This window comes from Pteronotus mesoamericanus, unplaced genomic scaffold (assembly GCF_021234165.1).
Source record: "Pteronotus mesoamericanus isolate MK-2021 breed Mesoamerican mustached bat unplaced genomic scaffold, CSHL_Meso_final scaffold_118, whole genome shotgun sequence".
NCBI lineage: Eukaryota > Metazoa > Chordata > Mammalia > Chiroptera > Mormoopidae > Pteronotus > Pteronotus mesoamericanus.
Window position 1 is genome coordinate 11,033,922 of NW_026555301.1, and position 121,896 is coordinate 11,155,817.

Consider the following 121,896-nt stretch of genomic DNA (forward strand, 5'->3'; position numbering starts at 1 on the left):
AAAATCCTAAACAAAATACTAGCAAATTGTATACAATACATTAAAAAGACAATACATACTCATCGAGTAGAGGTCATTTCAGGGTCACAAGGATGGTTCAACATATACAAATCAATCAATGTGATACACCACATTAACAAAATAAAGGATAAAAGTAAAATAATCATATCAATAGATGAATAAAAGCATTTCACATGCTACAAATCCATTTGTGATTAAAACACTCAATAGAATGGGTATAGAAGTACCTCAACATAATAAAGTCCATATACAGCAAATTCTCAGCTCATATACCTCTGTCAATGGTGAAAACTGAAAGTTTTTCCTCTAAGATCAGGAACAATACAAGGATGCCGACCCTTACCACTATTATTCAAGATAGTACTGGAAGTCATTTTTTGCAAAAGACACTATTCCTTATATAGAAAACCCTAAAACCAATAACTATTAGAAACAATGAACAAACACAGTGAAGTTGCAGAATACAAAATCAATGTACAAAAATCCATTGTGTTCCTATATAGTAACAATGACATTTCAGGAAAAAGAAATGAAAGAAACAGTTCCTTTTGTGACTGCAACAAAAAGAATACCTAGGAAACAAAGGAGGTGAAAGGCCTTTACACTGAAAACTGCAAGGCATTATAGAAAACATGGAAGAAGATACAAAGAAATGGAGAGATATTCCATTGTCATGGACCGGAAGAGTTAAAAGTGTTCAAATGGTCATATTACCCAAAGCAAAATACAGATTTAATGCAATCCCCATCAAAATCCTAAAGGCACTTTTTTTAAGAAATAGAACCAAAAAAATTTTCAGATGTTTATGGAATCACAAAAGACCTCCAATAGCCAAAACAATCCGGAGAAAAAAGAATAAAGCTGGGGGTATCACACTCCCTAATATCAAATTATACTACAGAGTAACAATAATCAAAACAGCATGGTATTGGCAGAAAAACAGACACACAGAATAATGAAACAGAAATAAGAACCCAGAAGTAAACCCACATGCATATGGGCAAATAATTTTCAATGACCAAAAACATACAATGGATTTTTTTTAAGCCTCTTCAATAAATGGTTCTGGGAAAATTAGAAAGCCACATGCAAAAGAATGACACTAGGCGGCTACTTGTCACCATACATAAAAAAAAACCTCAAAATGTATCAAAGACCTAAATATAATACCTAAAACAACAAATTACATAGGTACTAAACTTAGAGACCTTGGTCTTAGAGAGAATTTTATGAATTTGACCTCAAAGACAAGAGAAATAAAGCCAAAATAAATAAATGGGACAATATCAAACTAGAAAGCTTCTGCACAGCAAAAGAAACGATCAGCAAAACAAAAAGGCAACCAACCTAATGGGAGAAAAATGCCTCTGATAAGGAGTTCATATTCAAAATATATGAAGAGCTCATACAACTCCACAACTACAACAACAAAATAAGCTCATACAACCCCAGAACAAAAAGCAAGCAATCCAATTAAAAAAAAATAGGCAGAGGACCTGAACAGACACTTCTCCCAAGAAGACATGCATAATGGCCATCAGATATATGAAAAGGTATTAAACTTCACTAGCTATTAGGGAAATGCAAATCAAAACTACAATGAGATACCACCTCACATCTGTTGGAATGGCTCTTATCAACAAGACAAGTCATAAAAAATATTAGAAAGTTTGTGGAGTAAAAGGAACCCTCATTCACTACTGGCTGGACTATAAACTGATACAGCCACTATTAAAAACAGTATGGGTGTTCTTCAAAAAATTAAGAATATAGCTACCATATGACCCAGCAATCCCTCTTCTGGCATCTATCCCTCAAAATTTGAAAACATTTATTCATAAAGATATATGCACCCTTATGTTCATTGAAACATTATTCATGGTGGTCAAGACATGGAAACAACTTATGTGTCCTTCAATAGATGGTTAAATAAAAAGATATGGAACATACATACCATGAAATTACTACTCAGCCATAAAAAAGATGAAATACTGCCATTTGCCATATCATGCATGAATCTTGAGAATATCACACTAAGCAAAATAAGTCAGATGGAAAAAGTCAAGAACTATATAATATCACTAATATGTGGGATATAAAACTGAAAACAACAAATGAACAAACTAGACAAACAAGAACTCATATACAGGGTAGTAAGATGGTTACCAGAAGGATAGGGGGATGAGGGGGAGGGAGAGGGAGAAAAGGGTAAAGGGGATCAAATAGATGGTCTTTCCGGAAAAAGTCCAGCCATTGTTAATATAAGAATAGTTTGCACCACGAAGAGGACTGGAGAGTGGACTGGAATGCACATACGTGAACAATAACCACTTCACTGTACTAGTTAGTGGGAGTGATAGGTGCCAATGAATGAGTATGTGCACTGTGTGGCCATTGCATTCAAAATAACTGAGTGAGTAGAGCAATGAATCTGCATCAAACTTTGTGTTAAGCTTCACCATTCTTCTCCAGAAACTATTTGGATGATTCAGAAGGTTGCAGCCATGGGCAACTGGTGATTGGCAGCTTCATCACGATAATGCACCCACTCATGCATCACATCTCTTGCAGTGTTTTTTGGTGAAACATAAAACCACCCAGCTAATTCAGCCCCTCTACAGCCCGGATTTGGCGCCCTGTTACTTCTGGCTTTTCCCAAAGCTAAAATCACCTTTGAAAGGGAAGAGATTTCAGACCATCAGTGAAATTCAGGAAAATACAATGGGACAGCTGATGGCGATTGGGAGACCTGTGTGAGTTCCCAAGGTGCCTACTTAGAAGGGGATTGAGATGTCATTGTCCTACGTACAATTTTTCTTGTATCTTGTATCTGCTTCAGCAAATGTCTCTATTTTTCACATTACATGGCTGGATACCTTCTGGACAGGTCTCATATATTGTGACAGGGGAGATTTGACTTTGGGTGGTGAACACATAATTCATTATACTGATGCTGCATTATAGAATTGTACACTTTAAACCTATGTAATTTTATTAACCAATGACACCCTAATAAATTAAATTTTTAAAACTGAAACTAAAAGAATAAATTAAAAATAAAATGAGGGTCTATGCTGAAAAAATGACCAATAATAAGGCTCTTCTTTAATCTCTTAATAATACATTTAATATATATGCTCTCTGGGGTAATATAAGAACCTGACTGAACTGAATTCACTCTTGAGAAAGCCACACAGCTATAGAATTAGTGGTCACCCAACACAGTATTCTGCTACCTGCATAAATTCAGTAATATCACCCAGGTATAACTTAGCATTCTTTATTTAGCCTTCTTGTAGGTATATGTAGTAATACATGCTACAAAATATCATTTTATTCAATATATTTAAACATTTTTCTTAACCCTGGAACTACCTCTGGCTTCCAGATTGAACATTAGTCCAATTTAAGCTTTCCAATTTTTTCATCCACACTGAAAAAGTCTTAATGGTATTTATTATTTGCTCATCTTTGGGTCTTTGCCCATCAAGAAGTCCAAAATACACCATAAGTATTTGATATCTTAAATATGTTGTCATCTTTAATATTTTTAAGATGAATCAGCCTTTTGATTTTTTTTTCATTTCAGGGATTGTTTCACCATTAACCGTATCCTTTCTCCAAGTTAATGTAGCAAATATTTAACTGTAGTGCATTTGCATAATATGGGAAAAGATTATAAGAAACAGAAATACTTAATCATTCATAGAAAGTCCTCAGTTTTTTCTTTACATACCTATCTATTGATGCTTAACTTAATTAAGCCCTAGTGCTTCCAGACTTAAGGAGATCTTGCTTTGAGTAATCTCCCCAAACACAAAAGTTTCAAAAGCTTCTTAAATGCTTCTGAGGTGAGGACAGCCGTGCATTACATCAGCTGCTGGAGAACTCTTTATCATAGTCCAGGCAAATGATTTTGGCTGCTCAGTTTTAGCTCTTCCCTGAGATTAGAAACCAAAAAAAGCAGCATGCTTTGCCTTTTATTACTGTCACATTTGTAAGAGTTCCTTGTTTCTTTCTTCTGTGGACATTCCTGTCCCAACAAAGTGAGAAATCATACTACTACTTCCCTAGGCTGAGCACGTGCATCTTCCCACTTTAATAACAGTGACTGTTTCCTGCCAATCAAGAAAGTGTTTTCCAATTAAAAAAATACATAAAAGTAAACATGGGCACTAAACCTATGAACCTTTGTCTCAGAGGGTTTTTTGTTTTTGGGAACTTAACCACGAAGGAAAGGGACATAAAAGAAAAATTAAATGAATGGGACTACATCAAACTAAAAAGCTTCTTCACAGCAAAAGAAACCATCAACAAAACAAAAAAAGCAACCAACCAAATGGATATTAGGTGCTAATATCCAAAAGATATCAAGAACCTATGCAATTCAACAACAAAATAAACAATCCAATAAAAATGGGCAAAGGACTTAAATAGACACATTGCCAACAAGTACAAGAAAAGATGCTCAATATCACCAGTTATAAGGGAAATGCAAAAACCACAATGAGATACCACCTCACACCTGTTAGATTGGCTATTATCAATAAGACAAGAAGTAATATGTGTTGGAGAAGATGTGGAGAGAAGTGAACCCTTACACGGTGCTGGTGGGAATGTGAATTGGTGCAGCCAATATAGGAAACAGTATGGAGGTTCCTCAAAGAAATTAAGAATAGAGTTACAATATAACCCAGGCACCTCTTTCTATCAAAAAAATCTGAAAACACTTATTCATAAGATATACATAGCCCTATGTTCATTGATACATTATTGACAATATACAAGATATGGAAACAACTTAAGTGTCATTCGACAATGGTTGGGTAAAGATGTGGTACATAAATATAACAGGATACCACTGAGCCACAACAAGATGAAATACCGTATCAGACAGGTACTAGACTAATTGAGGTGATTACTTTGTAAGTTATATAACTATCTAATCACTGTGTTGTACACCTGAAACTAATATATGTCAACTATAATTGAAAAATAATTTTTTTAATGAAATAATGTCATTTGCAACAACATGGATAGATAATGAGAGCATCATGCTAAGTGGGATAAGTCAGGTGGAAAAGGACAAGAACCGAGTTCGATCATATGTGGGATATAAAACAAAAAGCAAGAAATAAACAAATAAGCAAACTCATAGATACAACAGAATGTTGATTGCCATATATTTGACCCCCTATACCCTCTTTGCCCTCTCCTTACCTCCCTTCCCCTCTGGTAACAACCATTGTGGGAGTGAACACACAATAAAGTATACAGATGTTGTATTATAATGTTTTATACCTGAAATTTACATAATGTTGTTAACCAAAGCTATCCCAATAAATTAAATTTTTTTAAAAAAAGAAACCATACAGTACATATCATTTTTTTTAAAAGGAAAAAGGAAGGGAAGAGGATGTGGGGGAGGGCAAAATGGGTACAGTATATCAATTATATAGTGATGGATGGAAACGAGATGTTTGGTGGTGAGCATCTGTATAATGCATACAGATATTGAATTATAATTTTTATACACCTGAGACACATAATGTAGGTAACCAATGTTACTGAGAAGGAAGGAAGGAAGGAAGGAAGGAAGGAAGGAAGGAAGGAAGGAAGGAAGGAAGGAAGGAAGGAAGGAAGGAAGGAAGGGAGGGAGGGAGGGAGGGAGGGAGGGAGGGAGGGAGGGAGGGAAACAGAATTTCTCTTAACTACCTTGGCATTCAACAACATATATGTAGTACTTTCCATATGTTAAAAACTGTGCCAAATCCTGGTATAGGAAGTCTGTCTAGAAGGTATCCAGCCATGTCATGTGAAAAATAGAGACATTTGCTGAAGAAGATACAATACACGAGAAACATTGTACATAGGACAATGACGCCTCAGTCCCCTTCAAAGTAGGCACCTTGGGAACTCACACAGTTCTCCCAATCGCCATCAGCTGTCCCATTGTATTTTCCTGAATCTCACTGATGGTCTGAAATCCCTTCCCTTTCAAAGGTGATTTTAGCTTTGGGAAAAGCCAGAAGTAACAGGGCGCCAAATCCGGGCTGTAGAGGGGCTGAGTTAGCTGGGTGGTTTTATGTTTCACCAAAAAACACTGCAAGAGATGTGATGCATGAGTGGGTGCATTGTCATGATGAAGCTGCCAATCACCAGTTGCCCATGGCTACGACCTTCTGAATCATCCAAATAGTTTCTGGAGAAGAATGGTGAAGCTTAACACAAAGTTTGATGCAGATTCATTGCTCTACTCACTCAGTTATTTTGAATGCAATGGCCACACAGTGCACATACTCATTCATTGGCACCTATCACTCCCACTAACTAGTACAGTGAAGTGGTTATTGTTCACGTATGTGCATTCCAGTCCACTCTCCTTGGCTGCCAGGCTACATCAATGTGGCACAAACCATTTTCGTTATATTAACAATGGCTGGATTTTTCCAGGCAGACCTTGTATGTGTTTAGTCAAAGCAAGTGCTAGAATAAGACACACAAACAAATGATTACAGTAGTACATGGGTGCAATAACCAAAGAAGGGGCCAAGTGCCACACAGCAGGGGCACAAAACAGACAACCACTACTCTGCTGTGACAACTTGGTGAGGACTGCAGAGAGATGGTGACCTCTGAGAAGGACTTCAAAGACCAATAGTAACTCCCCAGACAGAAAAGAAAAGGCATGGGGCATCCCTGACCAAAAAAAATGTCATTCACCAATTTAGGCAGGTAATTACTAGCAAGTGCTCTGTATTTGAATATCACCCAACACTCTCTGCACAGCCCCACAGAAAATAGAGAAAAAGAAAGAAAGAAAAATTTTAGCAGTCCTTGCAAAAAGCTGTGTTCCAGCAGAAATATCTGTACAAATTCTCTGCAGGGTTACGAAATACAGATGTAGACACACAAGTCAGATTCATTTTGGACATGTTAGCTATGAAATGTCTTCAGGGCCTGAATGTGGAAACATCTAGCAAGAAGTTTAGAGCTTGGGAAAAATGACAAAACAAGCATTAAGAGTCCATGACTGAAGCCACAGTTTGGTCTTCACCTGGGAGTATTTGTGATAGAAGAAAAGGCCAAGGACAGAGGAGAAGACAGGAGAAATGAAGACAATTCAAGGCAGTAATTATAGAAGTGGGAGTATTGCTCTTTCTGAAGAAACTCTATAGGTAAAAGTAGAAAGATATTAAATAAGTCTCATCAACAGAGCCAACATCAAAACCTCCTTCTACCCCATGCCACCGCGGGCCTGCCGCTTCACTGCTTTTCCATTTGGAAAGAGAAGTGACCCTTTCCTGCTTTCCGTATCCTGAATTTTATCTTTCATTTTACCTTCACTCTAACTCCCTCAACTGCCTTTTCTTTTACCTTGTAAGATCTTTATAAATGAACTCAAAATAACTTGTAGAATGAGACAGTTTATAAATAAAAATAAAAATCCAAAATATTACATGATGGAGTGTCTAAGTTCTTTTACTTACTAAAGAAAAACCATCTATTTCTAAATGAGTAAGTTTTTTAATGTTTTTGGAACTCAGGCATTTATTTCCAACATAACAGCATCTTCTCCAACATAAGTTGGATCCCAGGTCACCTGAAAACATAGCAGCCAATCCCAAGGAACACAACTCTTCTCTGTGGAGTTATTATCTTCTTCATCCAAGCTTATGAAATGCTGTTGATGAAGATTGTCCAGGAGGTGGGCTACATAAGTTGGAATTTTAACCAGAGCAACAAGAGGGGAGTGGTCACATTTCCCTCCACACACACCTCTTGTGTTTGTTGTAACCTGTCATTATAGATAAGAAGCGAGGCCAGGGACACAAGCAAGGTGGATTAAGAAACTGTGCCAGGATCCAGGCATGAGGCAGAGCAATGAGACTGGCACAAGGCATAGAGGTCTTGAGAATTAAGCTTGTCTGAGCTACCCACACATCCCTTAATGCCCAAACAATAGACCAGCCACCATTGCACCCAACTGCAGGAAATGCCATCTTTCACCAAGTTGGCTCCCAAAGGGCTTTGGGAGATCCCAGGGAAGGTTTACACAGTCCACCAACCCCAGCTTCTGTCGTGGGCCAGCTGTCTTGTTTCTAGCAGGATTTATGGGCCAACTCCTGACATATCACAGAACACTTCCAGCTATACCACACTTCCTGGACCCCTCCCCTCAGCACAGATGCAAGCTCCTCTTTCAGTTTCCCCAACTCTAAGAACAGGCTGTAACTTCTACAAAAATGTATTGAAGACTTGGGGATAACAGAGGAGAATTACAGACCATAAGAGAAAAGTCCTAAAAGTAGAGGCCACATACAACTACATACAGAGTCCATGGACCCAGGCCTTCCAGACATGTCAGCTTACCAGGGATGGTCTGTCTAGTTATCACTGGGTGTGTCCTGGACTGATCATTACGAGCTTGTCCTTTTCTTTCTTTGAGTGTTCCAAAGACAGAGATGAACTACATGGTTTATCCAACCACCACCTTGTTTGGAAGTGCTTTTATCATGGCGACTCTCCCTAGGGCACCAGGCCTCTGCTTCCCCAAAGATCAGCAAGAGGGGAAATATATACCTTCTTCTGAATCAGCTTTATAGTCAGTGTAATAACATGCAGAAGGCAATTCTGTCAGTCTATGCTATCAGACCGGTAAGTTCAAAAGGTTTTTCTGGAGAACTGGGTCATAAATGCACATTTTTCTTCCATTAATAAGGCTCTACTAATATTTGATTATTGACAAATCAGAAAAACCCTCACCACCTACTGGGAAAAATCCAAATTGTTTCCCTGAAGTCCCAAACCAAGAGCCAAGAAACCTACTCTAATCAAATCTGCCCCCTCCCACACACACATTGGGCAAGAAAGAAAGAAAGAAAGGGGCCAGCCAGGACTTCCCTCAGGGCCCAGACCACTGAGATGCCAGCTGGCATAGAGGACCACACAACTCTATGAGCCCTGTCACCACATTTAACATGAGGGCAGGGACCCTTAACTATGGTGTGTGGGAGACAAAGTTGTCTGGGTGTAGGGCAGTAATGCTCCTGCTTCTGGCCCAGATCTGACATGGCTTAGTTTGGTCACAGACAAGAGCTGGATAGAACACCAGGAAAGGGTTCTTTGCCTCCATATGGCTGCAGGGTACTTATTGATGAACCCTAGGACAGAACTAAGAGGACTTTTCAAGTCTTTTCAAACAAAGATACAATTCTGTCGGTCTATGCTATCAGACTGGTAAGTTCAAAAGGTTTTTCTGAAGAACTGGGTCATAAATGCACATTTTTCTTCCCTTACAAACCAATATTCCCTTCCCTGTATCAAACAAAGATACAATTGCAAAGACTAATTCAGTCTTCCATCTGGAAAAAGAAAAGCTACTGGAAGTTTAATCATAGCAGTCCCTTTTCCCCCAGATTCTAGCCATCAAGCCTTCCATACCCCCACACACTCCACAGCTCCTCACAGCTCCGTCTGGTGGCTGTGGGTCACTGCTGCTCTCTTGTCCACCAGGCAGGACAAGGATGAGCCCATTGAGGGGCCCACACCGACTAAACTCATGTGGGACACAGCACCTGCAATGAAATGGAACTGATCTAACCCAGTGCCTTTCGAATCAGGAAAGAGTGGATTTGGTTCTCTGGGCTCTTGACTGATTTCTTACATGATTTCACTATATCCACCTGTTCCTTCTCCTCTGAAACCTTAAAATTAAAGGGAGGCCTGAAAGGCACTCAGTTTTGAGTTGTGTTGTTTTCACATCTGTTACTCCATCAAAGAAGAGCCTGTTAACAGAGAGGGTACCCTAATGCCTCCACTGCACAGTAACCCATCCATGCACCTCAGCAAAAGCCTGGCGTTGACTTCAAGTCATAGTTTCAGAAGTTAGGTGCTTGTCTCATTGGTTTCTGTTGTGCAGCATCAAAAGGAGTTTTCCATCTTGAGCAAAAGGCTGCCTTTGTTCTTGTAAATTTCCATTGTTATAACTTACAAGGGACCCACTGACCCCAAACAAAACTGCCATATCCTGTCAGCGGTTTGCCTTCTGCACCACGAAAACCAAAGTCAGCAGAATTCACCAGCCGAAGGAGCCTCACAGATGATGGAGCAGGAAGGGTACAGGGACCCTGGGATTGGAGCCGTGTGGCAAAGAAAACGCACAAAGGACAAATTCAAGAGGAAACGAAAAACAGTTTTCCTGATGGAATGAGAGGTGATTATTCTCAAAGTGGCCTTCACTGTTCTCATATCATTTCCACAATAAAATCAGAAATGGGGTAAGAGAAGCTCATTGCACTTCAGTTGGACAGCTTGAATTATAGTCCTGGCTTCACTTCTGTGGTTTTCAGAATAAATCACTGAACTTCTTGAGGCCAGATTTCCTCATCCTTGTCATAGGGATGGTGGTATACACTATGGTTTTTGACCCGCCAACCTCCATAACTCTTCTCTGGTAAGCGCATCTCAAACCCATTTTGGGGAATAACCTCTCTCCACTCTGGCCCCACTGAGCCTTCTCCAGTGACCATATTGGCAGGACTCTGTTAGGAAACACAGGGTGGGGGCTGATCCAGGTTGGGCCTCTTAGACCCTCTCCCAGTCCCTCAACTCCTAAGCATAAGGGTCCCAAAAATGGACACTATGAGCCCGTCCATCTCAGCCTGGTTCTTTAGCTCTTCCTTCTAATATGTGAAACTTCTTTATCCTCCCCATAAATTTATTTTTTGCTGAAATTAGCCAAAATTGGCTCCTGTTGCTTGCCACCAAAGACTTCTAATTATATTGCATTTAATAATTTCCCTGGAAACTTCATGGATTGTTCTGAGAATCCATGTGGGTGTGAAACATTTTATTGACCATAAAGCTCTGTATTGGATTTTGGCCTTGATACAATATAGAGTCAAACTCTCAGTGTGTGCACACTGGGCAGCACAAGTCCTGGGGTCCGTGGAATTTCCATCATGTTGGTACAGTGGAATCTGGGGTACATTGTGCCAAGGAGCATCCCCCCAGGATGAACACAGTGTGTACCTGGCCAGGGAGGGTCATTGTGTGACCAGTCCACACAGGCATGACTTCGGGCATCAGGAGCTAGATTTATAGCCCAGAGATTAGTTGGGATAAATTCCCCCTGCCCTCAGAGACCAACTATATAAACAAGGGGAAAAAATAATGTCAGCATGAGCTTTACAGCCTAAAGGACCAGACATGGGCAATATGACACTGGAGCTATAATTACTTTCATTGAGATGTTTTTTAAAATGCTCAGCAGTTTTGATGCTGATAATTGAGCCTGCTGCTTTCTTGGTTTTCCTTTGTGGCTCTTTGCAGTCATGATAGATGTGCCCAGAATACCAGATTTGTTCTTTTAAAAGAAAGGGCTGTGGTGAGAGTTTGGGGTGGGCCTAAAGCTGGCTTAACCATCCAAAGGACTTCAAAATATCATTTCAAAAGAAACACGCTTGTCCCAGGGGTTTCTGTTGTGTAACAAAGAATTTTAAATCTTAAGTGAAGGGCTACCTTCAGTGGACAGAAATGATTATATAAAAGCCATCCTTGCTCCCTTAAGTCACTCCTGCATAGGAGAGAATTGCTGGAGAGGCACTGCCCCTTTGGTTTGGTGTCCAGTGTGTGCAGAGTACTGCACATAATGCAAAATTCCTGTCACGGTTCCTGCGGACCAGCAGAACACAGACTGGAGAGAGAGAGGAGCCCTGTGCAAAAACAGCTTTAATCAAAGGTAGAAAAGTGAAAGTGTCATAAGAGAGGCCGAGACACAGTTTTCTGGACATTTCAAAGAAAATGAGGCAAGGGAAAGGACTTAGAGGGGCACTGCTTCTTTAAGCAGAGCCCTGGATGGTAGGACACATTGAGACTGTGGGGTTGGGGGAAGGACTTTCAGCTGAGAGGAAAGTGTGTACAAAGGTATGGCAGCTAAAAATATGAGGCTAAATTTAAGTGGGGTAACTTAGGCAATAATAAGCAATAAAAGCCAAGTTTCAAGCCCACATCTCTGTAGCACTTCCTTAAACTAGAGAGAAATCAACTGGTACTTCATTTTTGAGAGCCTGACATGTATATGCAGCCTTGTGAAGTCTACAAAGGACTGAGGCACCTCAAAGATGGCCTCTGACATCCTGAGCCCCAGATTCTAGCTAGGAAGCAGGACAGACATGGGTGGTGTGTGCGGAAAAAGCTTCCCCAGCCCACTACCTGTCTTCTCTGTACATAGGCTAGGTCTTCAGCAGCACCGTCTCCCAGAATGTTCCTGAGACTGTCATAAGAAAACATCCTGCTCACAAGCCAGACTTTTAGCTGTACCCATTGTTTTCTTCCTCTCCTCTCAGGCCCCTCATGCTAGTGCCCATGACCCTGAAGACAAGGGGAGGGCTCCCCACCTTGGCACTGCTCACTGTGCCCATGAGAGCACATAGATGTCCTTGTCCAAATGTTGTCCACTGATACTCAAAGTCACCAACCCTTAGGGTGCCAGAGGAGTGCAGAGATCAGACAGATATGCGAGAGCCATTGTCACAAGAGCCCTGTGCCTCACATCTCAAAAAACCTTCCCTGAAAGGAGCTTCTCTAGCTTCTAGCCCCAAATCTACCCTTCATAAATAAGCCTTCGCAGCCCAGAGAAGAGATGCAACAGAAATTATGCCCTCCTTTGCTGTCATCTCTTATCCTCACACCTGGCCCCAGCATCAAAACAAAATAAACATCACACCTCCTTTGACCAAACACAAAGGCACCATGCACAGTCTCATAATGATGTGTTCAGAGAGATCACTACATCATTAACCTGCAAATGGTCAAGACTGCAATTCCAAGTCAATCAAGCTATAATACATAGGATAGACAGATGATGATAGATGATAGATAGATAAACAGATATGGTACATAAAAGAATAACTAAATATATAAAGTAGAGTATGACAAATGCCAAAAGATAGATTGGTGGGTAGATGGATGGATGAATGGATGGATGGATGAACAGGTGAATGGATTGATAGATGGATAGATGAAAAGACACGTGCTTGCTTGGGTGGATGCATGAATGTATGGGAGGAGTGAGCATGAGAACTGCATAGGCAAAATACAGTCCTCATATGCATCAAGAAAGCGCTTTGCTCACTTTCCTTGATACTTCTCCTAAAACTGTTTGCCTATTTAACATTCCTTGGAGAGTCAAGTGTAACAAAAAAATAAAATTGTAACCATCAGAAATTGTAATCTCCATGTAAGAGAAGAAAGTAAATGAGGTGTAAGGAACAGACAGCATAAGGAGCAGTCTATATGCAGTGATTACTTGGGCAAGAGAATGATACAATATGCCAAATGAACCATCTTCATTTTGAAAAAAGTTACGGACAGATCCCTTCTAGAATTTCTCAGGCAATAATGTGGCACAGGGAAAAGCCCAGGATGTAAAGTCTAAACATCGGAGTTCAAACCTGCCACTTACTTTCTCTGACATAGTGGGTAACTCACTCAATTTCTCTGGTGCTCTAGTTACTTCACCTGCAAAAAAGACAATAATGACAATATATCTAATCAGTATTCCTGGTGGATTAGAAGATTATAAAAGATCATGAAAGTGAAAGCTCTCTATCAATTGACAGGCACCTTACAAACGTTAATATTCATAGTCAAACTTTCAACCAACCTGCGAACATAGAAATGTCACAAAAAGCATCCTCCTTCCCCATTTCCAGATGAAACCAAGACACAAGGCATCCAGCTGAGTTACTCCATGTGTTAGTGCCAGATAAAGCCATGAAGAGCTGGTCATCTGCTGGCCCCTGACCAGCAGACTCTGCCACGATGCCTGCTGGGGCTCCACATGGCAGGAGGCAGCTAACAGGACCTTTAAAGAACACATGGGAGACGTGTGCACCCTCATGGTGCTGCTTCAGAAAATGGAAATTCCAGATACAAATATCACAGCCTTTCGATGTTTTTGTGGTACCCTTGCCTATCTGGGTAGACTATGGGAGACTGTTACCTACCTCAGTGTGGACACCCTCAGCTTTGGAAAGTGCTCAGTGGATCTCAGGATTCTCTATAATAGTCTAGATTTTGCCCCTAAAGGGACATTGAAGATAACATAGTTCAACTCTGTTATGGAAATGAGAAAACTGGTGCTAAAGAAGTGATATGATTTATTGAATACTCAGAGTCTGTCAGCCCTGGGGATTTCAAAGTAGGCAGTGCATTTGGTAATAAAGGAATAAGAATGTGCATGAAATTCTAATTTATGAATTCTTTTGAGGCCACAGATGGGAAGAAAATGCAAGAGTGCTGTTTATCAAGTGCTGCTGCCCATGGCAACACAATAGTGTCTCTTGACTAATGAGGAATTTGGGGGAAGTTATCCATTTAATCTAACACGCAAGTCATGTCCTGCCTTTAGTCTTCAGGCACAATTCTCTTTTGATTTTGCCAACAAGGCCAGATGGCAGGATGTGACTGGAGAAAGGTTAAAATACAATTTTTACTCAAGGACAAAGAAGTTATGAGCCTCTCAGTCCTTCTCATTAAGGCCTTCTCTCTACTCAACCCCATCCTAAGTTACTACTGATTATTTCAGTATGTTTAATACACACTTCCCAAGTGCCAACAAAACCCTGGGACAACTGTCTCGGGCATAACTTCTGATTTAAGTTAATGAGGTGGAAGGCAAAGTTCACCATAGATTGAAACACAATATTGGTAGATTTACTCCCCCTCAAGATGTCTACAAATTCAGCTCTGCTTGAGGAGGTGGAGGGGACTCTAGGGCACTGCGTGGCCTCTTTGCTAAATGGAATCCATGACCAGCTGAGTGGAGCTGTGCATCGCCAGCCACATATGAAACAATTCTCTCCTGGAGCATTTCAGGAACTAGCAAGGAAATCTAACAGCAAAAGTTTGCATGTGCAGAAGCAAAGGGCTCCAAATGCAACATCTGGAGGCCTGACTCCCCCAGTATTTGCATTTTCCTTTATGTTATGAGCAAATAACACAAAGAAAATGTGTTACCATCCACATTCTTGTAATTAATTATTATTTTCAATATTATTATCAGCATTAGATTTACCTCTGCCCCACAAAAGAATAGAGTGTTTCCTTATGCCCATAAAATAAAGAACTGAAAATTTTGAGAACATAAAGAGAAATAAAATTGAATTAAAATCAATGCACAATGAATGGTTCCCTATTATATGTCATACATTGTGCTAGGTATTGGGTATACAAAGGTGATATAGAAATTAGTGCTTAATCTTCCATAGTTTAAAAGCATAAGAGATGATAAATATAAAGTACTTGGTTCTTAACAACTGGAAGCTGCTAAGGTTCAGTCTTTCCTTTAGAATATCACAAACTAGACCCACTGTTCTCTGGGTCCTTGTGCAGCCTCCTTCCCATGTACACCTTGGGAAAGAGCAGCGCACACAGTGAGTCCCAGGGCAGCAAGGCTATAGAGATCTCCTGAAGGACAGTCAGCATCTGCAGAGCACCCAGAGGGAGGGACTGACCAAGTCAGCTCTGTGTCTGCCATTCCAATGCTGTGTAGAAGGTGAGAATCCCCAAGAGGCACCAGACCATCTGAGCAGTGGAATACCAGGGAGCAGGAAAATTTTACCTGAGCTGAGCTGGTGAGTGGCCACCTGTGAACCACAAACCTGTCATTCTCACTGGGGTTAGTGTGCCATTCTCATGATGTAGCTGAACCTCATTTGAACCTCCCTAGCTTCCAGTTCATTTGTCAGAGGCGATTATAGATGTTAAAACATCGCAGAGGCAAGAGTTTCAAAGCCTCTTCCTGGCTAAAGAAATGTTACTCCCTAACAAACGGTCACTTATGTATAAGCTCAAATACATTTAACATTGACCTGGGCCTAATACGGAAGAGGCACTGGGGTAACTGTTCCACCAGCTGAAGGGTCACAGTTGCTGTGGCTCAAGGAAAGCTACATATAGTGCAAAATAACTACAATACCAGGTAAGTATCAAAAGAAAAAATACAAGAAAAAAGAAAAATACACACACACTGGAAAAGACTTCACACCAGGAGGGGCATTTCATGTTGACTCGGAAGACCAGAGTAATTCCAGTTCTACCAGGATTTGATTTTTCATTTATTAAATCAGCCACAATATCCAAGCACATGGTGTGTTAGAGCAGTGGATATTCTTGCATGTGAGGTCAGAGAGAGAGGACCTGGGCCTGCACTGGTCATGTGGACACCACATTTCTGGAGGAGAGTCACCTGAACCAAGACCTTCTACTGATACTCCACTCCTGGACTCATCCCCAGATCCAAAATTCCCTTTAATTTCCTTTTTAGCCTAGGCTTCAAGGCCATACATTTTTAAAAATTCTGCTTTTAAAAATTCCATTTGGAAGTACTGGGTGTGAGTGCCTGAGCAGTTTCAGCTCCCTGCAGTGCTGGGCCCCAGTCCGAGGAGCCCCTGAGCTGACAAAATCACTAGTTGTGGTTTCAAACCACATTTGTACAACCATCATTTTCCCTTCTCGGGTTTCTAGGTTCTGTTCTCGTACACATGCCAGGTTTATGAAGTTGCGCAAAGCTTAGGAAGTAAATTCCTCTCTAAGAAAGTGATTTATAATGTTGCAGTTGTGGGCCCGCACACTGTCAGAATAAATCTAACTCAATGTTTCTCCAAGTTCGTCATTTATCTCTCCCTTATTCCCTCTTCCTTCCTTGTCCAATCCACGCTAACACACACACGTGCACACAGCACAGAGGCCCATAGCCCCTCTGCTTCTTTCTCATGTCACACGGCTATGGTAGGATCCCCCCGGGGCTGCATGCCCACTTCAGTGGCCCCACTCACTGGCTAGCCAAATGCAGGGCCTGTGACCCAGCTGGAAAGCCAGGCTTGAAATGTCAGCCTTGGAGGGACCTCACGGCAAGAGTCTTCAAATGGGTGTTGTCCATGCATTGACCAGATTGACTGAAGTCAGCAGAGCCTTTCTGGAAGTCCCTGACTACCCGCATGGTATTGTAAATAATCCAAAAGAAAGGTAGGTAATCAGCAAACACTGTGTGTTACTTTGACATGGCAGAAGCAGGACCAGGTATCTTACAGGCATCCCAACAGCCACGGCACTGTACACAGTGAAGCCCATCCTAGGAAGGGTGTCTGTGCCTTTAGCAGGAGAGCAGTGGTGGCTCCGCATGAGGACTGGTTATTTGATTTGATCTGACATTTCTTCCCAGCATACAACACTACCTACTCGTTTTAAACAGGGGAAGAAGTAAACGGTTATTGCCAAGGTAATTTTCGTCCTGTCCCTTCTTTTTCTTGTAGTTCACGATGGCATTTACACTGTCTTCAGAGATGCTCCTAAACAACCAGCACTGAATCTCCGTCTTTCTGCAAGAAGCCAAAGCAGGAGCATTGCCTACAGAGTTGAAGCAGCTTGAGTTCTGGCCCCAGATCAGAACCTTGGAGTGACTGGGTTTTCAATTTTATTGTTTGTTAGGCTTCTTGAAGACTGCTTGGATTTCTCTCCAAGGGGTCAGCCAAAAAGGAAGTGCTGGCATGCTGGTCTCCCGAATCATTTGTCAGTTCAGACGATGATTTGTCAATGCCTGTCTCTGGCTTTAGAGGTTAAAGGGAAAGGAGAGAAATGTATTGAATTCTAGTTACATGTTCCCTACCAATTGTTTGATGTCCAACAAATGTTATGAATAATTAATCATCTGCTGCCAGCAAGTAAATGCTTTTCTGAGAATAAATTGAACATGTTGAAGGAGGCACTAGCAAATGGCAGGTTTCTTGGTGGGCAGGCCTCATGCTCTTCAAAAGATTGCCTGTGCGAATCAAATGCCAAATTAGGGTGAAGTCTCTGAGGAGTAGGGAAGGTTGAGATCTTTTTCTGAGTTTGTCCAAACAACTCTTTCGAAATTACCCAGGAGCATGGTTGCTCCTGACCTACTTATCAAATTTCATTTAACTCATTAAAAATACAGATTTATCCATTTCGGAATCATGAAATGTCATGGTTGGACAAGACTTTAAAGTCACCTATTTCAGTTTTCTGATGCTGATAAATAGGGTGGTTAAGCAGTATTCCCATAATGGGCTCCTCACTGCCGCCCAAAACCCAGCCCCCCGGAAGAGCTCTGTGAAGGTTCACCTACACCAAGCCAGCACCATCAGTGTCTTGGCCCAGCCAGGTGGGAACAGTACCCTATCAGTCCAGTGGCCCTTCTCATATCCAGTAGCCCTTCAATTCTCTTTGCAAAGATATGTGCACCCACATCTTTTACCCATTTTGCATGCAGCATGGTTTGGGGTGCTCATGAGGTGCCCAAAGGCTGTTCTCCTTTCAGAGTGCTCTCATTCAGTTATGCCCCCTTTCAAAAAGAGGTGTCCTTTTGGAACCCACCCATGCTCCACAGGTGGCCCCACAAAGCCAGAACAAGATGATTGCTCCTCTCCCTCTAAATACTGTACTTTTATTAACATGGTGGTGGCTCGTATTCTTGGCAGGCACAACATACCAGTACTAAATATTAACTTTATTCTTAACCAACCTTTAGCCTGTTTTATTCTTGTTTCCCCTAAGTCCCACTGCCCCACCCTGTACTTCTGCAATTTGTTTTCTGGACCCAAAAGCTGAGCCTTTTGTTTGCTGGGTATTTTAATTTAAAAGTAGAGAGCTAAACCACAAATCAAACATAAAGCATGCTCATTTATGTCCTTTTAAAGTTGCTTCAGAACATACCACAAAAAAAAAAAAAAATCCAGCAGAAGAACAAGAACTGTCACGTTGAAATGAAGCCCAGACCACATTTCATTTAGACAATGACTGCCCTATTAATTTTAGTCAATTATTAATTCAAGCCCCTTGGTATCTGAGCAGCCAAAAAAAAAAAAATGAAGCCATCTATCAAAGCAACTGCTTGAATGACAATGACAGTGGGGCCATCCTCTTTCCTTTCTCTGGAAAACAACCAGGGAGGCAGAAAGCAGAGGGGCCAGGCACACACCACTGCCGCCCACAGGCCTCCTGGTCTCAGTGAGCCTGGCAGAGACCCAAGCATGTCAGTGATCTCCCAAACAGACAAGCTCGCCTGCAGGCTCACATGCTGTGAATAGGCTCCAACTGAATTCCACCACCAGAAAACACCAACACTATTGCTGGGTTTCCCACTACAGGTATTAAGATGTGCGAGCTTCCTTCTTTCCTCCTTGATTTTCAGTCTCTAAATTGCAATGATAGAAAGAGAGGAAAAATAGTAAGGGGAAGACAAGGAAAGAAAAGAAGAGGAGGAGGCTAGTCACAAATATAAATCCTGCACTTCTTTTAAAACATGGACAAAACTCTACATGCTCTGACATTTTGTAGGAGGCATAACATCCACTGACCTCCACAGCTCAGGATAGGGAATAAATTCTCCCCTTCCAGCATGCACTGATAGAAGGGGACGCCCCTAGGACATGCAGGCCCCCAGTTGGGGGGTCAGATGGCCTGAACACAGAGGGGCAGGTAGGAGCAGAATCTGAGAACACTCTAATGTGAACCTGAGCTGTAGCCCTTCCTAGAGCAGACATGGTTCTCATTCATGGCCAGGGTGAACCAGAGTTCTTGCTGGCTAACTGGGGCTTATAAATTAATTGATCACCAGAGATTGTTCTTCCTGATGATCCTCCTTTCTCCTCCTTGTTTCATAAATCACTTTTAATTACCAACCCACAAGTCTTCCTTTGAACTCACTTCTTTTACATGGCTTTTGGTTAAAAGGAAAATCAAGCACAGTTAGAAGCACACTTTGGGTTCTTATTCCTGAACCTTCCTATTACTTTGTTGTTGTTGTTACTCTGATGTGGGGTGAGCGTTGGCCAGAGGCACCAACTCCACTTACACACAGCTGGCAAATGAAAACAATATCAGAACATCTCTGTTACACAGCAGGCTTTTATATGGTGATGTTTCATATTTTACTGCAGTTTCTTTTGGAAATGCTTAAAGCAACGACATCTGTTTCCTTTCATTGGGATTTTTATGTTCTTCTAGCCAAAACGGAGAGCATAGAGTTCATTAATTCAGCATAGTAATAATTACAATATCCATATAAATTTTCCTAGGGTTTTTTTTTAATATTGAAGATCCACCACCTTCTTCCCTCCCACTTTCTTAGTTGAGAAGTGAAGGTGATGAGAAAACTGGTTACCCTCAGAGTAAGATTCTAGAGGTCTTGTTGGCTCTAACAAACTTGCCACAGGCTTTCCAAAAGTAAGGTGACATTCCCAGCCTGACACTGTCAAAACCCTTGGGACTACAGCATGAGGTGCAGCTGGAGAATTGCCATAGACAGAGGGAAATTTAGACTGCTCCACATTTTATTTCTTCAAGAAAGTAAAAAACCTGTCATAGATAAGCAAGGGCAGGAGATGGGAGTAGAAGGTGATGGGGCCAAGACATGAAAATCCACGTAAGTTAGGGAGTTTGAACTTCTTCCTGAAAATATAAAATCCACTGAAATTTTAAATGAGCAGAGTGACTGGATCACATATGCATTTTTAAAAGATCGTTCCAGCTGCAGACTGGAAAGTGGATTGAAAAATAGTAGACATGATACAAAGCAATTTAGGCTTGGATGAAAGATGACAAAGGGATTAGCCAAATAACATTTATACATGACCCATGGACAATGGACAAGAATGTGGAAATTGACTGAGACAGGACTGGGTGCAGGTGGGCAAAGGGGGAAAAAGCAAGGACACCTATAATAGCACAAACAGTAAAAAAATAAAAGAAAAAAGAAAAAGGGAACAGAGACAAGTCATCCTTTTTGGGATTCTTGTAAACACAATTTACAATTTATGTCAATAATTAAAAATATAAATATACTTAATGTTATATATAAATAAAATGTTATAAACATAAATTATATTATAAATTATACAATTTATAATACATGTAATATACATATATAATTACAACTTATATAAATTCATATATTACATATAATATATAAATATATTTTATATACTTATAAATATATATTTACATCTTATGTATGAAGTTATATTTTATTATATAATTTACTTTTTTAAGTATGTTATAAATATATATTCAGTACATTTTTTTTAAGATTTTATTTATTTATTTTTAGACAGAAGGGAAGGGAGGGAGAGAAACAACAATGTGTGGTTGCCTCTCACACACCCCCTATTGGGGACCTGGCCCCCAGCCCAGGCATGTGCCCTGACTGGGAATCGAACCAGTGACCCCTTGTTTTACAGGCTGGCACTCAATTCACTGAGCCACACTAGCCAGGGCTATTTTTTTATATATAGTCTGTGTGTAAAACATCCAGCCACTGAATATTAACGAGAACAGTTTGCACCACATTGATGTAACCTGGCAGCCAAGGAGAGTGGACTGGAATGCACAAGTGTGAACAGTACCTTCACTGCACTAGTCAGTGGGGGTGGTAGACATAGTTTCGTGAGCCTGTGTACTGTGTGGCCATTGCATTCAAAATAAGTGAAATAGTAGAGCAATGAATCTGCAGCAAATTTTGTGCTAAGCTTGAACATTCCTCCATGGAAACTATTCAAATGATTCATAAGGCCGCAGCTATAGAAAAATGGTGACTGGCAGCTTCATCATGACAATGCATTGGCTCATGCATCATGTCTTGTGCAGTTTTTGTGGCACAACATTAAATCACCCAGGTGACTCAGCCCCACTACAGCCCAGATGTGGCACCCTGTGACTTCTGGCTTTTCCCAAAACTAAAATTACCTCTGAAAGGGAAGAGATCTCAGACTGTCAATGAGATTCAGGAAAATATGCTGGTGCCACTGATGGTGACTGGGAGAACTGTGTGAGGTCCCAGGGTGCCTACTTTGAAGGGAATTGAGGCATTATTGTCCTATGTACAATGTTTCTTGTGTTTTGTATCTTCTTCAATAAATGTCTCTATTTTTCATGTTACATGGCTGGATACCTTCTGGACAGATCTTACATAATGCACACATACACACATACTACCCAAATACTTGTTAGGCAATATTCTAAGTGCTTACACTCCCAACAACCTGACATTATCCCCATTGTGTAGATGAAGAAACTAAGGCAGGAGGTTCAGGAACTTTCCCTAAACCATCCAGACTCTTTGTCTGAATGCCTTGCAATGAGAACTTGGAGAGAGAGGCCTTGGTGTCAGCTCTTGCTTCTCCCAGATGAGGAGCTGTCCCCAACGACAGGAGGTCTGGGCAGACGCCCCGGACCACAAACTTTTGTTGCATCCAGAGGTCCTGTGGCACTCTACCTTCCCTCCCACAGTGGATGGGGTTGTTGCCCTCTCTGGACTATGCAGACAGGAGTTGGTCTTTCATACTCACCAAAGCATGCTCTCTGATGGATCTGGGATCCTCATTGTCCCCATCTTACACCAAGGTGAATCCCACCTCCTCACCCTTTCCCATCCTGTGCACACACATCCCTGGAATGTTGTCCCCCTTCCTTCAACCTACCCATTTCCTACTGTCTTTTCAGGCCAGCCTCAATCTCACCATTCCCTAAAGCCTTACCATACCACTCCAGCCCACACACCTTGTGAGAACCCCTGCTCTCCTCACTGCATCCCTGCAAGTTTGATTCCTCCCACAAGCACGCCATTGTTCCCAGACAGGCTTTCAGTCCCTTGAACGTAGTGACTGTCACACAGTTTCTATTGCCTCATGCTCTAACCGTGGTATGGAGCACACAAACTTCAACAGGTTCTGGTGAACTGATTGATAGGTTTTAATTAGACAGTAACACTTACCAGAAAAAAATGAGAAACAACTGGTTGAATTTGATAATGACACCAGGAAGACTGGTTGTTTGTTATCAAAAGTTTCATAAAATTTCAGCATAGGCTTCTTTTGTATGGAACAACCTAATTAGGTTTCTCATGAAAGCATCTGGTGTACATTCTTGGCACTGATCAGGGGAGCAGTGACAGACTTAAAAAGAGGTGAGTTCATTTACCATCATTATTAGCCAGTGACAGCGGTGACCTGAGCCCGCCAGGGCAGGAGGCACACACTGCGCCGGTCTCACTGCCCTGCACTCCTTCTGCCATCAGAGTGAAGTTGGAAGAAAGTGCTTTCTTATTTGTGTTCCCATCATTTCTAACGTTTGAGCTCCTCAGTATATGCAACCTGTCATGGCCTAACAAGCCATGCCATAGAGAGTAAATTAAATTCTCAATTTTTTTAGCTCTCAGTTAACTAACTAAAAAGATTTCTTTGTGCTCACTTAAAATATTAGAGCAACAAAAGAAAAAATGAGTGGAACAACATCAAACTATTGTTATAAGTTTCTACACAGTAAAAGAAACCATCAATAACATGAAAAGACAACCTAAAAAATAAGAAATTTTTGCAAATCATATAAATGATAAGGGGTTGATATTCAAAATACCCAAGAACTCATACTACTCCAAGGCAAAATAATAATTATTATTATTATTATTATTATTATTATTATTATTTAAAAATTTAGCTTTGACTGGTATGGCTTAGTTGGTAGACTGTCATCTTACAAAGTGAAGGGGCTCCATTTTGATTCAGGTCTGGGCACATGCTTAGGTTGCAGGCCTGGTCCCTGGTTGGGGCACATGTGAGAGGCAACCCATCTATGTTTCTCTCACAGGTCAATGTTTCTCTCCCTTTGTTTCTCCCTCCCTTTCCCCTCTCTCTAAAAATAAAGAAATAAGATCTTAAATAGCAGTAATAGTATTCCAATTTTAAAATGGGTAGAAAAACAAAATAGCATTTTCTCAAAGAATACACACAAATGGCCAACAGGTACCACAGGTCCTCAAATAATGTAATTTTGTTCAATGTAATTTTATTATAATGTTGATGACAAAAATATCAATTTCTGGTAGGGGCCACTATCTGTGGGGAGTTTGAATGTTCTCCCACGTTTGTAGGGTTTTTCTCAAGGAACTCTGGTTTCCTCCCACACCCAAAGATGTGCATATAGGTGAACTGGCTTGTCTACATTGTCCAGTCTGAGTGAGTGTGGGGGCCTGTGTCTACCCTGCAATGGGAAGGTGTCCTGCTGTGGAACAGCTCCTGTCTTGTGCTCTAGCTACAACAACAGGCTCCAGCCCCCTGTGACCCTGAACTGGAATCAATGGATTAGAAAAGAATTCTCTTATTGTTTTTTTCATCTTTCTAAAATGTGTGCGTGATACACATTTATTTCAATGTTTAATATTAGAAGTGTTTGGAGTCATTATTTAGAATTTCAGTGGTGTTTTGTTACTAGAAAGATGCTGTAGGAACTTAACTCTTGTTTCTATCAGTTAGCCTATGGTGATATTGGTTTTGTTATATGTTGTTTCACTTTAATTCAGTTCCAAGAACCTATCAATGACATTAAGTGAGGACTTATTGTACCTGAAAAGGCACTCAACATCACTAATAATCAGAGAAATCCAAATTAAAACCCCAATAAGATATCACACCTATCTGAATGGTTATCATCAGTAAATCAACAAACAACAAGTGTTGGTGAGCATGTGGAGGAAAGGGAACTCTCATGCACTGTTGGTGGGATTGCAAATTAGTGCAGCCACTATGGAAAACAGTATATAGTTTCTTCAAAAAAAGAACTACCATATGACCCAGCAATTCCACTTCTGGGTGTTTATCCAAAACACTAACTCAAAAAGATATATGTACCCTTATGTTATTGCAACATTATTTACAATAGCCAAGATATAGAAGCAACCTAAGTGTCCTCAGTAGATGGATGGATGAAGAAGTGGTACATATATACAATGGAATATTACTAAGCCAAAAAAAGAATGATATCTTGCCATTTGCCACAAAATGGATGGAACTGGGGGGTATTGTGCTAAGTGAAATATGTCAGACATATAAAGACAAGTACCATATTATTTCACTTGTATATGGACTCTAAAACACAAAATAAATGAACAAACAAAACAAAAAAAATCTCATAGATACAGAGCATGATTTGATGGTTACCAGACCAGAAGGGGATTGGGAGAGGGGAGGAAAAGGCCAAAGTATTAAGCTATACAAATTGCCAGTTATAAAAAGAGTCACAACAGAAGATCGGCAAGATGATAGAGGATTAAATGCAAGTCACACTGACCTCCTTCCAGGACTAATCTGTAATTACAACTAAATTGTGGAGAAATCATCCAGAACAAACAACTGAACAATAGGGAGAGAGAAGCCTTATAACTTTGGACAGACAAATGAAACAGCTTCGGCACAACATTACTGGTAGGGAGTGTGGTGGAGACTCAAGAAGACTGGCTAGGAACACACAAGAGGCAGTGCTGTAGGGATATTTAAGTGGCCAGTTGGATCCCCCTAAGAAGAGCGGGGTCTGAACCATAAGCAGGGATCCCCAGCCTAGAGCACTGGAGCCAAAAAATTACACAGATAACAGCCAGCTAGGAAAAGCAGCAGGGTTGCTCTCTGCCAGAGATGGGTGGCTGGAAACGCATAGTCTTTTAAAGGGCCAATGCATACATTTTCATATGCAGCCACTTACCCTGGACTCCAGCAAAGGTGGGGTTAGAGTGGGCTAGAGATACATGAGGAGACACTCGGGACAGAGGCTTTGGGGAGAAAACAGAGAGTAGCTGGTGGGATGCCGGTACTGAGTCATCCCCCATGCAGCAGCAGCCATCTTGCTCAGGCAGAACAGACTACTCCCCTCCAAGCAGCAGCAGCCTGAGGAGAAACAATAGACCTGACCCCAAGAGGGACTCTGCCCTGCCTTGTGGTGCCTAAGCCTGACTGCTGAGGGAAGAGTGACTAGATTAATAATTATACAAGACAGCCACAGACAGCAGATCCCTGGAAGTCTCACACAGACTGCCTAAGGTCAGACGGGGTCAACATATAACATCACCAGGGGTGGATCCAGAAAGAAAAAACAGTGGTAAATACTAGATGCTACGAAGACAAAATCCACTGTTGTCTTCATGATTTCCGATATTTTCTTTACTACATAGCTCTTTAACATTCATTTCTTTTCCATCACCTTTGTGCATATTAAGTCACTACATTTTATACTATAGTTTATTTCTCTCCTTTATTATAATAGTATTAATCCTTTTACAGCCTTATTAATACTGGCTTATTTTCTGTTGATACTAGGATTGCAGGGGAGAGTTATTTTTGCGGATGTAGATTTGCTTCTCATGATTTCTGATTTTGTTCTGGCACCACCTGCACAAAAACACACAAGATGTGGTGGGCAGAGTGACCTCAGTAAACCAGCTGGAGGGAAGGACCCTCCAAAGAATGATCAAACAACAATTAGAACCCAATTACTTCCAGAGAGCCAACATAAACGGCATAAAAGGCATCCCAAGAGCATCAAGTTCAGTAGATCAAGGAGACTGCACCACTCAATTTCACAGGTCTCCTACCATATAAGTTTATGCCACAAAGTTGGGAAGTCAAAACAGATCAATTTAAGAAGCAGAAGCAAAAAAGAAGAGTTTCACAAGTAATGGGAAGACAAAGAAACACCCCTCAATCAAAAGGAAAGAAAGAATCCTTAGAAAGAATGCTAAATGAAAAAGAGACAAATAAATGATCATATATTGAGTTCAAAACAATGGTTTTAAGGGGGCTCAATGAGCCCAGTGAAAATTTCCAAAAACTACAGGGAAACTATGAGGAACTTACTGCACACTGTATTAGAATGAACAAGGAAATAGAAACTATCAACAAGAGTCGAGGAAATGAAGAATACAATTTCTGAATTGAAGAATATAGTAGAAGGAATCAAAAGCAGGCTACATGAAGCAGAGGACTGAATCACTGACCTGGAGGACGAACCAGAAAAAAACCTCCAAGAAAAGAGCAAGAAAATGAAAAAAAGGCTGAAAAAGAGTGAAGAGGCATTAAGGGAAATGCAGGACAACCTGAAACGTAATAATATCCATATAATAGGATACCAGAAAGAGAAGAAGAGGAGCAAGAGACAGAAAAACTGTTTGAAAAAGTAATGATGGAAAACTCCCTTATTTGAGGAAAGAAAAAATCACACAAGTCCAGGAAACACAGAGGCTCCCATTCAATAGTAATTCAGAGATGCCCCCACCAAGACACATCATAATTAAAATGGCAAATTTCAAAGACAAAGAGAGAATCTTAAAGGCAGCAAGGGAGAACAGGAAGCAATATAAAAGGGAAGGCCAGAAGGGAAAGGCAAGCCAGAAGGCAAAGGCAAGAAATGTTCCAAGTAATGAAAAGCAAAGGCCTGCAACCAAGACTACTCTACACAGCAAGGCTCTCAATTAAAATGGAAGGTGAAATAAAGAGTTTCCCAGACAAAAGAAGGCTAAAAGAATACACCTCCACCGAACCAGCATTGCAAGATAAGCAAAAGAGACTGCAGTAAGAAGATGAAGAAAAAGAGTGAGAAAGAGGAACACAGGTGCAAAGAGAAAAAATGAATAAGTACCTATCAATAATAGCTTTAAGTGTAAGTGGATTAAATGCTCCAATCAAAACACATAGGCTCACTGAATGTATAAGAAAACATGACCCATGCACATGCTGCCTACAACAGACCCACTTCAGAAAAAAAGACCTATACAGACGGAAAGTGAAGAGTTGGGAAAAAATATTCCAAGAAAACGGACAGGAAAAAAAGGTCACGGTAACAATACTTATATCAGACAAAATAGACTTCAAAACAAAGGCCATAAAAAGAGACCCAGAAGGACAATTCATAATACTCAAAGGAAGATTCCATCAAGAAGACATAAACACTGTAAGTCTATATGCACCCAACATAAGAGCACCCAAATATATAAGGGAATCTTCGAGGACTTCAAGAAAGATACAGATAGCAACATGCTGATAGTAAGGGATTTTAACACCCAACTGTCAACAATGGATAGATTTTCCAAACAAAATATCAAGAAGGATATTGTGGAACTGAACGATGCATTAGATCAAATGGACTTAACTCATAGAACCTTTTATCCCAAAGAAGTAAAATACACATCCTTTGAAAATGCACATGGACCATTTTCAAAGATAGACCACATCGTAGGACACAAAACAAAACTCAACAAATTCAAGAGAATGAAATCATAACAAGCATTTTCTCAGACCACAAGGGCTTGAAAAAGAAATGAACCTCAAGGAAATAATTCAAAAACATTCAAACTCATGGAGACTAAATAGCATGCTATTAAACAATGAATGGGTCAATGATGGATCAAAGAAAAAAATCAAAAAGGTTCTGGAAACAAACGAACGAACACGCAACAGTCCAAAACCTATGGGATGCAGCGAAGGCAGTCATGAGAGGGAAGTTCATAGCAATACAGGCCTACCAAAAAAAGACAGAAAAATTCAAATAAACAACCGAACCCTACATCTACAAGAACAGAAGAAACAACAACAAACAAACTCCAGAGAGAGTAGAAGAAAGAAAATAATCAAGATCAGAACAGAACTGAATGACATGGAGACCAAAAGAACAATTCAAAGGATTGATAAATCCAGGATTTGGTTCTTTGAAAAGATAAACAAAATCAACATTTAAGCAGACTCATCAAGAAAAAAAGGGACAGGACCCCAAAAAATAAAATCAGAAATGAAAGAGGAGAAATTACAATTGATACCACAGAAATGCAAAGGACTATAAGAAATTACTATGAAAAATTATATGCCAAGAAATTTGGAAACCTGGATGAAATGAACAAATTCCTAGAAAAATATAACCTTCCAAAACTATTCAGAAAGAAAAGAAAATCTGAACAGACCAATGACAGCTAGTGAAATGGAAGCAATAATCAAAAAACTTCCAGCACAGAAAAGCCCTGGACTGGACAATTCCACAGAAGAATTTTACAAAACATTTAAGGAAGAGCTAACCCCTGTCCTTCTCAGACTATTCCAAAAAATCCAAGAAGAGGGAAGACTCCCAAATCTTTTTATCAGGACAGCATCATCCTAATACTGAAACCAGATAAAGATAAAACAAAGATAGAAAACTACAGGCCAATATTGCTGATGAACGTAGATGCTAAAATCCTTGATAAAATATTGGCAAACTACATCCAGCAATACATTAAAAATATCATCCACCATGATCAAGTGGGATTCATCCCAGGGATGCAAGGATGGTTCAATATTTGCAAATCAAAAAACATAACACATCACATAAACAAAAGGAAACACAAACACCACATGATCATATCAATAGATGTGGAAAAAGCATTTGATAAGGTACTGCATCCATTTATGATAAAAACACTCAGCAAGGTGGGAATAAAGGGGGCATACCTCAACATAATGAAGCCCATATGTAAAAAAACTACAGCCAACATCACATTCAAAGGGCAGAAAGTAAAAGCTTTCCCACTAAGATTGGGAACAAGATAAGGTTGTCTGCTTTCACCACTTCTATTCAGCATAGTGGTGGAAGTCCTAGCCACAGGATCAGACAAGAAAAAGAAATAAAAGGCATCCAAAATGGAAAGGAGGAAGTAAAACTATCATTGTTTGCAGATGGCATGATAGTGTACATAGAAAACCCTATTGATTCCACCGAAAAAGTACTTAACATATGTGAATTTGGCAAAGCAGCGGAATACAAAGTCAATATTCAGAAATCAAAGGCATTTTTGTTCATTGACACTGGAATATCAGAATAAGAAATCTCATTTTCTATAGCAACAAGTAAAATAAAAAACCTAAGAATAAACCTAACCAAGGAGGTAAAAGACCTGTACTCAGAAAACTACACAACACCAAAGAAAAATCAAGGAAGTTACAAATAAATGGAAGCATATACCATATCCATGGATTGGAAGAATTAACATCATCAAAATGTCCGTACTACTCAAAGCAATTTATAGATTCAATGCAAGCCTTATTAAAATACTAATGACATGTTTCACAGATATAGAACAAACATTTCAAAAACTTATATGGAACCATAAATGAGCCCAAATAGCTTCAGCAATTTTGAGAAAGAAGAACAAATTAAAAGGGATCACAATACCTGACATCAAAATATATTACAAGGTCACTATAATCAAAACAGTCTGATACTGCCTTAGGAACATAAATCAATGGAACAGAATAGAGAGCCCAGAAATAAACCCATGTCTCTATGGTGAATTAATATTCAACAAAGGGGGCAGAAGCATAAAATGAAATAAATATAGCCTCTTCAACACCTAGTGTTGGGAGATCTGGACAGCTACATTCAAAAACAAACAACTAGACCACCAACTTACACCATACAAAAAATAAACTCAAGAAGGATAAAAGACATATAAATATAATTCATAGCACCATAAAAGTCATAGAGGAGAACATAGGCAGGAAAATCTCAGATATTTTACAGAGCAATATTTTCACTGATATATCCCCTACAGCAAGGGACATAAAGGAAAGAATAAACAAATGGGACTTCATCAAAATAAGTAGCCTCTGCAAGGCTAAAGGAAACATCAGCAAAATGAAAAGGGAACCAACCATATGGGAAAATATATTTGCAAATAATACCTCGGACAGGGGTTTGATCTCCAAAATATATAAAGAATTCACACGACTCCACTCCAGTAAGACAAACAGTCCAATTAAAAAATGGGTAAAGGACCTGAATAGACATGTCTCCAAGGAGGACATACACAGGGCACAAAGACATATGAAAGGATGCTCAGCGTCACTAGCCATCAGAGAAATGCAAATTAAAACCACAATGAGATAGCACTTCACACCAGTCAGAATGGCCATCATAAACAAATCAACAAATAGCAAGTGCTGGCGTGGTTGTGGAGAAAAGGGAACCCTAGTACCTGTTGGAGGGAATGCGGACTGGTGCAGCCACTGTGGAAAACAGTTTAGAATTTCCTGAAAAGCTAAAAATGAAGCTACCTTTTGACCCAGCCATGGAACTGCTGGCATTATACCCTAAGAATCCCAAAACACCAATTCAAAAGAACCTATGCACCCCAATGTTCATATCAGCACAATTTACAATAGCCAAATGCTGGAAGCATCCTAAGTGCCCATCAATAAATGAGTGGATCAAAAAACTATGATACACTTACACAACAGTTTAAAAAAATAGGCAGAAAAAACAGTTACTGGAATGTAAAGTACAGCATAGTTCTGGAATATAGTCAATAATATTGTAATAGCTGTTTATGGTGTCAGATAGGTACCAGACTTCTCAGGGTGAACACTTTATAAGTTTTATAAATGTCTAATCATGGTGTTGTACACCCAAAACTAATGTAATACTCTATATCAACTATAATTAGTAAAAAACAAAAAACAATTTAAAAGAAACAGATTTTCCTAGGTGAGAGGTCAACAATTTTTCCTCTGAAAGTCTTAACAGGGCTGGGTCTTTACCTGCTCAGTTCTTACAAAGAATTAGTACCTCTGTAGTCCTAGTGAGCTACAGCCCCAGAGTCTCTTGCATTAATTACTTTCCTAGGCATGCCAGACTAGGCCATATTTTTACAGCTGCTTCATGCAATCCCTTACCTTGTTCCACCATTAAAATTACCTAATCTGGAAGGACAGACAGCTCCATTGATTAATGAGTAGTATTCCCTCTATCAGAGCTTTGTGAGAAAATGCAAAGATCACTAGTGATTTATGCCATCAGTATGTAAAGAGAAGTTAAGCCCTACTGCCATACATGTAGCATCTTTATGGCTTCATATCTTCTTCCATTGTTTTCTTGGGGATTTTGTTTGTGATTTTAAAAACTTTGTATTCTGATTAGATGAATTATACATCATCAATACATTAATGACACCTTAAAATACAAGGAAAAATTAAAACTTCAATTGAAAGTCCACTATTCTGAGATAAACACCATAAATAATTTGGCAATCATTCTTTCATACAAACCTTTATGCATGCACATAGGCACATATAATCACACACATAATGTTATCTAATCGAATCATGTCATACATGATGGTATGTGAAGGAAATATTTAAAAATACATCTCGGGGTGCACTGGATCAATGGGTTGGGCATCGTCCCATAGACCAAAATGTTGCCAGTTCAGTTCCTGGTCAGGGCATGTGCCTGGGTTGCAGGCCAGGTTCCTCGTTGGGAGTGTGTGAGAGGCAACTGATTGATATTTCTGTCACACATCAGTATTTCCCTCCTTTCCCCTCTCTCTAAAAATAAATAAATAAAATATATATGGGTCTTATTTGTTTGTTTTGTTTTGTTTGCCCTTTCTCCCTCCTCTTTCCTATGCCAATAACATAATTTTTTATTTTGTTGATTTTATAATGCATTCTAATATTTGGATAGTCAAGTCACATATGCCTCCATTTTATTTTTCAAAAAAATTTTGGCTATTCTCATTTTGTTTCCTAAATGTAATTTTGGAAAAACTGTCATTTTTATGACATTAAGCCTTTCCACCATGGAATGTCTTTCCATCATGGGATATTTTTCCATTTGTTCAGATTCTTCTTTTTCTTCATACAGATACTATGTCTTTCATGTTAAATGTACTCATAATCATTTCATTATGTAATTTTTACTACTACTGTGACTGTTTTCCATTTTATGATCATGCAAGATTTTTCTATTAAGTGTATATACATGTATGTGTGTGTGTTAGAGTGTTCTGTCCAAAAGTTATCCAGCCATATAATATGAAAAATAGAGACATTTATTGAAGAAGATACAAGATACAATAAACATTTTACATAAGACAATGACACCTCAGTCCCCTTCAGTGTAGGCACCTTGGGACCACACACGGTTTTTGCCAGTCGCCATCAGCTGCCCTGTCATATTTTTCTGAATCATCTGAATAGTTTTCTGCAGAGGAATGTTCAAGCTTAACACAAAATTTGACGCAGATTCATTGCTCTACTTGCTCACTCATTTTGAATGCTACAGCCACACAGTACATATGCTCACTCAACAGTGACTATTTCCCCCAATGATTAGTACAGTGAAGTTGTCATTGTTAATGCATGCACATTCCAGTCCACTCTTCTTGGCTGCCAGATTACATTGATGTCATGCAGACAATTCTCGTTGTATTAACAATGATTGGACTTTTCCCAGGCAGACCGCATATATCTGTCTTATTCAGTCATTTTACCAAATTGTCCTATAAATCCCATTTTTACTAGTGTTTCTTGTGTTTTCTGGGTATATGATTATTTTTTCAGCAAAAAAAATTTGTCCAATGTTTATAGCAATTATTTCAATTTTATATCATATTGCATTAACTACACCCTCTAAATTAGTGTCATTGTGGCTATAGTGGGTACAACTCTTCTTGTTTCTGTTTGTAATTGAAATTCTGTTTAGAATTTTATTATTTAGAATTATATTTATAATGAGAAATGAGTAAGCAAAAGTATAAGCCAAGAACACAGGTCAGCAAACCATGCTTTGTGGACTAAATTTGTCACCATTTTTGTAAATAAAGTTTTACTGGAATATATGAATGCTTATTCAGTTATGTATTTTCTATGGTTACTTTTTTGCTACAATGGAAATGTGGAGTAATTGTGACAGAGACATTATGACCTGTATTGTCTTAAATATTTACTATCTGGCCCTTTGCAGTAAAAGTTGTCCAACAAGCTCTGGTCAAGAAAGGTTGTGCATAGTTAACAAACAACTCCAAAATCTCAGTGGCTTAACACATTATTTCTAACTCGCACAAAGCCAGCTGTGGGTCTGGACAACCTCCAGTCATGCTATCCTTCATGAAGTGACACAAAGTAGGCTGTTTCAATCTGTCTCTGCCATCAGAACACAAAGCCTTCTGGATCCCCCTGTTGCAGGAAGAGCACACCATGTTCTCACACCCACTCTCCCATGATGCAGCACAGCCCATTAAAAAACTACTCAAATGACTCCACCAAGTTAGCTGCAAAGGGTCTGGGCAATATAACGATTTGTATGCCAGAAAACAGATATTGGTAAGCATTATTAATATCTACCAAACTTTATTACATTTTAATAATTTCTTTCCATTCCTATTAAAATGTTTTTATCTTGTTAAATTTTCAACATCTAATGATATGTTCCTATGAGTTTTCTCCATAAGAAATGTAATAAATTATACCCATAAACTTTTCCTGAGGAAATCATTCAAGTGTTACTCCAATAAGTCTATTTAGTTAAAGCCTAATTTTTATAACAGTTGAATTATACATATCTGTATTATTTTGCAGCTATATTCATAAGTGAGATTAATTGATTTATTTTCCTTTTTTGTACTGTCTTTATCATATTTTATGTCAGGGCTGGATTCAATCCTGGTACTCATTAGAATCACTGAAGGAGGTTTTGCAAAATACTGATGTCCAGGTCCAACTCCAGACCAACTGAGTCATAACCTTTGAGTATAGAGAGTTCAAGTAGCAGTTCTTTTTAAAACTCTGTAGTGTTTCTAACTGTACAAAATGTACTCAAGTTATATTGATTTATATCTTCTTTGTATTCTAGAGCTTATATTATTTAACTTTTCTCATATACAGTGTCTGGTTTTAAAATTAAAATTAACAAGCATACTAGAAAACAAGAAAACCAACAAAAAGACAATCTCTTTGGAGTCCATAAAATTGAGATATAAAGCATGGCATATAAAATAGCTATTCTTAATATGTCCCAGGAAACAAAAGATAAAATTTTCAATTTTTTCAGAGAATTAGAAACTATTTTGAAAGGAAATTCTAAAACTAAAAAATGCAGCAAAGAACTGTGTATAAAGGTCTAATTACATTTTAGTTGGAGCTGAAGAGAGAAATAATAAAGTACAAGGCAGAAAATATCCAGGAATAAAGCACAGAAAGATAAAAGAAATAAAACAAAAGACATGAGGAGATACATTAAGGATGCAATAAAAAAGTTTAATATACAAATAACTGGAAACTCATTAGGGGAGAAGAAGAATTTGGATAGAAGCTATATTAGAAGAGACTATAAAGGAAAATTTTCCAAAACCGGTGAAAAATAGCAAGTAACAAATTCAAAAAATCTTTTGAAACCCCAAGAGAATAGACAAACAAGCAAACCCACACCTCATTGCATCATTGTAAAACTGCTAAAAACAAAAGAAAATGAAAATGCTTTAAAGAATCCTGAAGAAAATATATAAATCACTTTAAAGGAGCAATAAATAACTAATGGCTGACTTCTTACAAAAAGAGTGGAAGCCAAAGACAATGGAATGATATTATTAAAGGAATGGAAAAAATTATTGCAAACCTAGGATTGTATACCTAGCAAAAAATATCCTTCAAGAATGTAGGTGAAATAATAACATTTTCAGATAAACATTTTAGAAGAAAAGGCTGTACCAAAGGCAGGTTATGCAGCATCAGATTGCTTAGAAACACCTTTCAACAACATCATATGGTGAACAATAGATTCTGACAGTAGGCAATCTAGTTTTCCTTTCTCTCGCTCTGTCTTGTTTTGGAAGCAGATTGGATACTTTTGGTCAATTATGAAACATGAGAAGGGTAACAGGAGAGGAGATCAAATGAGGAAGAGACTAGACTTCCTGCAAATATGGGCACATGGCAGTGGAAGTGTTGCATGTTTGTTTTTTTTTAAGTAGACTTCTTACCCACAACTGGTTTGGGTTTTTTTTTTAGATTTTATTTATTTATTTATTTTTTTTAGAGAGGGGAAGGGAGAAAGAGAGGGAGAGAAATATCAATGTGTGGTTGCATTTCACACGCCCCTTGCTGGGGACCTGGCCTGCAACCCAGGCATGTGCCCTCCACAGGGAATTGAACCAGTGACCCTTTGGTTCACAGGCCAGCACTCAACCCACTGAGCCACACGAGCTGGGCCATAAGTGTTTCTGTAAGAAAATAAAAGAAGCGTAATTATATTTACATTGGAGAAATGTATGTAAATTAGAAATATAAAAAATTTAACCACAATATACTTAAATTAGGGTTGTTATTTTTTTTCATGCCACATGAAATCAAGGAGTAGGTCAATTGGCACTAGTTCAGCAGCTAAACTGTATCAGGACTGAGACTTCTGTGATTCTCTTAGTCTTTACTCCATGGTCTGAAGTTGTCTATTAGAGGTAAAGCCAACCACGCTCAAATTCCAATCTGGAAAAAAAGAAAAAGAAAATAACACAAGGAAAAAGTAGTAGAATGCAAAGTAAGAAAGTATTGAATAAAACATCCCGGAAATTTTCAGCAGTGTTCTACACAGCAAAAAGAGGTCTAAGCTGAAAAAGAAATAAAAAGCATTTATTTGAATACAAAGTTTACAATCATAAACAGATTCAGGTAGTAACCTAAAGTATACTCCAGAAGAACAAAGAAAAGCAGGTCTTATAAAAGCTCAGGTAACATGCACAGTCAATTCTCAATCTGGTCCTTTCAGGTAAATGAAGGATTCTGGATAGGTTAATTGAGATTAGTTAGTTTTAATATGTAAATGAAGGATGCTTGTTGGCAAAATGGATTGGCTCTTTCAGAGTAAGGAATGTAGATGGTCTGGTTGCCATGGTGAGGAAGAGATTAATGTCCAAGCAAAGCTGAGAAGTTCAAAAGGTCATGGAGAAATATGTTTGGTGGAACATGTGTAAGAAAACTTCTTTATGGCTTCCTGGCTCCATTTTAGTTCCCTTGACTTAATGACTCCACCTTAGCAATTTGCATTCTCAGTTCCAGTTACTTCTGATTGCTCAGGACAGTATCACATGACTCTTCACCCAACTACAAAGGAAACAAAGAAATATCATTTTTTTAATGAGGTGTAATACTACCCCAAACAAAAGCAGAGCTCTGTCAGCAAGGAAGAAAGGGAGAATGTATACTGGGTAGGCACGCAGTAATGCTGCCGCTCCAGCCATACCAATTACACATGAAATTAAACATGAAATGAAAACTTTGTAAAAATTCATTGTAATGGCTGCGTGGATTTCCAAAATACCTTTATTTGGAGCAGTAAATGTCTTCTTACGTTTTATTCTCTAAAAGTCTGTATGGTGTTTTTTTTGGTTTGTTTGTTTGCTTTTTACAGATGCTTCCAGGCTGAATTTGTGAAACATGGTTTGGAGACCACAAAGACTTTTTTATTTTTATGATCAATAAAAAATGTTCTCTTAGAAGTCAAAGAACATCATTAGAAATGGTATGTTAAAGAGTAAACATAAAACTATTCCCCAAAAAGCTAAAATCAGATTTTTTAATTGAAAATGTCCTGAGGCTTCATTCCTTTCTACTGAGGTAGGTCAAGGAAATGTATTTATTCATTCTTAGCATAAACTATCTAATGATGCTAACGAACTCCACCTCGCCCCTCTCCCCCCTACCACAGCCTAATGAGAAGCAGACATTCCCAGTGGCACCCCTGCCTTTGCTCTCCCTTCTAAGGCAGACAGCTTTCATCAGAATGAGCCACTTCTGGAGAAGGCTGGTAATTCCCTTCTTTCTGGTAAACCATGCCAGGCAAAGGAGAAAATGCCTCTTTAATTACAAGAAGGAGACACTGTTCCTCCCCTCCCAATGGGGACCATCGAATCAGATTTCCTCGCCCAAAGACTTTCCAGGCTCCGTCCACCTGCCCAGGAACTATAAGGTGTGACGAGCCTGTTCCTTCAGGACAGAGACCAGGTTCCAATCCCTGACAATCAGCTTTTGATTACCAAGACACCCACTGCAAAGACATCCATTGCCTCAAATAAACACACAACTAGATAAAGAGCCAGGTGGCACACCCTTGCCACCTGCATTTCCCTTGCAGAAAGCCCTTGGCTGACCTCAATAACCGACCACCTGGGTGACCCAGCGTTTCCCTTCCCATGTTTTAATTCCCACTCTTGTGTTTTCAATTCATCAATAAAGAGTGAACCCAAGAAACCCTAGGCACCCCACCCTGGACCCCAATAAAAGCAGAACCCTAAGTCTGCATGCCCCCTCTCTCTACCTTCAATCTGGCTGTGTGGCCCCCAGCCTGCCGTGTACCCTCTGAGGGGTGAGTAATAAACTTTGTTTTTCAAAGTTCCCTCCTGGTTGTGGCTGAGGTGCATCTTGCACCAGGTTGGCTCTGGCTTGGGAAAAGTCCGTGGGGCTGCCACAAGTGGGGCAGCCCGGGGGAGTGCCCCGGGCCTTCCCAGCTGCTAGCATTCATGTGGATAGGCTGAGACCCACAGAAAACACTCTGCTAGAGACCTTTATAGCAAATCCTAAAGCATGCATTTAAACCTCCCCTTTTAAAGCACTTTCCCCTGTAGTCTCCAGATTTATTGCCCTTGGGCAAGAGAAGGCAAGTACTTGGCCCTTAAGTGGGATGAGAGGCCTGAAAAACAGGCTTGCCTATTGAGAAATATTATTAGAATTTTCTTTAGTTTATAAAGGACCAAAAACTGGAGAGCTCAAATCAATTCTACTCCCTGCCCTTCATTATGACTAGACCAGGAGGTGGGGTTGGAGGGGAGGATGGAGGGTCAAATTACAGTCAGGAGCAGAGAGGGAGGCTGGGCCATGAGGGAACACGAGGCCAGAGGGCCCTGGGATCCTCTGAAAGGCCACCTGAGAGCACAGGCCAACTTGGGACGACCCAACAATCAGATGGCAGGGCCCTTCCCGATCATGGGTGCTAGGGACCTGGCCGGAGTGGCACCTGTGTAGCGTGAGCTGATCCTCCAAGGGAAGAATCTGCAGAGCTTGGGAGAGGCCAAGAGGGCAGGCTCTCCCTGCAGCACAGACTGAGCCTGGCTGCAGGTAATGGAGGCAGGGCAGAGCAGCTGCCACACCGAGGCCCTGGACCCCCTGTGGGAGCCCCTCACCCCATTGCCACTGAGTCAACACCCACAAACACACACTCCATCAGAGTAGAGCAGGTGACCAAAGATATAAAAAGAGTAAACAGTTATTAAAAACAAAACACAGCATTGCCTGGAGGTATATTTTTCATTATTGGATTAAGAATAAATTGCAAATGGAACAGAACTAAAAGGGAATTTCCCCTCATTTTATGTTTACCAAGTGGAGGATGGTGAGAACTATCACTTTATCCATAACAAGGAAATTATATTTTCTCAGTCCTCAGAGGCATGATACAGCTGGTCTGACCCTACATAGCATTTGTAACCTGTACTATTAAACACCAGGTTATTAGTTTTCTGTGGCTGCCATAACAAGCTGCCACAAATTTAGTAGCTTAAAACAACATGCACTTATTATCGTGTAAGTCTGGAGGTCAGAAGTTCAAATGGATCACACTGGATTAGAGTCAAGGTACCCATGATGGTATCCCTTCTGGAGGATCAAGAGGAGAATCTGCTTCTTTGCCTTTTCCAGATCCTAGATGCTGCCACATTTCTCCACCTTCAAAGTCAGCAGCGTTGGACTATGACTTTCTCATGCTGCTGTCTGTCTAGTCCTCCCTCTTCTAGTTATAAGGACCTTGTGATGACATTGGGTCTACCTGTATAGTCTAGATAATCTCCCTATATTGAAGTCAGCTGGTTAGCAACCTTAATTCCGTCTGCCACCTTAACACCACTTTGCCATGCACCATAACATATTCACAGTTTCCAGGGATTATGTAGTGGACATCTTTGAGGACCAATATTCTGCCCATCCCACCTGATAAATATTTTTCTCCTATGTGGGCTTGTTGGAAGGATTGCATAAGCTAATAATGTAAGTTGACAGTCACAGAGCAGACATTCACTCAGTACTTGGGTGATGCCACCCTTGATCCACCCACATTATGGCTAACCTGTGTACTCACCTGGGCACTCACTCTTTCCTCTACCCCCGTGGCTGTTTCCTAGCCCAGACTGGATGGTGTTTTTATAAGGTGCAATTCAGTCACTCAAGAGTCAGGATTCTCGTCAAAGCTAACCATTGTCTTAGTCCTTGGCTCTTACCTAGGATAGTATGTTAAAGCACAGGTATGGTATATATTAAGTGAGAGTCATACCCAAGTGGTGTGCACAAAACATGATGCATATACAACACCTGCCTGAGAGCAGAGAAATGCCAGAAATAAGTTGAATTTCAAAAGTAATAAAGTTAATGACATTACTCTCACTAGAGTTCAAAAATGAAAACTCAGACAATTATATATTAACATTTTTAATGATAAAAATTTAGGAGTTTCTGCTTTATAAAGTACTGTTATTTTTTAAGCCCTTATTCAAACTTTGCTCTCCTCCCCTTGGCCAGAATTTCCATTGACAACTGATGGGTAGGACAGGCCATTTACATGTTAAAGGGAAGGGAGGATGGAGGGATAGGAACCCAGAATTTAAGCATTTAAATTATTAAATCAAAAAGTTTTTCAACGTTTGAGTGAAGGACCAGATACAAATAAACACATAATACTTTATGCAAATGTAAGGCATTATAAAAAAATTAATGCTTACAACAAAAAAAGTGACATAGGAGAAATAAAATTAAAGGTATCATTCTATCATATCTTTTCATCAGAGATACAAGTATTAACTCACATTATTGCTATAAATACCCTAATTTTATGATGGAAAAACAAATTGTGTATTAACTATCTGGTATTTTCTAAGGGGGAGAGGGGAGTTTTACACATATCTTTAGAACCAAGACACACACTTCCAGCATTTGGTAATTACAGTTTGAATTAAAAAACATGATAGTTTGATTTTGTTTGACATGCAGATTTTTAAAAAGGAATTCACATGTCAGTAAAGCTGGGATAAACCAACTTGGGTTTTCCCTGGTCCAGAAAGCTTCAAGACATAAGACTACATTGCCATCTGGTGGCAGAATCAAATTTTGCAATAATTCACTTAGAGAACTCACCAGCCTTTGATTTATTATTTAAAGAGTAATAAGTGGCCCTGGCTGGTGTGGCTCCATGGATTGAGTGCTGGTCTGTGAACCAAAGGGTTAGGGGTTTGATTCCCTGCCAGGGCATGTGCCTGGGTTGTGGGCCAGTCCCCAGTTGGGGGTACATGGGAGACAACCACACATTAATGTTTCTCTCCCTCTCTCCCTTCTGTCTCTAAAAATATATAAATAAAATCTCTCAGAGAGAGAGGGAGCGAAAAGTTCCCTGGCTGGTGTGGTTCAATGGATTGAGCACCAGCCTGCGAACCAAAAAAAGTGAAAAGTATGTTTTGGTGTGAGAAACAAAAGTGAAAATTTGTTTCGGTATGAGGAACAAGGTGTTGGTGGTGTCCTTTAAGTGCCAAGTCTTTGTAGAAAATAACCCAATTTCTTCCATAGAACAAAGTCTCTCCCCTACTGACAACCTGGAGCTCCACATGAGCTCCCTCCAGGTGCCCCTAAATGCAGGCGACTACCAGTACTTCAAAGAATCCTCCTTTGTTTACCTTAAAATTCAGCAGTGCCATTTAGCCAAAATAAAACCAGTGAGGCTTTGCAGGTTAGGAAACCAAATACAGTTATCTATCTAGTTTTAGAAAGTATAAAAAGTTCCAAAAGTAGGTGTTACTTCAATCCAGTAAATGCTCGTGATTCCTTTTTCAAACATAATGTTAAAATACCAGGGTTGAAATATTAAGGAGAATTTCATAAGATAAACTAGCTTAGCACAAAAGCCAACATTTTATGGACAAAGAGAACAGCACCAAGCTATACCTTCAGTGGGATGGTGGAACAGACTTCCCAAAAGTCTCCTGAAAGATCTACCGTGAGGGGCATTCTTGGGGGTTAGTGGCTGACTTGGCCATTCCTCAGGAGGACAGAAGCTTTATGATCTTGAAAAACTCAATATAATGATTTCTATTTTAAACTAATACAATTTATATCTAAGTATAGTTGTTGTATAAATTTGAACCAATTTTCTAAATTAAGGCCACATATATTCTTCATACTTGGATTACAGAATCAAACGCCAAGCCCCATGGCTTTCCCTGGGGCTCACTCCCTAAATTCTCACAAGAACCACAGCGATGGGATTACCGGTCAGTGCCCAGCTCCCCTTGCCTTCACCTGTTGCCATCTTCTGGAAGAACAAGGTACATATGGAGTCCCTCCAGTTCTTTCCTTAAAAGCCAGTCCCTGCTTGCTGATCTCTGAACCCCAACTCTGTTCCACTGGCCTTTCCAAACAGACACTTGAGATTCACCCAGAGACCCTCAAAGTATAAAGGAAGAAGTGTGAGGGTTTCCCTAGGGAAAACCACTAGCTTTTCATGATCTATTCTTCAAATTTGCATACTGACAGCCATTTCTCCATGAACTGGGCCATGAACTCTGGTGTCTTGAGTTGAGAGGTTCTCACCTGAGTCACACTCTTCAGGCAGGGAAAAGACCCATCTCTCTTCATGTTTCTCTCCCTGCTTCAGAGGGGGGTAGGACCAGAACACAGACATGTCCCCTTAGGCTGGAAGGACCATCTAGAGGTCTGCCACCACCATCTCCCCTTGTGAACTTTCTGCCACCACCAAGTTCCACAAAAGCACAGGCAAATCTCCCACCACCCAAGCTGTCCCTGCCCCGCTCTTCTTGAATCTGGGTCCAGAGAGCAAAGGGAAGTCCCTCCCTCACCAAGGCCCAAGACTTGCCTCATTTCCAAATAACCACTTCCCAGAATGACTAATATTGGGAGCATCAACATCTTTCCAGAAAAGTCTCAATGCAGTCCCCAAAGTCTCAAGAGTTACTAAGAGGCCAGCATTTCCTAAACTTAGGGGTAATATCTGCATACTCAGCTTGAACGCAAAACTAAAATGAAGAGGAATGCCCAAGCACCTAATGGCTTTTCTAGAAACTTCCCTGGGGCTAAAACATTTCTTGTGAACCCAGAGAGGATTGGTATTTGCTAGATAGGGATGGTGAATGGAAGCAATAAAGTTAAAGTTAAAAGCAGGATTATCATCAGGGAGAGTGGAACCAAATCTGAATCATGAGAAAATGGTCAACTTTGTCTGGGGAAAGGTTAGGGTCAAAAATGATGGCAGTTGGGAATATTTCTGCAACTAAGATGAAAGAACAGAAAATCATAATTTCAAAGTGGTAAATCTGCAAGCAAGATATTTCCAAGATACTTCTGTCACGGTGGTGACAGCCTTCAGGAAGAGACTGGGACAGTGGGTGGCAGAGGTGGTGAGGAGGACAAGGCCGCTGGAGAAGGGAAGTGAAGAACCAGAAACCTGCCCACTGAAGTCACAGAGTTATGAGCGCAGAGTGGAGAAAAGGGCTGGGAGCTAGCACCTGCCATGTGACATGAATGGGAAGGAGCAATTTCATGACTAGAGAGCAGCGATATAGCAAGGAGGCAAGTGAACTATGGATGAAGTACGTTAGAAATGAGTAGTGGTTTTTGCAAGAGAAGAGGAAATACTAATTAAGAATAGGCATGAAAATGAGGAAGGAAATCAGCCCCTCCTCCTGGCTCTGCAGTTCCTTCTCTATTTGACATCTAGGCTTCCGTCAGAACATGCTGGCCAAAGGCTATCCCTAGAAGGTGAAGATAGAGGAATTTTGCTCATCACACATTGTGAATTCCAGATCTCTGTGTGAAGATTAGGAGAAGGACAAGGGTGAGGGATAGAATTAAACTGAGGCAGTCAGAGTTTTCTTTTAACTAAAGCCCATAGTAAGAATGCATCTTATATTGTTAGCCCATGTGCATGCATGATTGTGCCCTCTCCCTGCCCCCGCCCCCCGCAAAAGATCTATTGTTCTAGGCAGTTATCAATGCATATAAAATCCTGCTTTCGTGGAATTTTCATTCTGGTGGAGGAGCAGACAATGAACAGAGTATATCACATATTCAGTGGAAGTGAGAGATGTAGGGGGAACAGACACGGAAGGAAGCTAGAGTGTTGGGGGTGGAGCAGTTTTAGTTGGAGGCCCAGGAAGGCCTCCTGGAGAGAGATGAGGAGTGAGCCACGTGAACTCAGAAGGAAGAGTGTTTGTACAGGCAACACCAAGTATAGTCTTCGAGACTAGGATATGCTGAAGTGTTCCACAAATATCACGCAAGAAGCAGGAAATGAGTCTAGTGAGGTCAGTGGGGATGGGAAAGACTGTGGAGCCTTGTAGAACATTGTAATATCTCAACTTTTACTCAGAGTAAAATAGGAAGTCTTGAGGTAGTGTCCAGACTTTTGGCATCTCTGGGTCACACTGGAAGAAGACGACTTGTCTTGAGCCACAAATTAAATATACAAACACTAATGACAACTGATGAGCAAAAAAAAAAAAAAAAGTTTTAAGTTAATTTACAATTTTGTGTTGGGTCACATTCATAGTCACCCTGGGCCCCATATGGCCTGCAGGCCACAGGTTGGACACTCCTGCTAGAGTATCTTTCTTGAGCATAGGAAAAGGATGATCTGACTTAACAGGTGCACCCTGATTTGTGGTCTAAGAACAGGCTGGAGGAGGACAAGGGTGGAGTCAGAGAGATCTTTTAAAGACTATGGAGAACATGAGGGAAATGAAAGGGACTCAGACAAGGGGGGTAGCAATGGAGGTAATGCAAAGTAACTGGATTCTAGGAGTATTTTGAAAGCAGAGCCAAAAGAAGTGTTTAATAAGATTGGCTGTGGCACGTGAAAAAGAAAAGAATCAAGTACAACTCCAAGGTCTGTGGTCTCATCAACCAGAAGGTCAGTGTGGAAGACTTGCATGAAGCAAACATGGGAGTAAGGACATAGCTAGTTTGAGGAGTTGAATGGATGTCTGAGGTGGCTGGGTATACGTCTGGAATTCAGGAGACATCTGAAATGGAGAGGAGGGAGGAGCAGAGATTAAATGTTTCAGCTACATGAAGAGGAAAGCTAAAGTTCTGCTTCCTGTAGAAGAACTGGGAGACCTCTTCACAATGTGCCCCTTCCCAACAGGTGGTAGCCTCTTGGGATGAAAAAAGAAAGAGTGGTATGCCCTTAGGAAGAAAGCAAGCCAGAGAGGGTGAAGCATCTCCCTTTACCAATCTGTGATATGGAAGGATCTACAGATTCCCACTGGGGACTCAGAAAGTAGCCCTGACTTCAGAGCCAGCAGCCTTGCTACCAGGGTGAGGAGATACTGGAGCTGGCACAGGATGCAGAATGTTCCTGAGACTGAAGACCAGCAGCACTGTGAAATCTGAATCTTTGAGATGAGAATAGTGTTGACAATGACTTGAATCTCGAGTTTAATATGAGACTTACCTAACGTGAAATAGACTGATTAAACCAGAAGAAACTGAAATCCACTTAAGGGATACATTTTGTTTCTCTGGCTTTGACTGGTCATATTTCTCTCTGAATCATTGGGGTTTACTAACTGGCTTAGAGGTAGGTCTTCTACTTTCCCCTGTGCTGGAGGTGGAGCCCAACCTGAAGACTGAGGGAGAAAATGATGGTCCCTGTGGTAAGCAGGATAATGACCCCCAAATAGGTACACATCCTAATCCCTGAAACACATAAATATGTTACCTTCCACAAAAGGGACTTTGTAGATGTAATTGAGTGAAGGGTCTTGAGATGACAATTATCCAAGGATTGGATTATCCCTGGATTATCCAAGTGGGCCCAATGTAATCGCAGGGTCACTGGAAGAGGAAAGCAGAAGGCTCGTAGTGAGGGAGGTGTGAAGCCGAAAGCAGAGGGCAGAGAGATGCAACTGCTGACTGGGGCCACCAGTCCAGGAATGCAGGTGGCCTCTAGATGCTGAAAAGGGAAAAAACAATTTCCCCTGAAGCCTCCAGAAGGCAGGCAGTCCTGCTCATAATTTGAGCCTTGTAGTGATTTTGGACTTCTGACCTCCTCCATAACCATAATAAATCTGTGTTGTTTTAGACATTAAATTTGTGGTAATTTGTTATAGCAGCAATAGGAAGCTAATATAGTTCCCTGGAAGGAAATTGGGGTTTAACTACAAAAAAAGAAAGAAGTCTGGTTGCAAAGGCAAATAAATGATCTATATCCATTTTTCCTTGTTCAATTCTTCTGCTTAAGTAGTCCATTGCTCTCCTTTCCCTTCTCTTCACCCTCACTGTCCTAACACTAATGACTAGTGAGGGGAGTCAAGGCAGATGGGAAATGGGTGTTCTTAAAGCCTGGTGAAGAAAATATTCATGAGCAGGCAGCCTTTCCATAATTCCACACATTCCATCCTGAGGACTCCCACCTGTGAGAGGCTTAGTTCTGTTTATATATTGGTATCTACTTCACCTTTTAGAATAGTTTCCAGATGCCTGGCTTTTTCCCTACAAAATCAATGGAATCAAACCCTTTCCCAAAGACTGACATCGCTAGAGAGCTAAATGAGTTTTGAGTGTCTAAGCAAATAAGGGGAGAGGACTAGGTTGCTTTTGACTTGTTTCCCCTACCTGTTCTAATGCATAAAGGAAGCTTAGTCAAAAAAAAAAAAAAAAAAAAGTAGATCCCAAATTATCACAGTTCTATCCAAATATACTTGTAAAGTCACAGAAATTTTTATCACAATGCCTGTAGCCAATTTGGAGATCACCACCGCTTTTAAAAGCTCCAAGTATTTCTCACAAATGTTCAAAGATTTATCCAAATAATGTTTTCTCTGGTGAGAGACACTTGAACAGCTATCACTAGATTGCAAATGAACAAGCTCTGCTCCATTTCTCAAAGGCAAAGCAACAGCCTGTGCTTCTCTGGGCACACTGAAGGTGGGAGTGACTCCAGTCTTCTCCCCTAGATGCTCAACTGCTATGTGACTCAAGAAAATACTCTACTGATGTCTTTCAAATCTATTCTGGAGAAATTCACTGTGCTTGCAAACAGAGCTTGTGAAAACCAAAGAGAGATGTCATGAATAAATGATTCAGTAATTATAATGTAGTTATAATAGTAGTTATAATAAATGATTCATGACTTAGAATTCTACCTGTACAAGCTGAAACAATGCACGTGGCATTTCAGTATTTCTGAGACTATGTTCTTACTAAAACTCTTCAAAATAATGGTAGCAGTTATATCACTGAGAATCAAAATCAATGATGATGGCTAGTACCCAAACGATGTCAATTATGAGCCAGGCAGTTTCCGGGACTCTACGTATATGAACTCATTTACTCAAACAACCTTATGAGGTGGAGAGCAGTGCTTTTTTTTTTTTAAACCCCCTTTTTTGCAGATGACGGAACTAAGACCAGCATTAAAGCTTGTCCAAGGTTACATGGCAAAGTTAACATTCAAACCCATTTATTTGGTTTACAAACACATACATGTTGATTTTGATACTAATATGTACTTATACTAAATATTATATCTATTTGACACTCACCTAAGTATTTAGAAAGCTGTTAATAAGTTGTCTCTCTGGGGAGTGTAATATTGGAATTTTTTTCATTTCCTATTATTTCCAAGCCTCTGTAATCGTTACCTTCATATTCAGAAAATAAAAAACTAAATTTAAAGTATATCACACTTAACATAGGCTGCTCACCTTGAATAGCCTTAAATTTTTAAGTATTTTTACATTTCCTAACTCAAAATCATCCATTACCACTAAGCAGCTATTAAAAATTCACTTGCCACATTTCCAATAGAACAGAGTAAAATTGCAATTTTAGTGTTTATTATGTACCAGAAACTATGTGAGGTTCTTTAAAATAGGTCTTACAGTCTTCACCACCACCTTAAAAGGCTACGAAAGAGGACTGTGAAAACCAGAGCATCACTGATGAGGAAGCTGAACTTTGGAGAGGTTCCATCATTTGTTCAAAGGCACACATCTTGTCAAGTGCAGAGCTGGGATCCGAATCCAAGTCCATCTATCCTCCGAAGCTCACATGGTATATGCACCCTGCTACCTCTCTAGATTTTTTTCCAAATGGTCAGATACTGCCTTCAGCTGCAACCTGTCCGAGTATCTTTTTTTAACCCAAATAACCAGATAACTGCCCCATTTTCCACCCCATTTGTAAATAAATGATAATTACTAACATTTGCTGAACATCTGCTTTGTGCCAAGTTCTGCTCTATGTGCTGAATTCTTCAATCCTCTTCACAACCAGTGAAGTAGGCACAGTTATCCTGTCTTGGAAGAGAAAGCTGGAGCACAGTGAAATAAAATGCCCATGGTCATAACTAATTTAAAGTGACTGAAGCAAAATTACCATCTATAATGGTGTCACTCCAAACCCCAGGTTTGTAAGTACTTGATATGCTTCCTTCCCAAGCTACTCATGCTCAGTATTTGAAACTATAATGTTAAATACCATTTATACAGCTATTAATCTGTTAACTTTCTAAAAGTCCAGCTATAAAGAGCCTGAATTTCAAAATACCTTAAATTCTGGAACCATGTTGCAGCCACATTCCAACTTCTAGCTAGCGTATTGCGCCGTAAGCTTTAAATGTATGTCTTTCTTAATATTTTTAAAATGTTTATAAAGAAAGGGAATCAGAGTGAAACATTGATTGGTTACCTCCCATATGCGCCGACCAGGGACTGAACCAGCAGCCTAAGTATGTGCCCAGACAGGGAATTAAACCCCCACGCTTCTGGCGTATGGGACCATGCTTCAACCAGAGCCACCCAGCTAGGGCTAGGTATGTTCATTCTTGATGCCAAAATTTTGAAAAGCAAAAACAATTTAAAACTCTGTGCTCAAAGCGATTGAGTCCAAAGGGGACTCTCATTGTTAATGAAATCAACAACCCTTAGTCAATTTCGCAGTATCATTCCCCTTTCCCCCTCAAAGGCAGCACAGCGCAGTGCGAAGGACCCAAGCTTGGGAGCAAGACTTGGCTCTACCACAATGAGCCTGGGCAAATTTCTCCCAAGTTCTCCTCCTGTTAAAAAGTTGGAATGGTTGTTCTGAAAAAAAGAAATGTGTGTATATGTAAATATCCTGAAATACAACAGGTACTCTGTAAAAGGAGATACTAGTGCTCCTCAAACTTTATACCTATGTTCCAATTGACCATTTTTGGATGTTCTGGGCTCAGTCATCTGTTGACTAGGTCTAAGTATGCATTAAGTACTTTTTGCCACCCAATAGAATCCCCTTAGATTCCACTGCCCAGAACTAAAATTCCAATCTGGTATAACCTTACCCCGTCTCCATTCACACTAGTGTCTGTACAGGACAAGTACTCAATATTAGTAACATGATGAGTATCTAAACCAGAGTGACAAATTCAGATGAATACGGGGACTATGCAGGTAAGTAAAAAGTCTAAAACAAGAAGCGATGAGAATTGTAGGTAAAACCGAGTAGTTTTTGTTGCCTATAAGAGTGCAAGTCCTGTGTCCCAAATCTTGAATTTTTCAAAAGTAGGAATTCCACTTCTGTGACATTTCTCCATTTTCAAAACATGCAAGAAAAACCACTTTCACACCCACACTCACAGTCCCCAACACATGCACAAGACACCTACAAAGCAAGGATGCACAGTAACATGAAGATCTTAAGTGTACACACACACCTTGGCTCTTCCCTTAGACTTATTTCTAAAAGTATGTGTGCATATGTATATAAACACAAACTGCCACACATAGCAGCTGGCTTTTAGAGCAGTATTTGTCAGACCAATTATCCTTTGGCCAGCAGCCTGCATACCTCAGTCCTAGAACAAACCACCACCAGATACAGCTTCAGCAGCAGTGGCAGGGCCCTTGTAGGTACAGGTGTCATTTCAATTCCAGCATTAGCAGCAACAGAAAACATCACTACAATGGGCCCAAGTTGACAGAGCAGAGAAAATGGTGTATTAGTTCACGACATAAGTATGAAGACACCCCAAGGGATATACCTGAAAGTATGGGAGCGTCCAAATTAGAATTTTAGGTGAGGGTAGACCTACAGAAATAAAATTCTCCGTCAAGAACATTTTAAAACTTGCAAACTTCACTATATACTATTACATACATGTGTAGTAAAATGATGCAGGAATGAGAATGACATGTACAAGTTTCAGGTTAGCAATTCGACAAAGGAAAATGTGACTGGGGAAGGGAATTAAGGCAACTGCAGTTATCATTATCTTTGAAGATTTGTTCCTTAAAAGAAACCAAACTATCCAAAGCAAATACAGAAAAATAAAATTTGTTTGAAAGCTGGAGAAAACCTCATAATGAAATAGAAGAAAATGCCATTTTACAGGCACTACATTCCATCTCACCCCACATAATCAAGGGATTAAAACATTTAAATGTAAAACCTCATTTTCTATCAGGATTTGCAATGCAGTTTCTTGGAGTTAGGAGATTTAAGCATTATTGGGTGGAAAGAATGTGTTTACATACCTAAGTAGCTTAAACACTTTTTTGTTGTTGTTGGGAACACTTATACCATTTACTACCTCAACCACACAGATGTTGCAAGGATTGTTAAATACTCCACAACAGTAGCTGTTCCCCTCATATTGCATGGCGATGCAAACATTTTAAGGATGCACAATTTGTAGCACTTTGTAAAAAGCTTTCAGCACACATCAATATACTTGTCTCCCTGAAATTCTCATTCTACTCACCACATACCTTACAAAGGAACCACTTTATCCAATTAAAAAGAGGCTTATTAAGGCATTTCCTCATCACATAATATAGAATCTTGGTAAGGAACCATGACTTCTTAAAACATATGAGTAAATCCCCCAGTCGTCAAACTCAATGGGGAGAGAGGGGTAGGTCTCAAAGTGCAGGAGAATTTTTCCCTTTAGGAGACGAGAATTCATTTATTTGATAAATTAAACATGATTACTAAACTTTTCAAAGAAAATCTGAATTTTACTTCAATTTCATATAAAACTAGACAGCAAGTACACAAAAGCATCCTAAGGAATACTTTGCAGCAAAACTGTTCTTCGACCCTCAGTGGTTTAGCTGCATTTGTAAGTGACATATTTGCCTAAACTTAATTCAAAGTAAACTTAATTCAAAGTAGCCTAATTCAAACTTAAAGTAGCTTGACACACCCTCACATATTTATCTACATATTACACATTTAAGGATTTACTTTGTATTAAAATAGCACACAAAGAAAAAACAACTTTGCCTTCTAACACTGTTAACTTTTATGTAATTCCTCACAAACCTCTACTTCTTAAAACAAATGTATTACATGAGGAATTCCTATTGCTCAGTAATGTGTAACAGTACTTGCAATTTCAACTCTCCATTTTTTAGAACTTAGGTATAACTTCTAAAAAATTACACCTATTTTTAGGTATAGAACTTAGGTATAATCTAAAAAATTATACCTATTTTTAGGTATAGAAATACCTAAATTCTAAAAAAAGTTTTTCCCAAGGTTCTTGTTATTTGGCATCCTTTGTTCTTTGTAGAATCAACAGTATCAAGAATTTAGACCATGAATTATCAAAATTCTCCAGTCTTTAAGTGTACACAAATCACTTCTGTAAGTTCTATGACCTCCTTCACATTAATTTGCTTACTAATGTCCATGTTGATTTTGTTCAAGTGTTGTAATTACTAATGGGCAGATTATTTCTTTTCACTTCTTTGAGAGATAATGGCGAGGAAGTCTGAAAATTAAAAACCAAAAGTTTTCAAAGAAATATCTTTAAGCACTGTCTTTAAAGTGAACTCAAAAGCCATCACAAAATCACCTACCAGTATTTTTGGAGTCAGTATTTGAGTTGGTACAGGTCATCTCCTTTGCACAGATTACAATGGTTAAGAACACGGGCTCTAGCATCAGACCATCAGGATCCAAATTTACATAATATTCCCACCCTGTTACATAAAGCTGTGTAAATCTGAACGTTTAACCTCTCAAAGGCTGTCTGCCAACCTGCGCCCTATACAATGGAGCTGAAAACAGTACTTACTTCATACAACCTAAAAGATTAACTGAGCTGACATAAGGCTATTACCTAGCACGTAGTAACAAGCATCTTGAAGACCATCCAATACTTTAAGGAATACATAACGGGCAAAATAAAATTCTTAGGTGGGTGAAGATAATCTGGTGTTAGCCGAGTGGCAATTAAAACCGAGCCCTATAAAATCCTCAAATCATTTATTTTCACACAGACAGCTCATCTTTGTTTACAAACTGAAAATCTTGCTGGTGTTCTAACAATCCTAACTTAACAAAAATGCACTTGCATTAAGCAATAACTAAAGGTGACTCTTGCAACTCATTTGTAAAGATTAATATACAAAGAATTCAGAAAACAGAGCTTCCCTATAACTGTAGGACTTGTCTTAAACATATTTTGTATCGGGCTTTGACATTTAAAAGCCCCTAAAGCAGTTGTCTGGCTACAGATTAAAATGGGTGGAGCTTGAAAACAAATGACCATGCTCAGTCTCCATCCCAGGTGAATTAAATCAATCAATACAAGTACTGTTGAAGCATCATTTCAGCTCATGACATGAGTTAACATTAACGTTGTAGTGGAATACCAATAAAAATAAACTTAATAGTTCCCTACACCTTCTTTCAAGATGGGTGTTATATACTGGAACAATTGAAAAAATGTGGGTATGCATAACTAGAAATAGAATTACCTGGCCAATTAAGCTTTACATTGTAAATGTCCATAACTCTATGGTGGAGAAAGTGATCGTAAAAATAAAGCAAAGTATTTGGAGTCACTTATGCTTGGTTTTCAATAAACCAGAGAAATGATTACATGAAAAAAAAAGGATACAAAGTTGTACGCAATTCATGGTTATACTTTAAAAGCATTATAAAGAAATAAATGCCCATAGAAATTGATACTGCTGGATGTCAGGATTTGACATTTCTTTGTAATGTATTTTCAAAATTCTCTAAAATGCAAACATCATTATTTCTACAATCAGAAATGTAGGAAGATTAAAATTTTCTTTCTAAATATGAATGTTCAAACTTCTTTGCACTGATCCCCAAAAGGCTGGGCCTTGACAAGAGGCCACCGTTCCTTCACAGAACTCTCCAGCGGCATGGCTTCTACCAACAGTGTGTGCTCTCAAATGAGGAACTAAAAAACCAGCTGATTCCAATTTCCTACCAGAAAGTATTTAACTGCTAGGTCGTTAAGCAAATGACTTACCTGCCATTAGAACTCAAGTCCCAGTCAACAGACTGGCTATTACTACTTGACAGGACATAAACATATAAACCATCATAATCTGTTGAAAGCATATTACTTTTTCTTTTGGTTTATTTTTTTTGGAAAGGAAAATGACACTTCACCAGATTTTTAATCAGTTTATTTATTCACGCAACAGTTTAATTTCCTTTGAAAGCTAGAAAATAAAGATCATTTACCTCATTTTATTGTTTTTCCATACGGTAAACACTGATCTTTCCCTAACTCTCAGAAAGGTCAATTTTTAAAAATCTATGCACACACCAAATCACTGAATAGGAATGTGCAAAGCTCTAGGAAAATTATTACTTGATTGTTTTTAAGTGGCAAAAGATCACAACTTAGGATTATACTGTACAAGAACTCTTTCTTACCTTATTGATAAAACTTGTTTTTGAAGTGGCACAGTTTGAATGATTACAATCCAAAAGTAATTCCCAAGCAGGTAATACCAATTTTAGCAAAAGTTCTGAGCAAGATACTCGGAGAAGTATTATTTCTTTGACCAGAATTTCTGAATTAGTACATTTTTCCAAGTGTCATTTTTAAAAAGGTAACACATTCAGAGTACAATTCTTAAATTTGTTTCTTGCAAATACAAGAATGGGCAAAGTTAAAGTACATTAACTATAGAAAGAATGAAGGAAAGTAGTGCATTTAACATCACATACGAACTTAAGGCCTTAGTTACTGGATTTTGATATCAGCAACAGTGTATTTCCCTCATGCTTACATACAAAAGTAAGCAGGCAGACAAAATTTTCTAAACATGTAAGGAATGAAGACAATTTAATCTATATGTTATCAGTCAATACAGTTGGACTCTCTTAAAGTAACCATTGGTAATAAAATAATCTGATCATACTTCATACACTTATTAAAAAGAACAGAAATTAAAAGTCCCCTATACAATTAGAGCATCTCCTGACACATAAAACAGTTAAGCCCACACACACTTTTTTGGCAGATGCTACCCAGACTACAATCTATCTAAAATCCAGCCACTGCATATTACATTTTGTAGAATGCCTATCTAAAAATATGCTGTATTTCATAGTGTTTGCTTATTATCAATGTTTGGGGATGGAAGCATTTCTAGCCTAAACACTAAAAGCAAACATATACATGAAACTATTCAAAAGTAGTAGCCTGCAATACAAGCTTATGATAGAAAACCACATACACTTATTAAATGGCATCTTAGGTTCCTTACTTCAGTCATGAGCTGAATTAATACAAATTTCTTTTCCCTACAAAGTGACCAAAGAGACACCAAACTAAAGTCAGGAGAGCAGATTTCTAGGTCCAGGTCTGCCTCACCTACCTATGAGATGCAAGGAAAGTTCTCCTTAACTCTCTTAAAGCCTTAGATTCCTCAACTTTAAACAAAGGGACTGAACAAAAGGAATTCTAAGGAGCACTCCCATAAAACGGGATTTTGCTAAATTTTGGGAACTTCAATTTTTTAAAAAATGACAGCACTGAAATATCAGGCTTGATACTTATCACCAGCAATGTAGATTATACAGAGCTTTAAGCCAAGGAATTACTGATTCTGCATTTATGGGATTAAAAATGCAAGACTCTTTCTACCATGTTTTTCCAGTTATCGGAAATGGAAGGAAATTTTACATGACTGTAAATCATACAACAATGGAAACATTACCTGCAGTAGCATACTAGTAATGGATAGGTGTTACTTGTGTTTGTTTTTAGTAACTTTTACACAAAATCAAGAGGTTTTATAGAAAATAATACAGAGCCAATGACACAATAAATGTGATCAGACAATTCAAAATGAATACTTAAAATGAAAAGGCAAACAAAATACTGGGAGTATTTCACTCATTTATAAAACGTATACACAGACGTGGGCCTAACATACCTCACTGCACCACATCAAGTCCTGAAGTCCAATCTCCCTTTCAGATAGAAGTGTATCTTTTACAAAACCAACACCTACTTTCAGGATAAAAATTCATTTGGATTAGATCGTACTCAGTAAAAAAAAAAACTGAACACATTTTCTATGGTTCCAAAATTTTCTATTTCTAATACAAATGAAATAAATTCAAGCCCTATAAATGTATATTTATACTGAAAATGTGTTTCACATGGTTAACAGAACTGCAAAGAATAGTCATTTTTCGCAAAGATCCCAAGGCTTGCTCAGTGGTAACAAATTTCCATAATGGGAATTTACTTTTGAGTGTCAAACTGGGCAGGAAAAAACATCTACTTTTACCTAACAAAATATTATAAAAGAAATTAATAAGCTCATTTAAAAGCATTTGACTAGAACCACCAAGAAGAATGAATCTTTCTTGGAATGATACTAAAAGGACCTGTTAAGAATGGGGTAAACGCAACACAGCCACAAGGCATACATATAAAATGACAGAAATTACAGCACTTTTATTCTCATGGTATTTGCTTAATTTGTATTATCTTGAAGACAAACTGATTATGATCTTCCAAAATACCAAAAGTAGCACGAAATTTATCAGTTCCTTTCCTTAATAGTATGAAGACTTACTTACAAATACTGTAAATCTGAAAGGGTTTCAATGCAAGATAAAATTATGCATTATAAATTTCAAATTATCATAGAGTGGACTTTCTGGTATCCCCATCTAATGACACGACAGACACAAACAAGCTATTGAGCAAGAATCTGTTAACAGTTTTATTTTTTTTTATGTTAAATACCATGGGACAGAATTGTAAGGATGAAAAACTCAGTCAACAACTGCCTCACAAGGGGTAAGAAAAATTCTGCCATATTAGCAAAGGTAAAGGAGAAAATTTACACTGTAAGAGGCACCAATTCCCCACAGAATACCTCTTGGCATTTCCTGAATGAGTGGGATTAGCAATCTAAATAAATCATTTCAAGAGGTAACAGCAACAGATAAAATTTAAAGGGATTATTAAAATAACATTTACAAGACTCTGAACAATTCTTGAACTCTTATTAAAACAACAAAGAAAGAACAATTCTTTATTTATGAATTTCATAAAGGACTGAATGTGCAACTGACATCTGCTAGTGATGATCTGGTAATATACAATTTGTCCAGTAGCCGAACAGTTTGTTTTTATTGTTTTCTAACCGTAAGAGATCATTAAAGGCAAAGCCTATATGACGCTGTACACACAAAAAAAATGGTCACCGTGGGCCATACTACCAATGAAATGGTAGGTAAACAAATCTTTTTCTGGTCAAGAGAAAATAAAAGAATTAGCACTCTGCATGCTTCACTCTACAAGATGAATTTCCCTAGAAAGAATCCAATGAAAATGGCTGCAATAACAACAAGAAGTGAAGGAAGAGGACTGGTGACATTATCTCTGAAGGATGCAGCTGAGGTTGATCCCGGTTTGTCCGAGTGTGCTACCTTTCTGAGCCTTAAGCCTTCATCCTAGGAAAAAAACATATGCACAAAAAAAAAAAAAAAAAAAAGGTTTTAAAAATAAATATGCATATTAGACTACTGAGCTAAAAATCAATAGACAGAAAGCAGATCAGTATGCATGTGGCTGGGGGTAGGAATAGGGAATTATTGCTAACTGGCATAAGAAAGCTTTTTAGGGTGATACATTCTAAAACTGGATTCTAATGATGGCTGCACAATGCTATAAATTCACTAAAAATCACTGAATTGTATACTTATCAATTAGTGTCTTTATAGAATGTAAATTATACTACAATAATGCTGATTTTAAAAACTGGAGCTAAGAAATATATTCCTAAAAATCTGAAAAATCACATATAACTGTATTTACACTGAAGAAAAACTTCCATTATTAAAATTAATACAATTAAAGAGTTCTGTGCATATACGTATTTCCAAAGTGGCCCATAGCTTTTTTTACACCTACCTTAGCCCAATTAGCCAAAGACTACCAGAAACAAACCTGCAGTCTGACAGGTTCACTAATTCACTGCAACCACGGCACCTGCACAGCAGGGCACAGGTATCTCACCAAAGGTAGGACTGTATAGGATTTGAAAGAAAGGGGAAGAGTTCAGGATGAAATCTAAATAATGTAGTTTTTTGATATGCTCAAAATAAAGCAGGAAGGCTGTGTATAATCAGTACTAGATCTGAACTGTAAACACTGAATTGTGTTTCTTTGGAAAGTACAAATTACAATAGAGGTGAGTGTTGTATCCAGAAGCAGATTCATCTGAGGCTCTGCACCTGGACTGAACAGTGAGGCTGCTTTTCCGTAACCAAGGTGATGCTGATGCTCCTGACCAGAGTGAGTTGCTTCATTCTTACTGATATGATGGTTTCCACACAGCAAAGTTTCTGACAATCTATGATTTTAGGGGACAATATTTCCCAGTAAGAAAGCAGGAGGCTTATAGGAGGTTGTCATGACACTTTATCAGATGCAGTATGACCCTAGGGAAAATACTGATACCTGTATTTGTTACTCAGGCATTTGGCTCTATCTGTCTGTGTCCATCATCTCAAACAGGTGAAATCGCAGGGCACACTTTTTATCTCCTCACTGCAAGCTAATTTTTATATTCTCACACTGACTCTTCTGTGCCAACTGTAAGAATCCACCTGATGTCACACTGTTTTTTTTTTTATTTGCATTACTAGATTTTTCTGAGGGTTTGTGGGTCTTTTTGGTCTTATGTTAATTAGTCCTGTATGGTGAGAGCAATGATTTTGAATCCCAGCAAGAACTTTAAAATATGCTCCTAGTGATTCTGGGCAGGGACTGGCCAGGTGCATTTTTAAACAGCTCTCGGGGAGATTCAGACACAGTCTGGATTAAGAACCACTGGAGCAGAGTAATATAAAAAAAGGTCAGTGATCAGACATGCCTAAGAAAGTTAATATGGCAACAAATTATGATGGGTCTTATGTATAAAATATTAAAGAGACTGAAATTCATTCTGTAAGCCAGTGGTCTTTTATCTTTTAAATAGCAGAATGTTTTTCCAAATAATATCTCATAGAGAACATCAGCCTATAAAGAACTGAGATCAGAAATTAAGTCTCACTCCCCTATCTCCTCATTCACTCTTCCTATTTGCCCTACATGTACCAACCATTCCTCCCATTTTCATTTCTGCCCTCCCTGCCAAGAGATAAACGTTGATTTTTTTGAACAAATATACTGAGTATGCTAAGAAACACATCTTTCACCAAAGAATACAACTTGTGCAAGTCATGGCAGATTAATTAACAAAAATGTGTGAGTATGAAATGGAGATAATTTTTCCACTATTCAGATAGGTGCTGGAGGCAGGTGGTCCCTGAGGGGGTACTAAGGGATATGAAGATAGCCAGAAAAATTATTTCAGCACCGATCAAGTCACAGTATAGTGCCTTTGATGAAGGGTAGTTCTTATGTACACTTGACAGAATAATCAAATGTAGATTAAGTTCCATAACTTAGCTTATTTACTTATATTCATTTTTGCATTATATACCAATACTTAATACAAAAACCTAAAACAAAGACTTAAAAAGAAATGTAAAGATATTCAGATCTTGAAATAAGTATTTGTCAAAGGCTAATTAATAATAACCTCCATACATATTCAAATTAGGCCTCAATTCACCACTCCATATATTTATTCATTCGAATATACTAATGGCTACTATATATATGTCTATGGATGCAAAGATGACTCCACACAGTCCTTGCCCCCAAGGAAAGTGCTAGGAAAGTGCTATCCACTAGAGGCAGAAACACATCCAACAAGAAAGAGGCATGGTGGAAACAAAGGAAATGCATTTCTAAAAAATTTTTCTTTTCTTTTTAGAGTATCGTATAAAAGGTTATACTGAAAAAAATGACAGAAACAAGTATCAAGAGTCAAATGTGCATGTATGTATGTGCTGTGAGGGTAGGGACAAGAATTTAAAGGCATTCTAGTCAGAAGGAAGAAGTTAAGCTAAAGCAAAAGAGGGTTGATAAAAACAGAGAGGCTTCTTCAGGAAAATGGAGCCTAACACTGACCAATACAAACATAATAGGAACTTCACAAATGTGAGCCACGTATGTAATTTTAAATTTTCTAACAGCATATTTAAAAAGTGAAAAAAAACCTGACAAAATTAATTTTAATAATATATTGTAGTCAATCCAATATAACCAAAATATTACTTCAACATGTAACAATACAAAAAAAATACATTTTACCTTTTTTTGGTACTAATTCTAAGAAATGAGTGTGTATTTTACACTCACAGCATATCTCAATTCAAACTACTGTTGTATCTCAGTAATTGTCAGCTTCAGAAAGCGACAAACCCTGCACTCATCGCATTTTGACAAGAAGAAAATGTGTCAGCACTTGGCACTTGGTCACCACTCAGCGCCCCTCTCTCAATGAAACAGAGGTCAACATGTCAGTCTCATGGTAGTAGCTCATGTTGGTTTCAGAACTCATCACAAGTTCCAGAACAAATTAACAACAAGTACTGAGGTACCACTGTAGCCTCCTTTCAAGTGTTCAATAGCCCCACGTGACCAGCAGCTGGCTACTCTTTGAGCAGCACCATTCTAGGCAGTTCATATGGCTACGGCACAGTATGTGAAGGGTACAAATTAAGAATCTTGCAATGCCTTGGAAAAGAACTTGCGGGTGATGAGAAGCCATGGTAAATCTGTTAAAAGAGGCTGGGAGTTGGGAGCAAAGGACAGGACATAATCAAATTGAAGAAAAGGAGAAAGAATTGCCCCAAAACTGATAGATAAAACGGCCTAATAATATTCCTATGTCCTATGCGTTCCTTTAAATCAACATATTTTCAAAATCCAACTTACTTTCAGGTGTCGATTTTCTTCTGATAGCTTCATTATTTCTCCCTGAAGTCTTTTACACTCTTCCATGAGTTTCCTTGTTTCAGTATCATTGAGTGAAACACTATGTGGTTTTGGCATGGGTCCATCCTGTTTAGATGCATTCAGTGGAACGGCTTTGCTAGGTTCCATATCATTCTGTGTTACAAAGACAGTGGGAATTTTTTAACTGACCAAATCTCATAGGTTTTAAACAAGTAAAAATTTAAACTCCACATCCTTCTTTTCAAAATAATTATTTAAAAGCTTTGACAATTTTCAATTTCAGTTAAGATATTTTTTTGATAGCGAATGTTACGGTCACCTGTTAACAATTTCAGGACTAAATCCATAAATGTCACCAGTTAAATAAAGCAAATAAGCCCACTCCCTCCTCTACTCCCATAACCCTTTGCACTTACCTCTACCAAAGCACTTATCATATATCATAATAATGTATTTTTGATGTTCTTTCCTACAATACTTCAGAGGCTGGGAGAGCAAGAGTCATTTCTTTTTGTATTGACCCCTTAACCCAGCACTTTGATGAACAGTAGTTACTTAATGAAAGTATGCTGAGTAACTGACGACAACCAAAATCCAAATACGAAGGTCATTTTCAGTGCTCTGATTCTGCAATTCAGATGGGGTTCTGGGAGGGTAGGGGGGATATTATTGTAATCATTCCAATAAAATTAGGAGACTATCTAAGAAAAACATTTAAAAGAAAACCTAACTTCTATTAATGGGGGGGAAAAAAAACTGAAGGATATAAACCCTGAAAGGGAGATAATAAACAAACCGAAAAAAAAAAAGGGGGGGGGGGAACGGACGGGACTTAATGACATGATCTCAAACTCAAACATAAATGATTCCTTCATATTACCACTGTTTGTTATAATTCATGAAAGTCAATATGGAATCAAAGCACCCAGACAGTTTTAAAACTATGAGCCCTCATAATCTTCATTTTCACCAACACTTAGCCATTTAAAACTAGTGGCAAAAGCATAAAATAAATACCTAAGACAGTACTCAAGTACTCCTGAGCCTGTGATCTAAAGTGCCTTGATATCCTTCAATCCTAACACCATTAATCCCATCACATACAACATAACAGTATTAGTGCAATAAGTCATCTTTTTAAAATTTTACTTGCTAAAAATTTAATTCTAAATAAAAAGATATAAACTGCTTTATTCAGATATAAACTTCCAACAAAAGTATTTCCAAATCAACTTTATGGCATTTCACAGTACTCATTGATGAGGTTTTAAATATAGATTATACACTTATCAGATCATCCCACCTCCTGAATTTATATTGAGTAAATAAATTGTTCAAGGGGCAAAATCAGTACTTTCTTATAAAAGGGAGGTGACTTTATTATTATGAATAAATCCATGTAGAAATTGTTACGAGATTCTAATGTCCATCACTGTATAGTATTTGACCTGGATTTTTCTAATTTTCTTTAGAAGCTTCACAGTTGTGAAGGGTTTTTAGGAAGGCTACTTCAGCTCTGGCTGGTATGGTTCAGTGGATTGAGTGCCAGCATGTGAACCAAAGGGTTTTTTCTCTTGCTTTCTTGTTCTTCGCCCTATCCTTCCCTATCTGCAACCAATCCCATCTCTATCATTAAAAATCAGTTCCTGATATATTTTGCTTTCCACCAGTATTCTTTCCCCTAATAGTAATTATATTTCAAAATGATTTTTCAAGTGTGTTCAAATTCCAACCTAAAACAAGTCCAACTTCTGAAAATGAGGGTGGCATGTTGCCTTCCTCTGTAAAAAAAAAGAAGGAAACAGTCAACAATATGGCAAGTGAGCAATCTTTAGGCTTTGGTTAAGAATTGGGGGAAAAAATATGCTCACATCAAAAAGTTGACTAAAAAATTAAAAGGAAATGCATGAGGCCAACAAGAGGGGGAAAAGTGAGGAATTATCAAACTCTTCACATTTGTATTTTTATTTTTAAAAAAATTCTTTGAGTCCCAGAAAATTGAGAATTATGAGGAAATTATCTCCCATTTTCTCATCAATCTAACACAACTATTATTTATGCTATCTTCCAATATTTTTTCATAAGCCTATTTTATAAAGTCCACATTCATGGAGCATTTTAATCTTTCTTCAATTCTATGTATATCTTTTTATTATTTTAAATTATACAATATGCCATTAGATGCTGTATTCCGTGCTTTTACTAAAATTACTTAAACATTTTACTCTTGTCAGACATTTAATGGGTAGCTTCCCACTCTTTGGGATTTAAGTAACATGTCAATGAATATCTTCTTACAGGCAGAATTAGATTTTCTTTTTTATTGACATTTTCCTTCAAATTTTTATATCTCTTTTATAACCAAAAGGAGACAAAATGTCGTAACCAATTGTGGAACATAAAGACTAGGAATGCAAAAAGATACAGTGAAGCTTAAACATGTTTCAAAAGGGAGTCAAGTCAGTCATGAAACAAGTTACATGGAGTATAATTATATCATATACTATTTAGGCCCCCTACAAACCAGTCAACGTACACAGGAGATGCAAACAAATCTAATTTATTTATGTATATTTCAAGTGTAAGCATATACCCCTCACTTAGTTGGAAGTTAAGGGGAGTGGCGGGAATAAGTCATTCATGTAGTAGCAATCTGAAGAACCTGATGAGAAACACTAAGGCTGCCTTTAAGTATAAGCTTCCACTCAGGAGCTCCATTAGTGAGGTTTAGCTCCAGGAAAACAGCTTGTTCCTTGACAGTTGCTTCAGACTGGTCCAGAAAGTGGAGACTGGTTGTTCTGAGAACCATGAAAAAAGCAAACTAAAGGGATTCAACAACATGCTGCAACTCTTGGGAAACTGATGAATTTAGAATAAACCAAAAGGTCACAGCCATGATCTCAATTAAGTAAATGTACAATATCCTGTACTTACTCTACTGTTTTATATTAGTCTATCTACAATAACCTTTCTTCATCTGTGAGTTGCATTTACTTCTGTATTCTTTTTTAACAACCTTCAGAATTTCAATTCCAATATTCTAAGTAATTCCTAGTGGAGGTAATTAGAGAGAGCGCTAGGAATTGAAACTAGGGAAAGGTAAAATATAAGACAAAGTAGATTTTTGCAATGAAGTCTTAAGAAGGACAGAGAAGCTAAAGAATGTAAATATGGACTACATTCTTGTGACTATTATGAGTAAGGGGTGTAAATATAAAAAGGTTAAAGCCAAGAGCGATGGCATACAATTATTCGGAGGCATAATTAAGGCCCTTCCCTGGGAAAAGATATTAATAATATTTGAATAGTAAGATTACTAAAGATTTGTTTTCACTCTAAACAGCAAATTTAGTCTGTTACTCTAGGATCATCAATAACTAACCAAACATTTACATAAAGGTTTGGGGGGGGGGGTTTAAGCTTTAGTGTATACATTGTCTCTTCAAAGGCAAAACAAAGTATAAGCAAACTGTTCAAACTGTGGGGTTCCTGAAGTTTCCAGTAAGCAAGAAATGGTAAAGGGAATCATACAGCACCCATTATACCTCCTGAAAGTCAACACACACACATAAAGACATTAATAAATTCAAATATGACCTAAGATCTTTAGGGCTTATACGATAAATCTCCTACCCCGGGGCATTGTAAATAACTAACAGTGATAGTTAAAGAGGGGTTACTATTATTCATATTTGATAATAAAATATAAAATAGTAATCTTATACACACACACACTCTTCCCTGGAAAGCAATGTTTGCCAGCTCCTACCTGACTCCTATGCCTGCTAGTCTATTTAGATAATTAGATATGCTCCTAACTCCCCTTTTAGAGTATGCTCCCAATATTTCCGTGACAAGAAAAATTACAGAAACTTCATAGTAATGTGCAAACTTACATTTGTCCTGCTCACTACTGAGATATTAAGCATTAAATTTGTTCTTGTTTTTTGTTTTTAGGACAGCAAATAGTCTGTGTGCATGGTTTTTAAGTGAACTGTGATTCTATAATTTTAAACATAATTGAAAATTTCAATTCTATTTACTTCACATAGCATACTCATAATACCACCTATGTGGTAGATAACTACATTAACATAACCAGTAACACTTACTAGACTCCTATGTCTGTTAACTCCCTAAAACAAACCTTCTGCTTCTCCTGTTTGAATACATTGAGTCCCCTGGGGTCATTCTTCATGTTATAACGGGCAGGAGTTGCAACTGTGCTGTTCATGTTGCTCACTGAAGTAACAGCTGGAGCAGTCCCTGGTGGAGTTCTACCCTGAGGTGGTACGGGAATCACATTCTCAGATTCGCACCAAACTCTGAGTTCTCCTGCATGGTATTGGGAATGACTAACACAGAAATCATTAGGCTCTAAAACATTAACATTTTATTCTATAAAAACGTGTTATACGTTAAGAAATAATAGTAATAATAGCTATATTAAAGCAAAAAGTACAAAACTGCTGAACTTTTTACATTATCTCTCAAACAAAATTAGCTATGATCAACTTGCATTACAATTACAAGCTTAAATGTCTAAACTTTATTAAATTTATGCTAGCCTCATGTTATCTGAAAGTGAATATCTTCTAATTTTGTGGCTCTGATTTTTGTTATTAATCAATACTTGTCAATATCTGAACAAGTACTTCATATTTTCTTACCTTTGATAATACTCAATCTGAACAATTTTTAATTGCCTTTTTTCCTCCTTGAGGTTCAGAGACTACAGTGATCTATAAACCTCTTCAGTACTCAATAGCACCCCTCCCAAAATATACACACACAACTCTCTTCCAGGACTAATAAACAAATTTAAGATGCATATACTATTCTAATATACCATTATCTCCATAGTTCTCTTATCTTCTCAAATTCCTCTAACACAGATAAAAATATTACCAAAAAAGTTTAGAACTGAGTCTGAAATAACACTTACTGATATCCAGATCACTGTATATAAAAACTAAAAGAACTCTATCTTACTAATAATGCCCTGTCCACTGTCTTTTCTTTGTCTCAAGAGAAAATTTATATTTAATCATAAAGTTTTTATATATAAGACACCTGAAACATTGTTCCTGACAGTCTTTCATTCTTTATTAAGACAAATCATTATTTTTTTTCCTAGAAAATATGTCATTAACAGGTATTATATGTAGGACATAAATAAAATCCAATACATTTTTTAAAAATTGGAAAATACCATGTAAAGTTGTAAGCCTCAAAAAAAAAATTTTTAACTGAACACAAAGAATTGAATAGATAATAAACATGATGAGTTAAACTAAAAATACATTCAATCCTGAAAAAAAAAAACCACACACACTACTGCTACCCTGACATTAGATTTAATGCAGAGTTGACAGCAACTAAAAAGAACTTTTAATTGAGAAAAACCCACTTGATAAAATATAGAATAGGCAATGATTTAGTATCATCTGCCCAACAACCCAAGGACCATGAAGAATGGCTCTCAGTATTAGCACTGAACACAATTCAACTGAACTCTATGAGTCATTAATTTACTGAAATATATCATAATTTACTGAAGTGTATCCAAAGACCTGCTATTCCCTAGGACTAGGGAGACCACACATTTTAGTGTGCTTAAAGGCATATTAGCTAATACCTGTTATTTAGGAACAGTTATTAACAGTACCTTCTTTCATTCTAAAACAAATGAGTCCCTGCATTCTTGGGTTACTCTATGATTCAAATTAGTTATTTCCCCCCGAAAAAACCCACATTCTAATGATGGGTGAAATTAATTAGAATTGTTTTGTCACAAAAAAAGACTTCTTTAAACTATAAAAATATCAATAAAAACATGAACTCAACCACTATACTCCTAAAGCTGACACCTTTCTAATCTTACATGATGGACCATAAAATTTCCATCACTTTTTAATATACACAGTATCGAGGCTCTAAAAGGACTCATTAAGCCAATAAAATAATAACATACTCGTTTCTACTGTTTTTAGAACATGCAAATGCCCAATAATTCCATACCTAAAAAGATCCAGATTTTTGACTTATATATATTGTACTTAAATTCAGTGCCTATCTACTTCTTGGAAAGCAGGGGGGAAATACACAGTAAGGTAGGCAAGGAGCTACAGGCAGCAGTTTCAGAATGGAATGGGATGCCTAATATAAAAAACAACATTGCAAAGTACAAGACCTGCTCACTACACCAACTTTGAGAAAAAAGTATCAGCAACTATGATAACTACTATCTATCTACTTTGGATACTAAATTTTTCTACGTTGACTACTAAAAGATCATAATTTCTAATGAACTCTTTATGCAATCCTGAGTTTGTATATTACACCTGAAGTAGTCAAAAACTAAACTGAATTTTGCTTCAATTAAAATACTTTTTACAACTTAAAAAAAAAAAAAGAATAAAGGCCAAAGGACCTCAAGAATTCACTATACAGCAATCATACTATAAACTAAAAAAACTATTTTTACCATTTTTGTTAAAATGCATTTAGAAATGCATTTTCCTTGAAAAAGGGAGTATCACTTTTACTCAATTTACGTAGGACAGAATTCAGCTTTTATCAATAACATTTTATCAATTTATCTTCAGTAAACTATATTTGGACAAAACATTATTCAATAATGCCCCAGTTTCCTAACTGACAAGTTTAACTAAAGTGAAGATAAACATACAGAAAAAGGATACTAAGTAATCTTGTAATTCTATCTATGCTAGATAAATGCCAGATGATTTGTAACTAAATTTCTAGCTGGGTGCTACAAAGAAACAGGTATGTCAAAGATATTACAGTTTTTAAGCAGTTTTATCAATTTCAACTGTAAACACTGAATTGGAAATGGCAAGATACAATTATCAACAGGGTCTAATCAGAAAAATGAATTACAAAAGAGATGTTTATATGCATTTTTATATACAAAAGATTTCATCCTTAATTATTATAACAAATAAAAAAAAACTTTACCATACATTTCTTACTATTATAAACTCCAGATCTGGCAATGTTAAGGTTTCTTATTTCCTAAAAAGGATGAGTTGCAACATTAAACTGATGACTTGACAGTCACATAATGAACAACTCAGAACTGGGTCTGTGCCAGGGTGCACTCAATTTAACTACATTTCTCAGTAATTAAGATCTCTTACAGAATCTGCAGGTTAGTAGCAAGCAACGCAAGAATGAGCTTAAGCAGTAACTGTCAGTGTTTCCAAAAGTGATTTTACAGAACACCAAATATTGCTTGAGAATTAAACTGCATTATATTAAATAAATAAGAAACACTGGGTTAAACAATACTTTCTTCATTCAGGGCCTATAAAGGCAGGAAGACCTAGTATTTGGAGCATTTTTCCAAATTCATTTGACCACAGAACGCTTCCAACCCCATACACTTAGGGAAGTGCTGCCTTACAGAAACACATCTGTGGTTCAGCCCTTCTTTTTAATATGCACTTGAATTAATTAAGGCTACTTCTAGGCTGTATATAATATAGATCCATTTTTTTTGTACATATGAATTACATAAATCTCAAATAATATACTGAAATATTAAAAAGTCTCATGTGCAAAACTTGAAATGCAAATTCCACACACTTAAAAATATCCATCAAGAATCATAATAGTAAAGTTGACAAGCCACATGAGCTGATATAGCTAGACAGCACTGCAGTTGGTTCAGAGTATTTGCCCATTCTTTTCAGGGCCACTGATGAATTTTAGACACTTTCTGTTATCCAAGATCTTTAAGAAAGTATCCTAACCATAAAATGAATCACTACCACAAGAAATAAGATACATGTCTTCCTATATGATCATGACATGATTTTACCTTTAAAATCTTACCATTTGAAGAAGTGCCTTCAAATAATAATCAAGGCCTTCATTCTAATGTTGGCAAAAAAAAAAAAAAAGTTTGAAAAAAATTCTCAAAAAGTACTGTCTTATCATAGTGCCCAAATGAGATTCTTGAAATACCATCTCCCACTAAAAGGAGCCAGAGCTGCTTGAAGAAATGACTGATTCCAAATCTAGGTTTGGAAATACCTTGTCATATTAGACATAAAAACATTACCAAAGGTGTGAGACATCCAATCGAGATGGCTCACCTTTTCATACAACCACATCAAAAATTACAACTAAAATACAGGAAAACCATCACCCAGAACCAGCAGAAATCAAGTTGAATGGCAGTCTGACAACTACTTAATTAAAGAAACTACATCCATCCAGACTGGTAGAAGTGCCGACGCAGAAGGGGCTGGTCCATCACCCACGCATGGTGGATAAAAAGTTGGGAGGCATACAGTGGAACCCAAGAGTCCCAGGCCCACACCAGGCCCACACGAGGGCCCCCAGCCCAAGGTTCCCATGCAAGGAAGATAAGTCCCCACAACTTCTGGCTGCAAAAATCAGTGAGGATTGGGTCGGTCGAAAAAACTGCTGAAGCCCCAAGCAGTTCCTCTAAAAGAACTCACACAGACTCACCTACTCAGGCTAAGCCCCTCTGAGCTCCAGCACCTGGGTAGCAGCTTAAAAGGCTTCAGTTATATAAGGAGAAACTGAAGTGTCTAGCATCAAGGTGAGCAGGTGCCACTGTCCCTTTTCTAAATCCTACCTACACAGAGCCAGCAAGATGGTACCATATTTGAGACTCCATCAAACTGGATAACACTGGTTGACCCTCTTGGAGATGCCCAGAGACTCTGCCCCACCCAACTTAAAGGCCCTCCCAAATTGCTTTTCCACATGAATGGCTGTTCTTGGCTCATGCTTCACAGCTTCCTAAATCTTATCAAACAAGCAACAGCTTGCCTCAGTGAACCCCAGACCTGGCACTAGAAGCAATGGGTCTAGATTCACAGCTTGGCTTCACCTGGAAATCTCCAAGCCCAGCACAAGCAGCAGCCATCTCAGATTGCTTTATAACTCAGGCAGGGTGGCCCCAGGCAAAATACAGATGGGGGCTGACCATGGCCTGCACCACAAAGAAAACCCCAGGGCCAGCATACCTAGGGGACAGACTATGTCCAAGCACCACCACCCTGCTCCTGCACAGCTGATCCTTCATGGAGGGTGGAGTTCCGTGGTAAGTGGTCATAGACAATCCTTGCAGCTGACTAGCCTAGGTAAATCCTTCCCATTGATCTGCCAACAGCAACTGAGCTCAACTACAAGAAGAGGGTGTACTCAGCCCACACGAAGGGCGTACCTTGAGTACCCAGCTTGGGTGATAGGGGAGGTTGTGCCACTAGACCCTACAAGACACCTACTATATTAGGTGACACTACCAAGACATGGAGTCAAAGCAGCTCTACTTAATACACAGAAACAAACACATGGAGGCTGGCAAAACAAGGAGACAAACAAGGCCCAAATGAAAGTGCCAATCAGAACTCCAGAGAAAGAGCTAACTAAACAAAATGGAGATGAGCAATCTATCAGATGCAGAGTTCAAAAATACTGGTTATCAAGATGTCTATAGAACTTAGTGGAGACCTAACAGCATAAAAAAGGTCCAGACAGAAATGAAGGACACACTGAAATAAAGAAAAATTTACAGGGAAACATTAGAGTGGATGAAGCCAAGAATCAAGTCAATGATTTGGAACATAAGGAAGCAAAAAACAACCAATCAGAACAAGAAGAAAAAAAGGATCCAAAAGAATGCGGCCAGTGTAAGCAGCCTCTGAGACAACTTCAAGCATGCCAACATTCACATCACAGGGGTGGCCAGAAGGAGAAGAGAAAGAGCAAGAAATTGGAAATCTGTTAGAAAAAATAATGACAGAAAACTTTCCCAATTTGGTGAAGGAAATAGACACGCAAATCCAGAAAGCACAGAGAGTACCAAACAAAATGGATGCAAAGAGGCCCACTCCAAAACGTACGATAATTAAAATGCCAAAGGTTAATGATGAGAGAATCTTAAAAACAGCAAGAGAAAAGAAGTTAGTTACCTAGAGAGCAGTTCCCATAAGACTATCAGCTGATACCTCAAAAGAAACTTCACAGGCTAGAAGGGACTGGCAAGAAATATTCAAAGTCATGAAAAGCAGGGACCAACAGCCAAGATTGCTCTACCCAGCAAAGATATCATTTAGAATCAAAAGACAGATAAAGAGCTTCCAAAAAAAATTAAAGTTCATCATCACCAAACCATTATTATATGAAATGTTAAAGGGATTTATTTTTAAAAAAAGATCAAAACTAGGAACAATAAAATGGCTGAAAATACATATTTATCAACAACTGAATTTAAAAAACAAACTAAGCAAACAAGAAAAGGGACAGAATCATGTATAGAGAGAGAGTTTTGACGGTTGCCAGATGGGAGAGGGGTATGGGGGAATGGGTGAAGAGGTGAGGGGATTAAGAAGCACAAATAGGTACTTACAGAGTAGCCATGGGGATATAAAGTACAGTATAGGAAATAAAGGAGCCAAAGAGCTTATATGCATGACCCATGGACATGAACAAGGGTGAGGGGATGGCCTGAGGAAGTGGGAGGTGCTGAGTGGAGAAGGAGAAAAGGGGGCAAAATCTGGACAACTATAATAACATAATCAATAAAATATATATTTTTTTAAGGTACCAAAGACTACTAAGGTAAAAAGAACTCAGGAACCAATGTGATAAGGTTCCTACTAGCCAATTTGAGCACTAATGACAGTAAATGCAAGGAACTGAAACAATGATTATGTTTTAGTCCCTGAGTTTATAATAATACAAAAAGAAAGAGAGGGAGAAAGGCCTTGAAGGAGGAAAGGATGTTGACTGACTTAACATCATTTAAGAGGGACACTTATGACCAACTCACTTTTTGAAAGCTTATAACTAAAGAGAAAGACTTAGGCATTTATCTTGCCTTATAAACTCTACCAGTGAATGAATAACCAAGTATTAGATGGGCTTGAGTTTCTCTCTACACAAGTACTCTACTAAAAAGCAGGGATGACAGAATGTCACCATTATGCAACCTTAAATTAATTAATCGACCTAAACCATGTTCTTTTCAATTTTGACTCGACATTTTGAGCTTGATAATTCTCTGCTGTAGGAGCTATCCTATGCACTGTTAGGACATTAAGCAGCATCCCTGGCCTTCTCCCACTAAATGCCTACAGCAGCCCTCTTCCCTAGCTGTGAGAACCAAAAATGTCCCAGACATTAACAATGTCCCCTGGGAAATCACCCCTGCCTAAGAACCACTCATCTACACACTACACACCACTGGCTGCTAAGTTCACAAACACAAAAAAAAAAAAACACAGTATGAGCCTTCCTAAGAGAACATATCACTACTTACAAAGCAGTCCTGCCTCTCCCCACCAACATAAATCACAATTTAATCAAGCCTCTAGTGCCAAATACAGGAAATAAAGAAACAGAAGTTTAATGACACCACAATGATGCAATTAACAAAATCTAGCCTGTTGGAAAAAAATTATAGGATAAACCCATTTTTCTTCAACAAATAATTTGCAAGAGAAAAACAGAGAGGAAATCTAGAGATTAAGAGATTAAAGAAACATCATCCAATAGTTTACTTCAATTCCAACAAACTGCAAAAACAAATTTTAAGTGTATTTGTAAGATTAATTTGAATGCTGCCTGGATTGTTTGGTATCAATAATATATTAAGCTTAACGTCCTTATATTTGAATGATACACACGGAAATGGCAAATATATCACATTGTGGATTTGGCTTAAAATAACGTGAGACAGAAAGTAGTGTGGTTTAGATTAAATAAGATTAATCATAAACTGGTAATTGTTAAAGCTGGTTACAGGTTCACAGGATTCACAGTACTACTTCTCTAAGAGTTTAAAGTTTTTTCAAAACAAAATGTTAAAAAAAAGCATTATCTTCAGCAAATATTCACTACAATTTAATCAGTCAACACCGTACCTCAAGTCCAAGTAGTTCAGTTAGTGCATATACATTCTACAGCTAGTTCATCCAGGCTCAAAATCAGATATTCTCTGGAGTACTTTGAAATTACTGAACAGATTTCAGGTTACTAATAATAACATTTCAGTTCCTAGGCCAAACTATTTCTGTTCATGTTCCATGGTATGGAACTCTGGGAACTACATTTGGTATTTGCTCAAGCCCCCTAGACCCAAAACCACTTTTCTGGATTACTATGGGCTACACCTACATGTAAATACACCTGCTACTCTCCCCTATGATAAGGTAAAATGGCTAGGTTCAACTATCATAGACATACCATTTCCATCAACTTCTTGTTTGGATCCAAAGCAGTAAGACCTATTCTTGACCAGCAAAATTAAATACTTGGCTTCTAGCCCTTTGCAGACTATAATGTCAAATTCTCTGCTATCCAGAGCGTAACATAAACTCAGAAGAAAGACAGGTCTATAACTAAGTTTGATAAACGATTGTTTAAAATGATGTAAGTATTGAAAAAATATCCAAATATATTTTTAAAATAAGTCAACCCTTATTCCACTGAATTCCACTTTTTGGACTATATCTGAAGGAGACAGAAACACTGTGTCAAAGAGATATCTGTACCCCCATACTTATATAACAGCATTATCAGCATTATCTGCATTATCTGGGTGTTGACAGATAAATGCATTAAAAAAGTTGTAAGATACAAATACATGAAAGAATATTATTAAGCCATAAAAAAATAGAAATCTTGCATTTGGAACAATATGGATGAACCCTGAGGGCATTATGCTAAATGCAACAAGTTGAGACAGAAAGACAAATATTTTATGATCTCACTTATATGTGGACTCTTAAAAAAACTCATGGAAAAGAGATCAGATTTGTGGTTACCACAGGTCAGAGATGGGGACTGGGAACTGGAATAACAGTGGTCAAAAGATATATAAACTTCCAGTGATAAGACAAATAAGAACTGGGGATATTAATGTACAATGATTATAGTTAACCCTTTGGTATATCTGAAAATTGTTAAAGTAAATCCTAAAAGTTCTCATCATAAGGAAAAAAAAAATACTCTTTTCCTTTTCGCATTTGTATCAGATAATGGATGGTAACTAAGCTTACTATGGCAATAATTTCACAATATATACAAGGCAAATCATTATGCTTACATTTATCCTGTGCTATATGTCAATTATATCTCGAAACTGGAAAAATAAAATTAGTCAACTCAGACAAGCGATATCATGTTTCTCTGTTCTAATAACAACTTTGAAAGCTAGCGGTTCCTGGCAACCTAGGCAAATAGAAAGTAAATTCCAAAAGGAAGCATAAACATGCTAACCCTCACTTTCCAGTAAGAATATATGCATTCATATTTTTTGCTTTGAGCAAATGACTCAAAATCCTTTTTAAAATGCACTTAAAAGCACAATAAATAATTTGGTCAAGCCCTGAATGGTGTGGCTCAGTGGTCTGGGCATTGTCCTGCAAACCAAAAGGTTGCTGGTTCTATTCCCAGTCAGGGTACATGCCTGAGTTGCAAGTGAAATGCAGTGTATGGATGTTACTCTTAACACTTTGAAGTTTATTTCCTACTCTTTTTCCCTTTCCTCCCCTCTCTCTGAAAATAAATTAAAAAAAAAATCTTTAAAAAATAATGATGATGATGATTTGGTTAACACCTAATTACTCAGGGACTTTTTCATTTCATCTAAAGAGTAACAAAATTCATTGAGCCCATGTACATAATCTGCAAGTTTACTTTTCAATAGGGCAAAGAGCCTCCAGATCAAGGCAATATTCGAAATGTCAAATTGTATACAAGTCAAATTGTAACCTAATTGTGACAAACAATTCTATTTATTCCTACTATTTTATATATTAAGTCAGCCCCCAAAAACCCTACTTGCCTTTCAAGTCCCCCCTAACCACCACAGAAAGATTCAAATTTGCATTTTAGAACAGAACATAGAAAGTGACCACAACCGAGTCTACACATTCAAAGACTACTTTTTAAACACACGCATATACATACCTCAGTACTCTGAATTATATTTACCTCACACTAATCAAAAAGCAACATAAAAATTGTTTACTAAAGAATAAAATCAGATTAAAGACAAGATATTTATAAATCAACAACAGTAATGAGATAAAGAATGAAATTAGATAGGCTTTGACCAAAATCAATACTGAACAAAATACCCAGGAATAGCCAAACTTGAAATAAACTGTTTATCCATGTAAATTAAACCTTTTATCCTCAGACTGCTGATCTATAGTTGCCAAAAAGTGGTTTATGTCTGTTATTTAATTATATTTATGTCTACAAATGTATCATTCTACAGAAGAACTTGAAATCAGTGAAGTGGCAAAAATTTGGTAGAATTAAATAATAATTCTCCATCATGCAGCTTCTAAAAATACAGTCATACCCCGGCACTCGTCGGCTTCCAAACTCATTAAACCCTGTACTCATACCATTTTGACAAGAAAAAAATATTTCAGCACTCAGCATTTGCTCAGGACTCATCGCACTTGCTAGAAATTGTATGAGTCACGATGCCGCTACTCAAGAGAAAATGCTTCATTGTTCGGTACTCATCAGTTTTGGCACTCATCACAAGTTCCAGAACAAATTAACGAGTACCAAGGTACCACTGTATTTTTATTCTTGAACAAGCTAATGTTATTAAAAATAAAATTAGCGTATCAAGTTTTTTTAAACTAAGCACTGAATTTTATATTGTGGAATAACCATTATTATATACCCTACAAAGTTCAAAACAAAAGGAAAATTAATCTCAAAGTAACTGAGAGCTTGTTAACAGCTTCCAATTTTCTTACATTTCCTACTTACCAATTTATCATTTTCACTGGGCATCTCAAAAACACATCTCAATTTAGAATCCATTAATTCATCGGGTTTTGCCTCTTTCCACTAAAAACAAACAAAACCAAACTTGAGACAGGAGAGAGATGATCATGAAAACAAGTTTCACTTCAAGGGACAACTAAAGGATTAGTGTAGCTGCTAGAGGCTGGAGTGCTGTCTTTGGCTCAGCCAAGATGCAACGCTGCACTGCACTGTGTTGATCGCCCTGCATAGTTATCTGGCAATGCCACAGAACTTTCTTTATAATCCTCCTAAAAATAGCTACTATTATTACCATCTGTTAAAATGACACAAACATCTCTAGAGATTACAGAACTTTCTCCTTAATAGCATTTCTAAATTGCTTCTAATAAGTATTATTTCAAAACTCTTTCATTCTTGCAGGATTATCTGTAATAAATAGATTTATGAATTTTTTAAAAATTAGTTTTCTCAACTGAGAACTAACAAAATCTACAGTTTAAACAACATTCTCCAAAATAAATTCTGTTCAATTTCTATACTTACCACAGCTTCCATATCTGAAATGTTTGGTGGAGCAAAAATTGTCTGTACCATAAACTTGTGTTTACTCTTTTCATTGGGATCATAGTCAAAAGGCTGTAGCATTACTAAACAAGGAAAAAAGGATACATTACATTGTATTCTGCATTTGTTTGCTTCTTATTCCTATTACATGATTCACCAGTATGCAAGTTTAAAAAAAACCAGGGAGGGTTCAAGAAACAACACTGGATTATTCACATTAAGGGTTCAGAATCAACTATATGTTTTCCACTTATTTTAAAAATTTCCATGTTTCTGAAATGCTAAGTCTTTAACAATTCACAAAATAAACAAGTGGGTATTAAAAATAAGTATCAATCTCTTGATAAACATATGTTTAGGAAAGTCTTTGAAATTTTGCCAAGATTAACTATTTTTAGCCCTTCAAACTTGGATAAAACCAAATAAATTTTCTATTAAAACTAGTTATAAATTTAGGCTTTATTTTAGTAGAGATAATACCTTTTCAAATTAGAAAACTGGATTATCTAAAGGAGATATGCTAAGTAACATAAAAACTCACTGCCACATATTAGTGTTCTATTATAACTTCTTAAAAATAGATTTTAAATAAACAACCATTCAAGAGTTGTTTATCAATTTGTTTAAACCTGATTCTAAGAAAACAAAGTATACAAGGAAATCATATGACCTCATGATTCCTAGAACTTTTCTAGCATCCAAATAATTACATTCAAATTTTCCTAAGCATTAGCCTACAAAAGAGGGTTTTTAGAGACTCCATGTTATTTTAAATTATGTAATATAAATCTAATAATGAATAAATCAGCAATCACATGTTAATACTTAGATTATTTCTGATATATATGCACATCAAAACTTTCAGAAAAAGAAATGCAATTAAGCAAACGCAAGAAATATCGATTATATAAGAAAGCATTATTTCTAAGCTATGTCTGAGAAGTCCATTAACTACTATTATGGTTAAAAATATTTTTAAAGGGCCAAATAAAATACAAAGCAGCAGAAAATGCAGAGGATAAACACCCAAAATCAAAAAAAAGCACAGTAAATTTCCATTACTACTCTTCACTGAGCAATCATTACAGGCTCATCACTACGAACTACGCAAAAAGAAAATTTCAAACATAGTTGTGACTTTATGACAGCTAAACTCTAAGGCTGCAAATAACAAGACTATCTCTTTAAAGATTGTCTTCTTGTTAATTGCAACCATACACGCATGTGCGCGCACACACACACAGAGAAAGGGCGTGCACAAGTGAGCACAAGCATGCGCAAGAGAGTTCACATTAAAGGGAAAGGGGAAAAAATGAGTATGTAAGTACAGACAATCAGGGAAAGTTGCTGGAGGAAGTGCAGTTTGAGTGACTCCTTATATGGAGAAGCACTGGGCTAAAAATTGGAAGAACAAGTTCCAGTGGGAGAAGAAGGATCTGAGGATGTGTTATGTAAATAATGGTGTCTCTGAAGTAAGGTGCTCAATATACGGAAGAAAGTGCTTTGAAGAGTATACGTTAAAAAAAATTAGTACAGTAAAATTTCAGCAATATAGAACTCTCAAAGAAAAAGTCATTCTGAATAGTTTTATGGATTCCCAGAGATGGAACTGTTTGCACCTAAAACTATTTTAACCATATAAATAGAAATAATTCTATTTTCTTCCAATTTAGAGAGCAACTTCCAAAATGCACGTACTCATTGTATTGTCTTATTTCCCATTCATTTTTTCCCCAGGAACTGATGGCTTGGACAAACAAATATAAAAGCATTACTCCAGGCCACCATACCACAAGATTCACTAAAAACATCTTTTCTAGGGCCTCCTTGCTCTGAGTTTTTACTATAGCTACTGAGGGAGGATTTAGGGTCATCGAGAACTTTGACTATGGTCTGTCCCCTGCTGCCTTTGCACTCAGGTCCTACTTCTGAATACTCTCAATGGATCTGCTCTTGGTTCTCACTCTTGATATATAATTTACTATTTTTAACTTCTGTGGCCTTGAAAACCAGTAACACTGATACAGAATTATTGTATCTTAGTACTGAATACTTCTCAGGAACACCCACCATGTTTTGTTTGTAAAGTACATATGTCCAGGCCATGTTCCCAGAGATTCAGATTGGGAAGGGTCCATGTGTGTTCCTACTCTGTTATTATGATGCACAGTTAAGAGTTGATAACTACTGCTACAAAGTAAGAGTAAATGGTCTTTTGAGAAGCCTGGGAGGTTCTCCCCTAAGTAAGATACAGTCTCATATTGGTTCCTATTTCTCAGCTGTAAGATGGTATCATTAGAAACTAATGTCTTGGGAAGGCTGAGAAAAGAAAGGAACATTTTATAGAAAGCATTAATTATGGCATCAGCACAGACTTTACAGCAAGAGTAAGCAATCCATACATGGAAGGAATCAAGTATACTCCCTGGACTACAAGTAAACACAGAAGGGAGTAACAGAAATAAAATTTTCAAGTTAGGGCACTGTTTACAATGAAAGGCAGAAATACTCAGATATCTAATCTGATACAATCAGCAAAAAGAGGCATTATATATTTTCAGCAAATATTCAAAATACTTCTATAGCTGCATGTAACATGTAACAACAGCTAGAGATCTGAGTAAGAATGAACAATCACAAAAATGTAACATTTCAAAGATAAAACAATAAGGGTAGGGAATATGGTAGTGAGCTATAGAAATAAAGATACACATTAAAGATACAAAATTTTATATTGACAATAGCTTATAAATTGACCATGTACCACCCCATCACAGATAAGCGTGAGAAATTTTCAGCAACAGTTTGCATATATATAAGAGAACAGGACATCATTAAAGGCAAAGCCAGATTAACTTAAAAACTCTCCTCTCCCACCAGATAAAACCCTATTAATTTTTAAGAAGAAGGGGAAGGGTCAAGTCAATGAACATGTATAAAGGACCCATGGACAAAGCCAAAGTGGGGAAGGACTGAGGGTGGGAGATGGGAGGTGAGGGTGGGTGGGGCATGGGTGGCGGAAAAACGGAGACAACTGTATTTGAACAATAAAATAGTAAGTTAAAAATAAAATAAAACTTCCATTAAAAAAAATTCCCTCTCCCACCAGATAAAATTCTATTAATTAAAACCAAATTAAAAATAATCATAAAATGTCAAAACTCAAAACTGTATAAATTCTAGATATGCTGTGTTACCTGAAACAGTCACAGTTGAACCTGGGTCAATAATTCCACTGTTGGGCCTCACACAGTACCTACGAGGTGCTGTAGTCTTCACTTTGAAACATACTTTTCTATCCGATGGATTTCGCAATTTAAGATTTGTAGTGACTACATCTGTGAAGGGGCCTGTAAAGTTCAAAAACCAAAAACAGGAAAAAAAATTAACTGGATTGTCTCACACATACATAAGAATTCAAAATTAAATGTATACAACCTCAATTTTATTTGAAGAATATATTGAAGTCTTTGTACCTAAATATACCAAATGAATAACAGTACTTTTCTCCCAGTGCCAGACTTACAAATGAGTTTTACTTTCTTCTTCATTCCTTACCGTATTTTTAAAAATTTCTACATGAGCATATATTATTTTTATCAAATAAAAAGTATTTTCAAAGTTTCAATTGGTGAAATAAGCCCACAATTAAATTCTTATACCCTAGTACCACATGACTAAAAAGATCAAGATTTTCCAATGGTGTGCAAATTAGTGCCAATCTTCAAACTCACTTTACTGAGTTTGCAAAATGCAAAAATCTCTACATCTGACAACAGGGCTCTTGCTTCACTGAGTCTGATTCATTCACTCATTCATTCATTCATTAACTTACATACTTGTTAAGTATTTATGACCACTGTGCCAATACTCTAGATACAAAGTTTGTTTGTTTTTTACAGATTTTATTTTTTTAGAGAGAGGGGAAGTGAAGGAGAGAAACATCGATGGGTTTTTGCCTCTCCATGCCCCAACCCGAACATCTGGCCCACAACCCAGGCACACATTCCATGACCAGGAATCCAGCAGGTAACCTTTCCCTTAGACAGAAGGCTCCCAACTCACTGAGCCATACCAGTCAGGACTAGATACAAAGTTTTAAAGCTTTGGTTCTACATCCTAGCAACACAAAACAATCCAAACAGGTGATCCAGTCCTGCCTGAATTAAATAAATCCTAAAACATTATTTTAAAGGAGAGGGAAAAAAGATTACACCCATTTTTTTTTCCCTCTGGGCTAAAGAAAAGTCTAAAGACAGATTTACAGATTAGACAATAAAACAAATACCTGTTAATTTAGAAACAGAGCATGAATTTAAAAATGTGTGCCAATAAGAAGCAATAACCACACACCTTTAACTAACCAAAAACCAATTTTAAATGGTATTTAAAACAATCGATTTTTAAATAGTTTTTTAAAGAGCCAGAAGACTGAAATCAAGAATAACTAATTAAAAGCCTTTATTTAAATAAACAAGAGTAAGCATGTCTTTTAAAACTGTAAAAATAAGTACATCTGCCTAATGCAATCAGAGGAAGGGAAAGAAATTTCAAATGCAAGGCTTGTAAAACGCACTTATTTCAAGTCCTAGGAAGGGGAATTATAAAAACCATATATTTAAAGTTTCTGAGTTATAGAGGAATCAAGATGGTGGAGGAGAGACTGGAAGTCACACTGACCTCCTCCCAGGATGAATTAGGAATTACAACTAAATTGTGGAGAAATCAACTGGAACAAACACCTGAATAGCAAGAGGGGAGCGTTATAACCTCAGACAGAAGAATCACTTTAGCACAACTTAACTGGTAAAAAGTGTCGTAGAGACTCAAGAAGATGGGCGGGGCAACCACACACGGCTGAGCCAGAAGCATATTGAAATGGCCAATTCAGGATTCTCCAGAAAAGAGTGGCGTCTAAACCATAAGCAGGGATCTCCAACCTACAGCACCAGAACCCAAAATGTACACATATAACAGCCAGCTGTGAAAAGCTGCAGGGTTGCTCTCTGCCAGAAACAGGTGGCTGGAGACACAAAGAGGCATTAGATGGAGGGCCAACGCATAAATTTTTATAGGCAGCCACTGACCCTGGGCTGTCACACCACAAAGTTAGGAAATCAAGACACATCAATTTAAGAAGCAGAAGCAAAAAGAAGAGTCTCACAAAAACGGGAAGACAAAGAAACACCCTCCCACTCAAAGGGAAAAGAGGAATCCCCAGAAAGACAACAAAATGAAATAGAGGTAAGTCAATTATCAGATATTGAGTTCAAAAGAGCAGTTCTAAGGAAGCTCAGTGAGTTCCAAGAGAACTACAAAAAACTATAGGGAAACTACGAGGAACTTACTGCAAACTATATCAGACTGAAGAAGGACACAGAAACTATCAACAACAGGCAAGAGGAAATGAATACAATTTCTGAACTGAAGAACACAGTAGAAGGAATCAAAAGCAGGCTACATGAAGCGGAAGATCAAATCAGCAAGCTGGCAGATAAGGTAGGAAAAAAGCTCCCAGAAAGAGCAAGAAAATGAAAAAAGACTCAAAAAGAATGAAGACGTGGTTAGGGAAATGCAGGACAACTTGAAACGTAGTAATATCCATATATAGGGATGCCAGAAGGAAGAGAAGAAGAGGACCAAGGGATAGAGAACCTGTCTGAAAACATAATGAGGGAAAACTTCCCTAATTGGAGGAGAGAAGTCGTCACACAAGTCCAGGAAGCGCAGAGGGTCCCATTCAAGAGGAACCCAATGAGGCCCACTCCAAGGCACATCATCATTAAAATGGAAAACAGCAAACACAGACAAAGAATTCTAAAAGCAGTAAGGGAGAAACAGGTAGTAACATACAAGGGAGCCCCAATACAGCTAGCAGCTGACTTCTCAACAGACACACTACAAGCCAGAAGGGAATGGCGAGAAATATTCCGAGGAATGAAAACAAAAGCCTGCAACCAGGACTGCTCTACCCAGCAAGGTTCTCAACTGAAATGGAAGGCAAAATAAGGCGTTTCCCAGACAAAAGAATGCAAGAAGAATACACCTCCACCAAACCAGATTTGCAAAATATGCTGACGAGACTGCTTTAAGGAGATGAAGAAAGAGAGTCTATGAATACCCAGCTCCTTTCACAGTCACCAATACTTGACATTATCAATATTTTTAATGCTTATTAATTTGATTGTGACAATGTTGTTACTTTATTACTTTTTGAAACTAAACCTAGTTTTGTGTATTTCTTACCCTTTCTATTATTTTTAAAAAGCTGTAAATGTCTTTTTGGTATTCTTTATCCTTTTTTTTATTAAGTAGAATTTTTTCCCTTAAAAACAAAACAATTAACCCTTTTTCAGATGTGTTGCAAATACTTTCCTATTCTATTACTTGTTGTTTAACTTATTGAATATTTTACTACAGGGTAAGAAAAATATTGTTTTGTATTTTCTCTGAAAACTCCTTAGATTTTACATATTGATTTTTAACTCATCTGAGTATTTTTTGTAAAAATGTGTGAAATAGGGCTCTATATTTGTTTTATTTTAAGTAATAGTGGTCCACGGACCTTATTTGTTGAATAAGCCTTATTTTTGCCATTGATTTGAAATATCAATTTAATCATATATTACAATGTTATACATATACATTTCTTTCTAGAACGCTCATTTTATTTAATTGACCTACTTGATTATTTCTGTGCTGGTGTCATATTGTTTTAATTGTTGAGACTTTATAATGAATTTAAATTTTTTAACATGTTATAATGGATTTTAACATTTAAAAAATAAATAAAATCAATCTGCATTAAAAAGAAAAGAAGGAACTCCTACCTTTTGCGACAACATGGATGGAACTGGAGAATATTATGCTAAGTGAAATAAGCCAGTCGGTGAAAGACAAATACCATGTGCTCTCACAAGATCAACTAACGATCAAAATAAACCACAGGCATGGAAACATGGAGCAGACTGAAAGTGACCAGAGGGGATGGGGAAGGAGGACAATGGTGGAAAGAAGGGGAAGGGACTAAACAAAGAGCATGTATGAATGACCCATGGACAAGGGCAACAGAGTGGGAATCCACTGTAGGAGCGGGGAGCCAGTGGGATGGGTGGAGGAGAGCAAAGACGAAAAAACTGAGACAACTGTAACAGAATAAACATGATTTTTAAATTAAAAAAATGAAAGAAAGAAGTTTCTGAGTCATAAATTATTTTCTAACAAATAAAGATTTGGAACCTGGATGAGAGGATGAAGACAGAAACAGGAGAACATTAGAAGAAAATATATAAAGGCAGAGAACCAATTACAGAAAATACTGTAAAAATAGCTAATTAAATCAACAGGTATGCATGTCTTTCGTGGGATAAAAGTATATATACAACATACAGGGTGGGGAAAAAGTAGGTTTACAGCTGTTTGAATGGAAAATAATACAATGATTAATAAATAATAATACATGAATAAACTGTTTCCTGTATTCACAATCGTAAATCTACTTTTGCCCCACCCTATATATATGAAGTGCAATCTTGAACAGTCTGCTTTACTTAATTATATGGTTCAGTTAATCATTCAATTTGTTTACCATTTTACACACTTTGCTGCTTCTTTAATCCCAGCTGCTTGCATTTTATCATCAGCGGCTGATTTTAACAACTCCACCACATATTGGCACATGAGAATAAAGGTCCATGTGGACCTTTTTGCCAATGTGTCCATTTTATCACATAAATCCATAAAATGGTTGGCTACTGATGCATCTTAAACTGCTGATAAAACTAGGAATTTTAAAGGCATAGATTCCATTTCTCAACATTCTCCACGTCCAATGATTACTACAGGTAAGGGAGAATGTATAAATTTGTACAGGACTATCTCAACTAGGACTTTAACATGACAAAACAAACAGTTCACAAAATTTTACTTTTGAACAATCATATTTTCATAACATGATTATGTAAGGTTTTTAAATTTTTATTGAATTTTTGTAATTCTCAATTTTAAAAAAAACACCAATTATCCAAAATAAAGTAAAATAAACTATTTTTAGGCTAATTTAGAAAATAAACATGTTATTTTCCATCAACATATGAATTCTGGAACAGTACTTAAACTTTATATTGCCTAGCAGGGCTTATAAATCTTCAATAATAGATTGTGATCCTTGAAGATATAAAAATGCAAACTACCTAAGGATGAAAATAATATGTCAAAGAAAAAAACACCTATTTCAAACTAAATTCTTAACTAGCCTTATCAGTAAAATGTAAAATTATCTAAAACAAACCCACCTAACGAATGAAATTTTTTGTTCCTTGTGTCCCTCTAACCAAGCCTCTCAACAAGGGTTGCTGCGAGCATATAGTGCAGAGTCTAAGCCATCTCCCTGATTAAAATGGACAACTAGCACGTACTGATGACCATCAGCATAATAACCAAATTTAATAGCTATAAGAGGTCTTGGGAATAAAGATATTATCTGGTCCACTCTTATGGGTCACAGAATCCGCTGAGAATCTGATGTAAGCTATACAGTGTCCCAGAAAAATATACATAGGCAAAATACTCACAATTTTACACGGAATCTTTTGGGGGTAGGGTAAGACAGGGAGATTGGGTGGAGGTGGGAGGGAGACGTAGACCCCTGAAGCCTGCAGATTGAAAAGGCCTAACAAAATCTACCTTTACAAACCCTAAAAAAAAACAGAGAAAAAGAAAAAATATGTAATTGACTTGCTATGAAATGATCCAAAGTCCCAGGGTAACACTAACCCTCCCTTGTCAGGTATTTTTGCCTGACATTTACGACTTGGTGGAAAAGAGGAACAAGATGTCAGGCATTCTGCAATGCCAGGGCAGACCAATACAAATGAAGTATTATGTCCTTATCCCACCAAATTTTCACATACCTGTCTAAAAATTCATACTGATGAAAAATCTCTTTCAAAAATTCATCTACTGTGTAAAATGGGGGGAAAAAGTGTTCTCTTTCCTCCAAAACTTTAAAAGGTGAGTTTACCATTACAAAAAATTATTCTACCAACAGCAATGTCACTCATGTTACTTGAATCATGTAACTACAACCTATCTGTATCACTCAACAGACATTTGTAGGTGACACATTCACATGATTCTATGTGCATAAATATTCACGTCTGGCTCTTACCACAAAATGTTAAAGAAAACTAGTCAGCCCGCTATTTAGCTATAACTTTTGCCTTACTTTTCTTAAGTGCAAATGTATTTGTTTTAAGTAGATTACAATTATCTGGCTACTTCATTACATCTTCTAGCATCACAAACGTTTGGCACCCAAATACTTACACAATAAAATGCATACTTAATTACAAATTTAATTTTTTTATTATTTACATTATAGTTAGAAAATTATTTTAAAATGTTAATTATGTATGTTGGCAGATAATTTTATACATAAATTTCATTTTGGAATAGTAAAGAGGACATTACAAAATACAAAGTATTAAAATAGCATATTGTGTCATGTAGTGTTTAAAAATGCTGCATTATATTAATAACCTATTGCTTTACTAATTGAATACTTATCCTCTACAATGTGTAGGTGGTTAAACCATTAAGGAAAACAAGTTAATGGTTATGAAAAGCCAGGATTGGGGTCAACTTAGGGAAAGGAGGAGGAAGTAACTGCAAAAGAGTACAGGAGGGTTCTAGAATGCTGACCAAGTTCTATTTCTTATCATCAACAGTGATCACATGAACATAACTTTTGATATTTCCTTGAACTATACACATTTTTTAATACAAAACAACAAAGTTTTTTGTTTCTTATTTTAGGAATATCAATTCTGATGTAATGTTTAAAAAAAAAAAAAAAACAGTGCAAGGCAGGGATTTTTCCCTCCAGTTTTATTGAAATAGAAAGCAGTTTGAGACTTCCAGCCAAGATGGCAGCATAGGTAAACACAGCTCACCTCTTCACAACCATATCAAAATTACAACTAAATACAGAACCACCATCATTCATAACCATCAAATACTGAGCTGAATGGAAATCCAACTACTGAATTAAAGAAGAAACCACATCCAGACTGGTAGGAGGGCCATGTGGAACATGCTGGTCTAACACCCATGTGTGGTGGATAAAAATTGGGAAGGATCTCTCAGTAGTGAAGGATCCCACCCCCATACCAGGTGCTCCCAGCCCAGGGTTCCATTACTGAGAATGAGTATCCATAACTTCTGGCTGTAAAGATCAGCAGGGATTGAAGCTGTGGGAGACAGTAACTTCTGGTGTCCCAGGCAGTTCTTAAAGACCTCGCACACAGACTTCTTTGGACTCATTCACTCTGAGCTCCAGCTCAGGCGCAGCAGGTTGAAAGGCATCAGAGCATCAGAGACATACAAGGAGGAATTAAACTGTCCAGCATCAGGGCCAGAGCTAAGGGGCAGCTTTCTTCCAAACAGATATGCTGGCAGAGGCCAATGTTCCCTTTCTGAGCCCTCCCCTCACTGAGCCACAGAGGTGGCAGACAAGCACCGTAACTGAGACTCCATCAACCTCGCTACCAACTGTTTGCCCCACCCTGGTGATTCCCTGAGACCCAGCCTCACCTAACTTTTGAGCCCAAACAAGCTGTTTCTAGTGGCTTTTCCAAACCAATGGCTTGTCTTAGCCCATGCTTCAGATTTTCCTAAATTTTCTCAAAGCACCAGCATCAGGCTTTAGCGAGCCCTGTACTTCTAAGTTGCCCCAGTCGGGCACTCACAAGCAGCCACAGCTTGGCCTCAACCTGGGCACCTTAAAGCCCCATACGTAACATCCATCTGCAGATCATTTTGCAGCTTATGCTGTGTGACCCTGAAAAAAACACAGGCAGTGGCTGACCTTGGATGTGCCAAAGGTAATCAAGGCTCAACTACAACAGGAGAGTGTATACAGCCCACACAGTGGGCATGCCCTGAGTACCCAACTTGGGTGACAGGGGAGGCTGTGCCACTACACCCTACCAGACACCTACTACATTAGGCCATGCTACCAAACCTGGGAGATGTAGCAGCTCTAAGTAACACATAGAAATAAAAACAGGGAGACTGACAAAATGAGGAGACAAACAATCATGGCCTAAATGAAAGAACAAAACAAAACTACAGGAAAAAAACTAAACAAAATGGAGACAAGCAATCTACTAGATGCAGGGTTCAAAACACTGGTTATAAGGATGCTCAATAAATTTATTGAGAATTTCCACAGCATGAAAAAGACCCAGTCAGAAATGAAGGATACACTAATTGAAATAAAGGACAATTTACAGGGAAACAACATTAGAACAGATAAAGCCAAGAATCAAATCAACAATTTAGAATATAAAGGAAGCACAAAACAACCACTCAGAAAACAAGAAGAAAAAGAGAATCAAAAAAAAAAAAAAAAATGAGAACAGTGTACCTGGGACAACTTCAAGTATACCAACACTTGCATCATGGGGTGGCCGAAAGAAAAGCAAGAAATTGGAAATCTATTTGAAAAAATAAAGGAAGAAAACGTCCCTAACTTGGTGAAAGAACTAGATATACAAGTCCAAGAACCACAGAGAGTCCCAAACAAGATCAACCTACAGAGACCCACATCAAGACACATCATAATTAAAAGGTTAGAGACAAAGAGAAAATCTTAAAAACAGCAAGAGAAACGCAATTAGCTACAAGGGAGCTCCCATAAGATTGTTGGTTGATTTCTCAAAAGAAACTTTGCAGGCTAGAAGGTATTGGCAGAAATATTCAAAGTCATGAAAAGCAAGGACCTACAACCAAGAATACTCTACACAGGAAAGCTACCATTAAGAACCAAAGGGCATATAAAGATCTTCCCAGACGAAGAAAAGCTAAAGGCGTTCATCACCACTGAATCAGTATTACATGAAATGTTGGGTCTTCTTTAAGAAAAAGATCAAAAATATGAACAATAAAGTGGCAATAAATGTATATCTATCAACAATTAAGATTTAAAACAAAAGTTCCCAACTTTTTTGGCACCAGGGACAGGTTTCATGGAAGACGATTTTTCCACAGACCGGGGCAGGCGGCGGGGGGGGGGGGGGGGGGTCGTGAGCACAGACAGAAGGTGGAGCTGAAATGGTAACACAAGCAGAGCTCAGGCAGTAATCCCAGCGAAGCTTCACTTGTTCTCCCTCTGCTGACTCTCTGCTGTGCAACCCAGTTCCTAACAAGCCACTGACCCAGCAACAGGCTACACACCAATACCAGTCTGTGGACTAGAGGTTGGGGACCACTGATCTAAAAAACAAAATAAACCAACAAGCAAAAAATAGAATCATTGATACAGAGAACATTTTTGGTGGTTTCCAGATGGGAGTGGAGTTTGGGGGATGGACAAAAAAGGTGAAGAGATTAGGAAGTACAAGCTGGTTGTTACAAGACAGTCATGGTGATGTAAAGTACAGCATAGGGAATATAGTAGCCAAAGAGCATGTATGCATGACCCGGGGACAGTGGTATGGGGAAATGCCAGGGGGATTGGAGGGGGGCTGGGTGGAGATGGGTATGGGGGGGAAAACTGGGACAACTGTACTGGCATAATCAATAAAAAATTTAAAATGGAAAAAAAGCAGTTTTGATGAGAAAGTAAACATTTGAAGCTATTAATATAGACAATAAACACTCATGGTTTGAGGATTTCTAAAACGCAATTCTTATAAATAAAGAAAATCCTGTCATTTGTCCAATAGAAATTCTTAGCTAACATTTAGAAATAATAAATGTAACAATCCATTTTAAGATTACCTGAGAGTATACTAGTCACCAATCACAAGTACCACCTGATACAAGTACTTCCTATGTTACAAATGAAATTTCACTGTTTATATGTAATAGTCCATATAACACAAGAAAATTCCACATAATTAGTTATATCTACTTGCATTCTTTTATAAGGGAAAAAAATCTATCAAAACCACTTAAGCTTTTAATTACAAGGTTGTCCTCCTTTAGTCTTCCTTTTAAAGGGCCATAATATTTCCTGTCATTAAGTATTCTGTCCTGGCATCACTATAATTGTCACTGACAGTAAGCCAAAATCCTATTCCTGGTCCCAAATTCTAACAATCAAACAAAAATGTAACATACACAATTATGGCTTCTGTACAAAAAGGTATAGACATAGGTTGAAAAAACTTGGAACCCGAAATTTCCAAAAGGTAGAAAAAGGTTAGTTAGGGTAGCTCACCCAAAAAGGATGTCCTAAGTGGGACTGGACTGTCTCCTTTGCCTAAAAACGTATTTCTGGCATAAAATGCCCTTTATATTCAAGCTGTCTGTATACCTAAAATTCTAGGATTTAGAGCAGTGACTTCCTACTAAACAGTGGGGACATTTATTGTATAGGACTCCCAATCTTAAAAGGAACCACATTAAACTAAATAGAACGACTGTGAATAAACAAATTTTTAAATGGTTATCATCCATCCCCATTTTGATGTGAATTACCATTGAAGTTTTTTTGAAATGCCAAGCTGAGTTTAGCTGCCAAGAAAACTGACATGGGAGACAGAAGAAAAGAGACCAGTTGGTTTTCCCCCCAACATTTTAAAAAATCTCATATAAAGAAACTGAAATAATTATACGGAGAATAATCACACAACCACTTACCAAAATTCTAAAATTAGTATTTTGATCTAATTACTTTGAGAAATAACAATCTATGTATCTCTGTTCATCTTTCCATCTTATATTTGATGCATTCTAAAGTAAAATGAAGACATCAGGACACTCCTAAAAATCTCAGCAGACGTATCAACTTTAGTTCAGGATTTATTTACTGTAAAAAGAATCAAATTTTAATTCAGGATAAAAAGTATATATATCATGTGGCATTTCAGAAACAGAAAAGTCATCTGAGATGCAGTTTAAACAGGCAATGCCACATGAACTCTGTGAAAGCCATTTAGGCTAGCTACTCAGAGGTCCATTGGGAGATAATGTTCCATGGGTCTCTAGCATTTCTGAATCTTTTTCAAGTGGAGGCACTGGGCATTTTCATCCAGACTATCTTTTTCAAGGATATATTAAATAATGAACAGTCCTGAAAAATAATGTCTTTCTCCTGAGGAGACAGTAGGTTTATCACTGTCCAATAGTAAAGACAAGCTCCCTGGGTGGGTAGAGGGGAAGGCCAGGCAGGTATCCATGCCCATTATGAAAGATTCAAGTTCCCAAAACTCAAGGTTTCTCAGCTATGGTGAAAATCCAACCATATGTGTAGAATCCACCTGAACTGAAACCCTTTGTGTAACCACTACGGGGAGAGAGGAAACCAACACAGATATGAAGCTCATGCTGCTTGCATGACATGAATAATAACTTCCTTTGTCTCTAAAGCCAGGAGTCTCACATCTCCTACCAAACCCATAATATTGTAGCAGGTTTAATTTTTAGATCCCTCAGTTCTTTTTTAAGTTTTATTTATTTATTTGTAGAGAGACGGGAGGGAGAGAGAGGGAGAGAAGCATCAATATGAGAAACACCAACTCGCTGCCTCTTGTACGCGCTGACCTGGGATCAAAACCACAACACAGCTCCCTGATCAGAATCAAAGTGGCAACCTTTGCTTTGGCAGAACGATGCCCAACCAGCTGAACCATATTGGTCATGGCAGATCCTTCAGTTCTTGACAAGGTCTTTCTTAGTTCTTGGCTATGAAATACAGACTGAGTTAGTGACCTCTGGATAATTAATACCAGAAAGTGCAATGCAGCAAAGCATCAAATCTTTGAAGAGAAACATGTCTGTACGGTTCACATGGCACATAATCTATACCTCTCTCATGGCACTTCTCATTTTCCTTTATTATTTATGTACAGGTATTTTCTCACCCAACTAAACAATGAACCCCTTGTGAAGAAATATTCAATTCATCCCTGAGTGAACTGGAGTAATTAACACAGGCCTAAAGTCACAGTAGCTGCTAACACATTTGCTGAGTGAGAATACACACTGGAAGTATGGCTGAATAGTCACATGAATTTTTTTAAATTAATATACAACAGAAAGTATCAGAAGTATGCATGTTTTGTTTCAAATGCTATGGCCCTAGGTCTTCATAAATCATTTATTCTAACATTTTATGTTCACTCTTCCATCCTACCTTTACAGAAATAGAATAGATAAAAATCCTAATGAGGAAGGCTAGATGTTCAGCTCAAATATATAAATAACACAGCTGTAGCAATGCAGATGACAACTACTTCATTGTTTCCAGGAAATTTTAGTAAATCAACAGCTGTATCACTGATTAATCAAACAGTTTTCCAGTTACATAAGAATTATGTTGCTGAATGGTACCATGTTGCGTTAACCTAAAATTACACATATGAAGTATACAGGATATCTACGAAGAACTTTCAGAGTAACAGTAGCATGGCAGCAGCAATAATACTAAAAACAGTGCTAACAGCAACACTTTTTCCAATAGCTAACTTATTGGGCACTCGCCATGTACAAGTACCTGCATAAATTAAGACATTTAAACCCCTCATAACAAGTCTAAAAATGGAGATACTTTTGTTATGTGTTATCCCCATTTTAAAGATGAGTCAAATTCAGATTGAGAGAAATTAGAACACTCGTTCAAGGTCATAAGCCACAAAAAACAATGAAAGTGAGAAATCAACTAGGTCTGACTCCTCAACCTGAACTCTCATAAATTCTGTGCGGATTTTATGCAATTACCTAGCTATACTTAATTCCTAATTCATAAGTCCGGATAGATTTCTGCTACATTAAAGCATGAACTGCAGTCAAATTAGTAATATATAAAAAAGGTTTTTAAACAGATATAGTAGTTACTTAGGTACCAAAGATCAACAATGAACTTTTCCAAAAACAGGTATTAAACACTAAAAAAAATTTTATATTTATACCCAAGAAAGCACTAAAATATCTTCAATACAAATTTTAGAAATAAAGTGACCTTAATTTACCTTTTCTATAATATTTTTTGAAGCACACTGAAATATCAGATTTTAGATTACAGTTTAAAATCTAGATAGAAGGTATAACAGGGATTAAAGGGAAATGCAAATTCTGGGAGAATTGAAATAAACACTTCAAGCAACACTTACAGATCTAAAACTCCTGTTAGATTAGAGACAATATTTATAAAATGAAAAAGCGTAAATTAGAAATTACAAGATATAAATGTGCAGAGTTACACCCACAAAACATAAAAACTATACCTAATGTTAACAGTGGTAGGGGAAAATCAAGCTAGTGGAGAAGTGAATGGAAGTCACACTGACCTCCTCCCAGGACCAATCTGGAATTACAACTAAATTGTGGAGAAATCTACTGGGACAACAACAGAAAGTTAGCGAGAGAGGAGCCTTATAACCTCAGACAGACAAAAGAATCAGCTTTAGCGCAACCTAACTCATAAAGAGCGCGGTAAAGACACCAGAAGGCAGGCGGGGGCGCCCATGGGCAGCAGCACCAGAAGGATATTGAAACAGCCAGTTGGATCACCCTGAGAAGAGCGAGGTCTAAATCATAAGCGAGGATCTCCAGCCTACAGCACCAGAGCCCAAAAAGCATACAGATAACACCCAGCTGTGAAAAGCGGCACAGTTGCTCTCTGCCAGAGACAGGCAGCTGGAGACACAAAGAGCATTTTAAAGGGCCAACACTTAAATTTTTATTTTCAGCCACTTACCATGGGCTCTGGCAAAGGTGGGACAGAGTGGGCCGGATGCACCTGAGAGACTGGAGATGGAGGCTTTGGGGAGAGAGCTGAGAGAATAGCTGGTGAGATCCCAATGCTGACTCCTCCCCCATATGGCAGCGGCCATCTGGCTCAGGCAGATCACTCCCATGAGCGGCAGCAGCAGAATGAGAGGACCCAATAATCCTGCCCCCAGGAGGGAATCTGTCCTGCCCTGTGGTGTCTAAGCTGGCCTGCTGAGTGCCGACTGCCTACATTAACAGCTGAAGGAGACAGGCACAAATAGTGGATTCCTGGAGGTCTAGAACAGGCTACCTAAGGTCAGACAGGGTCAATATCTGACATCATCAGAGGCAGATCCAGAAAGAAAAAAAGAGCAGTCTCCTACCATAGAAGTTCACACCACAAAGTCAGGAAATCAAGACACATCAAATTAAGAAGCAGAAGCAAAAAGAAGAGTCTCACAAAAACGGGAAGACAAAGAAACACCCTCCCACTCAAAGGGAAAAGAGGAATCCCCAGAAAGACAACAAAATGAAATAGAGGTAAGTCAATTATCAGATATTGAGTTCAAAAGAGCAGTTCTAAGGAAGCTCAGTGAGTTCCAAGAGAACTACAAAAAACTATAGGGAAACTATGAGGAACTTACTGCAAACTATATCAGACTGAAGAAGGACACAGAAACTATCAACAACAGGCAAGAGGAAATGAATACAATTTCTGAACTGAAGAACACAGTAGAAGGAATCAAAAGCAGGCTACATGAAGCGGAAGATCAAATCAGCAAGCTGGCAGATAAGGTAGGAAAAAAGCTCCCAGAAAGAGCAAGAAAATGAAAAAAGACTCAAAAAGAATGAAGACGTGGTTAGGGAAATGCAGGACAACTTGAAACGTAGTAATATCCATATATAGGGATGCCAGAAGGAAGAGAAGAAGAGGACCAAGGGATAGAGAACCTGTCTGAAAACATAATGAGGGAAAACTTCCCTAATTGGAGGAGAGAAGAAGTCACACAAGTCCAGGAAGCGCAGAGGGTCCCATTCAAGAGGAACCCAATGAGGCCCACTCCAAGGCACATCATCATTAAAATGGAAAACAGCAAACACAGACAAAGAATTCTAAAAGCAGTAAGGGAGAAACAGGTAGTAACATACAAGGGAGCCCCAATACAGCTAGCAGCTGACTTCTCAACAGACACACTACAAGCCAGAAGGGAATGGCGAGAAATATTCCGAGGAATGAAAACAAAAGCCTGCACCAAGACTGCTCTACCCAGCAAGGCTCTCAATTAAAATGGAAGGTGAAATAAGGAGTTTCCCAGACAAAAGAAGGCTGAAAGAATACGCCTCCACCAAACCAGCATTGCAAATATGTTCAAAGGACTGCTTTAAGGAGATGAAGAAAGTCTGTGAATACCCCGTTCTTTCCCAGTCACCAATACTTGATATTATCAACATTTTCAATGCTTATTAATCTGATTGTGACAATGTGTGGTTTTAATTATTACTTTATTTTTTGTTGAAACTAAACCTGTTTTTGTATATTTCCTTCCTATTTCTATTATTTTTAAAAACTATAAGTGAATTTTTGGTATCCTCTGTCCAATTTTTGATTAAATATTATAGAATTTTCTCCCTAAAAAAAAACCCAAAAAACTATTAACCCTTTTTCAGATGTGTTGCAAATACTTATTTTATTACTTGCCCTTTTTTTATATGCACATTACTATTCAGCCTTAAAGGTTTAATACAGTCATATTGTCAATGTTTTACTTTATAGCTTCTCGGTTTGAATATTTTACTACTTCAGAATAAGAAAAATATTAGTTTGTATTCTCTCCAAAAACTCCTTAGATTTCACATATTGATTTTTAACTCACCTGAATATTTTTGGTATAATGTGTAAAATACGGTCTATACTTGTTTCATTTCAAGTAATAGTGGTTCATGGACCTTATTTTTTGAATAAGCCTTATTTTCGCCATTGATTTGAAATATCAACTTAATCATATACTACAAGGTTATATATATGTATATATATATTTGTTTCTACAATGCTCATTTTATTTCACTGACCTACTTGATTATTTCTGTGCTGGTGTCATATTTTAATTGCTGAGAATTTATGGATTAAAATTTTTTAATATTTTATAATCATTTTGACATTTAAAATAAAATCAATCTCCATTAAAAAAACAGTGGTGATAAACATTAAGTATTAATTTTATAATCAGAAGGGACTTCTAAATGTGTATACATATTAGCACAATTTGTTCATAAGACCTTTCAATGGTTAAGTCCTAAGGGGAAAAAACTGAAAAGATTAAAAAAAATGTATTAAGTTGGCCAAAAAGTTCAATTAGTTTTTACCATATAATAGCTCTAGTAGGACTTACTTGTCTTTAACTTCATTCAAAACAATTGTTAGACTGTATTGTGACAGCTGTCATGCATTTTAAAAACATCAAAAGTGGTAAATTTCTGTACAGCCATTTTAATATTTAAGATGGAAGAAAATACACTTTTTCAGCATATTACTATTGTTTCAAGAAAAGTAAAAACACAACTGAAGCACAGAAAATGATTTGTGCAGTATATGGAAAAGGGGCTGTGACTGATCAAACGTGTCAAAAATGGTTTGCTTGGTACTACTGACATTTTGGCCAAGTAATTCTTTGCTGTGGGGCCATCTTATGCACTGGGAGATGTTTAGCAACACCCCTGGCCTCTACCCACTAGATGCCAATAGCGGGTAGATAGCCAATATAGTCCAAATACCCAAATCAATAAAGTTATTGGTGAAAATGAAAAATGTGTCTTTTACAGAAAAACCTATACGGACATTTTAACCAACCCAGTATCTTCCAAGGATATTATTCAATAGGTTTGTAGCAGTGGAAATAGAACTCAGAAAACAAGACCAAATGATTCATCTTCCCTTATAAGTTACAAGAGAAAGTAAAATTTTGTCATAGAGGAAATAAACTAAACAAAAAACACTCTATGATATGAAGGTACTCTATTCCTTTAAAGGCATGGCAGTCACTGCAATTCACACCAGATTACCCAAATACTAAAGTAAAAATAAACATGTATGTAAATATAAACATATATAGAGAAATATATGGGCATATATAGTTACAAAATAAGTCAATGAGAGTGCAGGTCCATATTCTTATTATATTGCAAACTCATATTTTAAAGCTCTCTCATATTAATGATTCTTTTTAAACTGATGTCTCTATTTTCCTTTAAGATTTATTTATTTATTTATTTATTTATTTATTTATGTATTGAGAGAGGGGAAGGGAGAAAGAGGGGGAGAGAAGCATCCATGTGTGGTTGCCTCTCACACACGCCCTCCCCCCCGGAACCAGGGACCTGGCCCACAACCCAGACTGGGAATTGAACCGGTGGACCCGTGGGCTCACAGACCAGCACTCAGTCCACTTAGCCACACCAGCCAGGGCTGACGTTTCTATTTTTGAAAATGGTAACTGACTCGAATCACATCCTTAAAAAGCTATAATATACATAACTAATCTCCTTATTCATTTAAATCTAAATTTTGAAAATAGTAGCAAATGTTCATAATAACTATTTATAAAAAACATCCCAAATGCCAGAGAAAAGCATGTTAAGTCATCAAAAATGGTATCCATGTGGATGTTTCTTCCACAGAAATCTAAGACATGGTCTAGATTATTTTTATACAGTGAATTACGTGCCACAATCATGAACACAGTTTCACAAATTATTAAGTCCAACCTTGTTGAAACAAGTAATTTTATTAGGAAGAATAAAGTCATACTTAAAGAGAATATAAAGACATAAGCCATCTCAATGACACAGGAAACGAAGTATGGCCTCACCAAAAGAAATTGCATCAAGGGAAACTGACACATAGGACCACAAGATCTCTTGCCTGATTTTCTCTCCCTCTCTCTCTCAACTAGTTTGCTTCTACTTGCACAAATCAGTCACTGTCTCCAAGCCTACACGACCTTAAAAGTCTAAAGTCTATCATCATCATAGTTGTGCTTAAAGGGAAAGCACAAAATTTTAACTGGTCGGTCATCAGCATATGTACTCGCTGGCTTTGCGTTACATGCCCACCACTGAGCCAATCAGCAACGTCTGGGAGAAGAGGGGTCCTATATATATAAATCTGTCTGCTGCTTAGACCTACTCACCTCTTTAAAAGTCTACGGGCAGGATCCATTCTCAAATTAATACTCCCAAACAAGTCTACCATACTTCTCACAAGAGGCCAATAAGAGCTCAATTAAACATAACACATGTATGCACAGTTAGGGTTTGTGACCAGGTAATAGGAAAATTATAAATTAGATTTACTTTCAGATAAACATGGCTTTCTATTTACTCTTTATAGGCCTTAATTTATGAACTGCTACTACATGGTTATGAACATATTAGACTTGTTTTCTATTTACATTTATATATTTTCCCTTATTAAAAGAAACTTCAGTGTAAAGGGCTAAGTTATTAGTGAAAAACAAACTAATTCAAGAATGTCAAAATGAGACCAAAGGCATCAAGTGTAATAGCAAACATTTTTTTTCTATTACTACAGAAAGTACTGAATGTTTGTTGTAAAAATCCTGGAAAACATAGAAAAGTAAAAATATACAAACGAGACACCCAAATCCTTAAGTAGAGCTAATACTTGTCAATATTATTTTCTTTTCAATTTTTTCTTGCACGTATTACCATAAATGGGCTCATAGTTATGCAACTTTTCAATGAAGGAATAAAACTGTCACCACCAACTTAATAACACTAAAAGTGAGACCAGACATTATCCATACCTGGTATACCACAATTCTATCTATGGAAGTATTTTTACCAAAAAAAAAAAAAAAAAAAAAAAAAAGACTGAATTTAATCAAGCCCTTAAATCTAACTCCAAATTTACAAGAAATACGTATCAGAAATATCATTAATATGGGACATCCTCCTGTCCTATAAAAAAAGAGGTAGAGGGTGGCACTGCTTAAGAACACTTGGATATAATTAATGCACAGACTGAACAAGCCAACAAAAAGAACAGGAAAGAGTACAACGGAAAATTTCCAATAGATTAAATATTAGATAGTAAAGAATTATTTTTGTTTTCATTGAGTGATAATGGTTTCATGAGTGTATATATATTTTTAATGTCCTATTTTTATTAGAAATGCAAGCTCAAGTATTTAGGCTTGAAATGTTATGAGAGCCAGAATTTGTCTTAACATACTGCAGCACAAAAAAAGGGGGGGGGAGGGGCAGCAAATATGGTAAGATGCTAATATTAAACTTGTGTATATGAGGTTGTTAAATTTAAGTGTATGGAGATTCATTAGTATCTGTTTTAATGAATGTTTGAAAGTTTTCATCGAAAGTTTAAACTTTTTGTCAAGTAATTTCAGTCACTGCAGTTACAATAAACCAGTAAACAAGCATTTGTAAATAGTAGTCCCCTCTTATATTCAATTTTTTACAAAGATTTTTCTTTAGTCATTATAAAAAAATACTATATTTTGTTGTCTGTTCGCTGCAATAAACCAACAAATATTTAATTTTAAAACAACTTTTTTACAGCTGAAGGAAATCAAGATCCATCCTAGATTAACTACTATCCTCTCCAAAAATCAGATTAAGATTTAACTGAATAGTCAGTCAAGATAAAATACAAAAGCAGCAAGGTAAAGAGAGGTCAGGGAATGCCTCTGAGAAAATAAAAGGTTGCTTGCTAACAGACTAGACTCTCTTCACAGACTATCTCTGCATGGTTAAGGAAGATCTTCCTTAAAGGAAATTTGAAAGGTAATTTATAGTACAGTAAACCAACAACAAAATTACAAAGATATAACAATAACAAAATATTAAACTTTAAAGAACTTAAAAGTTTCCCAATGCTTTATATTTTTCCACTTCATAGAAAAATGTTTTCTTTTTGTACTCAACTGTCATATATATTCACAAACCTTTAGGGCCAAAATAACACCCAAGCTATCAGTTAGTCCTACCTCTCGCTTTAAAAATGAAAAATAAAAAAAGTGAAACACAAAGAATGAACAACTTATCTTGTCTAGTCAGCTCTTAACAAAATGCCCTAGTACCCATCCCTTTTCTGGAACTACAAAATTTTGAAAACACAACTACCTACAAAGACAGATGAAAAACCCTACTAAAAGACACCCAAGACTAACAACATGGGAATTACAAGAGGAAACATCTGATGCAATCTATGTTTATTGGGCAATAATCCCATGCCAGATCTTGTTACTATTTATTTCAAAATAAATTAGTATATCCTCAAGTAGTTCAGAGTAGTCTGGGGATATTAAAAAAATATGTAAGCACAAATACTATGTAATGTACTAAGTGCTATAGTAGCACGAAGGCAGTGACCATCTCAGACTGGGAAAATCAAAGACTTTACAAGTGATTCTTAAACTGGATACTGCTTGACAGATATGAGGGAGAACAATATTCTGAACAGAACATGGACAAAGTCTTCCAACAGCTCAAATTCTTTGGGAAATGATCTCAAATAACCAAAGCTATGGACAGAAGAGAAATGGAGAGGTGTGCAGTGGATTTTGGATGTAAATATATCAAGCACACAATAGGAAATTATTTCAGGTTCTTTAACCAAGGGAACAATATCAGGTTTTCATTTTCAAAAGGTAGTTCTAGCAGCACTGTGGAAGACAGGCTGAAGAGAGAGGGACACTAGAAATAAAGGAGACCAGTTTGGTGACTAGCAGAGAAAAGATAAAAGATAATCACTTAGAGAAATTATCCAAAGCCCAGATCTCTCCTGAGTAACACATCCTACTCTCAGTGCCCATACCTAACAAACTGCCAAGTCTCATTGATTTGCACCTTTTTAACTTATCTCCAACACCATTCTCTCAGCCCAAGTTTTCATCTCGTCTGGATTGCTGCAATGCCTAATTCATCTCTATTTCCCCTCTGATACTACTTCATATTGCTACCAGAACCATATATATGTTTAAATACAAATGTGATGCCACTCCATCCCCTCCACCTCTACCATGTCACCCACTTAAAATCCCTGTGGGTTCGGATAAAAGTATAACTCCTTACTTAAATCTACTAAACCAACACCACACTCATCTTGGCTTTTTTCACACCTGTCACACTGACTCTTTCAACCCTGTAAATATCAGTAACATTGAGATGTTATTAAACATATTAAAGTTTATGTTAAATAACATGCGAATGTTTAATGTTCCCTCCTGCCATAGGATCTTTCTACCACATTTTCCTTCCTTTCTCACCCAGGTAACTTCTAGTCATTCTTAGGGAATCTTAGTCCAATTGTGACAGTCTTCTCTGACCAGATCAAAGTCCACTATTTTATGTTCTCAGAGCACTACATACCACTTCATGGCTACATTTTCCTTTTCTAATTACTTGATTAGTGTCTGTGTCTCCCATTAGAACTGCCCCATGAAAAAGATGTTATTTTACTCAAAACTGTAGTTCTAAATTCACCACACATTACATATAGCAAAAACTCAAATCTTTATTGTATAATTGAATAAATTAAAACAAACTTAAAACTGGAGACAGGTTCAAGAGTTATTTCTAGGATATAGACATAGAGGTTTTAATTATTAGATGTGCAGAAAATTTCTATTAGTAATGATAATGCCACTAAAAAAAATTTAAAAGGAGGGCAGGAAATAGGCTTGGGCAGTAAAAAAACAGTCTGGTACATGATGAGTGCGAGATGTCTGAATAACATTCAAATCCACAAAGTATGTATTCCAAAACGGACAGGGAAGTCTAAATTACGAAACGGATTAGAGTAACTATGTGTTTCTTCCTTCCAGAGGAAGAAGAAAAAGAGTAGCCCTCAAAACAATGAGACTAAACAAGGAAAGTTCACAGAGATAGAATTGGAAGCAAATTAGAACCTCAGAAATATTGGCATTTATTAAAAAGGCCACAAATGAGGTAATAAAGTGAAGAAGAAAATTAGAAGAAATTATATCTTAAAAGTCAAAAGAACTGAATTTTTAAAAAGAACTATCAATAATGTCAAGTGCCAAAAAGAAGCAAGTGAAATAAAAATTGGAAATGATCAGTGTAATTATCAATAAGTAGTAAGGACAGAGACAGTACTACAGTGGACAGGAAGTGAGAGAAGCTGGAGAGACAGTAAAAATGGACTATTATTCCAAGAAGCCTGACTGCAAAGAAAATGAAGGTCAGGGAAGAACATGTATTGTACCAGAAGGAGTTGGGGGTCAAAAGTATTTTGTTTGCCTGTGAAATAAAAAAGTTAGGTGTATTTACATGTTTAAAGGAAGAAGCCAGTGGTTGAAGACAAGAGTGGGAAAATATCTGATGGAACATGGTCTAAACATGAATCATAACGGTTTTTACCCTAACCAGCAAAAATAGTAAATTAACAAACTTGAATACAAGAAGAGTTTTTCTTTCTCAGGGAAGAAAATACAGATGTGTGCAAATAAACAGGTGTTACAAATGGAAACAGCACATCATGGAAGGGCTTATACAGCATACTAAAAAAAATTAGGCTTTTATTCAGTGGGCAACCTAGAGCTACAGTATTTTACCATGTACAATACACACTTTTTTCCCAAAATTTTTGAGGGAAAAATACGGATGTACATTGTACACGAGTAGTACCTGAAATACCTTGTATCTGTTTTATGTTTTGTAATTATGTGTTACATAAAATTTCTTGAACCATATGTTGAAAAATAAATGCTAAAATTCTTTTATAATACAAAAAACAAGTACCTAAATATAAATGAATAAAAAAGTGAATTAAAAAATTAAAAGGAGAGATTTTTTTCCCTCAAAGTTTGGGCCAAAAACATGGGTATGCCATATACATGTGAGCACATTATACAGAGCAAAATAAGGTATTTGAAAGCTTTTAAGGAATGACATCTACGGGGGGAGCCGTGGCAATCACCCCAGAGTTTTGATGTTGCCATTTTGAAATAGAAGCTGATTTGAAACACCTAAAAATATGCCAGATATCCAAGAGTAGGAGTATTATGTATCCTCACTTGTGCTTCTTCTTAGTGATGTGCAGCTATTCAAAGATGCTCTGACGGACACATCACAGGTCCCCTAGTCCCTCATAGAGCTTAATTTTCTTTATTGATTTCTTATTTTTATGGGCCACCCTCTAAACAATGGTTTTGATATATTTTTCCTCTTTCTCTGCTCATTAAGAAAAAAGAACATATTAGCAATTTATTTTAGCATTTTCTAGACATTCTTCTTCATTTACACTTTCCTCCAGAACTATGGATAGGAAAAATAAAACATTATATAATACAAAAAAAATTTTACAACAGTAAACATTTTAAGGACAAAATATAGTTTCATGTGTAATAACAAATTTCCAAACTGAATTCTAGGTCAAAGTATTGTCAGGGTTTAAACAATATAATTTGAAAATACCTACTATTTTTTTACTAATGTAACAAAAGAGCTACTTCACAATTCATAACCTCATTATAAAAACTTTCATATATTAACAATTATAAATTATACAAACCAATTTTTTTGAGTAATACAATATTGAGGTATGTAGAAAATGAATTAAACTGGTATCTGCTTCTCCACAATTGTACTAAGTGCTGATAATTCATACCATGATTATGTTATGCATATAACAGAAAAAATTCACTACCCAATTTCAGAATGATTAAATAAGTCACTCAGATGTGTGCAAATAAACTCTATCACTCTATCACTGAAATGTAGAGTCAAGATAATTCAAATAAACCTACTAGAAGATGACATTCTGCAAAACTATTCTTTAAAACAAACTTTTACTTAATTAAAAGTTATAGGTAATTTAGGCCCAAAGTTAAATGACTTTGTTTATCATCAAACTAAGCATAAGGAGACTGTTGATTCTAAACGAATCTCCTGGCTTAGTGTTGAACTGTGCACTGGAATACTGAAAGAATTGCATCAGAGCAAACTATTGTACCTTTGACTAAAAGAATAACACTGAGGAGGAAGAAAGCAAATGAAACCAAATGTCACCTCCGAATTCATCCCACCCCTCCACTTTCCCAATCTTACCCACCTTTAAACAGAAGCACACAGTAAATCACTGGGTATCTAAGTATAAGCCATACACGCTCACATCAATGGTAAAGCAAACCACCATCCCTTGACCAACCCCCCCATCCCCACCTATCTCACCCGCACCCCCCAACTGAAAACTAGCTTCTTCCCAGAAAGCTTCCTAACTTAATGGGGGAGTGGGAGGAGAGGAAAGGCCTCCTTTCCTCGTACTTGTTTTGCCTCCATCTATATGCCTTCTCTCTCTCTCATTGGTCTTGGAGTTCTTCAAGGTCAAAGATTAACCTAAAGCATTTTACTGCTGTTTAACTGTAAGCTTTCTCCATTAAACCACAAATTATTAATCTTTTTCTCCACCTTGCTTAGCACTAAATCCAAAAACAAGCTGATATCTGTTGAATAAATTGTTCATTGTTTAATACTCTTACAAATACAGGGACAGCCCTAAATAGATGACCCAGCTGAACTTTTCAATCACATTTTTAAGTCAATTTTAAATGGTAGTGGTTGGTGGCCAAACTTTTTTAAATGCACCTTGTGAATTATTTTCATATGTAACACTAGAATAACCTGTTTTATATCATAGCTAGTAATTCTTCAATACCTAAAATAAAGGAAATACATGGATAAGTCACTGTGTAGGGTTTTTGCTTAACTTGCTTCTCTGCTATTACTAGTCTCTTACTATGACAACATTACATCTTCTCTAGGGAAAAAACTTCAAACTGTGGAAATTTCCTGACCTAAAACTAGTTTTAAAGGCTTTTAGGTCCCTAATAGCAATACACACATGGTTATCCAGCAGAGGAAATTTCCTCTGTAAACTCAGCCTGTCAAAAAGTAAAGGCAAAATAATTAAATTCTGGGAAGAATTTAATGATTACCCAAAGGCTTTTTTTTCTCTTAGCTAAAACTATGTAGAATCATGCCACACACATAAACTTGATACAATAAAATGCACTTAGCGCCCCTCAAAATATTTTATAGTCAAAAAACCAAATCCTCGCCTAACAAGCAGCTCACTCACATATACTGCCAAAGAAATCTGTAAATGCACTTAAAAGCATACAAATAAAGGAGTTATATATTACTCTCACATAATGCCAGAACACAATAATTTAAATGTCTAAAACTACTTAAAACTTTTCCTATGTAAAACAATGTAATCGTTTTTCTTTTGGTCTCTTTCACAACAATAAAAATTTTAATTTTTTAAGCGCTGGAATGGCTATTCGTTTTACAAAAATTGTTCTCATAATAGATACTGAAAATGAAATACAAGATACTGAATCCTCCAAATACGGATTCATTTTATACTTAACTGAAGATAGGAAGGAATCTGCTTTCTATTTGGGATCTCCATACACTTTCATTACTCCTAAAAAAAAAATTAAAAAGCTGTCCAGTTCAACTCTCTTCCCTCAAAAATCCCTACATATTGCAAAGTAAATGGGCCAAAGAGCGCCTTGGATGCCTCAAGGATCACCAAAGTCAGATAAGTTATCACAAGTATTGCTGCAAAATAAATCAACGGTACGCCAGAGCCGAGTGACACCTTATCAGCTTTCTAAGGGGTCTGTTGGGAAACCACAAACGTAAAGGCAGAAGCCACAAACAATGAAGATTTCGTAGCAAACGAGCTAAATTCAAGAGCTAATCAGGAGCTGACAAACGCCAGGTCTGTTCCTCCCGGAAGGTAAGCTGAAATGTATCAGAGGACTAGGAAAACGTCTACTATTAACCTACTACTATAAATTCGGGGACTGACGCAGAGCTTTCCAGCCCGCACGCGCGCTAGGGTCTCTGCAAACACAACCGGGTAAGCCACAACCAGAAGACTTCAGGGCCTTCCCCGCCTCCCTAGCTTTTGGTGTACTTGACAGCGACTAACAAACGGGACACAAAGGTAGGTAGCAACACAATCGGAGAGGGCCAGGGGCGGGCTCCACCCACCCTCTCCGTGGAAGCAGACGGAGGGAGCAAGGGCCGGAGAGTGGTTCTCTCCGGGGAGCGCGACCAGGGGCCGTCGCGCCGCTGCTAGCCTCACCTCACCTCCGACCTCCTCTGACAGCCGGCGCGGGCGACGGACGCACTTGCGCCAGGCTCAGAGCCCCTCTTTCCAAAGCAGACCACAGCGCACTCTCTAAGGTCACCACCCACCCACACCCTCCCAGACAACGCCCGTCGGCCTTCGGGGAGCAAGGACGAGTGCCAGGAGCGGGCAGTAGCGCGGGCAGCACCAGGAGGCGCCCCCGCGGGGCCGCAAGATGGCGGCGGCGCCAGGGCCGGGGCCCTGCGCGACCAGTTCGGCGCGCTCACCGAGGCGCGAGCGGACAGGAGAGGGAGAGGGCCCGGGGCCGGGCAGGCCTGCGGAGAGCTGACGAGAAGGCGGCCGCTGAAGAGGGAAAGTGCTCGGGCGTGGGGGAGGGGACGCTCACTCGGGCCCCAGCTGCAGACATTCCCTCCACACCCGTCATCCACTCTAAATAGAGCCCTCCGCCCGTCCTATCCCAATCAGGCGCTGCCTTCTTCCTGCCTACCTTTGAATTTGAGGTCTGTGGGAGGGTCGAGGACCAGGATCTGCTCGTGCTTCGCCATGGCCCCAGAGGTGGACGCCATCGGAGAGACAGCGCAAAGCGGGGGCGCGCCCGCTGCGGCGGTTTGCTGGCTGGGGAGGAGGGACGACTGGCTCCCACGAGCTCTATGATGGGGACACTTCACAGCTCCCGCACGCAAACGCCTGCCGCTAAGTCGCGGGCTTAGTGGGCTGCCTGCTAGGTCAGCAGCTCCTGGTCTCAACTGACTCAACCCCACACCAACCACCGCGGCCACGCGCACTGCGATCCACGGCGCCCCACGTGACGACTTCTGCGTGCCTACGTGCGCGCCCCAGCAGCCGGGAGTCCCTAGCGCTCCTCAGGCCCAAGAACTCCGCACAAGCTGAGCGGGTTGGTGCGCCTGCGCGCTCTCGGCCTCACTTCCCTGAGAGTACAGCCGGCTGTCAAGCGAACGGGTGTGGGCAAGGGGCGGAGCTAAGCTCTTTGGGACCCATGCGCGCGCACTGTAGAGCGCAAGGGCACAATACCCTGTTACGTTTAAGGGGCCAATATTACGAAACTGGAGAACATAGTACGGCAGTGCACCAACATCTTCCAACTGGGAATGCCTAATAAAAAGAAGTAGTCAGACTCATTCACAACAACTCCCAGCATGCTCCATACAGAGTAGAGGCTCCGCCCAGGGCCTGGTCCATTTGCGGCACTTCGCGATGCCTACTGGGAATTGTAGTAGTGTTTGGGGGGAATGAGACTGAGGTCCGTTGGTGGCAAATTGGGTGGGGCGAATGACACTCTTTGGCTCTCAGTATCTCGTTTGCGCTAAAAAAATAAAAATACTTTGTAGAAAATATCCCAGGATGTTTCTAATTTGCCCTATAATTCTATCCGTCCCTCTATTGGTAGAGGGAAATTCTCTGTCGGATTCCAGTCTTACCTGTCCTGCTTCCTGATTTCTCTCCAGTGATACAAAAGCTAATGAGGAAACACACCTCGTTTAAGAAACAAACGCGTCGTTGGGGACATCTGACAAGACATTCGTATCAACCTAGAAATAAAAGTCAAAATGTACAGCGTTCAGTTGTAGTCTCTTCTGAGTTATGGTTAATGATAGACCCAAACCAAAACATATGTCAGGTTCACATATTTGAAATTAATTCCATCTGCATCATTTACTGTAGCGTGTAGTAAACTAAGCCAAATGAGAAAAATCCCAGCAGCGAAGTTGCTGACAAATCTTTAACCAGTTGCCAAGGTAATCGGGCACAGGAACATTAAACTAAATAAATGAATGTGCTGTAGATAAACTTTTATAGTACTACCTGAATTTAAATCATTAGAAGCTGTACGAAACGAAAGACTTGCTTGTGCTGCTGCTAATGAGGAGCAATCTGCTTTGTGAAGAAAATAGATGAGATAAATGGAACAGTAGTCTAAGCTTGGGTACAAAGTCCAAGATTTCACCTGCAATCTAGGTGTCAGAGCCCATCTGAGAAAAGCTGTCCAGAATAGGTAGTCTGGCATCCACAGAAGATTGTACTTGGTACATACGGCTAATGAGTGTATCTTCAGCCATGAAAAAGCTCAGAGGATAGGAATGCTTAAACAATTTGAAAAGCATATTTTAAATTTACCTTTACTTTGATTTCTTTTTATTCCCAGTTATTTTTAAAATTTCAATTAGCAATAAAATTAATACAAAAAATATGTTTATGAAAGGGGATCTTAAGATTTTTTACATTCAGACTTACTGCTTTTACCCATATTTTGCTGTGTATTATGCATACTTTTGCCCAAATTTTTAAGGGAAAAAATAAGGATGCACATTATACATGGGTATAACGATTACATGCCATGGTGTGTGTGATAACCCCTTGTATCATGTACACATAAACTTGGGTGAGCATTATACACCGCCAAAATACAGTATTCTGAAATTTGGTTATCAACTTTCTTTATTGTATTTTTTTCCATTACCATTTGTCCCCCTTATACCCTTTCCCTCCTGCAACTACCACACTGTTGTCCATGTCCATGAATACTTTTTCCTTTTTGCTCGATCAAGTTGAGGTTGACATGCCACAGGATGGTGTCCCACATATATTTATTTGTGAACTGACAAGCTTCAAACTGACACAAACTCTTTTTGTTTCTTTCTTTTTTTTTTCTTTTTTTTTTTTTGCTTCCCTAACAAATCTTACCCATGGGCAAGTTAGCCTTGGCTGAACTGGCTCCTCCACAGCTAGATGGACACTTCTCTTACCAGAAGCATAAGGGAATCCATGGTCTGCAAACAGCCAATTAGCAAGTATAACATGCTGAGAACATTACCAGTCACTTTTTTAGGGGACAATGGCTGCCCATTCACCCTGAGTTCAATAGGAAGCTGAAATTTGATGTATTCCAGTTTCCCAGTCTGTCATGAAGAAACCTCTGCTCATTTAAGTCATCACCTCTGGAATCAACTTTTTCTCTTCTCAATATTGCCTCAAAAACCATATAGGTATAGTTTTAATATCTATAGGAATTTAAATATTTGGTAGGCTAAGAATGCACAAAATATCTTTGGAACAATTCTCCTATTCAGTTTTAGAGCATTGCATTTATAGTGACTCAAAGCCCTCCTGAATCTACCCATCATTTAAATAGTGCACTATTTCAGTGGTCTGTGCTTGGGTATTTATTAATGCCTCCGTAATAAGAGTTCAAAGAACTTTATAAATATCATCACATGCAACTCAAAATAACCTTGTAACAGCAATTGTTACTTTTATTGTTTTTTAGTTATATTTTATTAATTATGTTATTACAGTCGTCCCAATTTTCCACCCTTTGCCCCTCTCCACCCAACACTCCACACTCCCTCAGGCAATCCCCACACATTTGTTCATGTCCATGGGTCACACATATAAGTTCTTTGGCTACTCTTTTTCCTATACTGTACTTTATATCCCCATGGCTACTCTGTAACTATCTATTTGTGCTTCTTAATCCCCTCCCCTCTTCACTCATTCCTCACACCTCACTCCCATCTGACAACCATTAAAACGCTCTTGTATCTGTGATTCTGTCTCAGTTCTTCTTGTTTGCTAAGTTTGTTTTTTAGATTCAATTGTTGATAGATATGCGTTTATTGCCATTTTATTGTTCACAGTTTTGATCTTTTTCTAAATAGGTCCCTTTAACATTTCACATAATAGTGGTTTGGTGATGATGAACTTCTTTAGTTTTTCCTTAGCTAAGAAATTCTTTATCCGCCCCTCGATTCTAAACAATATCTTTGCTGGGTAGAGCAATCTTGGCTGTAGGTCCCTGCTTTTCATGACTTTGAATATTTCTTGTCAGTCCTTTCCAACATTCAAAGTTTCTTTTGAGAAACTAGCTGACAGATTTATGGGAACTTCCCTGTAGGTAACTAACTTCTTTTCTCTTGCTACTTTTAAGATTCTGCCTTTCTCTTTAACTTTTGGCACTTTAATTATGATGTGGCTTGGAGTGGGCCTCTTTGCATCTTTTTTGTATCCTCTGTATTTCTGAATTTGCATGTCTATTTCTGTCACCAAATTAGGGAAGTTTTCTTTCCTTATTTTTTCAAATAGATTTCCAATCTCTTGCTCTTTCTCTTCTGCTTCTGGCACCCTTATGATGTGAATGTTGGCATCATTGAGATTGTCCCAGAGGCTGCTTACACTATCCTCATTGTTTCTGGATTCTTTTTTCTTCTTGCTGTTCTGATTGGTTGTTTTTTGCTTCCTTATGTACCAAATCATTGATTTGATTCTTAGCTTCATTCATTCTATTGTTGTTTCCCTTAAAATTGTTCTTTATTTCAATTAGTGTATCTCCCATCTCTGACTGGATCTTTTTTTACACTGTTGAGGTCCTCACTAAATTCCTTGAGCATCTTTATAACCAATGTTTTTGAACTCTGTGTCCGATAGATTGCTTACCTCCATTTTGTTTAGCTCTTCTGGAGCTTTGATCTGTTCTTTCCTTTGAGCCATGTTTCTTTGTCTCCAGATTTTAGCAGCCTCCTTGTGTTTGCTTCTATGTATTAGGTAAAGCTGCTATGACTCCCTGTCTTGGTAACATAGCCTAATGTAGTAGGTGTCCTGTAAGGTCTCATGGCACAGCCTCCCCTATCAGCCAAGCTGGGTACTCGAGGTGCTCCCATCATGTCAGCTGACTACACCCTCCTCTTGTAGTTGAGCCCTGATTGCTCTTGTCAGATCAATGAAAGAGATTTACCCAGGCCAGTCAAGTGCAAGAACCGACTCTGACCATTGACCACCAACCTCCACCCTCTGTGGATGATCAGCTGTGCCAGGGCAGGGTGGTAGTGCTCTAATGTGGTCTGTAGCTATACACTGGGCACACATAGTCTGGGGTTTCCCGGACAGTGAAGGGCAAGGTCAACCACCACCAGTGTTCTGCTCGGGTCCACCCTTCATGAGCTGTAAAGTGCTCTGAGATGGATGCTACTTGTGGTGGACTTGGAGATACCCGGGCAATGCCAAGCTGTGAATCTAGGTAGGCTGCTGCTAGTGTCAGGCCTGGGGCCACTTAAGAGGTATGAGGGCTAGGGGCTTACTGAGGTTGGCTATTGCTTGCTTGATAGGATTTAGGAAGTTGTGAAGCATGAGCCAAGACCAGCCATTCATATGGGAAAGTATGGTTAACAGTTTGGTGGGCCCTTAAGTTGGGGGGACAGGGTCTCAAGGGACATCTGGGTGGGGACAGTGTTAGCCAGGTTCATGGAGTCTCAGATATGGCACCCACCTGCCAGCTCTGTGGCTCTGTCGAGAAGAGTTCAGAAAGGGGGCAATGGCCTCTGCCCACTGTTCTGTCTGGGAGAAGGCTATCCCCCAGCTCCTGGCTTGATGCCAGACACTTCAGTTCTTCCTTGTATGCCATTGGTGCCTTTCAAGCTGCCACTCCAGTCCTGGAGCTCAGAAGAGGAAGTCTGAGTACGTTTCTGTGTGGCTTCTTTAAAGGGAACTTCTTGGGACTCCAGAGGTTTCTTCCACCAACTCAATCCCTGTTGGTTTTTGCAGTCAAAAGTTATGGGGACTTATCTTTCTAGCATTGGAACCTTTGGCTGCAGGGTGTGATGTGGGTCTGGGACTCCTCACTCCCAGGATATTCTTCCTGAATTTATATCCACCACACATGGTGTGAGACCAGCCCATTCCATGTATCTGCCCCTCCCACCAGCCTGGATGGTTTCTTTAATTTTGTAGTTGTTAAACTTCCATTAAACTTGATTTCTGACAGTTCTGAGTGATGGTTGTTCTGTATTTTAGTTGTAATTTTGACACTGTTGCACAAGGAAGTGAGCCAGGTTTACTATACCACCATCTTGACTCAAAGTCCATGTTACTTTTATTGTTTAATATGGAAATGAAAACACAGTGAGAGCATTTCATGTTAGTAATGGAGCTAACATATGGGAGGATGTTATCCAACTTTTCATTCTGTACATTTCGCTCTTCCCCAAGCCACAATAAAATAACAACCAAAAGTGATTAAAACAACAATTTACAATGTAATTGACTTCTCTCTTTTTTAACAGTTAAGTTAGGACTAGAGAAACATGGGGCCTAATGTTCATTGCTCTTTTACATTGATTAATGCAACATATAGAGGTCTCCCAAGGTATTAGCAAAAATACATGTATACTCAAGCATATTTCTTTAGCTTCCACGTTTTCCTAAGTCTAAAAGATATGAAGTCCTTGAATATTACTTCAACCCACTTGAATTACTAATAATATTCACCTTTGGACAGATTATCTCGTATGTGTTTGGCAAGGATAAAAAAGAAAAACACCAGTTTCCAATATCCAATATACTTCCAAGGTAACAAAGTATTCTATCTTCTTCTCCACAGTTAAACATTTTAAGCTTTGCTGTTGAGGTTCTCTATAATTATGAATATGTTTATGATCAATTCTTTGCATAATTCAATTCACTAAATATTTAAAGAGGTATACCTTCAGTAAATATTGAGATAGTGAAAGAGTATAGGATTTGGTTCTGAACTGCTGGGTTCAAGTCTTGTTCTCTACTACATGGTCTTCAGGCCTTACTTCACTGCTCTGTGCCCATTCTACACCTGTCAACTGGGGAGAATATTACCTACACCAAAGGTTTGTTATGAGAATTAAATGAGTTAACACAAAGGAAGAGCTTAGAATAGGACTTGGTTCCAGGACTGTTACCTTATTAACATTAAATGTTAAATCATTGCTGTGTGCCCAGCACAATGGTAGGCGATATAATGGTGAGCCAATAGACATGGTTTCAGCCCTTAACAGGTTTACATCCAAGGAGGAAAGACAAACGTGAATGCTCCTTTGCAGCTAGGATTTTGTTCTTGAAATAAGTTCAACCAGTCAATTACACTCATGTGATATTGGAAAGTTATAAGTGAGATGAAAGAGGCCAATTTTCTGTGCCTTCTGACTGTTTTTCTGCTGAGGCAAGAGCACAGAGACTTGAGGTTTTCTGCCCAGCGTTCTAGTGCTCATGCTCTAACTTCCTGGATATCAAGAGGCAGTTAATTATTGCAGAGTCAGCAGAAGCAGTGGCTCTTTTCGAGTCCAGCTTCCCATTCCCTGGGTTAGAATTAAATGTTGCAAGCCTCAAAGGCAGCAACTGCCCTCATGGTGCAGCTCAGCCTTGTTCTGGGAATCATTCCTGGAGAGCATCATTTAGAGCCTGCTATTCCACCCCTCCCCAAATTTTATAAGTACCTAATTTCCTTTATTGTGTTGCTTCCTGCTTCTGATATTAGAGTACTACAGGGAGTCAGGTGTCAGGGAAGGCAAGAGCGGATCAAGAAGGAGGTCAACGGTGTAGAAATCTGCTGAATTATACTGTAAGATGAGGACTGGAAACCTTTTACCTGACACAGTAATGGGATGCTGGGACAAAACCTATAGTAATTGAAACAGTCACACAGAGCTCTTTCTAAAAGAGATAAATATGCTAGAGAGTGATGACCATCTGAAATGTATACAAGGTCAGCACATATCACAGGAATGCAATGCTTGTATCAATGTGGTTATGTTGGTGGTGCTTATTCTAGCACATTTGTCAGACTTCTGTGAGAAATACAGATTCCAAGAGAAGGCAGATGGAGGCTTCACCAGATAAAATCAAGTCTGGAAGAAGAAGAGTTAGAAAAAGACATCCTGGAGATTTTTGCTTGTATGACCACTTAAGGTAGTTAAAACTATAAATCATCTTCACATATGAAAAATAATTTGAATATGTTTTCTCAATTAATTTTTATACTGTAAAAGCAACATGTGCTTATTTTAACAAGTGACACAATCCGAAAGCAAATTAGTAAGTTTCCCTCTACATTTCCTGATTTCAGCTCCAGTGAGGGTAACCAATGTTAACTGCTTGGGTTGTGCATCACTCTCTGCCTTTATCCATTGTTATAAAAATATAGCTAGTTTGTTTTGGGTTTTCTCCACAAGAACTGTAACATATTACTATGCAATTGCTTTATTCACCTAAGAGTATATTGTGGATATCCAACGAGGTCAATTGGCATAGATCTAAGTCAGTTTTTTAATAGCTGAATCCTTCTATGGTACCATTTGTTCTCTGTTGATGAATGTGTAAATTGATCTAGGCTTTTTATCACAACTAACAGCACTGCAATAAACATTCTTATCCTATCCTTATTATAGGATGCATTTATTTCCACAAGGATATTCCCAGTGGTAGAACCTCTAGATTAAAGATATTTATTCTATCACCCTGGTTGTTGTGGCTCAGTTGGTTGGAGTATCATCCCATATACCAACAGACTGGGGGTTCGACTCCCAGTCAGAGCAAATACCTAGGTTGCAAGTTTAATCCTTGGTTAAGGCATGTATGGAAGACAATCAATTGTTGTTTTTCTTCACATTGATGTTTCTCTCTCTTCCTTCCTCTCTCTCTAAAGTCAATAAATATAATTTTAAAAGATATTTTTACCCGTACTGTATATCCAAAAGATATTTGGATAAACAGTACACAAGACATCCTGTGTACTGTTTATCCAAAGGGTTGTTGTAGTTCACACTTTTATCAGGAATGGGTGAGGGTGTCCATCTCCCCCATTCTCAATAAGTGTAGATCCCACCCCACACCAACAGCAGAAGAAGGGCCATTAAGAAGTATTCTTAAACTGTTTGGGTCAATAAATTTAGCCTCCAAAGTTGTACATTTTCATTGAATCCATCTTCTCCTCTTAATCATTCCATTTTCCTTCTCCTGGTTGCCAAGATTAGAGCACCTATAAGCAACCAGATGCTCTGTCATTAATAATGCATTTTCTCTCACAAATACAGTTATTCTTACAGGAAACCAAACAAGAAGAGATCTAAAGATGTCTATCAACACTAAATCCACCTTTGACAACTTGATTGACTTTTTATAGTCTCTGAACATACGGGCTTCTTTGTATAGCCCTAAGAAAACCTAGGGTAGATGAGGGGGAAAAGCACAGATGTGGACATCAGACAGGCTGAACCCCAGGCTCCATCACTTTTTGCCCTGTTGTATAGTTAAACTCTATGGCCTTACTATAAAATGACAACAATGCAACCTGTATTTGAAATTGCTTATACAAGTACTAAATGATATAATGTGAATAAACTGTTTAGCATAGTGCTTGGCAAATAGTAAGCTTTTAAGAATCATTTCACAAGATTTCATATCATCTTTGAAATATAAGCCATATATCTGTAAATCTGTAGAGTTAAATCTCTTAATGAGATACTTCATAAACAGAAGGTAATTTTCTAGGGTTTTCTGAAAATGAGGATTAGGGGCTTTTTGTATTTATTTTTCCCAGTTGTTGGTTGATAACCTTTTTTGAGCCAAGTCCTATGGTACAGGCTAGGGCTGACACAAAGAAGTCTAACACCTAATTTCAGACCTGAAAAAGCTGATGGTCTAAATGGATTTAAACAAGCATAATTCAATGTATGATGTGCTTAAAAGAAGCAACTGAAAAGACTTATGGAAGAATAGAAACAGGAGTGATTGACTTCAAGGGAGTTGGGAAGTACTCTGTAGATACCTGGCCATTTCAAGATCATGGCATTTTTTTATGGCCAGGTACACACATATACATGCGTGTGTACACACACACACTTACCTCTCTAAGATTTACTACTAGGGACTTCAAGATGGTGGGGGAGTGAATGGAAGTCACACTGAGCTCCTCCCAGGACCGATTGGGAATTACAACTAAATTGTGGAGAAATCACCTGGAACAAACAACAATAGCGAGAGAGAAGCCTTAAAACCTCCAACACACACAAGAATCAGTTTTAGCACAACCTAACTAGTAAGGAGTGCAGTAGAGACTCGAGAAGGCACACTGGGCACCCAAAGGCAGAAGCACCAGAGGGATACTTAAATGGCCAACTGGATCCTTCTGAGAAGAGTTGTGTCTGAACCATAGGTAGGGATCTCCAGCCTACAGCACCAGAGCCCAAAACGTACACAGATAATAGCCAGCTGTGAAGAGCAGCACGGTTGCTCTCTGCCAGAGACAGGAGGCTGGAGACACAAAGAGACTTTTAAAGGGCCAACGCATAAATTTTTATAGGCAGCCACTTACCCTGGGCTCCAGCAAAGGCAGGGGTAGAGTAGGCTGGAGCTGCCTGAGGAGAGACTGGAGAAGGAGGCTTTGGTGAGAGAACTGAGAGAGTAGCTTGGGGGATCCTGGTGCTGACTCTTCCCCCATACTGTAGCAGCCATCTTGCTCAGGCAGACCACTTCCTTAAGTGGCAGCAACATGAGATGAAACAATAGCCCCACTCCCAGGAGGACCTGCCCTGGCCTGGCGGTAGACAAGCCTGACTGCTGAGTACAGAGTGCCAGCCACAGATAGTAGATCCCTGGCTAAAGGGGGCACAGAGTAGTCAGGAGATGCTTGAGGAGAGTCTGGGGACCGAGGCTTTGGGGAGCGAACTGAGAGAATAGCTGGTGGGATCCTTTTGTCGACACCTCCCCCATTTGGCAGCAGCCATCTGGCTCAGGCAGACCACTCCTCCTGAGCAGCAGCAGCATGAAAGGACACAATAACCCTGCCCACAGAAGGGACTCTGCCACTCCCTGTGATGCCCAAGCCTGACTGCTGAGTGCAGTGTGACTAGATTAACAACTGAAAGAGACAGCCACAGACAGTAGATTCCTGGAAGTCTCAAACAGATTGCATAAGATCAGGCAGGGTCAACATCTGATGTCATCAGAGGCAGATCCAGAAAGAAAAGACAGCAGTCTCCTACCATAGAAGTTCACACAAGAAAATCACGAAGTCAAAACATATCAATTGAAGAAGCAGAAGCAAAAAGGAAGAGTCTTACAAATAATGGGAAGACAAAGAAATACCACCCAATCAAAAGGAAAGAAGGAATCCCCAGAATAAGAACAAAAAGAAATAAGAGGCAAAAACTATCAGATATTGAGTCCAAAACAATGGTTCTAAGGAAGCTCAGTGAGCTCAAAGAGAATTACCAAAAAACTAGAAGGAAACTATAAGGAACTTACCTCAAACTATATCAGCATGAAAAAGGACATATAAACTATCACTAAGAGGAAAGAGGAAATGAAGAATAAAATTTCTGAATTGCAGAACACAGTAGAATGAATCAAAAGCAGGCTAAATCAAGAAAAGGATTGAATCAGTGAGCTGGAGGCCAAGGTAGAAAAGAGTTCTGAGAAAGAGGAAGAAAATGAAAAAAGGCTTAAATGAACAGGTGTTAAGGGAAGTTAAGGATAACCTGAAACATAATAATATCCATATAATAGGTATACCAGAAGAAGAGGAGTGAGGGATAAAGAATGTATTTGAAAAAGTAATGGTGGAAAACTTCCCTAACTGGAGGAGAGAAAGAGTCACACAAGTCCAGGAAGCACAGAGGGTCCCATTCAAGAGGAACCCAATGAGACCCACTCCAAGACACATCATCATTAAAATGGCAAATATAAAAGAAATAAGAGAATCTTTTTTCTTTTATATCCTACAAGAGAATCCTACAATAAGCAAGGTAAAACAAGGTAGTAACATACAAGGGAGCCCCAATATGACTAGCAGCTGACTTCTCAACAGAAACACTACAAGCCAGAAGGGAATGGCGAGAAATATTCCAAGTAATGAAAAGCAAAGGCCTGCACCAAAGACTGCTCTACCCAACAAGGCTCTCAGTTAAAATGGAAGGCAAAATAAGGAGTTTCCCAGACAAAAGAAGGCTGAAAGAATACGCCTCCACCAAACCAGCATTGCAAGATATGCTAAAGGGACTGCTTTAAGAAGATAAAGAAAAAGAGTTAGAAAGAGAGGAACCCAGGTACGAAGGGAAAAAATGAATAAGTACCTATCAACAATAACTTTAAATATAAATGGATTAAATGCTCCAATAAAAAGCCATAGAATAGCTGAATGGATAAGAAAACATGACCCATGCATATGCTACCTACAAGAGACCCACCTCAGAACAAAAGACCTACACAGACTGAAAGTAAAGGGATGGAAAAAAATATTCCAGGTAATGAGCAGGGAAAAAAAGCAAGGGTAGCAATACTTATATCAGACAAAATAGATTTCAAAACAAAGGCCATAAAAAGAGACACAGAAAGACACTTCATAATACTCAAAGGAAGAATCCATCAAGAAGACATAAACATTGTAAACCAATATGCACTCCACATAGGAGCACCCAAATATATAAGGAAAATCTTGGAGGACTTCAAGAAAGATATAGACAGCTACATGCTGATGGTAGGGAATTTTATACCCAACTGTAAAAAATGGATAGATCTTCCAAACAAAATATCAAGAAGGATATTGCAGAACTGACCAATGCATTAAATCAAATGGACGTAACTGACATATACAGAACCTTTCATTCCAAAGAAGCAAAATACACATTCTTTTCCAATGCACATGGTATATTTTCGAAGATAGACCACATGGTAGGACACAAAACAAGCCTAAACAAATTCAAGAAAATTTAAATTATAGCAAGCATTTTCTTGGACAACAAGGCCTTTAAACTGGAAACCCACTTAAAGGAAAAAATTCAAAAACATTCAAACCCATAGAGACTGAATAGCATGCTATTAAACAATGAGTGGGTCAAAATTAAGAATAAAGAAAAAATCAAAAAGTTTCTGGAAACAAATGAAAATGAACACACAATAGTCCAAAACCTATGGGACACAGTAAAGGTAGTCCTTAGAGGGAAGTTCATAGCAATATAAGCTTACCTAAAAAATATAGAAACATTTCAAATAAACAATCTAACCCTGCATCTACAAGAACTGGAGAAACAACAACAAACAAAGCCCAGAGAGAGCAGAAGAAAGGAAATAATCAAGATCAGAGCAGAATTAAATGACATAAAGACTAAAAGAACAATTCAATGGATCAGTAAATCCAGGAGCTGGTTCTTGGAAAAGATCAACAAAACTGACAAGCCTTTAAGCAGATTCATCAAGAAAAAAAGGGAGAGGTCTCAAATAAATAAAATCATTAATGAAAGAGGAAAAATTACAAGTAATATCTCAGAAATGCAAAGGATGGCAAGAAATTACTACAAAAAAACCACATGCAAGGAAAATTGAAATCCTGGGTGAAATGGACAAATTCCTAGAAAAATATAACCTTCCGACACTGAATGACGAAGAAGCAGAAAGCCTGAACAGACTGATAACAGCTGGTGAAATTGAAGCAGTAATCAAAAAACTCCCAGCACATAAAAGCCCTGGACTGGACAGTTCCGCAGAAGAATTTTACAAAGCATTTAAGGATGAGCTAACCCCTGTCCTTCTCAGACGATTTGAAAATATCCAAGAAGAGGGAAAACCCCCAAATCTTTTTTATGAGGCCTGCATCATCCTAACCCCAAAACCAGATAAAGACACAACAAAGCAAGAAAACTACAGGCCAGTATCACTGATAAACATAGACGCTAAAATCCTTAACTAAATATTGGCAAACAACATCCGGCAATAACATTAAAAAGATCACCCACCATGATCAGTGGGATTCACCCCAGGGATGCAAGGATGGTTCAATATTCAGAAATCAATAAACGTAATACATCACATAAACAAAAGGAAAGACAAAAACCACATGATCATATCAATAGATGTGGAAAAAACATTTGATAAGATACAGCATCTATTTATGATAAAAAACACTCAGCAAAGTGGGAATAAAGGGGGCATACTGAAACATAATAAAGGCCATATGTGGAAAACCTAAGCCAACCATACTCGACAGGCAAAAACTAAAAGCTTTCCCAGTAAGATCGGGAACACGACAAGGATGCCTGCTTTCAACACTTCTATTCAACATAGTGTTGGAAGTCCTAGCCACAGCCATCAGACAAGAAAAAGAAATAAAAGGCATCCAAATAAGAAAGGAGGAAGTAAAACTGTCATTGTTTGCAGATGGCATGATAGTGTTCATAGAAAACCCCACAGACTTCACCAAAAAGCTACTCGACCTAATAAGTGAATTTGGCAAATCAGTAGTATACAAAGTCAATATTCTGAAATCAAAGCTGTTTTTGTACACCAATAATGGAATATCAGAATCAGAAATCAGGAAAAAAAGTCTCATTTGCTATAGCAACAAGAAAAATAAAGTACCTAGTAATAAACTTAACCAAGGAGGTAAAAGACCTGTGCTCAGAAAACTACACAACACTGAAGAAGGAAGATATAAAGAAATGGAAGCATATACCACATTCATGGATTGGAAGAATTAACATCATCAAAATGTCCATACTACCCAAAGCAATTTATAGATTCAACGCAATCCCTATTAAATTACGAATAATGTGTTTTACAGATACAGAAAAAACATTTCAAAAATTTATATGGAACTATAAATGACCCCAAATAGCTGCAACAATTTTGAGAAAGAACAAAATAGGAGGGATCACAATACCTGACCTCAAACTATATTACAAGGCCACTGTAATCAAAACAGTCTAGTACTGGCATAAGAACAGACACATAGATCAATGGAACAGAATAGAGAGCCCAGAAATAAACCAATGGCTCTATGGTCAATTAATATTCATCAACAGGGGCAGAAGTTTAAAATGGAGTAAAAATTGCCTCTTCAACACATGGTGTTGGAAGAACAGGACAGCTACAAGCAAAAAAATTGAAATTCATCTGCTAACGTACACCATACACAGAAATAAACTCAAGATGGATAAAAGACTAAATATAAGTCATTACACCATAAAATTCCTAGAGGAAAACATAGGCAGGAATCTCTCAGATATCCCATGCAGCAATATTTTCACCAATATGTCCCCTAGAGCAAGAGACATAAAGAAAAGAATAAACAAATGGGACTTCATCAAAATAAGAAACTTCTGCATGACTAAAGAAAACATCAACAAAATGAAAAGGGAACCAAACATATGGGAAAATTTATTTGCCAATAATATATCAGACAAGGGTCTGATCTCCAAAATATATAAAGAACTCACACGTCTCCACTCCAGGAAGACAAACAATCCAATTACAAAATGGGTAAAGAACCTGAACAGGCAGTTCTCTAAGGAAAACATACACAGGGCCCAGAGACATATGAAAGGATGCTCATCATCACTAGCCATTAGAGAAATGCAAATTAAAACCACAATGAGATACCACTTCCCACTGGTCAGAGTGGCCTTCATAAGCAAATCAACAAAAAAGAAGTGCTGGCAAGGTTTTGGAGAAAAGGGAACCCTAGTACACTGTTGGTGGGAATGCAGACGGGTGCAGCCACTGTCGTAAACAGTATGGAATTTCCTCAAAAAATTAAAAATGGAATTGCCTTTTGACCTGGCAAGTCTGCTGCTGGAATTATATCCTTAGAATCCTAAAATAGTAATTCAAAAGAACCTATGCACCCAATGTTCATAGCAGCACAATTTACAATAGCCAAGTGCAGGGAGAAACCTAAGTGCCCTTCAAAAAATGAGTGGATCAAAAACCTATAGTACATATACACAATGGAGTACTACACAGCAAAAAGAAAGAACCCCTACCCTTCGCGACAGCTTGGATGAAACTGGAGAGCATTATGCTAAGTGAAATAAGACAAGTGGTGAAAGACAAATACCATATGATTTCACCTATAAGTGGAACCTAATCAACAAAACTAATAAGCAAGGAAAACATAACCATCAACATTGACAGAAAAAAAGAAACCAACTGTAATGAGAGGAAAGGAGCGAGGGGTTAATGGGAAAAGGAAGGAGAAGGGTCAAATCATGGAACTCTTCTTCCAGTGTGGTCCAGAGATGCCAAAAAGTTGGACACCCCTGCTTCCCCCTGTTGTAAGATAATATCTTATATAACCATAAAACTATTATTGAAAACAGGAAAATAATATTGATTAAATATTATTAACCAACCCATAGACCTTCCCCACTTCTCCAGTGGGAAAACTGGAGAAATTCTAATGTCCTTTGATTTTTCCAGAATACAATCCAGGATCCCACCTTGCATTTAATTGTCATGTCTCCTTAGTCTCTTCCAACTTGTGACAGCTCCTCAGTCCAGTTTGCCTTTCATAGCCTTAATATTTTTGAAGGATATTAGCCAGTTATTTTGTACAATGCCCCACATTTGGGGTGTGTCTGATGTTTCCTCCTGACTGGGTTGAGGTTACACATTTTTAGCAGGGATACTGTAAGAGTCATATCCAGCCTTCCTCAATGCATCCTATGAGATGTGTTAATATGTGAGGCCAATTTATTACGGACCATGATAACTGCTCATGTGGTTAAGGTGGTGTCTGGCAGTATTCTCCAATGTAAAGGTACTATTTTTATCTTTGTAGTAAGTATCTTGTGACAAGATACTTTGAGACTATGAAAATACTGTTTCTAATCAGATTTTCACTCACTAATTTTATCACTCATCAATGATTCTTACCTGTAACAATTACAGAAGCGTTTGCCTAATACTGATTGTCTATTTTCATCATTCCTTTTACACTTATTTATTGGAATATATGGTTTATAAAAACAGCTGTTCCTTCTCCCCCATGTATTTATTTTTCATCTAAGTATGGATTCATGGAGGTTAATTTTATTATAATCCAGTATCATTATCTTTATTGTTGGTCACTTTCTATTGCATTTGATCATTGGAAGCTCCTTCAGGTTGGCTCCTGTGTCCTTTCAAAGCGCTTCCACGTAACTTTTTGAGCACATCCTTATTTAGGTATCACAAGATGTTTCAGGGTCATTCTGCATTTTCTCTGCCAGATTACTGACAGCCCTGGTCCTTTAATATAATAATGGTATTTAGAAACCAAGATTGACCACTAGATGTGCTCATGCTACTGGAGTGTTATTACCTCTAGGCACTTTCAGTGGACGAAGCTAGGAAATACATATAATGCATATGAAGTAAACTCAGAATTGCTAACCCACATCCTTGAAAAGCAGATTTACTGACTAGAGTACATTTGTGAATAGTTCATTTTTTCTTTAACTTTATGGTATACAATAAAAGTTCTGTTTTCCAAAGTTACTTAACTTAGTGCTTTTGTTCCTCACTTCCTTCACTGCAGTTATCTTATTCATTTGTAACAAAATTCAAGTCACTTTTACTGTCTGTAAAAATCATTTTTCCCTTTTTCTTTGTGTTAATTCATTATTTGGGCAGTATGGGAAGCGTTAACATGGTTTTAATAGTTAAAAATATACATTTTTCCTTTGGCTCAAATGAGCAGATACATACATATTTTTAATCTAATCCTCATTTTTACTTAAAGGGTGCAATGTAATTTTTTATTTCTTCTTTTTTTCACTTGGTATACCCTGGAAATCACGTTATAACAGTTCACAGAGCACTTCCTCACTCTTTTTTACAGTTACATAGTACTCCACTGTGTGATGTTGTTTAACTGCAGCTGACCCTTGAATAATGCAAGAGTTAAGGGTTCCAGGCCCTTGCACAGCCAAAAATCCATCTATAGCTTTTGCTTCCCCCAAAACTTAACTACTAGTAGCCTACTGTTGACCGGAAGCCTAACCAATAACAGAGTCAATTAATACATATTTTGTATGGTGTATGTATTATACACTTTATTCTTATAATAAAGTAAGCTAGAGAAAAGAAAGTTTTATTAAGAAAATCATAAAGAAAGAACATATAATACCTTTACAATATTTATTTTAAAATCTGCATATAAGTGGGCTCTCTCAGTTCAAACCTGTGTTGTTAAAGGGTCAACTGTACTTTTCTATGTATGAGCA

The 121,896-nt window shown here is 38.0% G+C and overlaps 1 protein-coding gene across 1 annotated transcript; it reads right to left on the reverse strand.

The window, feature by feature from the left end:
• Positions 1-53,136: 53,136 nt before the first annotated feature.
• Positions 53,137-104,909, reverse strand: VAPA (VAMP associated protein A). Its single transcript, XM_054587353.1, has 6 exons — positions 104,586-104,909; positions 78,414-78,566; positions 75,196-75,299; positions 74,653-74,733; positions 59,830-60,003; positions 53,137-56,450 (listed from the first exon to the last, which is right to left on the reverse strand). Exons 1-6 carry the CDS (start codon positions 104,662-104,664, stop codon positions 56,292-56,294), a joined length of 750 nt encoding a protein of 249 aa, XP_054443328.1. The 5' UTR covers positions 104,665-104,909; the 3' UTR covers positions 53,137-56,291.
• Between the last annotated feature and the right edge of the window lie 16,987 nt (positions 104,910-121,896).

Bases quoted from the DNA above. Each gene is read 5' to 3' on its own strand.
- VAPA (XM_054587353.1), bottom strand. From the start codon at position 104,664: ATGGCGTCCACCTCTGGGGCCATGGCGAAGCACGAGCAGATCCTGGTC. The intron at 75,300-78,413 runs GTAACACAGCAT...TTCCTTGTTTAG, and splicing joins TTCAACTGTGACTGTTTCAG to TAATGCTACAGCCTTTTGAC. The intron at 56,451-59,829 runs GTAAGTTGGATT...TTTTTTTCCTAG, and splicing joins AAGAAAATCGACACCTGAAA to GATGAAGGCTTAAGGCTCAG.